The sequence below is a fragment of the Gymnodraco acuticeps genome, unplaced genomic scaffold (assembly GCF_902827175.1).
Source record: "Gymnodraco acuticeps unplaced genomic scaffold, fGymAcu1.1, whole genome shotgun sequence".
In the NCBI taxonomy this organism is placed as follows: Eukaryota; Metazoa; Chordata; class Actinopteri; order Perciformes; family Bathydraconidae; genus Gymnodraco; species Gymnodraco acuticeps.
Genome location: NW_022990271.1, coordinates 4,255,997 through 4,400,175, shown reverse-complemented (window position 1 = coordinate 4,400,175; position 144,179 = coordinate 4,255,997). Strand labels below are relative to the sequence as shown.

The 144,179-nt window shown below is 41.3% G+C and overlaps 4 protein-coding genes across 4 annotated transcripts; 2 read left to right on the top strand and 2 right to left on the bottom strand.

Moving 5' to 3' along the window:
- Positions 1-33,546: 33,546 nt before the first annotated feature.
- On the bottom strand, positions 33,547-82,554 carry ddb1 (damage-specific DNA binding protein 1). Its single transcript, XM_034221211.1, has 27 exons — positions 82,370-82,554; positions 80,547-80,695; positions 78,863-78,979; positions 78,162-78,383; positions 75,724-75,838; positions 74,991-75,088; positions 69,795-69,953; positions 67,608-67,691; positions 67,206-67,322; positions 64,458-64,560; positions 63,671-63,746; positions 63,474-63,582; positions 61,022-61,200; positions 58,791-58,954; positions 56,834-56,941; positions 54,881-55,088; positions 54,605-54,700; positions 54,190-54,301; positions 53,333-53,456; positions 48,620-48,784; positions 48,121-48,215; positions 45,546-45,716; positions 43,909-44,018; positions 43,050-43,219; positions 40,733-40,835; positions 39,951-40,074; positions 33,547-34,203 (listed from the first exon to the last, which is right to left on the bottom strand). The coding sequence occupies exons 1-27, from the start codon at positions 82,428-82,430 to the stop codon at positions 34,120-34,122; spliced, it is 3,423 nt and encodes a 1,140-aa protein (XP_034077102.1). The 5' UTR covers positions 82,431-82,554; the 3' UTR covers positions 33,547-34,119.
- Positions 82,555-82,878: 324 nt separating this feature from the next.
- Positions 82,879-100,150, top strand: cfap70 (cilia and flagella associated protein 70). The gene is given in 28 exon segments (XM_034221253.1): positions 82,879-83,153; positions 83,830-84,016; positions 84,606-84,701; positions 84,789-84,874; positions 85,204-85,284; positions 85,778-85,969; positions 86,248-86,344; positions 86,347-86,429; positions 86,789-86,883; positions 87,378-87,468; positions 87,716-87,853; positions 87,970-88,125; positions 88,335-88,424; positions 88,604-88,695; positions 89,377-89,437; positions 89,557-89,739; positions 90,033-90,164; positions 90,320-90,448; positions 90,651-90,784; positions 91,144-91,259; positions 91,970-92,179; positions 92,477-92,619; positions 93,013-93,165; positions 93,441-93,602; positions 98,184-98,273; positions 98,585-98,686; positions 99,083-99,130; positions 99,458-100,150. Coding segments are annotated over 28 exon segments (3,414 nt in total). The 5' UTR covers positions 82,879-82,985; the 3' UTR covers positions 99,557-100,150.
- Positions 100,101-103,295, bottom strand: LOC117549237 (transmembrane protein 138-like). Its single transcript, XM_034220945.1, has 4 exons — positions 102,847-103,295; positions 102,481-102,652; positions 101,995-102,070; positions 100,101-100,301 (listed from the first exon to the last, which is right to left on the bottom strand). The coding sequence occupies exons 1-4, from the start codon at positions 102,861-102,863 to the stop codon at positions 100,189-100,191; spliced, it is 378 nt and encodes a 125-aa protein (XP_034076836.1). The 5' UTR covers positions 102,864-103,295; the 3' UTR covers positions 100,101-100,188.
- Positions 103,296-107,070: 3,775 nt separating this feature from the next.
- Positions 107,071-141,142, top strand: LOC117549373 (CD151 antigen-like). The gene is made up of 8 exons (XM_034221230.1): positions 107,071-107,328; positions 111,734-111,818; positions 115,309-115,500; positions 134,570-134,644; positions 137,086-137,190; positions 138,925-139,083; positions 139,796-139,882; positions 139,996-141,142. The coding sequence occupies exons 2-8, from the start codon at positions 111,735-111,737 to the stop codon at positions 140,053-140,055; spliced, it is 762 nt and encodes a 253-aa protein (XP_034077121.1). The 5' UTR covers positions 107,071-107,328; position 111,734; the 3' UTR covers positions 140,056-141,142.
- The last annotated feature ends 3,037 nt before the right edge of the window (positions 141,143-144,179 follow it).

Sequence of the window (144,179 nt, the reverse complement as noted above, 5' to 3'; positions counted from 1 at the left end):
CACCCCAGCTGCCACCCCAGTTGGCAGCTTTGTTTTGAAAGAAAAGTTGTGGCTCATCGGACATTTATGAGAGAAAGTCTCTAATGTCCGAGTGCAAGTGAATGCAGCACAAGATGCACGTCATGTAACCCCTCCCCCGGTCCTGGCGCGAGCGTGGACATACGATTGGCGGCCATTTCATTTTGAACTGGACGGCGCAAAACGAGAAGCATTCGGACCCAAGCACTGAAGGAATGAGGTATTTGCGGTCTACAATGACAGAGAAGAGCCTGTCAGTTTGGCTGTACTCAGCATTGAATCAAAACGCACTAAAGCTGTTGATCTTAATACGTTTGTGAGGCGTTTTGCTGAACAAGATGGTAATCGCCGCATTCAGCTGTAATAGACATGCCAACTTGATGCTCTGCTCACGGATGAGCATACACAACTATTAAGATGATGACCTTACGTGTGTAAATATATTGTTTTCTTTGAGGGGGTCTGCCCCCAAAAAACTGTTTTAAGTCCTGAGAAAGTCAAATAAGACGGTGTGTAAAACTTCACTGCCCAGCCAAAAAAAAGTAACCACTTTGATGTAACTAGGCCAGTAGGTAAGGGCTTTCCACTGGATAATAACTGCAGTATAAAAGAATGCATGACTGAAGTGATGGAGACCATGTTGAAGGCAAACAAAAAGAGGAAATAACAGGTCAAATCAAGCAAATCCCCCTCTCAGATTCCACAGCAACCAGAAGAACATACATACTGGCTGGTGATTTGATTCATCAGCTTTGTGATGGAATAAAAAATGCAGTGCATTTCCTTGGCTGTGGGTGAGTCCACTGACACCACTGACAATGCTCAGTTGCTGGTGTTTGTGAGTTGTTATGATGAGGCAAAGGGGGAGTTTGTTGAAGATGTGTTGGGCCTGACGAACCTCAGTGGACGCACAAGGGGGCATACATTTATAAAGCAATAATGGTAATGCTGAATGAAAGAGGGTGCAGCTGCCTTTATTCATAACTGTGCAGCTCTTACACTGCGACTCTGAGGGGTCAAGCACGGACACAATAACAATGAAAACTGCTGCATACAGATTATTTTTGTTTTTGCAACCTCGTGTTAAGAATCTTGTTGCAATTGTTTAAAAGTTTGAATGACCGTAATAAACGGACCTTTGTCTTATTGAAACATTTATTTTGGACCTTTAAGATTTGTATTTGAGTACCCCTGCCCTAGCCGATGACACAAGTATTTATTCTCCTATTTATTAGTATTTTGTATCCTCTAAAATCATATTGAGTAAGTTATAATAACAAACGTAATCTTCTGTAGGTAAGTGCTGTTTTTTCCAGCGTTATATGTAAAAGCTTTTGTGTGTTTACTTGTTTGCGCACATGAATATAAATGGGGGTGTGTTAGGATACAACACTGTGTGTGTGTATGTATGCAAGGGGGGACACACACCACGAGTAAAACGGAGCTAAAGCCCCGTTGGTCTGTTGTTGTTGATGAGGCCTTACCTCTAGCAACAGGCTAATTAATGGCTAGCACTCATTACAGTCAGTCTACTGAGCTCAGCCCCTCTCCAACACATCATCTGTATTGAGTCAGAAACACAGCATGCACGTTACGGTTCAAAACTAACTCAGATTGGAAAAGGCTAAGCAAAGAGCTTTGCTAAATAGAGAGTTTTAAGCCCCATCTTTTGGGATTTCAGACTATATTTATCCAAATAGTATTTTCTCATCCTGAATACTAAATTGAGATGATCTTGTTCTAACTATGTTTTCTTCTTTACAGGCCAGCACCTCACATGCTACCAGCAGATTACCTGTGATGATAGATTCTGCATGTCAGACTGACCCACCCAAGTACCGTACTGTTCGTACACAGCTATCCTTGAGGACTCTTGGTTCACATCGAAGTACAGGTTAGAAGCACGTTTTTCAAATGTTCTTTGGATACATCTTGACATTCTGATGTTGTAGCCTTTAATTTGTGTGCTTCTAATTGTTGTAAAATCTTTTTGTTTTATCTTTTGTTTTTAATGTCAAATACAATTATGTTACAGCTGTCCAGGCTAAAATTCCCTGCAGAAGCTTTGGTGTCGAAACACTTCCGTTGGAAGTGCCAGTGCCCTGTGTGGATCTTGAAGAGGAATACGAAGATACATTTGACAAGCCACTACATCCACTGGAAACCCTCTGTATAAACTGCAGTTCCCAAAGGCCAGGAAGGGAGAATGCAGAGCAAAACCAGTAAAGACTGACCCCACATTCCGTAAGTGTTTAAAATATTTATTATACAACTATTTACAAATATAAAATAAAAAAATTAGAAAGAACTTTCAGTTTTTTACATGCATATACTAATCTAAACCACATTTTTTGTTGTGCTTTTTTTAACATTGCACAGGCTACGTGGCCAACTTGATGGACCTCATCTTCGACCAAGTCTTTGTGGACCCTGCACCATTCACACAGGAGCTTCTGAAGATACCCATCCCAGAGGACCTGTGTTCCCAATATGAGCGACCTGACAGGGAGGAGGTCATCGCCGGTTATGCTACACGGTTCAATTTGGCTGCTGTCTGAACCCAACATAGACATTTCGCGGATCAGGAAACTCCCTGCGAATCCTGAGGACAACGCAGGCCGGAATCACCACTCTGATCCTGCGTCCAAGGAAGCCCCAGCACCAGCTCACAAAGCTTCTGTAGGCTAGATACCTGTGACGCCTGAAATCATTAAAAAATATATTTAGTGTCATTTATACAAAATACAAGTACATTTAGTTTTTTTTTATGGGTTCAAAGAACCGTTGATTTTGACAATAAAGTTCCGAGTTGATATCAAATGTGTCGTGATTATTCATGTTTGGATGGGTAAAGAATATTCTGATTTCAAAAGCATAAGGTTGTGTGTGGACTTTTTTTGTCATACACATGGGTGTGTTATGCCATTGCTGTGTAGTATATAATAGTACATGGACAATGACAGAATGAAAGATTGCATAAAGCCATATACACCACTATTTATTTCCATGAACAATATTAGCATTCGTTTTACAATTTCAGTCAAAACAAACAAACCACTCACTGCTCTATTTGCCTCAACTGTAGTCCACCATGTTCAGCTCTGTAAATATTCAATGCATTCTGCAGGGAGAATACATTCAGGCACACAGGCTCCAATCCAGGATGGTCCACCATACAAGTTACAGAGTCCTCAAGTTCCTGCATCCGTCTTGACACCTAGTGTGATAAACATATATTGAATGACATGTGAAAAATGTATTCTCTAAACAGACAACTTAGTGAAGCTATCAAAAATGTTATCTGTGGTATCTCCATGCAGCACACATTCTCCGGTTCAGAAGGCATCGTGGCGCAATTTGCACATGTACACCTGTAGAAAGAAGTCAATAACTGAGCTTTTAAAAACACATGAAACTACACACATTGCTGACAACTGAGTTGTTGTTGGAGTTATACTTTTTATCACCCTAAGTTATTGAACTTTCCAACGGTTGTTGCACGATGTTGGAAGAAAAGGACCCTAAACTATTAAACGCAATGAGGCCATTGTATATATGCTGAAAATATGAATGTCTCCCTTTATAAATATATATATGTATCGCTGTTTTTGCGTTACAAACTCTAAGTTACAAACTGTACACATTGCATTCTTGCTAATTAGCCAAAATATGAACGGAATAAGTAGCAAGCATCGTAACAAACAGAGTAAAATAAATAGGGACAACAGCTTGTCAACTAACCATTCAGAAACGTCCTGCTGCAACCGAGATGTTTGCACCTCCACCAAAACCTCCGCTGCTTCAGGGTCAGTTTCTGGATCAAATTGATAATATGCTTGAACCATAGGGCTTGAACACATGCATTGCTCTGAGATGACATGTTTATTCCACACTCGTAATTACAGCAAGCAAGGTAACGTGACTCTCGCCGGCTCATGCCCCGCTCTTCTGCAGGGGGGCGTGGTCAGCTGCTGCTCAGAATTGTCAAAGACAGGCTTGGAATAGAGCGAAAATGAGCGAAACGAGGCATGGCTAAAAAATGATCTGTTTGGTATTTTGAAAAATAAAATGTATAAATATACCTTATATGGTCATATGGTCGTATGGTCATACACTATATCATTTAAATATAGCATGATAAGTCCATCATCCTGTCCTTTTGGATGAAGCACTTGATTGCTGGGTCATTCAGCTGATCCTTTGCCACTCCAGTTTATCATTGTAACTCAATCTTGAAAATTACTCGGTTAATAATCTCGCAACGATGTCATCACTATCACTGAAGTGAGCCATCATGAACGAATTTATGCTAATCATAAATCTAACGATCATAAATCTATCGATTAGATTTATGATTCGAAATAATAAAAGTAATGTAGACATGTGGATATTATCAGGCTGAAAAAAACTTGCATTTACCTAACAGGTTCGTATTTCCAGCTATTTTCCAAAATCCTATGGAGAAATCCCGTTGCTTTCTGTCGAGGGAATCAGAGCGAAGCTTATTTCCGGGTTTTAGGACGCGTCACTGCACCACTTGCATAAACCTCACAGCGGGCGGAACTTGTCATAAAGTCCGCGAAAATAAAGCCCACCCATTTAGAGGGAAGATATGATTGGTCAATTGTACTGTCATTTGACATTACTCTCTCGTTGAGTTACTGGCCCTCTGTGAATCTACAGAGGGACCAACAAGCTCTCCCGTCTTCACATAACTCGCAGAGACGGCACAGAAACAGAAACTGAACAGGCAGATTCGAAGGATTTATTTCTTTGGAAATGTTATTTTAAAAACAATTAAATCAAGTTATTTAGGTAAAACTAATGAAACATTTAACAAAAAAAAAAAATTTAAAAAAAATATTTAAAAAAAGTTTAATTTTTTTTTAATGTTTTCAAATATTATTTGTTACAATATCTTAGGCCCTCACATAGGGCCTAGAGGGCCCTAACGGCTCGCCACTGAACAAAACACTGATACTTTCACTTTTTGTTTAGCAAGATCATTTTCACAAATAGCCAAATTAAACTCCAGAAGCTCAAAGCTGACTAGTCTTATTTAGCCACTTTCTACTGTAGCAAGCTCCTTTTCAGGACTTGTAAAAGCTTCAACACTCAGTGTGTCATATAGAACAAAAAAAAAACATCTCTAAAAGATTGCTTTAACCGCAAACCTTATTTTAGGCATTTCAGCAGAAAAATATTCAAAAGTCCACTGACTTTGAAACAAGTGCTAAACACGAACACATTTGGGTTTTAGGAACACCCCCAGATGAATTGTAAATTCTCCTTTCTCATCAATTTTCATATCCTTATCCACTTTAACATGTTCATTTGGCATTTTTTTATTTAAATAACACAGGCCTAAGCTCTCCTCTGTGCTTAGTGCTAATGAGCAAATATATGAAGCTAAACTAAGATGAAGAATACTGTAAAAGTTACTCGTGTGGCGATTCCTGCTTTTGCCTGTTTCTAGAATTCCATTCACCCTTATAGGTTTACAGGTTGGTCATCCCTCTCTAGGCAGCCCTATGGTTATGTGTCATTGTTAGTTTTTTCTTGGTTCTACTTCCTTTATTTTATGCAATTTAAAACAATCATACACCATTCTCTCCTTCCATGCACACCCCAAAACGGATGCACATAATGTTGTGAACTGTTTTGTTGTGCACATATTTTAATTACTTTTGTTAAATAAATGACTTTCCTCAATCTTTAAAAGGTTGTGTCCCCTACTTTGGTAGTGCCTTGCTAAGAGCCAGGTTGTGAAACAACCCAGTCTCATGGCATTTCGTGTTCACCAACACGATTTTTATTGATTCGTGTTCACCAACACGATTTCCCCCTTATTTTCGTGTTGCACAGCACGATTTTAAAAGCAATGTATTTCTACTGGTAATGTGTTTCGTGCCTGCAGCACGTATTTTTCTCCGGTCTGGTCGTGGAAGACCGGAAGCTGTGTGGTTCATAAAAACATGTTCTTACTCAATATCAAGCCACAATTATTGCTTTTATTTTAAATCGTATAATTTCGGACTTTTGTTGCCGCCTGTGAGGAAAATAAATGGGGCTCAGAGCCTCAGAATACGGAAATCTGTATTTTTTAAATCTTTTTTTCCTTCTAATTTGTTCAAAATAACACACTGTTATTTACTCACCAATAACACACAATTATCCTTGCTTTTATCTATTGGTTTAATTCCATAATCTCGGGCTTTTTTGGCGTCCGTCAGGAACTGAATTTCAAAATAAAAATAACCGGAAACAGACGTAGGCCTCTAGGAGTTTAGGATGGCCGAAGACACTACACTACCCATAATCCCCAGTTATCGTTTAGGACTACAGTCCCCGTGATTAATCTTCAAGCTCTGGGAATGGATGTTGGAGTGGCAGTGCGCCAAGGTTACGCCGAGCGTCAAACAGCTGTTTGAAATGGAACGAAACCACGCCAGACTATCCAAAACTGGAATCGAACGCCCCCCCAGAACTACACATGCTGGTTATTGTGTTTCGCAAAATGTTCTATGGGACGTCTCTACTGAACGATTTCGTTTATCCCACAATTAGAAGTTGCCAGTATTAAATACATTGGTGTTATCAAATGTAAAACATATAATTAATAAATGGGTGAAAATCGCTTGTGTCCATAATGCGCAGCATTAATATATACCCACATGACAGCTCATTGTTACTCTGGTATTTTTACTCCACTACAATTCAGAGGTTAACCTGGTATTTTTACTCCACTACACTTATTTGAGTTACTTTGCAGATTCTGATTAATGATGTGAAATATAAACAACTCTTAAATTAGACTTTAGTTACACCTGAGTAAAATTCAGGGGAGGTGATTGTCAAGTGCCAACAATCAGGCGACATATTTGATAGTTGGTGCTTGAGAAGACTAAACATTTATCTACAATTTACATGAATGGAAACGAGTAATAAAGTATATTCATTACTCGTTATTCTCTAGTTAATTAAAGACTGTACATTATGGCTATTTTGCACATCCCTTTCAAGATTTCAAGATTTTCAAAGGTTTATTGACATATCATATACACAACTACAGTGTATGCAATGAATAAAAATCTTGGGTCACAGGTTCCTCAACAGCGCATTACAAGACATCTATCAATATGTGTGTATACCTCCACCAGGCCCGGACTGGCCATCGGGAGAACCGGGAGGTTTCCCGATGGCCTGGCCTGTTAAGTGGCCTGCTGGCCTGAGGATTCTTTTTTTTATGTATGTATTGTGAACACAACGCTGCGCAAATGTGGGTCTGACTCTGCCTCACAGAGGGTGACTGGCTGTCTACATGACGTGGCCTGCCGACATGGCCACTTTCATACAGATCATACACTAAAGCCCTCGATTGGTCTCTGTGTGTCATTCAAGCTCGGGAGGGTGTGTGTATGTGTGTCACGAGCGAGCGAGAGAGAAAGCGCGCACACCGGTTACGTGTATTGTTGTTGTTAGCATCTGGTGCTAGCTAGCTGCGCTAACGGATATCATGAGCTGTCAACAAGGTGGAGGAGAGTCCTCTCCTGTCAGACTGAGAGACTGATAACTACAGCTCAGCCTCAGGTGAGGTAAAGTGTTTAGTTAACTTAGTCTAAGTTCTCTGTGGGTCTCAAACGGTTTGGTCACCATTTATGTAAACACATATTTCCATTTGAAGGGGGAGTGATTAGTAAAATATGGATGAATAATAAAACTAGGTGAAAAAAGGTAAGATAAACTTTAAAAACGTGTTGAGAGCTAAAACTAGTCTTTGCTGCTGCCTCAAAGAGGAGCAGGGGGGAGAGGAGGGAGACAGGTGAGGCTGATTCAGGAGCCCAGACACGCTCACAACTATAAATGAACCAAAAACAAATAAATAAACAAGTTTCAATGTTTTTTCATATTGGATATGGGATGTTATTAGTTATGGCCATGTTCTTATTAATTTATGATTATTTAAATGTATACAGTTCTGTTTCATATGGGTGTAGTCTCTTTATTTCCCCCTCAAAGTGCACCAGATTGATGCATTTAAGTCCAACATTTAAAAAAAAAATCTTACCGGGGGAGCATGCCCCCGGACCCCCCTAGAGGATTTGAGGTCCACCTCAACTTAAAATATGTTCACATGGATAGGTTCCTAAATAGATTTGCACTTTTTTTTTAATTAGTAACCCATGTCCATATGTTTATTCTGGGGTAGTAGATTTAAAGTTTAGGGCTATCACTATGGACAGCAACGCTGTAAATATTGACAAATAAATCCAGATAAATGGCACAAAAGAAAACTGGTAGTGGCCTGGCTGGGTGTATAATTCCCGGCCTGACTTATTGTCCCAGTCCGGCCCTGACCTCCACCATTAAACTGTCATATTCTGCACATTTCTTATACTATCTACATCCATAAGAGTATAATTCATATGTATAATATCAGTTAAAATAAGTGCTTCAACATAGTTAACATAGCAGGAAAGCAATATATTAGACGTTAAGTACTTTGTCAGGCTTAATATTTATCTGTAGATAGATACCCCAAAGTTGTTTTCTTATTTAAAAGAAGACCTTAATCTAAAGTATTATTTAATGTTTAAATAAAGGTTAATTCATTTTTCTGTTTTGCACCTCCTCCTATTAATATCTTTGTACATCCTGCACTAAACTGTTTTATTGTAGAGATCACTTATAGTATCTTCTTGATTTTTTATATTCTATATTTCTATCACAGACCTTCTACTTTCCCCCTATGAAAGTATGTACTCTTAATATTGTTTTAATCAAATATAACATAAAAACAATAATTCAATAACTTGCTTTAACCACTAGGCGGTGCACACAAGGTACACACAGCCATAATAACTTTTTATTATTAGTGTAGGACACTTATGTATGTATAACATCTGAATATGTGTAGTTTTATTCATGCTTTCACATAATTTTACAGCATATTGCTATACTATTTCAGACTCAGTATTTACATTCTTATATTCAAAGAAAATCAGTAATATCTTTAAAAACTCCTTTTATATCAGCTGTACACTGTTATGTGTAAATATAACCTATCTATGAATTAGATCAAATGTAAAAGTCAGCCGAATTAGTGTTGATACTGCAAGGAGACATATTGTGTGAAGAGAAATTGAAGATGTTGTTTAATTGTTGATATATTTATGATCCACGTCAAGTATTCAGTTTCGGCGGCATTTCTTCCAGTTTTTCCAAAGGTCTTCTCATCAGGGCTCTATAAATAAAGAACTACGGCAGATCTGTAATATGTAATGCAGCCGAACCGTGTATTACAATGCCGTTATGTGATGAATTTAAACGAGAAAAGCAAGAGCGCTCGGAATTAAGTATTATTTTATTCTTTTAAAAATGTTTTCCGGATTTCATATCATATAAACACCAAATCCCAGCATGCATTGCGGCTAAAACTTCCAATCAGCGAGCTTAAACCATAGCTGAGGATCTTGGGTAATCGCTCGAAATGCCTACGTCTGTTTCCGGTTATTTTTATTTTGAAATTCAGTTCCTGACGGACGCCAAAAAAGCCAGAGATTATGGAATTAAACCAATAAATAAAAGCAAGGATAATTGTGTGTTATTGGTGAGTAAATAACAGTGTGTTATTTTGAAAAGAATAACAAATTAGAAGGAAAAAAAGATTTAAAAAATACAGATTTCAGTATTCTGAGGCTCTGAGCCCCATTTATTTTCCTCACAGACGGCAACAAAAGTCAGAAATTATATGATTTAAAATAAAAGCAATAACTGTGGCTTGATATTGAGTAAGAACATGTTTTTATGAACCACACAGCTTCCGGTCTTCCACGACCCGACCGGAGAAAAAGACGTGCTGTAGGCACGAAACACATTACCAGTAGAAATAAATTGCTTTTAAAATCGTAATGTGCAACACGAAAAAAAAAAGAAGGGGGAAATCGTGTTGGTGAACACGAATCAATAGATTAAAAATCGTGTTGGTGAACACGAAATGCCATGAGAGTGGGTTGTGTGAAACATAAACTAATAAAGCATTTAGCCTAAACAACCTCACAGAGTTGCTAGCTTGTTTTCTTGCAGTTTGGTCATAATAGCAAAAACAGAAGGTTGGACTCTTTTACCACTCAGGCAATAAGATGCTACAGCCTGGATGTCTTTGTCCTAAACAAGCAAACTTTTATCATCATACTATCATTACAAAACACTGGGTTCTCCCTCTGCAGCATAATTATATGTTTCGACAACCAGATTAGCATCTCAACACGGCTATCAGAGGAAGGCTGTGTTATCAGAATCTCGCCTCCAGTGTGCCAAAAAACGAGAAATTAAGATTCACTGCCTAATGTAGGGCACCTCTATTTGAATATTTCATGCAGTTTGCCCGAGCTTCAAAACCAATCCCATTTTACGTCGACGCTAACGTGATTAGAGGCGCTACATTATTAACACAATTGGGTGGAAATTATTCCAGAGTGTGCATTAGTCATCTCCAGAACAGTTTCTCATCACATTTTCTCTTCATGTTGAAGTGTGATTTTATGGAAGCTCTGGTAATTTCTGTCTTATAATAAAGATCAATGTTATATTCTTATCACTTGGGGTCCTCAGCTCCCTTTTTAGCCGGACCATCCTGATTTATGCATTAAAGTTGACCCTGAAGTCTCCACATCACTGTCAGTGCTCACAGGCATCTTCTCCCTCCTGTGTTATTATGGATCATTGTGCGATTGGGAAGGCAAAGAGACAGTCTTTTAAAAAAGCAACACTGCAATCTTCTAGTAGTTCTGCAGGGTATTAAAGTCTAAATAAATTACTGCGGATATTTTTATGCTGAATGCGAAATTACCTTAATAATATTGAAAATCTCAGTCAGAATTGGAAGAAATGCATTTCTTAAAAAAAACAGAGAGAATGTAGTTTTATCCTAAAAATACTGGTTAAGCACTTTTAAGCAGAACAAAATTAGAGAAAAACAAAGACAAAAAACAAACAGCCCGGACCAGATTTACTCTGGTTGGATCACAGACTGCCAGAAGGATTGAGTAACCGGGGCAAGGCTCCCCCTCAGATGCTGCAGGATGGGGAATGGCAGAAACAAATTCTGTGCCAGAAAGCATGGGCCTCCTGCCAGGACTGAATGCATTAACCATGCTGTTAAGACTCCATAAAATAGTCAAATACTTTCCCCAGGGGTAATACACAGCTCATCCGGGGAATGTGGAGTTTCACTCGCCTGAGTCAAAGACAAAGAGCACAGGTTTACCTTCTGGAGACGAGTGAATCCAATAAAACACTCAAAAACTATTTCAGTAAGTGCTAGGTGGGGAATTACAAGCAGACAACTGATAGAATAAAAACAGGGTGTTTTACATATACAATATACAAAGAAAGTAAATTCTAGGGGGTCCAAAACGGAAGGTAATTAAGAAACTATCCCAAATGTTCTCAAGATAAAGCTGAGGGGTCATGAGATTATTACCCTCTGCACATTCAACGTGAAAGGGTCGCAGTGTTCCAGGTTTCAATTTCAGTTCCATCAGGTTTATGTTCTAAAATGTCCTGTAAGGTTTAGGAAAAACATCATTACTGTGTTTTAAATCAGTTTTTACTTCAGTACATACTGCAGCTGCCCTTACAAAGTGCTCACTGTTGCTTGCAGTATGCTTACAACGGGGAAAACTACTTTGTCCTAACATTGCAACTTCATCTTTGACCCTCTTGCTCATACTGTACGTCCCCTTTGCAAATAATTGTGAGTCAGAGTAGCTAGAAAAGCAGGCTGGATGGGCTAGTTGCACAAGATGGCGTCTATCAACTTCCGGCGGATGGGTGTGCGGTTGTAAACTTCCGGTCTACAGTAGAGCGGTAGAGGGAAGAACGATAGATAGCGTATAGATAGCGAGAGAGATAGCGTATAAATATTATATAGGCACTATTTTACACTCGATGTCTCCAAGACCTACCGAAGGTTAACATCAGTGATGTACATCGGCTGGTACAAGCGGCAGGCTCAGCCCCGAGGAGCAAAAGAGAAAAGGGGTTCAAGATGTAGCTACATATTGTTAGAGATTATAAGGGATATCTGATCCGCTTTTCAAATCTCCGCGCGTTCCTATGAAGCTGGTTATATTACAGGAAGAAATCCAGTGCCACCAAGTAAACAATATCTACTTTAATGGTAATATGACAAAATAATACAATCAATACAGTACAAATTCAATACAGTTAATCTTTGGGATCCCGAATTTACCTGCACGTGAGCCAGCCAGAGGAAAGAGGCTGAACACCGCCTGTGTTTCTGTGTTTCTACTCTGTGACAATGGGAGGAGTTATCAGATCCTCCCATTCGGACATCATTGATTGGCCGCCCCAAATATCACAGACCCCTTAGACCTTAGGCTTCCCCAATCACTGTAGCTAGGTCTAAACTGAAGGCAACTCAAGACATGCTCTCACCTTCCCCCATCTTCCTTTGTCCTCAAAAACATATGTCAAACAGGCCCCACATCCAGCTCACAGTTCCACCCAAATTATTCCCTTTTTAAGCTTATCCATAGTTTGCTAACATGAATAAATACAAATATAACTTTACAAATCCCCCTTTTGGTCTCATTTTAAGAGATCAACTATTTCAAGACACTCACATTATAACCTGGGATTCAGACTATTTAAACATTCAGGAATGGCTCCACATATCAACTTCATATGACCGTGTAGAAATACCAAAATATATCCTCAGTGTTTAGACAAATCGTCCATCAATAGCACAAAAATAAACATACCAAAAAATATATAGAAGAAAATAGTAAAATATATGTTTCCAAATAACCTCTTTTATCATTTATCATTTAGTCCTCCTTAATCATCAAATTACAAACTTTAAAAATAGCTTGCATCTCAAAGATTTGCTTCAAGACAATTATAGTAAAAACACATTTAACATTTAGGATTATTAGCAATCCACCTGAGGTATAAAATCTGGATTGTAAAGGTCCAGTTGAAATTCACAGTTCAAAGTATAGCATTCACAGTGGTGATTCGATTAATCCGTAATCTGCAAAATTGCAGTGTCCTCAAGCTTTAACATTACTTCACTACGCTTTAGTCAAAAGTAAGGCACTTATCTAAACATTCATTTTAGTCAAATACATTGTTTAAAAATCTGAAAAAGAAGAATCAGACATTTATTGCGTAGTGTAAAAACCCGAAAAGGTAAAATCTATATACATCTTCTACATTCTGAGTGTCAATTTTAATCAACTTGTCATTCATTTTGTGGGGGTCCCCATGGAGCAGAAGCCGTGATTGTGCCCCACGGATCTGAAAGCTGGGCGTCGTACATCAACACGGAGTCATCCACTGTGGAATATCCCACTAGTCTCTGTGGAGCCTGGAGGGCGGTTTTGGTCATCTTTCGTATGGCTAGTTTAACTACAGTGACCAAGCAGATTATCACAATTAGCACAACTAAGATAAACATTGAAACGGTCACTGCAAATTTAACCAACCCCGCACCCCACGATCCAAAAGTTCCAGTTAAATCCCCAAGGGTAAACCCATGAGTTTCATGCAACTCTTTTATCCCCCTGGCGGTATCATGAGCCATATCCATGACCTCAGGTGTAGCATCAGAGATGAAAGAACAACACTCAGATCCAATCACCTTGCATGTGCCCCCCTGGGCGGCTAATAAAAGATCCAGTGCCATACGATTTTGTAATGCTACAGTCCTAACCTCCTGTAATTCCTTATGTTCGGCTAACATGGCTGTGTTAGATGCATTTAAGTGATTTTCCACTACTTTGGACAACGCCACAATTTCCTGCTGAGAAACATAAATACCGTACCATGGTAAAAATAGACTAGCCATCCGCTGTCCTTCTGTAATCGACCTGCTGTTTCTATGTAGAGAGGGAAGTATAGCTGCAATCTCATCAGTCTTCACTTTACGGATTAAAGGGATTAGATAGGCCAGGTAACAGGTGCCATAGAAAATGTCATAAGGCATACAGCCATAGGCTCGGTCCCCACAAACTAAGTAAACCCTCTGCGGGAGGGGCGTTCTGGCTAACTGCACCTTTATTACGGTATTACAGTCGCTGTGGCCCACATCTGGAGAGGTAAGAGATCCTCTTTCATTCTGGAAACAGATGGACACATTCTTCCACTCATGTACTACAACTGGGGGAACATAGACAGAACAGTCACGGGTAGGGGACTTACCTAAGGGTAATGGCTGCGAACAGTCATGTATTTTAACCTCAACTGAGTCCACTGTTCTGGAGCCGAACCAGGGCACTACTGTTACCAAAGCCTCAACTAATAAAGATGGAGTGTGTGGTTGCAGTGTACATATTGGACTGGTAAAGTTAACCGAGCAATTAGTCTGGGCTAGAGCTAATTGGAATCTGTATTCAAAAGCTAGGTTAATATATTTCTTCACATATATTAGTCTTAGGACCGTCAACTGTTTGAACCCCTCTGGCAGGTAATCCTTATTTACTGTCTCCACAATGAGCGAGATTAAACCCTTGTATTGTAGAGGTTTCTCAGAGTTTATTGGATACGAAGGAGTGTAACAATCCTCGGCCTCATCTCCAATGCGGGATGCTATGTCATTCCAGCTAACTAAACCGTAGTCCGCTTTCGTGAAAGGAATTGGGCTAAACATGGGAGAATGTACGGATTCTGGCATGTTTTGGCACAGCCAACAGTTGCTAACATTGCGTTCATGTGCATAGTCTAACATTAAACTCATTGCCGAATTGGTTTTAGTTAGTTTAGGTGGAGCGATTAAGGCCTTTTTTGAAGAATCTACATCCTCTCCTGTTTGTTTAAGTGGAGTGGATATTAGGGCTTTTTCCGGAGAACCTGTTTCATGATATGGTTCAATATATGTTCTAATAGAGGCGTGTCCGGCGACCCCTAAATTAGAAAAATCTGTTTCATGCTCTGGTTCAATAAATGCACATCCAGTGACCCCCGAATTGGGAGCTTTGTAATCTGGCTTCCGTGCCGTGCACTGGGACTCATATTTTAACTGTTCTGCCGTGCTACACCACAGTTCTGGGGGCATATTTGCAATGGTGTTGAGTGTTATTCTTACCATCCCTGACGAGACCCGGAACTCCTGATACTGCGTCCCTGGATACGCTTCCCACACCGTGTAGTCGCCACCCTTGCTTAAAAACACAGGGTAGGTAATAACACAGTTTGGTGAGTTACATATTGCAGTTGGGTAGTCAAAAGAAATCTTCTGTGGTTCGTGAGCAGAGAGAGGGGCATTCCTCCTTCTTCTCTCTCTGTGTCTCTCTCTCATTGTACTGAATGTTAGTGTGGTGATTGGAAACAACCTGTCTTTGTCGCTAGGCACTGATTGGCCCGTTGGTGTGATTTTGCCCTCAGAGTCTGGGCCACCTGTCGTTGGAATGGTCACAGCTTCATCAAGCGGGGCTACCTTGGACAGGTACAGCAGGCCCAGCACGAGGAGGATGATGACAGCTTTCACACGCCAGCCTCCGGTGGAGGAGACAGACGCCATCTGGAAGCGTTGATCCACCCCGCTCTGCCTCGTTCCCTCAGGACCGTTCCTCGCCGTCCTCTTCAGCCCGCCCGCTTATGGCGACTTCTGGGTCGGAGATAGGAGTGTTGTCCTCTGGTTCCTCCTCCTCTGCGCGGACTACGTCCGTGATGATGTCGTCTAGGGTCCTTCCCGGAGGTTTCCCCACTGCGCACTGATTCCAGTGGTACCAGATGTCTCCTTTCCCTTCCAAGCGGACAGCGTGAGATGTCCTCTGCATCACCCGATGGGGTCCAGAGAACCTGGGTCTCAGCCACTTGGGTCTGATCGCTTTCAGCCAGACGAACTCCGCAGTGTTCGCTTCGTGTTTCTCGGGTCCCCCTTTTGCCTCTGCAACCTGGGTGGAAAAATCTGCCACTAATCCCTTAAGTTGCTGGAAGTATGGTTTCGAACTCAGAACCTCTACTTCCTTTCCTACACTTAGGGCTCCTGGACCTGGGAACTGGTGACCATAAGTGAGCTCAAATGGAGAGAAACCTGTCCCTTTGTTAATGGAGCTCCTGATTGACAGAAGAGCCAGAGGCAATGCATCTACCCATTTCATGCCCGTCTCTTCACATGCTTTGCTGAGTTTTTGTTTTAAGTTCTGGTTCATCCTTTCCACTTTTCCCTGAGACTGTGGATGATAAACTGCTCCAAAACTGTGTCTTAGTCCTAGGGACTCTTCTACTGTGCGTAGGTCATGGTTCTTGAAATGGCTGCCATTGTCTGACCTCACTTTCCTAGGAAATCCATGTAATGGAATGTAATGCGTGACTAGGAATTTGATCACTGAGTCTGCATCTTCTCTTCTGCATGGGATAGCTTCTGGCCAACCTGTGTATCCATCTACTACTACTAACAAATATCTGAATCCTCTTACTTTGTCAATCATGTCAGTGTAGTCAATGATGATTTCTTCTCCTGCCATCTTAGGTAAAGGAAACTTTCCCTGGTGTGGTTTCACAGTGGCTCTGATGTTATGGGTTAAGCAAATTACACACTCTTCTAGGTGATTTGCTATCATGTCTGGTAGGTATGGGTGCCACCAGTGGGTCAGGTGCCTGTTCATCTGAGTTTTACCACAATGCGTTGGGCCGTGTGCTTCTTTAAGCATGGATCTTATCCACTCTGGGGGTATAACCGGTCTCCCATCTGGGGAGTACCATATCCCCTCTTTGTTGGTAGCTCCCCGGTTTGACCATAGTTTTTTGTCTTGAGGAGACCCCGCTTCTTGAGCTTCTTTAAGCGTCTCATCTGTTATTGCGGGCAGCAAGTCAGCGGATTTTAAGACAAGCATTTGATACCATGGTGTATATCCTGCCTTCTCTTTAGCTGCTTTGTCCGCTGCATTGTTACCCCAAGCCAAGTAGTTGTTTTCTGCGTTGTGACCTTTACACTTAAGTAAAGCTAACTTGTTGGGCAACATTACTGCTTCTGCAAGCCTTCTGATCTCTTTCTCATGTTTGATGGGGGTATTTGTGGACGTTACAAATCCTGCTCTCAACCATTGTCGCATTTCCACGTGAATTACGCCGTGGACATATGCTGAATCAGTGTAGATGTTTACATCCTTTCCTTTTGATAGCTCTAATGCTGCAATGACTCCCATTACTTCTGCCAACTGTGCTGATACTTTCCCTGTTACTTCCCCAGCTGATACTTCCTCAAAGTTTCCCTCAGGTTTTTGTTTTACCACGGCATAGGCTGCTTGGAGGCCGTTTTGGGGGTGTCTAAAACAACAGCCGTCTGTGAACAGGTTTTCTGCCTGTGGGATGGGCTCGTCTCTGAGATCTATTCTTAGCTTCACATCTTGAATGATTCTTTCCTCACACCTATGGGGCTCTCCGCTACCTATGGTGTCTGCGCTGTTAACTCCTTCGTGTGTGTATGTGATGTGTGCCTTTGTCAGAGTTTTCTCCAGCCTTGTTTGTCTCGTTGAAGTCATTGTGAATGCACTTGAGTTCACAAAAGAGACAATGCTGTGTGTTGTCAGTACTGTCAAAGGATGGCCCATCACAATGTGTGAAATCTTGTTTAAGATACGTGCTGTACCTGCCGCGTGTCTCATGCAGGGAGGTTCTCTGTTTTCCACTCTGTCCAGTGTAACACTGACATACATCAATATTGTCCTACAACCCCCCTTTTTCTGAAAAAGAATCCCATTTACTGTGTCTTCATTTTCAGAAACATCAAGAAAGAATGGTAATGCATAGGATGCAGCGGCGAGAGCCGTGACTTGGGACATGGATTGTTTGAGAGAAATGAACGCAGCTTCTGCCGCTTGTGTCCAGTCTAGTGTGGCAGTGAGATTGCGCATGCCTTTCTCGTTGATGAGTTTTCTGAGTTCAGCTGTTCTTGGGTTATACTCTGGGATGTAGTGTCTGCTGTAGCCTGTGAGGCCCAAAAAAGACAACATGTCTTTGACTGTCTTGGGTTTCGGGTGGTTCAAAATGTGTTCCTGATGCGCTGCTGACATGCCCGTGCCTGCTGGGGAAATCACTCTGCCCAAAAATGTCACCTCTTTACGGGTGCATTGTAGCTTTTTCTTGGAGACTTTGAACCCTGATGTGTGGAGGCGCACCAGTAGGTGTCTGGTGGCCTCCAAACAAGAGGCTGCAGAAGGTGCTGCGATGAGAAGGTCGTCTACATACTGTATTAATACTACTCCCACTGGCAATGTAACGCCCTCTAGCTGTTCCCTGAGCACTTTGTTGAATATTCCTGGAGACAAACTGAAGCCTTGTGGTAGTCTTGTGTATTGTAGTTTCTCCCCTCCTATTGTAAAAGAAAAAATAGGTCTCATACTCTCTGCCAGAGGTATGCAGAAGAAAGCGTTGGCTAGGTCAATACAGGTGAACCATGTATGTTCAGGTGAGACATTACAGATAGCCGTGTAGGGGTTAGGAACTGGTATCAGAGCTGTAGTCGTAATAGCATTAATGGTTCTCAAATCATGAGCCATTCTGTACTCCCCGCTAGATTTTGATACAGGAAGTATGGGAGTATTCCAAAGGCTTTGTGAGGGTTCTAACACCCCTGCTTTCTTCAGTCCCTCAACTGCCTTGTCAACACCCCCTTTTGCCTGTGGCTTGATCGGGTATTGTGACCGGCTCACAGGCACAGAGCTGCTCACCTCAAATGTTACTGGTGTGGCTTTTAAGCAGAAACCTACATCATGAGAGTGCGACGCCCACAGGTTAGACGGGAGATCACGCAACATGTCAACTGTATATGCATGGTCAGTTTTTTCCCTACCATGATGTCTATCTACTTCGTGTCTTTCCATGTGGATGCATTCTTGTGTGTAGATTTTAAGACGATACGCTCTGTGTGAGGGAGAGTATGTCAGTGCTGCGATCTGCGTAGGTTCCCAATCTTCGACTTCTAGCAGCGTCTTTACCATGGGACCAAGTTCTTTAGCTTCATAACTCTTTTTGATAGCTAATGTAATGTGCGGTGTGGACTCAGCAGACAAACGGTACCAGTACAGTTGTTCATCAGAGAGCTCAACCGACGCAGCCACACCCGCCTGTCCCACAAAGAGATTTGTCGTGGTAACGTCCCACACGGCCATAGACACCTCATTATCATACTCATATTCATAACTTAGGTCGTCTTTTCTATCATAATTCAGCGTCAGGTGGGGGGGGTCTGGAGGGGGGCCATAAGGCCTGAGGAGGTTAATCCATGGCTTCCATTGTTGAAAAATGGAATACAGTCCAGGTGTGTTGTCCCGAGGTCGGTCCAACAGTCCCCAGAATATAGTGGCATGTTGGGTTGCTTCTGCCTCAGTGGACTGGGCCAACATCATCTGAGAACCTGATGTTATGGTAGCAGACGAACAATTGATGGTTGTGCCATTTGGGAATGATATTATCAGTCCATCCGGGGAACAGAGGATGGAGGCATTCGCTTTGATCAGAATATCCCTACCCATGAGGTTAGCCGGGCTTTTTGGTGCAAGAATATACTGGTGTAAGAATGTCTGTCCTGCTATCTTGGTGGATAACAGCGTGGAAAGCGGTATTATTTCTATTTTTCCCGAAAACCCTATGACTGAGACTGTTGTAGATGTTTTGGACGCCTTGAAGACGGGAGAATTGATGGTGGAATATCTTGCTCCTGAATCAACAAGGAATGGTAGGTTTGAGTCTTTAACAGTCATATTAATGTATGGATCCGCCAGGCCCGTACATCCAGGGTTCCCTGGGCGTCTTCATTCTTCGTAGTATTCCCCCTCATATAGGACAAACTGGCCATAGGGGGCGGCCATAGCATTAGGGGCAATGTGACCCTGGTTCGGTTGTTGCGGCAATGGGACAGCCTCCTGGGGTGTCTGGATATATGGTTTCTCCGATCCGTTCCCCCCTTTAGCCCGCCCCCTTCCAGGTGGGGCTCCATGTGGGCACTGCTTGAACCAGTGATCTGGCTGTCCGCAAATGAAACACACCTTCACGTATTCCAATCTAGGAGTCATCCCAAAGCCACCTCGACCTCTGACCCCTCCTCTGAACCCGCCCCTCTGTTGGTGAGAGCTATTATTGTAGCCAAATTGGGGCTGACTATAGGGCGGACCCTGGTTGGAAAGGCCCCCTTTTGGGTTTTGCTGCCCCTGTGGCTGCGCGGCCGGCGCTACTGGGTGAACAATCAACTGTTTGGCATTCTTTTTGTCATTCTGAACTGTTTTCCGGGCTATTTCCAGCTGCGTTCGCAGTAACTGCACCCTCAACTCCTCTTCCTCAGTTTTAACCTCTGTATGTTGTTTGTTGAATTTACTTAAATGATGGGCTAAATGACGTTCCCACGTCTGTGTGTTTAACTGATCTACCTCTGGATTGTCCTCCATCAGACTTTTAATTTCTTTCGGCACTGCCGCAAGCACTGCTTTACGGAACATCTGTATATGTTGGTCATTATTATCTGGACTGTAGTCAGTTGCCATTGTGTACTGTTGGCGTGCCCTGAGCAACATGGTTGCTGCAGCCTCTCCAGGTGTAAATGTAAATGACAGTGATCCGTAACCTCCCCCTGTCTGTGGGAAATGCTCTCTCATTGCTTTGCCCAGCTTGCTGTGAACATCGTCAAAGGAAATAGGCACGTCATCTTTCATTGTCGATGTTCCTGATCTATCCTCAACTCTTTCTACCTCATAATAGGAAGTCTGTTGTGCTAGTATTCTCCTGAAATCTCCCAGACAGATAGTCTGTCCTACAGCCATGTCCGCAAACCTTCGCATCCAATGTCTCCCTCCCTCAGTAGGCAACGGCATTTTATCGATCAGCGCATGTATGTCCCCTAGTGTGAAAGGATGATAAGCCGTCTTCCCGTTTTGCGCGGCCACTAAAGGCGCCTGTAATACTGGATACATAAAAGCATGCTTGGTGGGGTCTTCTGCGGTGTGGTGAGACCTTAATCTGTTACGGGGCATTGAAAGAACCTGATCTACTTCCACTAGTTCACTTATTGTTCCTGTCAGAGATATCTGCTTAACTTTGCACCTCGCCCTCCTGCTGTCTTCCTCTTCCTGAGAGCTGTCTTTACGACCCTGGCCACCTGCTCCATTGTAAAACCCCCCAGTTTCATGGCTTGCTGTTTCCCTATCCCTTTTATGGCCCGCTATCTTTCTATCACTTCTGTGGTTCGCCGTCTCTTCCCCACTTTCATGGCCCGATGCCCCCCCCTCAACACCTGGGTAATTAGACGTATACGTTTGGCGTGATCTGTTCTGAAAAGGATCACATCTCTCCCCCTTCTCTATATCTTCTAGCGAGCCCTCATATCCGCTCTGTTCCTGTCTCCTGTCTTCCTCCTTGCGTCTATCTTGAATCTGTTGTTCATAGCACCGCCTTTCTCGTATTTCCCTCTCATCTAGGAGGTCAGTTGTGTATGTTGTGTCTGCCTGTGTAGCGCCTGAGTGGTTCTCTGTAAGATTTGTCAGAAGGGAAGTCAATTTTTCTGAGGTGAGCTCCTTATCAAGTGGTCGACTGTCCCTGCTCGGGGAAACCCCCTCCTGGTCTGTGTTAGAACTAGGCCTCCGCGTGGTGTGTGCGCTGTCTAGTCTGTCTAACGGGGAGGAAACCTGTTTTTGTTTAACATTTAGTCTTTTCTTTGGAGTAGGGACGCCCCTTAACGGACTCAACGCTACTGTTCCCACCATCCTATAGTTCCCTACGCTCATGGCCGCCTCCTCTCCTTCTGTGTCCGATGCATCTGCCACCATCATTTGCAATTTATTTGCGCTGTCGTCGGGTAGAGTATAAGGGGGAGGGGGCTGTGTAGTCAGACTACCTAAATCCGGGTAAAGGAGAGAGGAGCGGGTGGGAATAGCCGGATTTTGTATGGGCGTAGTTAGAGATTTCTGCTCTGAGTTAGAGACAACATTATTTTGCATTCTTTTAAAATATTCGACTCGTTCTGCTACATAGTCCAGAATGTCTCCATGTGTAGGCACCTCTGTGTCTTTAATACCATGAGGGAACAGAAGAGTCTTAACTTCATCTGTTTTTATGGGGCTTTGGATTGCCATTGCACCCGGGAGATTTTGGTCTGTGACGGGAGGAATATTAATTCCAATCATTACGAGGGCAGCATTGTGACAAACCCTCCTCAATCTATCTAGTGCCTGTTGTTGCTTGTTCCATTTGCTACGGGCAAACCATCTGGGCTTCTGTTCGTTTAGGTGTGCAAGTTGCTTTACAATCTGTCTTTCATATAAATTCAATGCTGTGCCCAAATTACCTACGGTGTCGTCATCCCCCACTTTATTCTCTGTTATCATTGTATCGTGTAGGAATCGGAGATCCGTACAAGCCTTTTCTTTAGCCCCCTGTTTGATTCCACTTAAAATCAATCTCTTAATCTGTTCCCATTGCTCCCGGTAACTCCCTGGAATTTCAGAATAGTCCTTACCATTCTGTCGTTCCATATTCACTTCGCTTTTATTTATCCGACTTAATTAATATGTGTTCACTTGTATTCATATACTGGGCTATTGTCGTTGTTATTATTAACGTGCTTCCCGTCTTCAATACCGGCCAGCAATGTAATGATGAAACTCTAAGTTTGAAGCTAAAATATATACAAATGTCAAGGGTGTGTTACCCCCTTTCAGCCACTAGATGGCAGCAGCAGACCACAAATGAGCTTCACTCTTCTGAGTGCCTCTTTTATCCCCGGAGACAATTGAAAAATCACACAGATTTATTCCCCGTACAGTTTGTCCAGCTTTTATAATGTGATGTTTATTTCAACAGGCTAGTGGACCCGAATGATGCTTCGACACTCTGAAAGAATGTGACCATTCCATGGGGAACTCCCAGGTCGTGAAAAGCCCTTTATCACACGTTTAGCTTTTCAAATTAAGTTTACAGACCAAGGGAAAACGAGAGACGGTCCCGTCACAATATTTTGTGAGGTTCGCGTTCTCTCCCTCGATTGGTATATAACAGAACTCTGGCTTTTAGCTTTCAGCCTTAGTCTGTTATTTACCCCAGTTTTAGACGGAGACCCGATCTAATATATCGAGTTTTCAGGTTTTGTCGTGCAGGAGTCAAACCTCGCACCCACAAACTGCCCCGTCTCTACGCCACTCAGGAATTTTCTACCTGCAGATCCGCGCCAAACTGCTCTATTTTCGTTACGCAGGACTTTTGGTCTACCTGGCGATCAACGTTTGTGTTTTGTATATAACTTTCCTAACATAGTAAAATATGCATTGTATATTCCATTTAAACTTTAAAAAACACTGTGAAACACCTACAGACAATCCTAAAATTTTAGTGTATCCAATTCCAGACAGTCGAATTTCATAACAGGCGTCTGTACCTTTGTGTAGAGTTGTGCAGGGCCCTGCTGATTGTCTGAGAAGTTTGAAAGCGTTTGTTCTCGACCCATTCCGGTCGTCTGGATTCTTCCTCAGCTTCGTTATATCTAGACGTCGGGGTCACCACTTGTTAGAGATTATAAGGGATATCTGATCCGCTTTTCAAATCTCCGCGCGTTCCTATGAAGCTGGTTATATTACAGGAAGAAATCCAGTGCCACCAAGTAAACAATATCTACTTTAATGGTAATATGACAAAATAATACAATCAATACAGTACAAATTCAATACAGTTAATCTTTGGGATCCCGAATTTACCTGCACGTGAGCCAGCCAGAGGAAAGAGGCTGAACACCGCCTGTGTTTCTGTGTTTCTACTCTGTGACAATGGGAGGAGTTATCAGATCCTCCCATTCGGACATCATTGATTGGCCGCCCCAAATATCACAGACCCCTTAGACCTTAGGCTTCCCCAATCACTGTAGCTAGGTCTAAACTGAAGGCAACTCAAGACATGCTCTCACCTTCCCCCATCTTCCTTTGTCCTCAAAAACATATGTCAAACAGGCCCCACATCCAGCTCACAGTTCCACCCAAATTATTCCCTTTTTAAGCTTATCCATAGTTTGCTAACATGAATAAATACAAATATAACTTTACAATATCCAGCTACGTCGACAATTATGAAGGTAAGTGACAAACAAAGCTGTAGTTACTGGCTAACTTTGACAAATTGACAGTCTTCTTTCACACACAGTGACGTCACGAGCTACCCACAATGCAACACGCGCCATATATATATATATATATATATATATAAATACGCCATTTTCCTGGAGGTGCAAATATCCTGGAGGTGCAAATATAAACAGCTAGCTAACGTATCCAGGCAGAGCGCACTAGGTTTTTTTTCTGAATTAACGACTGAAGAAATCGCTGCATGTCTTCGGATTACATCTCTGGATTTGAGCGGTGTGCTCTAGGTCGTTACCAGCGTAAACTAGAGCTGTGTGGGTTGTCGGATTGCCCTTACAGACTGCCTGCAGATGTATGGAAAAACGACCCTCGAAAGTGGCCTTCGTCGATTTTGGCTGCATCTACGTCTAATTTCTGGAAACACCACCAGGTGAATACCCCACTTGTCACAATAATATTATCATGCCATTGCATATATGTGGTATTTTAGAGTTGACTAGATATTGATTAAGGCAATAGACTATGATATTCAGTACAGGAAGCGTAGCAACACCTAGACGGTGTAGGCTACGGCTAAACCCTCGGCCTGCTTGCATCTCGCGTAAAACGGTGGATACCGGAAGTACGGTGTCGCCCTCAGCCCAATACCCGTATGTGTGTGTGAAAGAATAGATACAGTGTAAAGCATTTTAATGATGTACTATTACGTTTTTTTTGATAACATGAATGATATCCAATTCCCCAGTTTCAAACAAAGATCTACCTTCAGGGAGAGTGAGCATCAGGGCTAGCTGTTACAGGTCCATGAGAAAGCATGAAAAGCCTCACGATCTCAGAGTAGGGAGGAAAATAAAAAGTGTTAATCGGTTCAAAGCCTCAATCAGGTTCATGTTCTGGGGTTTTGATGTGGCAAGAGTAGGTAACCTGTGATTTAGGATTCAAATAAACCCAGCTAGCTGACGTGTTGCAACAGATTACATAGTGACAATACATTTGCTCACATCAACTGGTAGCTAGCTACACTGAACAAAAATATAAACGCAACACTTTTGTTTTTGCTCCCATTTTTCATGAGATGAACTCAAAGATCTAAAACATTTTCTATATACAGAAAATAACCATTTCTCTCAAATATTGTTCACAAATCTGAAAAAATCTGTGATAGTGAGCACTTCTCCTTTGCCGAGATAATCCATCCCACCTCACAAGTGTGGCATATCAAGATGCTGATTAGACAGCATGATTATTGCACAGGTGTGCCTTAGGCTGGCCACAATAAAAGGCCACTCTGAAACGTGCATTTTTGCTTTATTGGGGGGGTCTGGGGGATCCGAAAACCAGTCAGTATCTGGTGTGAGGGGTAGGGTTAGGGTAATGTTGTGAATCGAGTGGCCTGTGTTCGTCGTCCATAACATACGCCTGCCCATACCATAACCCCACCACCACCATGGGCTACTCGATTCACAACATTACCCTAACCCTAACAAGAACCAAGGTAAGTACAGTATGTGTTCACAACCAATCCACGGTTTAATGAGTATTTCCTTTGTGCCAAGAGCTGATTTAGTATGTTGCATCAACGACCTTTTCAATTAATTTGACAATTATTTTGTGTAATTAATAGGGTGTGAAACCAGGCAGAGTGAGTGACATGGTGTTCATTTCCACTAAGCCAAAGCAGTTTACAGTTGCTGACGGTGTAAGGTAATATATATTGTCCTAAGTAATTGTATGTAGCCTGCTACAACTTTGTGATTGTTGTCTGAGTGTAAAATTGTTCTTAAAGTCCTAATTATCATATGTTCAAAGGAGTACATGTTACAAGGCCGTGCGGGGGGAGCTGCCAGACCCAGATGTCCTCAAAGTCAGCGAGGTAAACAAGGACTTCTCAAAACGAATGGCTCACTACTCAACTCAACGACTAACACTCTTTCAGAGGATATGTTGGAAATGCACACATTATATATATTTTTTGCCTCTACTTTCTGGATATTGTACATCTGTTCATCTGTTATATAAACTAGCATTACTTAAATATGCAGAGACTAATTGAAATGTTTAAATATGTATTTTCCCCCCCGATATAAGATCAACCTATGTTTTGTAAAAGTTTATTAAATTAATCTGTAAAATGTTATCATATTGTGGATTTATTAAATTATGTATTTTCCTTTGTTATTTATGTGTGCGTTTGTTTTGAGGATATAATTCATTAGTACCTAAACATAGTATGGTATAACTGCTTTTTGTAATGAAATACACAATTGGTTTGGGAGCAAGAAATCTTTTAATCGTTGTTGCCCATCTCTAGTGAAAATGCAACAGGATGCATTACAATATCCTGGTATTTTTGGAATACTGATTTTGACTTAATAACGTTTTTTCTTCCATACTAAATAGTATGAAAATATGGGTATTGGAACAACGTATGTTTTGGTTTAAAGCAAGTTACTGTTCTGGGTCATAGTTCTATGTTTATTTGACCCACCTATTTATTTGACACGTTATACTATGTCTCGGTACTTCCTTCTATGCATTTGTCATACTTACCAATGCTGCATCAATTTTAATGGATGATAATGGCATTTTAAACCTACTTGTAGATAAAGCACTTTCTAACCTATATTTAGGATGTTGATATCCACTGATTATGGCCATTAAATGATGCTTGAATTCTATCTGTACATCCACTAGAAAGAAGACAAAAAAGCAATATTTAGGAAACTTGTATCTGAATGTTTGTGTAAGACAATGAGGCCTGGAGCCACACACTCGTGTTAATGAACCATATCGTAATATCAATTTTAAACAATGCAGAAAAGTGCTTTTAAAAACCGACGATGATAATAAGATAAAGACACATTTGGAGAAATAACACTTTATCTAAATATGACATTGACTTTGGCTTAAGCTCTTGGTGACGGAATATTTTAAAGCTACAGGGGCCCGACATCAAATACTCAAAGGGACTTCTGGTGCTTGGAAACGTCCGCCCCTCTGGCTCCAGCTCAGCGGATTAAAACATGTGAGAGATGGAGCGGGCAGACAGACCAGACCAAGCTGTGCAAAATCCTTATCAGTGAAAACAGTCAACCAGCCAACAGCGAGCAAGCAAGCATGACTCTCCGACACCTGTTTAGACTCGCTACATAACCACACCCGTCAACCACACGTCAAACAATCTGACGTGAAATGATTTGCTTCAGCCTCCCAGCGGATTCAGTGAGGCCGCTCGGTGTAATCAGCACAAGACTGTAGTTGTACAGGACGTTTCCCTGAGGTGGTTCTGTATGGTTGACCTTCCTTCTCCTCTTTGAAGTAAAAAGCCGCCCTGAGAGCATGTTACACACGAGGATAACAGCGATCTGTGATGTTCGGCGCCTTGCAGGAGTTATTTCAGAGTGCCTTTTTCCTGTATCCAGCCAGAATACACCACAAACTTCTACTTCACTTAATGATTAGGTTTCCAGAGCCACTAATGGCGCATTTCCACTGCAGGGCCTCGCACAGCTTAGTACGGTATAGTTAGGCCTTGGTAGGCCTGGCTCACTTTATGCTGCGTTTCCATTACAGTTTAGGAACTGGGATAGTAACTATAGTAACACAGTGTATGCGGAGTCGTGACGTCATCTTCAATGCAAAACACAAAACCAACATCAGCCGTTAGCTGTTAGCACTCAAGCTCACAGCTCCTCATATCTGTTCAGAAATTAGACAAAAGTTAAACAAGTACAAACAACCACTGTCTGTGTCATGGCGAATACAGTCGCTGGTTTATTTATGTCTGTATAGGCCGTTGTTGTGAGTGTGGACAGTCGGAGCATATATAACGTTAGCTTATTAGCAATCTCCATTCAGAAAACACGCATTTTAAAAGGTTTTTCGCCTGCCGTCTGTCTGCAGACTTGTCAAAGCATTACTTCATGGTTTTTACTAACCGGTATCAGCATGTTGTTACTTCGGCATCATTTTGAAACGTGTATTACAATTAAATCACGGTAAAATATGTTCATTTTGTTGTAGTTGCCAGCGATTCTCTCACTAGTTTAGCATACTCAGCCCGGTTGTTGGCCCGGAAAGAACCTTGATTTTGGAGAGCCAGAAAACTGTGAAAAAGTGCCCGCTAGCCGGAACTATGCCTAGTGGAAACGCAACCAAAAATGCACGCTTAAACCGCGCTGTAGTGGAAATACGCCATAAGAGACCTGAACTTGTTTCACACGGGGTTATACAGTAGGCCTATGTGTAGGTGGAAATAGCTAATAGGTCTGAATGCTCAGTCCAAGAGCACGTTGCTATAGGGCGTTCTGGTGTACCTTACATTGTGACATTAACTGAACAATTTTGATTTGAGTTCACACAGAAGTTCCCTGCATTGAGACTTTCTGCGTATGCTCTGAAACGACGCAACTACTGGAAACGCACAAACAATGCCTCTGAAGAGTCAAGGTTTCTGAAGAGCACGGATTCATTTTATAGCCCTTTTAATCTACGACAAAATGTCCATTAATGTTGTTCCTCTAAGTCTGAAGGGGGAAGCCTTGCAGCAGAACCATAACCCTCATAGCACAAAAGAAACAGGTGTAAACAACAACACTAATTACCGCTGTAATCCATTTAATTGTGAGTTGCAGGACCCTGTTGTTGTGGATAATAGCTCACTAGCATGGCTTCATGGGACACAAGCTCAGCCATCTTTGATATCATTAGTTCCAGCGAGGCTTTTCTGCTACAAGCACCTCCAGTGAGTTGCTGTTATGTAAAGCCATCATGTGTAGGAATGCTTGTTTTTTAAATTAATTTACGCTTTATTGTTGCTGCTTTTGAACTGCTGACATTTATGCAGGAATGCTTGGGGATTATATGTTTGATCGCTTATATTAGCCTACCCGTCTACTCATGTTCCAACCCAGTCTCATGGCATTACGTGTTCACCAACACGATTTCCCCCTTTTTTCTCGTGTTGCACAGCACGATTTTAAAAGCAATGTATTTCTGTTTTGTGCCTGCAGCACGTCTTTTTCTCCGGTCGGGTCGTGGAAGACCGGAAGCTGTGTGGTTCATAAAAACATGTTCTTACTCAATATCAAGCCACAATTATTGCTTTTATTTTAAATCGTATAATTTCGGACTTTTGTTGCCGTCTGTGAGGAAAATAAATGGGGCTCAGAGGCTCAGGATACTGAAATCTGTATTGTTTAAATCTTTTTTTCCTTCTAATTTGTTATTCTTTTCAAAATAACACACTGTTATTTACTCACAAATAACACACAATTATCCTTTCTTGTATTTATTGCTTTAATTTCATAATCTCGTGCTTTTTTGGCGTCCGTCAGGAACTGAATTTCAAAATAAAAATAACCGGAAACAGACGTAGGCATTTCGATCGATTACCCAAGATCCTCAGCTATGGTTTAAGCTCGCTGATTGGATGTATTAGCCGCAATGCATGCTGGGATTTGGTGTTTTTATGATATGAAATCCGTAAAACATTTTAAAAGAGTAAAATAATACTTAATTCCGAGTGCTCTTGCTTTTCTCGTTTAAATTCATCACATAACGGCATTGTAATACACGGTTCGGCTGCATTACATATTACAGATCTGCCGTAGTTCTTTATTTATAGAGCCCTGATGAGAAGACCTTTGGAAAAACTGGAAGAAATGCCGCCGAAACTGAATACTTGACGTGGATCATAAATATATCAACAATTAAACAACATCTTCAATTTCTCTTCACACAATATGTCTCCTTGCAGTATCAACACTAATTCGGCTGACTTTTACATTTGATCTAATTCGTAGATCGGTTATATAATTTACACCATAACGGTGCACAGCTGATATAAAAGGACTTGTAGTTTTTAAAGATATTACTGATTTTCTTTGAATATAAGAATGTAAATACTGAGTCTGAAATAGTATAGCAATATGCTGTAAAATTATGTGAAAGCATGAATAAAACTACACATATTCAGATGTTATACATACATAAGTGTCCTACACTAATAATACAAAGTTATTATGGCTGTGTGTACCTTGTGTGCACCGCCTAGTGGTTAAAGCACGTTATTGAATTATTGTTTTTATATGTTATATTTGATGAAAAAAATATTAAGAGTACATACTTTCATAGGGGGAAAGTAGACTTATGTATGTGATATTTCATTTGATTATTTTTAACACGTTTGCAAACAATTCTTTAAACATGTTTTCACTTTGTCATTATGGGGTATTACGTGTGGAATATTGAGAAACAAAATGAATTTAATCCATTTTGAAATAAGGCTGTAACATAACAAAATGTGAAAAAGGTTAAGGGGTATGAATACTTTCCGGATGCACTGTATCTACCATAAAGCAAGCAAACAGCTTCTGATGAAAGGTTATTGTCTTAGTGTTGTGATCACTTTAATTTCTGGTGTTATTGCTTTGGGTGAAGTGAGCAGTTCTCTAATGAGATCGACCACACATTAGAACTTCACAATCTAATTTCTAACATTTTATTAACTCACTGTCTTTCAGCGTTTGGAGAGAATCTCTCTCGTTATATATTTTCCACAATTTTCTCCTCTGCTTCAGAAATTCTTCAGCCTCTCAAAGGTCATCCCCCCTGCTACTTACAATGCTCCACCTTAGGAGCTCTCTTAAATGCTTTGTGAATAGCTTTTACAACCACCAGGATCTAGTCTTTACTAAAAGGAAAATAATTCAAAGAGTTTTCTAAGAATTTCATCACTTGAGGAAACTCTTTGTACTGTGAAGCTTTGTGAATTTGGCCCTAGTTATGGGCTTTGACCCGGCCTTATATCCAGCCAGCTTAGAAGTCCAGATGTTATCCCAGCTGTAAGAGTCTTAAAAAAGTTACTATTTTATATTGAAAAACCTTTAAAAATACTGTCTGAACTACTGCACCTTTAGAGCACCCATGAATCCCAACCTAGATGAGATCAATCCACACCAACATAATACCAATAATAATGTGTTTGAGTTAAAGACTAAAAGCACTGATACCAATATAAAGGGATGTTTTACTTAAATCTTTAACAGGAAAATAGGAAATACATGAAATAATCTTTTTTTCACAGATGGGTGGATGTGTGAAATTGCCTTTTTATTTAACATGAGCAAAAATGGGTTCTTCCTAGCGTGTCCTCGGTCGTGCATTAACACACAAGTTATCACATTTACTTCACACATAGTCTAAAATATGAATCTCAGTAGCATGATTTCCTTTCGAGTTTCCATGATAGAACATCTTAAATGGAATGCAACATCAATGAAAAGAGGAAGATTATACTATTCCTTTATTCCATTTCTATTCACCTCTTCAGTCTTTATAAGCACTATCGACCATTAACAGAACAGGATGATGTTTGCCGGTTTTATGTAAGGCTGTACTATTTATTTAAGTTGAGAAAACAAGTGTACAGTAAGGAGGGGTGAGGATGAAACAATAGAGAATCAGGTGAACAAAACACCAGAGCAAAACAAAAGCCTGTTTGCCTCAGGATGGTGTCAGGAGGACAGAAATAGCTCTTGAAACGGGAAGAGGTTGTGCCAGTTTGTGGCCAGTTGGCTTCAGTATCCTCAGTTTAAAATGCAACGCTGTAGAGAATTGTGATTGAAGCTAGTTTGCATGGGTGAAAAGAAGTATGCACATTACAGATATTAATGAGGTGCTTGAGAAAACATTATACAGTAAAGTTCAGCATTTTGAGCAGCAGAAGGAAACCCTGCGTGTTAGTATGCACACAAACACATTTATTATGGCTGCGTGGGCTACATGTTGAAAGGTTGCTTTAATTTGAAACCGGACCGGGATGCAGTTTTAATTTGATAAACGAGGTCAACATTGGCGATTCCAGAGTTCAGGCTGTTAAAGTGTTTTTAAATGGTTTTATATAGAAGCAGAAAAGGACAAAAAGGTAAAGGACAAACATTTTCTGTGTAAATGCAAATGATTCATGCTGAATAAACATAATTGTATATTTAGTGTTCACATTAGTAGGCTGATGGGAGAGGTAATCAATCATATTTTATGGTGAAAAGCAAAAACACATGGGGATGAAGCTAGGTGTAAGATCAGGAGTTTAAAGAGGCCCTATTATGCTCTATGGGGGTTTCCCTTTCCTGTAGTGTGTTCTATAGGTTTGTGTGCATGTAAATGGTCTGCAAAGGCTAAAATCCCAAAGTTCCATCCAGAGGGAGTTTCTCTCCCACACACTCCCCCCTGCCTGAAACGTCTCAATTGGACTCCTTTGTTTACGTCCGTGACATCGTAACATAACATCACTTTGTAATACTAGCGCATCTATTGGGTAGCACTCACCACATTGTAAGCGTTAGGGTAATGGGTGGGACATCTCTAAGTGGTGGACCAATCACAACAGCCAGCCAGCTAACCAATCAGAGCAGACTGGGCTCTGGTTTCAGACAGAGGGTGAAAAGAGGCGCTGCAGCACAGGCAGTATGACAAGAATAAAGAGCTTTTTTAACCTTAAAGCTCACAGTGGAGGCACAAAATACAAATGAACCTGACATTTTTTTTAGCATAATATGTCTGGGGATCATGAATGTCAGCACCAACTTTTACAGGAATACGTTGAATTAACTGTGGGGACATTTGATTTACATTTTTTTTTTTTTAAAGCGTCAACTTCACAGTGCTGCTAGAGGAAAGTCAGGGGATCACTAACTAAGGTCAGTAGGATTTCGACGTCTGGGAATCATGTCTTCAAACGTTTGTGCCAATTTGATAGAATAGGAAATGGCATATTCCACATTTTTACCTTGTAGTCGTACAAGAGGATATTCTACGGCCCTAAATATTGGGAGCAAATAGATTTCATGTTTAATTCTAATAGCTATTGAGATATTTCAGTCTGGACTTAAGTGAATAGACCCACATTGCCATCCCTAGAGCCACGCAGTTAGCGTAGCTAGAAATGAAGCATATTCATTGAAAACGTTGCCTATAACTTGTTATGACACCACTTCTGTAGACCTGGGTTCCTTGCATCAGTACACCAAGCCCACCATTACGAACCTTGGTATTAAAATGGACCGTGAACTCAAACTTGAGAGTCAGATTAAGTCGGTGGTAAAACGAGCTTTTATCACCTGAGGCAGCTAGCCAAAGTAAAACCTTTTCTCTCCAGACAGCAGTTTGAGACAGTAATCCATGCCTTTGTTAGCGTTTTAACATTTGGCGTTTCAACATCTTTCAGAGTGTTGCTTTTTTGCATTTAAATTGTTTTTTGTTTTTACTTGTACTTGTTTTATGGTGTGTGAGCTGAGCTGAGTTACTTTTTTGTATGCTTTGTTTTATCTATTTGCCTGTACAGCACTTTGGTCTGGAGGTTTAAAGTGCTTTATAAATAAAGTTGTATTGTTATAGGAGCAGAGCCGCCATGTTCTGAGGACAAAAACCAACACAGATGTCAACAGTACTAAAGCAACGTTTATTAGAATAAACAAAAAAACATCACAGAGACAAAATAGCTATAAATCTATCTTTTTCCTCATTTTGTTTTTCATACAGCATGGTAACTCCAGACTATAATTATATCTTGAAAAGTGAAAGCCAGTCAGATTTAACTGTGGGGTTAGGTAGAGGATCTGTTATGGTCACAAATATCCCAGAGAATGTTTTTGGTGAGGAAAATCTCTGATATCTCCTATTTATAATCACACATTACTCCACACAGACGCAGTCACACACGCACACGCACACACACACACACACACACTCGACCAATGTCTTCACTTTGGTCTTATTGTCGTCCAAACAGGATGCTATGCACTTCGCCGGGAAACTCTGGTTTGATGTCTACGTGCGGCACCTTCAGTGCCTTACCGGTTTTACAAATCATTGAAGTCTGAAGGACGAACATGCACGCACTGTTTATTTATAACTATTTACAAATCTGCAAAACCCAAACCGTTCCTGGGCTTTTTGACCATTGCTCTACCTCGGGCACTCTCCTCTCACTCAGTGGGGGGGTGGGACATGGTTAGTGAATCCTCGTCAGCTCCTCCACTATCTTAATGACCTCGTCCACTGTGGCCTCACGCTTCATGCCGCTGCCGTCATCGATCTGCAAGTGAACGACAAGCAAACAGTGAGCCTCCACATTAGAACAACAGATAAACAGGTGAGGAAAGGAAGGCTCTTTTTCTTTACTCTACAATTAGTATCTAGAAATGTTTCACCTTTTTTTGGCAATTGTTTTCAGTTGTTCAGAGGCAAGATGCTTTACCTGTCACCTATTTTTGTCTTCTTCTTTGTTTCAATGTGACCATCATCTGGTCGTCTTTGTTGTTTTACACCCTGCCCTTTAATAGTAGGATTTAATGTTGAAATTAAAGCAGTTCGGTAAGCTGCAAAGACTTGTCGATTAATAGATTAGATGAGAAGCAGATTTAATTAATAAGCAACCCTTTTGTTCAAAACAATGCTAAAATGTCAAACACCTGACAGTTCCAAGTACCTCAATATGATAGTTAGCTGTATTTAAGACTCTTGGTAGGAAATTGGTAAGGATGGCGTCACTATATAGGACATGAAGACAGGTATTTCTCACTGTTCTCTGATTAATGTAGTAGTAGTAGTAGAACCTTTATTTATCCAGGAAAATCAATTAAGAACAAATTCTTATTTACAATGATGACCTGACGGGAGGCAAAGGCTTCCTGAGGGGATGGGGTTTGGGAGAAAAAAATAATAAAAAGACAGACTCCGGGCACTACAGAACCCAGGAGACAACACAAACACATGGAGCAAAGATGACAGGCATAGCAGTTAAACATATAAAAACTCTAAAACAATATTGCTGTGGTTCAATCAGTCATTAAAATCAGCATCAGGCAAAGCAGCTACATGCGTGTACCAGGGTGTCAATAATAGTGACATTGAAGGTGCGGGGGGAGACAAAGGTTTTCATTTTCAACGTTTTTTGAAAGACATTCCAGCTATCTGCTGCTGCAAACTGAAAGGCGGAGCGGCCAAAGGATGTATGGGCTTTGGGGATCTTTAGCAGGATGCTTGTAGCTGAACGGGTGTTGTGCGTCGGGGGTGTGCGGAGTTGCAGTAATTGCGTGAGGTAGAAGGGGGTGAGGCCTAGGAGTGTTTTGTAAACAAACATCAGCCAGTGGATGTTGCATCTGGTCTCAAGAGAGGGCCAGTTAGCCAGAGAGTACAGGTCACAGTGGTGTGTCCTGTAGGGGGCATTGGTGGCGAAGCGGATGGCGGAGTGATACAGAACGTCTAAATGATCCAGAGCTCCTTTACACGCCGAGCAGTAGATGGTATCACCGTAGTCGAACAGAGGAAGGACAGTCATCTGGACCAGAGAGAGTTTAGCAGATGAAGTGAATGAGGAGCGATTCCTATATAGAAAGCTGAGTCTAGCTTTAACCTTGGTCTGAATTTTGGAGAGATGTTCTGAGAATGACAGATTACTGTCAATCCAAAATATTTATAAGATTTAACTATTTCGAGGTTAATCAAGCTTATCGTCAGATTTGGATTATGACCTTAATCATCAGCAGCACTAATCACAAATAATAAGATTACAGGTCTACCAGTAATTATTTTAACGGTGCATATTTGTATTTGTTTAAAAATGTAAATGAGCAACTGAAGAGGCAACATGTTTCCTGGCTGTCTATTAGCTGGTCTTAACCAGTTAAGCCCGAAGGTCCCCCCAGTGGACCCCTCCCACAGTTTTTTTTTTCTCACATGTCTCAGGGCTTCTTAACATTTATGAAACTATTAATGTTTCATACCCTTTTAAAGGTAAGAAACTCCGCTAACTGACAATAAGAACAATTGTTAGCTAAAAAAAACACAAGAGTAATACCAAGCCTTTGAATTAGCATTGAGCGAAAAAATGCTAACTAATGCTAACGCTTTTTTACACACAACACACGGTAGAAATGCCCTTATTACTATCTTAACTGCACAAACAAGATATACGATTTAAAGCTGAGACTCCACAGATTCCACACATGTAATGTCATCACTGTAAGACCTCGAATTCCTGGAGCTATCAGCCAGAAAAGAGAAAGTAAACAACATCCGGTTCCAAAAATATTACAATAATTACGTCTTACCTTTTTTGATTTGTGATCAAAAGTTGTGTTCAACGGAATAAAAACGCATCTCAAGATTAATCCAATGTCTTTGTGTCACGTATAATTTTTTACTGATAATCAATCATCATATTTATGGCAATATACTCGGTATAAAGTATTGCCGTCCAGGCTTGCACTTTCAGATATGCTTCGTTTGCTTCTCTATTACGTCCGCTATGGTAATGTTTACGTAGATTTGGGAACTGCCCATCGATGCTATTGGTTCTGATGGTTAAGAAAAAGGTGTAAATCACACGAATCGACCAATGGGTTCCAGAGATATGGTCCTGCGTAAATTATAAAGAATGGCAGCCAACTTAAGTACATTACGCAGCCGACTTCATTTATTGTTTACAACGTAACGAAGCAGGAAATGCAGCAGGACCCAGAGCGCACGGAGCACAGAGCGGACAGCAGATAACGGAATTGCAGTTTTATTGCTTATAGATTATCAGAACATTTCAAAGGGGACACAGCCCCATTGGATATTAATCTATGGATTAACTACATCATCGTTTTTATCGTTTTAATGCCATTGAAGACCAGTTTAGACCAGACAACGAGGAAGGTAAGTCATTGTTAGCCTAGCGCATTAGCGCTAGCGCCATTTGTTTTGATGTACGTTTTTGTTGATAACGTCGCGAGTTTGTATCTTTCAGTGTTGGGCTGTTCAGGTGGGCACCGTTAGATTCTGTGTCTCCTTGCGATCATAAACAATGTGTTGGATGTGCAGCTAGGATAAGTAATAAGGGAGCGAGGAGTGATTTTCGGTGCTGTAATAGGTTAGCATTTTTCGCTCGGGGCTAATTCAGAGGCTCACTGTAAGAGTAAGCTTATGTTTTATTTTATTTTTTTTTTTTCACAACAGTTGTATTTGGATGGAATGAATAGCCTACCTATAGTGATAATTCAAAGTAATAAAATGATTTTTACAGTGAAAAAGTTCAAATGGAACCGATGGTTCCCAAATTACCCAGAGATGAGTCCACTTAGACTTTATTTTTCTAAATCTCTCTAAAAAGGTCAAATTTCACTTGTTTTGCATCAATCTTGATACAGGGTACTTATTATATGTTATAGTTTGGATTCCTAAAGCTTTTAGTCTACTAACCCATCATGCAAGGGTGGTTTTCACTATAAGTAAAGGTTTTTTTTTAGGTGGACATTAGAATTTACATGTTTTTACTATGTTCCATCTGAATTTACTTTAAAATAAAAACATCTATATTGATTCTGACACTTCTACATCCAACTCACAGATGTAACCTTGCTTTGAGAAAAATAATTATTAATTTACCCCTTTTAGAAGTGAAGATATATCATTTGTTGTGTTAGTGGCATTTTCGAGCCTGAAACCTGAAAAACAGGCTCAGGGCTTAACTGGTTATGAGAGAAGTAAGGACAATTCTTTGTTTGTCAGCTAAATACCAGGAGTGGAGTGCACCAGCTGGGCGTAAAAAAGTAGGGCTTAACTCTAACGTCGGGCTTAGCTACGTCCGACGTAGTGATTCGAATTTACACCGAGTGCACCAAGCCTGACTAGTCTCGGGCGTAGCTGAGCCTGGTCTTAAGATGCGCGTCCACGTGAATACAAGCGAAACAGTAATTGTTGCCAAGCAACGCCATTTTACAGACTCAGAGGACCGCAGAGAAGAGGGAATTCCCACACCCACAGCGTCATCGATGACTCAAGGGGAATCCCAAATCGCCACACCCCGAAAGAGAAAGAGGGATTTGTCAGAGCTACAGCGGGAACTGAGGAGAAAGAAATCGTTCGTGTGGAGGTGGAGACCGTCAAATTGAGAGCGGAACACGAAAAAATTTAGCTGGAGAAGGAGAAATTGAGACTCTTCTTAATGCCCTTTCATTGTTAAACATGTAAACAAGACGCCCTGCCATCTTAATATCCTTCTTGCCTGTTTTACGTTACTATGGATACTAGTCTGTCTTTCCGATTTACACCTGCTCCATACTAGGCGTAAAAGTTACACCCGGGCGCAACGCATACAGGGCTTAAGTCTAAGTGGTGCACTAGTCATAACTTTAGTTTGGTCTTAACCTTCGGTTCTACGTCGGACGTAGAGTTACGCCCAGCTTACGCCCAGCTGGTGCACTCCACTCCAGGGGAGTAGAACAAATATAAAGCAGAATGTGTTTATTTGTTTATCTGCCAACAATGATCTAGCCACCTGTTCTACCATGAACAGTATTCCCAGTTCCCGCACACAAAGCAAAGGGGCAGCTAATAAAACTGTCAAACGCGTCTTTGAAATTCAACACCGCTTCAAGCGGTGTCATGTCATTTTCTTAAATGTTTTATGTGAGGGACTGCGGATGGAAATGAGCTCAAAGCTAAATCTGACATATTTACGCTTGACAAATGTTATTGTTTTAAGTGTTCATTGATGTGCATTGTCCCTGCTAAATAAACGATAAAAAAAGCCAAATAAACAAATGACAACAGTTTTTGTTTGCTTCCCCCCTGGATCAGACTGTTATTGGAGCAGAGGCCCAGACTCTAATAACAGTGATGTCTCCGGGCCTTTCCTTTAACCTGGGCCGAGCAGCGCACAGCGCTAGTTTTAGACCAACGCAGTTCCCGTTCTCTTGCCTGGCTCCAACATTGCGCGAGTGGCACATCTAATGGCTATCACTATGCACCCTAGGGTGTGATGGTCTTATAATGGGGTGTGGTCAGGCATTGCTATCTTGAGGCCGCAGAAAGTGATTGCTCCAATGACGAAAAACCCAGTTTGAGGTCAATGGCAAAACTTTTTTTGCAAATTCTGTATCATTAAGATGCTTTGAAACATGGACGCGCTGCAGCACCAATTAATAGTGGTAATGTTCCATTCATGTTAAGGAAAATGCAATGAGCAGGCAGAAGGTTGTGCTCAGCGTCTCCTCTCCCCATCTGGCACACACTCGTTTCATTGGGGCTGATGTTTCAGCACATCTTTGCTGTCCCTCTGCAGCGGAGCTCAGTTTTATTCCTTAATGGGTCGCTTCGCAAAGCAATACAGTTTTCATTATTTATCAATATATGTTTTCAATTATATTTTAAGTGTTTATTATCAGACAATGATTTAGATCACAATTGCGGAATTCTATATGTTTTTGATGCCTTTTCTTCCTTATATGCAGTCAAATGGAGGTGTGGATGGCACAGGGGATTGAGGATTGGAGACTTGGCGTGGCAGAGCGTCCAGCGGCTAAGGGCAAAATACATCTGCTGTGCAAAGCCGCTTTTGCAATTTCTCAAATCCACAATTTAAATATCCATGCACTGGATTGCACCTGGCTTTGAATGGGAATATGAGATGCCACACTAATTGGTTTAAATTGACGTAGAAGACACCTATGATTAATTTAAGACTACAACCCAATTGCATCTTACATTACGCACAGATTATACACCATTTATCTAGCGGTGGAGTTGGATTCTCCCCGTAATCCAATTTTGACAAAGCACTATAAACCCGTAATTGGGTTTATAACAGGTTACAAGCTGTTATCACAACCTGACAATGATCAAGCTGTTGAATACGCACAATACCTTAGTGTTTAATGTCCTTGAGTATGAAGACATGCAATGTGTTCACAACATTGAACAAGCCTAGATATATATTTTCAGAGAAGAAGGTAGGATCACATTTCCTCTGGTTGTACTCGCAGTGTGTGAGCCTAGATGAGCGTGCTGAGCTCCTACCTGCAGAGTGCTGACGACCTCCTGCATCTTGGCTCGACCGAGATCCAGGAAGCTCTCGATCAGATCTCCGTCGATGAATCCCGTGGCCTGCTCTGTCTTGCGCTCTGTGTGGAAGGACCTCCAGGTGAAGCGCAGTCAAGGAAAATCAATACAAGGATGCTGTTTCGCCTAAGGATAGCACTTTAGGTACAATATCACGTATTTTAACTCAGGCAAAGTCAACAAAAAAACAGTATGATATGTAGGAAGTAATAAAAACAGCTAAGGTCGCTGGTTGAATCTGTACAGATCTGGTATTTAAAGTTTGTACATGGATTTTAATGTGAGATGTTAATTAAAAAACACCTCCAGTTCATCTGGGTTGAAATCACCCTTAATTTCGTAATGTAAACAAAATAATCATTGAAATTATACAAATTGCCTACAGTTCAGGTTTGTTAAAATACAATAGTGACTATCAACTTTCATCACACAATTCTGACAATTATTTTCTTGATTAACATTTTCCACACAATTTCCCTAGAAACCAGAGCGATCTTTTAAAAATGTATAGTTTTCTCTTAGAAGTGCTCTTAAACCTAAAATGTACACAATGCAAACCATATAGAAATGAAATCATCACACCCTTTGGCAAAGTGGCTACATACTGTATAAACAATGTTATGCATTTGAAGCTAATTAAAGCATCACATCACTTTCCTGCGTGTTTAGTTGCTTCAACCACACCTGTCAGTGCGGGTGGTGAAAAATGGAGGAAAGGTGTGAACATATAAGAAGGATATAAGCTGTGCTCGATCTTCCCCACGCTCTTGATGACTTTGTTGAGGCGGTTCTGCAGGTCCAGGAGGAGACTGTACCAGCCCTCAGACAGGGACGTCACCAGACCTAACACACACACACACACACACATCAACACAACCCTCTCCCCCTTTTTTTAAGGTGTAAGGTTCAAAACCACAATTCACTGCAGCAGATGGTACTTTTGATGTATCATCAGTGAGAAGAAAGCAACACTGGCTTCAACACAGAACTCACAAAAGCTCTATAATGAATAAATAAGGAGATCCTTAGTGTGATCACAAGTCTCCTAATGCAAGTTTCATGCTTGTTCGCTAAGACAATGTAGGCAAGTAGCGTGATTCGAATGCTTCAATCATTCATGACCAAGACGGTTTATTTTGAGAGAAATGTCCCTGTAAATGTCACAGAGCTCTAAGGGAGTATACACATGTTCATGTTCTGTGACAGTGAGTGCTTCAGTTTGATGCTCCGGAGAAATAAATTGCACTGAGATTGAAAATGCACTTTAAAAAAACAAAACATGAATGAACAGGCATTGGCAAGGCAGAGTTAGGTACAAACTGCTGCTGGTGGATTACTATTGATTATTTCATTATCAATCAATATAGTTCTTTTCATACGGGTTTTTAGTCTATTTTATACGTTTCTAAAAAGAAAATTAGAAAAAAATTGCATAACAACTTGAAAGAACTCGTTCCGTCTAAGCCAACATACCCAACTCGCTAACTGACTCACAGTCAAACAACCAGAGAGGATTTATTCACTGAGTTACAAAATGCAGAACATCTTCACATTCGAGAAGCTGGAACCAAAGAATGTATTTGTGGATTTTGTGTATGCGAGAAACCCCTGGATGTGAACCAAATTAGCACAATTTTTTAAGTACAAGATGTGGGCTTATTGGACTCAACTGTCCCAAAATGTGCAACTCTTGGGACTGCGAGGCAGACGTTTAAATAATTAATCGTCAAAATGAAATAATTAAGAATAATGTTGAGTGATGTTAAAGTAAAGAGAAAAAGGAGTGGGAGCTCACATTCAGAATGTACTTCAGATACATATTAAACACTAAAATATTAACTGTTTTAAACTTGCGAAGGACCATTTTCATTGAGCGGTAGCTCGTAGCATTAATGTCATAATCGGTACAGCCATGTGATGCAGAGATGTTTCGCTTGATTTAACTTCAGTGTGACCACTCTGCTGTTCATTAGTAGGTTGTATGCAGTACATACTGGTTGAGTATGTAATATGCAGTATGTATGCAAACACAGCCATCTTCATTTGTAACATCCATCACACAATGTCTAGGTTATGAAGACAAAACAAGTTTATTAGGAGTTCGTCCACTTGGTTGGCAAGTTAATGGTGTGGCCTGCAGCTTCTTCTCGTCTAATAAATCACAACATGTCGAGGAGCGATAAGACGACCCGAGCTATATTTCTTCATTACACACTGAAGCCAATTTCAGTGTACGGGCTACTTCAGAAAGTTTTTACTGGGATGTACAATGGTGGATCTCATTTCCTGTTAAACTTTCCTCAGAGACTTTTTAAAGAATAACACAAGGTGTCGAGGTGGAATAATGTGCTGTCTGTTGGTGCTGTGAGGGCGCAGAGTGTAAATTACTGCTGTGTCACAATGATGTTCTATTTCTTATCTCTGACATCATTAAAGCCAGCCAGAAAGTTACTGCTTTCATCTGAGAAATGAGGTGTGCAACTATCATCTCTTTGTTCTTTCTGAAATGGAAATATGAGCTCTGAATAAATGGTTTTGACAAAGGTTTGTGTACTCAGTAGTTGGTCTGAGTTCAGCTGCTACAGGATCAAAGTTAAGTGGAGGTGAACCATTCAAACGTAATGTTCACGCTGTTTGTTTCTGGCATTTTGCTGACTGAAAGTCGACTATTTCAAGATGCCTTTCACTTGATTTAATCTAAATACTTTATAACACTTGTTAAAATTGGCGACTGGGAACTTATCAGTGGGTTTAGAGTTTCAGATGTCAACTGTTTTCTAATTAAAGTAAAACAAAACAAGAGAAGTCTGTAGATTATCTTGAGAAAACACGTTTTGTTCATCTCCACTGAATCAAAGCGAAGGTTGAGCTTTCCTTAGTTAAAATATTCCTTTTAGAGGTTAAATTGAACACCTGGGGTCAACTTAGACCCTTAACAAAAATCATTTTCTTTTGTGGTTCATAACAAAGTTGATATATACTACAGCAGGTGTTCAAATACATGCAGGAAATGGTGTGTGTATGCTTCTGTGAGTGTGAAATTGTCCGTGGGCCTACCAATCATCCCGTTAACGGTGCCAAAGAGCACGGAGCCCTGGGTGGGGGTGGAGCTCTCGCCCAGGTTCTGCAGCACCAGCGAGCCGTGGCAGAAGACATTTACAAACTCCCCGAGGTGGAAGACCCCCACCTCCTGCAGGTGCTGCCGCTCCTCGTCTGTGGTGGCCGCACTGACCGTAGGAAGGACGGTGGGAGAGAAATACAAAGAGGGGAGAGGGAGCGATCAGGAACGTGTAGGAGGGAGAGCAGTGAAGACGGGAGAGATCAAATGAGAGTGTAAAACAAAAATAAATGGATGGCAAAGTTAGACAATTTTGAGGTCAAAAGTGATTGATTAAGCAAAAGAAAAAACAAGAGGGGCAGAGATATCAAAAGTGTTGAAAAAGGTCAGAGAATGTCAGAGCAGTAATGGATAAGAAAGGTGAGGAAAGGTGGGGAGGAACACAGCAAGAGAGATGCGATTCAAAAATAAAGGTCAAAAGCATAGAGTGGTCCGACCTGATGTATTAGGTGGATAATAAGTGTTGGCATAATGTATAATAACACACTCACTCTCAGACCACATCTTTCTTTTTATGAAATCAACATGAATGGATAATAGCTATGTGGTGAAATGACTCATACATTCAAAAAGACAACAATGGAGTTAAAACAAATTCCTATGAATGATGCTTCTGTAAGGAGCATCATGGGACTCAGTAAAGAAGGAGCAACCTCTAATGACTTAAAGTTGATTTCAGTGGATGTAGAGGAGGCCATTAAGATTATTTGTGTCAGTTCAGCTATAGAGGAAGAGCCCAAGGGATGAAACAAGTCTACTGGAAAGGTTCAAATTCAGCTGCAGAAATGAGACACTCACCTGTCCTTCTGGCAGACAAACAGATTGAAGGCGTTCTCTGCCCCCAGGAAGTTGTCATCATCCAGGATTTCCACAGCACTCATCCAATTAGGATTAAAGTCACGTGCAATCTGAGGAAACAAATGTAATCATCAGATGTGTTGGGTACAACGGTAAACAACGCAGAGGACTTGGGCTGATAGCAGTGTGGTTCGTGCCTCCAAGTAGAGACTGTATAATCTATGAGCAAAGAAGCGCTGACTGCACACAAGTGCTGAAATCCAAACCCCAGCCAGTGTGTTTCACTACAAGAGCCATAATAGACTTTTTAAACACCCTTGAAGAAACGCGCATGCCACAAAAAAGGAAGACAATAGTGAAACGCCCAGAGCATCTGTACTATCTATGCAGGCCTGCACTCTGTGAGCATCGTGATTAGAGACTGTGACGGATGCTCGGCCCAAGAAGCTTTAGTGAAGAAAAAACCCTCTGTATTGTTATATTTAGAAAGGCAAGAGTGCAGACTCTTAACTTTCTGGCTTGTTTTGCCTCACATCACTTTAGGAGTATATACCAGTTAAAGGAATTGTTCCACATGTCAGGGGGTATATTATGTCCTTCATTACTCCGCGTTATATTAGAATACCACTCATTAAAGAAGAACCTGGGGAGAGGAGAAGAAAGTTGTTATGGAGAACCTTTAGAAAAACAGTTGTCTTTTAGGTAAGTGAAGTTCTTGGCAAACTGAAAAATGGAAGTCCAATATTCACTTTATTTCCGCTCCATTTGTTTAGCCTCTTGAAGCGGTTTGATACAGTCCCCATAGACGCAGGCTGACATTTTTGAATAAAAAATGTTAGAGTGTTAGGGTTACTTTAACCACAATATACAATATGGAACTCAATATGTATTGTTGCCTCGTCTGTAGAATAAAATGTGTTTATAAGAGGGCAATAGGGCACACATTTAGACCCTTGTAATATAAAAGGGTTCTCTGTTGGGCCTTATAAAAAGGTGTAAATGTGCTAGACAGACCCGACAGATGGTTCTAGGTACATTCCTTTTATACGAGCTCTAGGTAGAACCCTCTGCAAAAGTTCAGAGTGGACGGTTAGAAAATAAGTCAAACAGGTTTCTCCTATTGGGACAAGCCAAAGAAACAAGACTATCCACAACACTATAAACAAATAAACTAAAAACATATATGGTTCTTGATGGCACCTTTATTTCTCGGTGTATTAGAACATTGTATTTCCAATAGTTACAAACTTCTATTTTCAATCTGAAGTTTTGAGGAACACTGCGCATTGTGTATGTATCATTTCTGAATAAATGTAAGTTATTTTCCTCACACTTTAAGCTCAGCACCACAGCATGCCTTTACAACAGCGTGCGTGACTCTTCCTCAAATCTCTTTATCTTTCTGCCCCTAATCAATTTCAACACTCCACTCATCAAACAGCTGGGAGGTAGAATTCAGCTAGTGCTTGATAGAGACCGAAGAAATAACACTTTTCTGCCCCAAAGATAAGTCACACATCAAACCAACCAAATGTTTGTTTGATGTGAGAAGGGCTGAGTATGTGAAAGATAAAAAGACAGAGAAAGCGCACATACAATCCTCGAGCCCTTTAGGAGTACTTGTGTTATTTCCTCACCTCTTCAAAGTTGCCCTCCATGGGTTTGTAGGCCAGCAGCAGGACGGACCTCATCAGGTCTCCCACCAGGATGAAGTCTCCTTTGGTCTTCAGGTAAAGAGCCATGATGTTGTTGTAGTGGTTGCACTCGGTCCTCAGCTCCTTCTCAGCCGTCCACTCGTACAGACGGACCTGAAACAAATGGTTTGTTGTCACACAAGCTGCTAAGAGGTGGAGGATCGGCACTTAGCAAAGTGGAGCTAAAATGTCAGCCAGTTCACAGCAGGAGCATTCACGCTGAATATGTTCTGCTTCAGTGAAAGGTGATTACAGTGGATGTTATCAGCTGCCACGTTATGCGAGCTGGTGACGGCTAATTACACTCGCCGCTTCACACGATTTGCACCTTCTTACAACATAGTTTTTAGTTAAGTGACGGATTGAGGGGTGGTGTCTGGATACAATTACTGTACACATGACGCCAAAATCATTTTTACAACACCTCTAATAAGACATTAACGAGCCAGAGTTCAGCTCATCATCTTCAAAAAAATAAGAATGGTAGAAAGTATATTTTCTAAGGAAAACGAGAATCTCTAGTTTTTGAGAGAGGGAATCAGATAACTGTTGTAATGTGGCATTCTATTTCATGTGTTGCATATTTCATGCTTTAAACTTCATTCACATGGCTTCACAGTTTTTACTTTTGTTTTTTGAAACAGATTAGTTCAAATGTTCTTTGGTCTTATATTCTGTTTAACTTTGTTTCTTCCTTGTAATCATTTGATGTGATGCACTTTAGGCTTCTTTGCATTAACGATGCTGCACAAAAAAAAAGTGAAATCCTATTAATTCTCTAACAATGCATAACAATATAAATATATCTACCTAATCCAGAGACTGATATCGTATTTATCTCATAAATGTATGTTATTGTGTTGGTTGCCAAGCAGTTAAACGTTTCCTCATTATCTAACAGGAAAAAAAACGTTATTGATTTTAGCTCGGATCCAGATCTCCTCTCTTGTTTGTATCAATTTCTTCAACAGCTTGGAAATATAAAAGGCCCACAACTCCAATATTAACGGATACTGACATCAATTTCATTTATTTATTTTTTTAGTGAAAGTGATGGGAAGTTATTCTGCCAAGAAAATGTCACAGGAACAAGAATAATGCATCGGTGGGCTGTGTTCAGATGATAGAAATGATTACAAACCTAATACAAAAAGGCATTTTACCTGGCATTACTGCTTGCTAAGTTGTGATGCTGTCAAAGAAGAAAACGTATAATGACAGATACACATTTTTATATTTCCTGTGATTAAACTGGGATGCAGTTGCTCCAAGACATCGAAGGTTAAGCCACTAATCACCATTTTTTGAAATATAAATCTTTAAAGTCCAATTCAATAAAGAAGATGTTCAAGAAAGGAGGTGGTACTAGTGGTAATGTGAGATGCCCTCCAGAAATATGCAACCCATATCTATTAAACTCTCAATATCTTAAAGATAAAGCCTCCTTTTCAAGCTTGTAATCCTTTAATCTATCTATAGCTCAGTATGGGTGAGCCAGTTATTACAGGACAGTGGGGGGGGGGGGGTTCTTTCCCACTGTATGTCAAGTGGTTTCCCAGAGCAATCCATATGGGATGAATCTATTTCAATATTGCACTTTAAAATGACTGAGGAGAGCGATCATATGCTTCTTAATCAAATCAAGGAAAGACTATTCTAAACACACAACTCATCATCCAGAGGGTTTCCTGCTGGTTACAATTAATGATCTCAACCACCTTACGCTCCAACTGTGACTACTATGATTGTGTATCAAACCTTAAAACTTGGATCTAAACACATGTGCAAATGCTTAGTCTTGGTATTTTTACAACTTTCAAGCTTTTATTTAAATATATGTTTTAACCTTATTGAGTCAAAACAGTATCGAACATTTATATATTCAGGTAAAGGTATTCGTTTTGTTGAATGGGGAAATTAGGGGGGAAAGGGTTGTAGAAGAAAAAACAAGCTTACAAACTTAGGTATTTAAAAGAAAAATAATATCAATTGTATATTCTAACAAAATGTAGGCATTTTATGTATAGCATTTTTAAACAACCCGTAGCCCTATTTACATGTAGTGTTTAAACATTCTCACATGATCTGTTAAAGAATGTTTGGTTAAAAGAGAATTGAATGACAGCCTCCCAACACTTGGCTTTGGTAACTCCAGTTATTTATATCAATCTCCAATGTAAACATAATCATGTTACAATTGGCAGTTCTGTTTACATATGGGCAGAAAAACAGAAGCAGAATTGAGACACGCTCGTTTTAATACCCGGACTACGTGATAAAGTCTTGTGCAAGCAACGTCTTTAGAGGTGCACTTGAAAGAAGTCAGCTCCTTCTTTAAAGGCTGAGACTTTGCTAACAAGTCTTAAGACTTTCAGAAACTCTGATAAAAACATAATATGTCAAACATATTTCAAATTGTAACCTGCACATTCATTGTCAAGATGCATTCACTTGAAGTCTTCACATAGAAAACAGAGGTGCAGTGCTGACAGTCCAATGCGGAACAAGCACTACTTACTGTGCTATTGATGCTGGCCAACAGTTTGCCATTGAACTCCACCATAGAATAGACAGCTCCTTTCACCTCCTTCTCAGCCACAGTTTGCAGCTTACCTGCAGGAAAGAGCAGTGTCTGTCAGCCGGATCGAAGGCAACATCAATGCCCACTTAACTAGCACAGACTATATCTTAAATGAAAAGCTAAGAGTCAAATGAAAGGCAAGCAATGAACCTTGAAAGGCCCAGAGTATGAAAGAGAATCAGAGGGAATCAGGAGTGGTGAGAGGAGACAAATCTGATAAGAAGTGATAAGAAAATGATTAAGTGAGAAGGGAAACAAGAGGAAGGTAGGACAAAGCGTCCCCCAGTGAAAACACAGGACAGAAAATGAAACCGGGTGAAGGATAAAGGGAGCCAAATGAGCGGCTGGAGAAGGCAAACAGAGAAGGTTGATGGAAAGGACAGGGGAGTGTGTGTGTGTTTTCTTGAGATGGAGAGAGTGAAGAAGAGATACTGACCGTCGGTGTAGTGGAAGACAATGATGCGGCCCTGCTTGGGCTCAGCCTCCTCTGGGTACACCATGGCGGTGCCGACGATAAAATACACTGACGGGTCTTTTCCCAGACGACATGACACCATGCTGAGGGCATACTCGCTGGGGAGGAACTGATGGGCATGGAGGACTGATAGAGAAATAAAACATAAACACCTTAGGAAGCTGAGTGGGAGGCCAGCACAATCCATCTTGCTTTAATAGGATTTCACATTTATATGTTCATTTTTCATGACTCTCCGCCGGTGTTCAGTGAGACAGGATGCTTCTTGTTTATTACAAATGAAGTCTTTTTGTCTTCTAGAAACATGATAAGGTTCACAGACAGCTTTTAAACAACAGATTAGGAATTTATGCCAATGCGGTTATAATAACGTATTTCTTTCCACCCATAGCTAGCCCATCAAGCCTCTTGCATAGTCAAATGTATATCGTTTTATGCGCTGGCAGATGCATACAAAAAAAGAATGCTTTTCAAAATGTACACATTCAATGGCCAACATAAGAAAGCCTCAATTTGTAAAACATACCATTTATTTTAATGCAACAGATCGGCCTGTCGTATCGGAGCAAATGCAGGTTTTTGAGTAACGAGGAGATTTATTTTGAAAGCCTTTATCTGCTGATGACATACCTCTATCACGTCTATAACTTTTTATTTCCCATTAACAACCAAAGTGAGCACATCTTGAAGGTCACTTACCATCCCTCACTGCACAGGAAACTGTGTGCATACACATTTCTGGCAAGTGGGTTATTGCAAAGTTGAATCATGGACTGCTTTATCTTCTAAATAACTTTCAGCTACCATGGTGGTTTGTTTCAGCTTGTATGAGTGTCTGACTGCTTGTTTGTATTGCCCTATTCATGTCTATTTCGTGTCATATTCTCTTCAGTTAACTTTTCAGCGAGTTCAAAGCTAGCCAAGACTAGGGAGATGATGTACAACATCCAGACTCGGGTGATGTCTGTTGCTTGTTATGTCTAAATATGTCTGCAGTGTTATTATTTATTTATTCATCTCCCTCACGCTCCTGTTAGTTTGATTGCATCTGTCAGGGAGGCTCACCTTTCCATTTATCACTGGTTTTGCTCATTTTTCTAACACTTGTGTGCTTTACCATGGCAGTGAATAAAGAGCTACATGGTAAAATAAATTGGAGCCCGGGGAAAGGTACAGCAATGGATCACATTAGGCACAACATCAAGACAACCAGGAAATGATGCATCCATTGAGGCGTATTTAACACAGGTAATGTGGATTAAACAGACGCTAAACAATGCATAGCCGTTGTTTATGACTGAGTGCTCATCATTATAGACCAAATTAGAAATAACTGCAGATTTCAGTGCTGTTGCAGTAACTGAATTACTGTCTAGACCAGGGGTGGGGAACCTTTTTCCTCTCAAGGGCCATTTACATTTTTTCAACATCCTCCGAGGGCCGTACAAATGATTGACCTCTGATTAAAAATCACAGCCCATTCATTTCACCTTTCTTTCATGCTGTGCAAAGAAAAAGCAACCTCTTAATTAATGACTCGCGTATGCATGCACATGCACAGTTGTGGCATGACCACCACAACAGAAAGATATGGACACAAGATGTGTGCAAATGTATTTACTTTCCTATCCATGTGGACATGATTGAAGTGGGGGGGGGTACCTAACCTCCTCTAGGGTGGCTTGCTCCCCCGGGAAGATTTTTTTTTTAAATGTTGAAGTTAAAAGCATCAATCTGGTGCACTTTGAGAGCAACATTAAGAGATCTATGGAAACATCTCTCAACACCCAGATGAAACATAACTGTAAACAGATTTCTTTTTCTTTCCGGATATTTTACAAATCACTCCCCTTTTAAACTTTATTCTTGTTTATTAATAACAACTTTTTTTACCATCATATAGTATTTTATACCCGTTTACTTTATTCTCTTGTTTTTTTATAACTATAATGATCATTCAGAGATGTGCCTTTACCTCACTGTTGGAGAAAAAGCTTCTTATATTCGTTAGCATAGCTAGCTAACCAGATGCTAATAACAACAAAGTTATTGACTGTATGATCAGTATGACAGATCGCCACTGGGCTTTCAACTAAAGACACAGCCACGCAAAAACTGCGGCATGTGTACGGGCAGTACCCATAAGGAGCCGTACAGTACGGCTCAGGGTCGGCGTCATGGGGGGTCATTCGCGGGCCATGCCCCCCCAAATGAGTCACTGTGCCCCCCCAACGCAGAGTTGGCAAGCCTTGCCACTTTGCCGTTTTTTTCTTATTCTAATCATATAAGTGAAAACGTTTCCACTAAAGGTTTTTTGTGTGAAATACATCAGAAATAAAGAATACAAATATAAAACACAGCCTGAGGTGTGCTCACTGCTGCTCTCTGATTGTTGCTTGACGAATGACCCCCGACCTTTTTTTTGTTATCATTACGTGGCTGTGTGTTTAGATGAAAGCCCAGTGGCAATCTGTTCATCTGTTATACTGATTATACAGTAAAGCCATCGAAAATAATATGATATACAGTACAGTACAAGTACATGGGTCTCTGTGTTTCATTCAAGCTCGGCTCTGTGTGTGTGGCACGAGTGCATTTTGTGAGTGCGCGAGCGGTAACGTGGAATGTTGTTAGCATCTGGTTAGCTAGCTATGCTAACGGATATAAAGGGCTGTTTCTACACCAAGGTGGAGGAGAGTCCTCTCCTGTCAGACTGTGAGGATCTTATAACGTCAGCTCAGTGAGGTAAGGACTCTCTCAGTGTTTAGATAGTTCACTTTAGTGTAAGTTATCTCAGTGGGTCTCAAACGGTTTGGTCACCATTTATGTAAGTATTTTCGAGGAATACCTTTATATGATCATTATAGTTATTAAAGAGAGAATAAATAAAAAACGGGTATGAAATACTATAGGACAGTAACACAAGAATACAGTTTAAAAGGGGAATGATTAGTAAAATATCCATAAAGAAAAAGTAAATCTGTGTACAGTTCTGTTTCATATGGATGTTGAGAGATGTAGGCTATCCATAGATCTCTTCATTTTGCTCTCAAAGTGCACCAGATTAATGCTTTTAACTTCAATATTTTAAAAATAATCTTCCCGGGGGAGCATGCCCCCAGACCCTCCTAGAGGAGGTTAGGTCCACCCCCACCTAAAACATGTTCACATGGATAGGATACTAAATACATTTGCACACTTTTTATATGGTGGCCTATGTCCATATCAAATCAAGTTTTATTTATATAGCACATTTTTCAACGATTTTTGGTCGAGCCAAAGTGCTGTACATATAATAAAAAATAACCTACAGTAAAGACACTTTACAGCAAATACAACAGCACAGTTTGTGCAGAATATCAGTATGAGAAAACGACACCCTCTGTCCTTATATGTTTCTGTTTTGGTGGTCGTGCCACAACCGTGCATGTATGCACAAGTCATAGGTGCGCTATACAATAGCACTACACCCCTGCAATGTGTGTGAAAGACAATAGACTTTACAGCATGTTTTTTTTTTAAATTGAAGTTGCGTTGGTGTTTGTGTGTTGGTTGTTGACGGCAGTGTGTGCCCCCCCTTGGTAAATGATTGCCCCCCCATTCGATTTGTTCTAGAGCCGACCCTGGTACGGCTCCTTATGTGTACGGCAATTTTTGGAAGTGCCGGAGCCGCGTTCTGGTGCTCTCCGTCAGAACTGCACCCCTGTCAGACGAGACATATACCACGTGATGACACGTTATGCCCGTGTTGTGTTCAAGGACCCTGACCTTGGCCAGGAAAAACAGGCACTCGCTTGTTTAATTTTTTTGCGGTCTAGATTTCTTTAATTTTTTTCTTTTTTGCGTGTGTTTATAAATTACCTCGAGGGCCGTACCAAATGGTATACGGCCTGGGGGCCGGAGGTTCCCCACCCCTGGTCTAGACTATGTATATGAACCCTGCATTTCCTCCTAAATAACAGAGTACCAGAGCAGCTGTAAACATCAATAACCTCACTGGGCATCTGCAGTGCACAAACCATACTCTGCACTACTGCATAACAAAAGCTCCACATCTGATTGATCAAATCCTCCCATGCAAATGAGCAGTTATCTGATCGCACATTGATACATTTCACTCAGCTCTGGACATTATGTGCAAAACCAGTCCCTTATTTACATATCATTAACATAACATACCCTAATATATGCTGATGTGGTAACTATTAGATTTTTAAAGGTTAGGCTTGGCGCAGCGAAATTTGCATTGCAAAACAGAACGGAGCAGAAACCTGCCACATTCAATGGGCTTCAACATGGAAATGTTCAGCATGACGCCCAACATGTTCAATCATTACGTTTTCCCATAAAGAGCCTGCGTGTGCGTTGAATATTGAGGAATACAAAAAAATCATTCATGGAGCACCTAAAGCATAAAAGGGTTAATATTCAAATAGGAGATTAAATCAGGGATGACAACATTGCTGAAACAGATAAATAAAGCTTGATTGGTAAACTGAGTGTGCTGTGCACCCATTTGGAGATCACATATAATCATATAAAAGCTTGATGATGAGTGCTTGGACCAGGCTTTGTGTTTTCTCCATGCTGAGCGCAATGATTTATCATCAGAAGCTGCATATGAAAGCATCAGCTTTGCAGGCTCAAAAGGAAATGCTCATCCAGCTGTCTCACCTTCAAAGGTGTGCTGATCCACCACCAGCAGACTGTGAACCTCCACCTCTTCACCAAAGGAGGTTTCGTGGGGAGAAGTGCTGCTGGGAAAGAGCTTGCTGGAACTCACGCTGCTGGAGAGAGCCTGAAGGATGGAGATGTATGAGGCAGGAGGTAGATACAAGAGAAATCTAATAAAGGCTGTAAAGTCATTCAAATCAAATTCAAAATTTCTGGTCATCACGTGTGAGAGGCTCTAGCTCTGCTCCCTCAGAGTTGTGTGTTGAAGCAATAAATACAAAGACGAATGAAAGTACACACACACCAGGCTGAGTAGACGCCACACGCTGTCGCTGAAAATCTGGCTGAAAATACTTTTTTGTTATCTCTCGAGTCCAAATCTCTTTTTAAAGTTGGTCCTTCTGTTTTTTGAGCAGCTGCATATTCACTGTCAGTATTCATTGACAACAGATCAAACAAAAGATGATTGGGCTTCATGTATTTTTGGACTCAATCGTTAAACTTAGAGTATTATTTCTGTCTCTGCAGTGGCAGAAAAACAATAGAACATTTTTCAATTTTGATTACAACTAACTATTTATAATAATGATTTTGGGGGCCTTGTAAAAAATCAGTGGAATAACTTTGAAGGTAACATCCTAATTTGCTACAATTCTCAAAACTAGTATAATGATTTAAATGCTGGTATAGCAAATATTTCTCCGGTAGAAGATAAATAACAAAACATTTGTTGTAGACAAGCTCCCAGTCTCACCTTATAAATAATGTTCTTAGTCAGCACATCAAGTAAGATACACATGCAAAACAAACAAGCCCTTGGGTGTTTATTAGCTGAACATAACATGGAGCTAGGGTACCTGGGTGCTGGCGCTGGGGCGCACGGCAGATGTGGTGCCGCTCACATCCTGAATCTCCACCCTGCTGGATAAAACACCAAAACACTGCGAGACCTCCTGGTAACAGATCCGCCTGGTGGAGAGAGACAAGGGGATTGAGGCAAGGCAAAAGGCGAGACCCAAAGCGCAAACAAGAGTAAGCTAACAGAAGGTGTTCTTATTCCACAAACCCAAGTGTCGGTTGGCACTTAAACGTTTGAGGAAAAAAAACAGGAAACAAATGTGTAAACATTACCACCAGGAGAACGCAGCTAAATCAGAGCAAACAGGCAAAGCCAGTGCAAACATGAACAACACACAGCATATTTGTAAAGATGATGGGTCTAAATGTTATTTGAGGGTTCATATTAACTAAATATTTGTACAACGGACTGACCTGGGGGACTCGTAGAGGGGAACGGTGCGAATGTGGAGTTTCTGAATCTCGTCGATGGTGCCGATGGTGAGAGTGCTGTTGTTGGCCAGAGCCAGACTGAAAGAAGAAGAAAACAAGAGGCAGCATTACAAGAGGGAAAACAAGAAAAATACACCCATTGCCTACAAAAACCAAAACAACGTTTGACTGTATGCATTTCTCTAGTCAACAGAAAATTCCTCCGAACCAGCTATGCTGATGATAAAACCCACGAGCGGTAAAGGTTCTGCTGCTGACCTGTCGGGGTAGCCCTCAGAGTTGAGCGGGCACATGTAGTTGACCTCCTTGAGGTTGACGTTGGAGAACACCAGCTTGTGGTTGGAGGAGTAGATGACGGTGGGTCTGTCGGAGCAGGCGAACACGTTGGAAGTGGACAGGGATCTGAAGGTCCTCAGCACAGTGGGCTGGGTGCCCAGCGTGACCTTCTTGCGCTCGCTCAGGGCGCCTGCGGGAGGGAAATCAGATGGAAACACAACTTTAAGTCTAGTTAAAAGGGTGGTGTACAAATCTTTTTTTTTTTAAATAACTTGCCAAGCGCCTTCAGCCAGTAATGTTTGTCCTTGTGTGCAGAATATTTATTTCCTTTTTAATGCTCATAAAACCTTTTGGTTAGCCCTTCAGCCCTGCGTGGAAGCATCTGCTTTCTTTAGGTTTCTCCACAAATGTATTCATGGTTTTTCTTTTAATTTGTGTACAACTAATAATACTGATGCCCTTGTGCAAAAAGAAGAAGTATAATTATATGCACACTAATATCCTGATGATTACATTAATAAAAAATAGGAGAAGGAACATAAAAAACCCTATTAAATTCCTATCCCTGTCTACATGATAAGGTTACTGATTACTGATTACAGTTTGTGCAGGAGGTCCTTTGAGCCATGACAATAGAACTGAAGCTATCACACGATTGGTCGATTATTCAGACAACCTTTAATAATCTGCAACTTCTCTGACAATTGAATAATTGATCAAATGATTATGGTATGATTCAAATATTCAATTAATTCAAAAAACCATTGTAGCCTCACAAGGTCGAATACAAAATATGTCTCCATTCCATCCATGATGCATCTATTTAGAGGAGCAGTGTGTTGAATCTATTAGCAGTAATGGAATATACAATTAATATTTATTTTTAGTGCTAGGGTTCGGACATTGAAATACCTCAACAGGCAGTATAGCTTTAAGAAAAACAAAACATGTGTACAAAATATGCTGAAAAGAGATACACATAGATAGAAATATCTATGCACTGGAGACAATTTGCTGCAAACCCAGGCAGAGAGGGGCTGAGTGAATCGATCGGTGCCTGAAGCAGTACAATGAAATATCATAGTGTCATGTTATTCTGCACTTGTTGTCTTCTTATCTCTACTTTTGTATGTATGTATATAAGCCCCACAATGTCAATCAGGTTCACAGTTTATATTTAAACAAACAATGTGGGCTTTGCATGGGAATGTCATCATATCCCCAACACACTGGTCCTTTAAATGGACCATTTGTTGGAGCAGACAGCCGTTCAATAGTGCAGTAATGTAAGGGCTCTAACGACCTGTAAAACTGTTTTGTTTTTGTGGCTCTTAATTTCCTCGCATTGTTCTTTATTACTTGAAATTACATCACTTGGGTGTTAGGGCCAGATGATGTCATTTCAGTTATATCACCCAGTCTCAGGCATGGAGACTAAACATTTTACCAGCAAGTGCTTTCTCACAAACTGGGGGTTTGGAGTTTGAAAGCATTTAACACTCAGGGAGCATGTAACAAAGAGGGACAATTGAGCAGTATCTTATATAATGTGGTTCTGGAGCTTGACATCATACTTGGTTTAAAAGTGAGGGAATGTCAGCCGCTGCTGCTTCCATTTTGATGGCACTGAACAACCAAAATAGAGCTAAAAGTGCGACTAAAAATGAATGAAAACAACGCTCCGTAACAGCTGGACGTGTGAATCTGCAAGTTTGCTACAAGTTTGCTACAAGTTTGCTACAAGTTTGCTACAAGCTGCACAGTTTCTCTACCATTACATCCGCTGTTATACAATTCTTCATAAAATAATAATCTTGAAATGTCTTTAGACCGCTGCCTGCGGCTCTGCCTGCGGCTCTGCCTGGAGGACCTCATCGGCCGGAGAAGTTTGAGAAGCTCTCATGGAGCAGTTGTAGTTGTGGTGTGAAAACCTACCAGTCTGCAGGTCCAGGCCAAAGTAGAAGAGCGCCCCGTCTCCCAGCGCACACAGCAGGTAGTAGCTGCCCTCGAAGGTGGTCATTAGGATTGAGCGAGGGATGATTTCTGAGGACACACACAGACTCGTGATTTATTTTTCCAGTACTCTGGAGTAACAGGCTCACAGATGAACCACAATGTGATAAATGTGTGCTAAAATGTCTTTGTCAGAAAAATCAATAATGGTTGTCGGCCATATTGGCCGGTAACTTTTGGGATAGAAATAATATTTGAATGCTGCAGGGTATAAAGTATTGTGTCTTTTCCGTTTACCAACATCAGCTTCTCACTGCAGGACAATTACATCAAAACTGCATTGGCTGTGATTAAATGCTTCTCGGGGGACTTTCCACAAAACAACAACGTCCGCAAAAGTCGCTACTTGGTAACCAAAAATACCATGAAGTAAAAATCTATAGTTATATAATTAACGTTAACATAATTGAGTACAACTGTGTTAAGTCCATCGTCAAAACACAAAGCTTTCCTTTTCAACATTTAGATGAAGATTTTAAATTTGAAGTTTTCCTGTCTATAATTCCGTTTTTCCTTCAGTCTGTCCTTGACAGGGGAAACAGCACAGTTTGTGCAGTGAGCAGCTGTCAATCTCACACACTTGGAAAATGAAGTGTGACACTGTGGGAGGATGTCTGGAAATATTCTTCATGGGTGAAGCATTCAAATTGGAGCCCCCGAATGTGCCAGATCCCCATGTTATGAAACCTATTCTCTGGTGACTGCTGACTTTCGAATAAGATTATCCAAAAAACCTAGTCAAGCCCTCTCCAGCATATTAACTCATTCTAAGTTTAAATATTTTGCAGACATTTAAATACCACAGTTAATGCATTTGGGATGGCAGCATACTTAATTTTGAAGTACGTACTTGGGAGATGTAATTTACATCTATTAATGAAAATGGAGATAAAGACCTGCTCCTCACTAACATGAGCTTAAGAGAAGATTTGTTATAAACTTTAAAAATTGCCAACGATGGCTGTTTTCCCCCAATAACAGTCTTTATGCTAACCTATTGATTGAATCGTTCAAAGTAATTTAATTACCAATTTATTTGTATTTACTACCTTGATTCAATAACGTAAATAACACTTTTTACGTATTGACTCTTTATTCTGTATTATTTCCTTTTATGTCCACCACTTCTATGCCTCCCCCAACATCGATGTATGTCCAAAAGTGAATTTCTTACAGATCTTATCCTATAATATCATATTTAGCGTAAGAATTTTTGTGTTATGGCCAAAAACGTGTTTTGTAAAGCCACAGTGACCTTTGATCATTGATTGTCAAATATGTAACCTTATATCCTGGAATCCAAGTAGAGGTTTTTGCTTATTTGAAAGGAATTTTGTCAAGGAGCTCCTGGGATATCACATTCACAAGACAGCGCCGAGGCATAATAATAACATAAAATGGGGACTCTAGAAAGAAAAGTTATTAAGTTATTCTAAATATCTAATTTAAAAGGTTTGTTCCCAGTCTTTTTGACTGTTAGGTCATTGTGAGCTCCTTTCATAAAATAAGTCACTGATGTAACAGAGATACAAACTGTTCACACAGATTTAATGAAAGCGTCACCTGGCCTGCGTTCAGACTGTGGATGGTTCAGGGATAATGAGCATCGAGTGACAAAAACATCTTGCCCTTCTAGATATATTCTTTAATTTCCTCTTGATATGTGAAACATCTTTTCTTGCTTTCAGAGAGAACGTGGGTTATGAATCACTGCTTGGTGTATCTGTGAAGCCCTTTGAGACATTGTAAGTGCTATTGAGCTTTATATAAAAAGAGACTCCACTTGACTATGCATGATCTGCGTCTACACATCTCTCTCCACTAGTCACTGAATGCTTCCCTTGTCACTCAGCGGCATTGTGCCCTTCTGTTCTCTCACCTCCGCCCAGCATTTCCTTGTGCAGGGCAGTGAAGCAGGGCAGTTTGAGGACCCGGGCTGAGATGTCGGTCCACAGTCCCACAGCGCAGAGCGGCGACTCACCGCCACCCTCCCCCAGAGGCGTGATGTCCAGGCAGGCCACCTCGTGCTCCATCTCCATGGTACTGAGGAAAGTGTTGAGGAAGTGAGAAAAACAGTCGCATGATGGTGTACGACGAAGTTTCACACATCATACATGTGTTGGTGACACTGAGCAGTCACGTTTTCTCTTCTTATGTGAAATAAGAATTGAGAACTGCTTCAGTGAAACAACCATTCATTTGTGTCATGAAGAGAGGTTAAACTATTATGAAAATGAGCATGAATAGAGTAAGAAATAGCCTGTATTGTAACAGGAAGCTACTTAATGAGGCAAATATAATGGAAGGATAATCACTGTATGGTGTGTGGAGCACTTGCGCTCTAATTGCATTACAGAAGAGTATTTCAACCATGTCAACACCTTTTATTTATCTATTGCTACCTAACATTTACAGAATTTTGCAACTCATACAGCAATGATGTAGTAGATGTAGGCCACACATTATTTCACAGCTCTGGTGAGGAACACTGCAGTGTCTCTTTTGTTGTTTCTTCAGTAACAAACAATCTCAAGGCTGCAAACAAACAGTCTGTGCTTCAATCAGACCTTGTGGCCTTTTTTTACAAGCTGTGTGTCTTTCTCAAGAAAGAAAATCATTTTATGTACCCTTCACTTTTTCAAAAATACTGTAAAATAAATATTGTCTCAAAGCTGTTATATTGCAATAGTGGCACGAAGCCAGCCACAAGGGTAAACCACAGCAGCAACGTGAAATAAATACAATCAAATGCAAGACTTTACAATTCTACTGCACCATTCAGACTTTAAAAATGAGATGCAAATCCCTCAACTCAAACCTTTCCACAGATACGAAAAGAAGAATTACAAAAAGAAGGTTAGTTGGTGAAGGAAAATAATAACATGTAACCTAGTTAAAGAAAAAACGGTTTACTTTTTGGGAAAAGAGCAAATTAATGTTTGATTAATTTACCTTTCAAACAAAAGCTCTGTTGGGTGTCGTGTTTTACTTTTCAATTAAACTTTAAAACTTTATTAGTAAAACTCATTTCTTAATATTGTAGTCTCTGCAGTCAACTTTGTAAGCTAAAATCAAAGTTACTTGACTAACTAAGGGCATGTTTATGAAGATCAAAGCTATGAAGGGATGAGGTCAGACATTTTTTGATTACTCTTAAAGCTTTTCTGAATTTGAATGTTGACCCAGTTTTTAGGCATCTCACCATCAAACCCACGGATAGACGGGGTGGGGTTTATACAAACGGTTTGACATTTTGAGTAATAGGCTTAGTTGCTCCCCCTCTCGGGAGTTAGATAGGAAGCTTGATACCACTGTCATGTCTATACGGTAAATATGTAGGCAATATACGGTGAATGGCTTTTATCAATCTTTTTATCCAACTCTCCCCAAGGTTAGTAAGCTTCTCTCCCAAAATGTTAAACGATTCCTTTTAAGCACACATAATGTTCATCTCCTTTTGGAAGGTCAACCCAGGAGATCTCCAGACATCCTGAATTAAGATACAGCGAACGTCTGTTTATAGCAGGGGTGTCCAAACTAAGGCGCGGGGGCCAAACGCTGACCGCGGGCCATTTGGAATCGGCCCTCAACAAATTCAAAAAGTATAATGGAATATGTCCCACAAAGGAAACTTGTGCTTGTCTTATATTGTACTTCTTCAATATGTAAACATATATTACACAGAGGTATTCATGTGTTAATAAGTCCACTTTTCAAATACATTCAGTCAATTAAAGTTGGAAACATTTTCTAACAAATCTAAGTTGATAAGAAAAAAGCCCAATAACTTAGTTGCATAACAAGCTTGAAATATACCCTTCCTGTTCCCCTTACTATAAGCAATCTGAGGCTTCTGTTTTAAGGGATGAGCTGAACACTTTTTGTAACAAAATAAATGGTCAGCTGTTTTTTTCTTAAAGCACTTTTAAGTATTAAGCATAATTGACCTACATTTGATTGATTTTGCTAAGTTATAACTGAACTTATGAGGTCATATACCTCACCTCTAGTGAGTGGCCCATCCCTAAGTACATTTTTCTGTATGTGGCCCTCAGTGAAAAGTTTGGACACCCCTGGCTTATAGCTTGACCATGATCAGCTGTGTCCTACCTGATCTGTTTGAGCTCTCCAGCCAGGATCTGCAGGTAGTAGAGGGCTCTTCCCACGGCGAGCACCACCTGGGTGTGGTTGCAGGCAGCCACGCTGATGTTCCTGCCCTGTGGCTCCTTCCATTCGCTCACTAATGCCTTGCTCTCCTGGAGCACCAGGCGCACTGAGCCTGACGTGATCTGCAGGCACACAGTTTTTACCCCTTTTAAAATGTCACTCTGCACAATACCTCTGGGAAGTGACAGGAAGGATGATGTGAAGTGCTGGAATGGAAATGTGACGACTTTTCAAAGCAAGTCTCATTGTTTATATGTGGTTCTTTGCCAGGATTGTTATTGCCTGTTTTTCAATGAATGGAAAGAAATTATGATTTATTGCAAGGAGAACTTTTTGACTGCTGCAATAAGCCAATCAAATTGCTTGTTTCAATGGGTAAATTAAAAGGCTTGTTCCATTGAGCCAATTCAATGCCCAACACTGTCTACCACAATGTATTTTGTGCACAAATCCACTGAAAGCCAAAGTAAAATTCGAACTCCACATCGGGTGGCTTAAATGAAAGTCTAAAAATTAGGGCCGGGACTCGATTAAAAAAATCTAATTAATTAGAGGCTTTGTAATTAATTAATCGAAATTAATCGCATTTTTAATCGCATATACATATTTGACCTAAGAACAGTGAGAAGCAATTTTTTTTCACATGGATTTTAGTATACCATTAGGCGCATTCACACCGCAGTACTTTTCCCACAAAGGTTCATGAGAATTTAGTTCATGAGAACTCTTTGAACCTGGGGGTGGATTAGGTAAATGAAGCCGCTGACGTCACTTCTTCTTCTTCTGCTTTGGGTTTACTGGCAGGCCGCAAACCACTTCACGTCGTATACTGCCGCCCAAAGTCCCCGGCCGGAAGTCCCCGGAGTTAGGGACTGGCTTCAGTAGAAGCTGCTGGGAGTCCCAGCAGCCTTCCGAGTAAATCGCCAGAACGCCGACACCTCCTCATCTCCACCGCTCCCATGTTTTATTTTGTGTTGCCATAAGTTAGTCTCTCTGCGTTTCTGCGCTGGGCTAATGCTAATAATGCTAATGCGAGGATAATAAAATGGCGGCTTCACAAAACTTTTTGGGAGTTTTACGGGGCGTGGTTTGCAATCCGCCCAGCCAATCAGACATATAGCTATTTTCTCACAAGAGAGCCGTACGAAAGTCCCTGCTCTCTAGCAGCTCTCTGCTCTCTAGCAGGGACTTTCGTGGGGGTAAAAAGGTTCTCATGAACTAATTTTAGTACCGGCTCTTTTTGGTGTGAACGCGATAAAAGAGGCTAACGTCCACGCTAGCTTCCACGCTAGCTGCTATATGTTTTGCATTGAGGTGATACTTGAGGCTTGATGTGCTGCGGTGATATGCAAATTCCTTTTTGCATAATTTGCACACAACCGTGCTCTTATCAACGCTTCCATCCGTCCGTTTTTTAAAACAACATTTCCCACTGTTGTTCACTGTGGTTTGTTGTTGTCTGAAGTCACGAACGTTAGTTGGTGCTCCAGTATAATCGGTACGCCTGAAACTCATCCAGTGAGAAACGTTCCGCGGTGCAAAAATAAGTGCGATTAAAATGCGTTAATTTTTTTAACGCGTTAATTTTTGTGTAATTAATTAATCTTAATTAACGCGTTAAAGTCCCGGCCCTACTAAAAATACATTACTGGAACATCAAATCGCATGCCACGCGCCTCATTAACACGTTCTTTCTTCAAGCCATCAGGTTGCTGAGCAGTTATGTGAACATGCAAAAACAATATAAACCTTGTTGCTGAAAGGTCTTACTGCATATTGGGTCTAATGTTTTTCATTCTTTCTGAATATGTGAACTCTTTGTATAAGGCAGAGTGCTACTGTGCAAAAGCATGTCATTGTATTCTGAAACCACTTGACAATATAGTTCAACTTGCCTACCTTACATTACTGAAAATGATCTTGCATATTCACAGTCACATTAGCGTAACATTTATTTTCTGTAAGTATACCAACTCTGAGAAGCAGGAGAGAAAAATGGTCTTGCCTTAAAGCAGAGGCATCGTTGTCATAACAACCTAAAGATTTATGGTTGACGGTCTAATAGCTGGCAGAGCTCCCAGCAGGTTACATGCTCATTTAAAAAAGGCAGACTAAAACCTGAATTTAAATCAAGTGCAATATTCATCTCAACCAAGTGTAAAAAACGTGAAGTCTCTCTACCAATCATATTCACAACTCCCCTTTGAATCATGTATGATTCAGCAACAGCTCTTACTAAATGGAGAAAGGCCACAGTTGAATAAGTTATTTTTCTATAATTTATTTAGAACATTTGACATCAGTCAATGAGAGTCAATGTTAGACTAACTAAAGCATGTTTTTAAACACACACACAGCACACATACGTTATGTATAACAGTGTGTGTGCACTAACTTGAATGAGTTGTTGGTGCGCCACGTTGCCGCAGTAAAATGTCTGCTGGTTGTCCACAAAGCCGGGAAGTTCTGTCTCCTCGACTTCCTCGCCACTCAGCATCAACACTCTGGGGGAAAACACACTCTAAAGATAAGATAAAGACAGTCGGAATTGACTCTCCGCTTATCTTGCATTGCTGCACGGCAAACACTCACCGCGTCTGACCCACGAAAGACAGCACCAGCATGTCATCTGTCTCTTTGCCTGCCTCGGAGCGGAGCGGCCACAAACCTTGAAGGGAATTGGAGAGAGGGTGTTAAAAGGAAAAAGTTACTTTCTGCAACATTCCGCAGAGAAACACAATAACCCACTGATCTTTGAACTATTCCATCTGTCAAATGGTCACATGCTGGAAGATGTACAGGTTACGGATCACGTTCAGAGCCATTGATTGGCTGAGTGAATAATGGTCTCCCATCAAGAGGCCAGGGGCATGAGGCAGGAGCTGAGGCTTTAAGGAGCAGAGATAGTCAATAAACAGCTGAAGCCTAACAAGAGCGAACAGACCTTGCCTAAACTGCGTGTCTCATTTAAGAATGAGAGAAGTGTCTCGGGATAAGAACCTCATTTTGTGGGATTAAGAGGCGTCTGCCATTGTTAGACCTGATGGGACTCAACTTGACACTTTACAACTGCAGACATTGCAGTGTTCATTGGTTTGCTAAATGAAAACAAATGTTTCCAAAGCCAACCTTGGCAATTGTCCTGTTCTTTTGAAAGTGCAGAGCCAAGACCTATGACACCTGCACCATCTGCTCACATGAGGAGCTTGGAGGAGCAACAGCTGGTGTCTTGGCCAAGGAGTAAAACAGATGTTCAGGTTGTAGTGCCGCCAACTGTCAATTCAGTTAAAGAATACGTTCCAGATCAATTCAAGTCTTGAGAGGGAGAAGGCTGAGAGACACACACATGTATACACACACACATGAGAAACACACAAACCTTTGATTCCTGGCAGGTCGATGCTGGCATGCTCATGAATCCCAATGCCGTTGCGAATGATTCGGAGAGACCCTTCCTTGAATGCACCTGAGCAGGTCACCAGCTGAAAGCACAACAAAATACATTAAGACATGAACTGAAATACAAGGGCTTTGATTTATCCATCTTTGCATTAGAGTTTATACGTAGTTGTTCCCATTTTCTACTTCTTAACTGTTCTTTTTGCCTAAAATGTTACTTATATTTTACCAAACCGTGGTCTTATTTTGAAGGTTCAAACATAATTGAATTCAGTTATAATAACAATGTAGCAGCTAATTAAAACTGATGCTAATCAAACTTCTTTGGAAAAGAAAAGAAAAAGGTAAAGGGTTAATAGTTTTCCAATCGGTCTTACGTAATCATCCCTCACAGTTTATAGCCCAACTTCCTGGTTAACCTTTGACCTACCAAACTTCTCTTTTAAATGAACTTACTTTGTTTAATGAAATGAAAGGGTTTTAAAAGATTTAATGCTGGAGCAACATTAACTTTTAATATACCAAAATTATCATTAGAATATATATGTTTTAAAAAATATATATATTTCAGTGTTTACATTTTTGCTGTGAACCGTTCTGCAATATCAAATATAAACCTGGATATTCAATAGAGCTGCATTATTCAATGTGGAAAGAAATAGGAAAGCTGCAGTTTCATTTTCTTTCAGCCACTACTCCTTGCTTAACTTCTTTGTTATTATTATTTATAACAGCAGTAGTTATTATAGCCAGGTTCCATGGCTGTTTGCACCAATAGTAGACCTCGTAGTGGCATTACAACGAAAGGTCTCAATGTCATCCAAAGTACATGTTATGGTAGAAGTAGTGACAGAAGTCAGTGCAGCACAAACAGTGGCAGCTGTGAAGGATTTTCTGAATCAATATCAGTTTATGATAAAGCTTCTCCGAGATTGCCGCTTCAAACATCAAACAACAGCGCTGAGATCTTTCCCCCTGAAGGTAAATCATTCTGTAGAGTCAGACTGGAGCACATCAGAGTGTTATTTATTCATCCTGTCATGGTGCGGTAACAGGATTAATACCTGAGTTTATATAATCTCAGTTCCTACCACCTGCCACCCAACAGCTCCGATGGAAAAACCCACAGTGAACCTGGCAACCCAACCTAACTCCCCGAGTGTGTTCTCAAATGCTCTCACACTATCACAGTCTCAGGGGAATAAATCCTGATTGTCTGACCCTTAAATATTATGTATGTGTATTTGTTATTATTTTATTTGATCCGTCATAAACCCAAACCTGGTTTGCAGTTGCCCATCTGTGAATTCAATCATTTTTTTATGCATTATTCTCAGAGAAGTACATTTATATGTTTGCCCTGCAGCCTAGCATCAATCCTGTCTTAACTGTGTTGGAAAGTGTCTTAACCAGCTCAAATGCTCTGTGGATTTACTGCAAATAGCAAATTAAAACAATTATTGGGTTCAGTCCTAGTCCCAAACAGACGGAAATGAGCCCGAGTGTGAGAATGAATATAGTGTGTGGCTGATTGTGTGCTGGTCTAGACCCAGAGTGGCTCTTTGCTCTAGTGGACTGCTGCCTTTGGAAACACATCAAGAACCCTGAGGCCTGCTGTTAAACCCTGCCAAGAGAACCTTCTGTACTATCCCTCTCCCTCTCGTTACCGTTTCATCTTCCTCACTGATTTCATACAAAGGAGGAGAAATGCTCAAATTAAGAAATGTATTGGTCAAACTGTTATTTTAAAAAATATGTCAAAGAATGCACCAACAACAAATTACTTCTTCATGTAGTTTCACTTCACATAAAAAGGATTTCATTTTTAGATGCAGCAACAACATGGAAGATTTCTTTTACTGGATGCATGAATTTGTGTCTTTTTGCTGCCTTTCTTAACTTGACATTGCAATATGGGTTGTATCACTTTGCATTCAGAATACTAACTCCCTGGAAACTGCGGAAGGTAAACAAACCTAAGTACGGAGTGCTTAAGATGATGGATTGTTGTGATGCATGCAGACAGGGAACGACCTAGACCAAGTCTTCACTGTCAATATTAGGGTGGAAGTATTATTATTTTAAAATAAAATGCACAACAATCTGCCTTTTTTGAAATGGAACATGAAAGCCAATTTAAATGTGTGAGAGATGTATTTTAACAATCAGGTGTAGTGCAGTGCAGCTAAATCATATCTCGATGCAAATAGGATACCGCCTCACACTAATGCCAGGTGTGCAGGGACTACTGTCAACCAAAAATATAGACCAGATAAAAGAGGAACACCCAGACTTCATATAAAAAGCCACAGGAAGCTGTGTATTTGACGTCAGCAAGAATCGCCTGAATACACACGGCTATTCAGGCTGATGCAGGCTTGTGCATTAATATGTTGCATGCTTAATTGCTGCCAAAAACACTCTTAACACGTCTCCAGAAGCCGCCTGCAGACTCCCTGAAGGTTGTGGCAAACATGATGATAAAAAGAGAAACACAGATGGAGGCTCCCCATAAGCTATAAAGTGCATCCGGTGATAGTTAAGACGCTGTTCTGTAATCACCATGTCATGTCTTCAACAACGCCCCAAGAAGCATGGTGCTCTATCCCAAATGATTTGCCGTATGTAGCGGTTATATAATATGTGTTCTGTGTTTCCTGCTTGGCTTGTGGCAATAATAATTCACTTTTTCACAAGTGTAAAAGGATTGGGCTTTTGACTTATTTACCTGGCCTTGGCCCTGTCTCTCCAGGTCCACCACACACATGTCCACGATGGGCCCCAGATTGGTGAACGTCTCCATCACCCCCACATAGGAGCCCTGCTCATTGCTGTCCACGTTGAGCTGCGGGGAAACAAACACCATTTAGTATAGATTTCCATTAAAGACTAAAAGAGGGAACAACTACTTTGATCCATTTCTCAAAATTATTTTATTACCTGCAACAAATTATTTTAGTAACAGGTTTATGGAACATTTTAAAGATTAAAAGGCATCATGTATTTTAGGATTGTAATAATAAACGTTATTAATATAGCACCTTTCATGCCAGATGCAACCCAAAGTGCTTTACAGATACAAAGTAAAGATGGAGATGTAGAAGGTGTGAAAGCGTCTCTTGCAGCTTACCTTCACCAACTGGGAATCGCCCAGTCTGGAGCCCACAAAGACCACACCGTTGTCCAAGTAGGTCAAACACTCAGCAATGGATGACTGTCATTGGAGAGAGAAACAAAAACCTCTCAGTCTCTGATGCTATATCCACACCAGGCCTGCAAGCCTATGATTATTCCTTTTTTTTGGCAAAGCTAGCAGCATGGCTCAGGGGATGTCGAAGTCCATCTGTCAGAGAGTCAGCCAGTAATGAAGAATGACAATCACAATTTCTAGTGAGTCCACAGTGATCTCTTCAAATAGCTTGTTTTGGCAAACCACAGCCTTACCCCAAAGATATTTAGTTTACTATCATATGAGGAAAGAAAAGCAGCAAGTCTCCTCATTGGAAATGCTGAAACTAGCAAATATATCTGCATTTTCGCTTGAAAAATTACGATATCATCAATTAACAGTGGCAATATTAAAATATTTGCAGATTCATTTCAGTCAATTTACTTTCTTATTGCTTCAGTTCTATTGCACACTTATGCAAATACAATTTTAATACATCCTTATTGTCTCCACTTTGAACTCCAAAGCAAATTAGCTCAGCATTAACAAAGCTTTGTGTTTGTGTGTGAGAAAAGTTGATCAAACGTAAAACAGTTATCCCAATTAAACAAGTTGCCTTCCGAGGACACCATTTTGCAATTCAAAATTCGTCAAAGTTCATTACATAGTATGATTATTATTTGATATTATTTTAGAATTTAAGCAATTCATGTAAGAACCTAAGCTTTGCAAATGTACGTTTTTGCTTGTTACCCTCACGTCATTATTTTGGTTTTGTTTTTATAGTTGGCTGAGCCCCGCCAACGGAGCCCCCCCTGAAATTCAAGGTGTTTAAAAATATATATATATATTATATATATATATATACTCTGATATAGATTAGTTGCAATTTGGTGCAACTAATCTAAATTGCAACTAATCTATATCTACTGTCACTTTTCACATTGAACATGTGCTCTTTTATTAAATAAACTAAACGCTTAAGAACCCTTAAGACCCTAAGAAACACTGATGCATTAATCAATAACAATAATCTCCACAGCTCCTCTCTCTGCTCCAGAGAATTTAAAAAATATATATCCTAATGCCCCCCCGCTCAGGCAGCACCCCCCCAAAGCAGTAAACCTAGGGGAAACACTGGTTGGTCAAACAAAACAGTAATTATGAGTCGTCTCTTTAGACTCATAATTACTGTTAGAATAGAACATCATTCTTTTTGACCTTTCACATTCTAAACTACTAAAATAATTGGTAGATTTCTTGATAATGAAAATAATGATTATTTGTTTCCTAACTCGAGCATTCATCTGAAAGTGACAATTTTATGAAAGAGTGTGGAACCTGTAGCTCTACTGAACCATACATTAAGTCTAAACAATGACGGCTGATAATTGTATAACTGAACAATTTAGTTTTTAGCCAAATGGAAGATAAGAAAATGAACCTCGAAGCATATTCTAATAATAAGTTATTTAATAGCAGACAGACCTGTTGAATAAATGTTTTTAAATTCACCATAATCAGTGTGAATATAGTGTTACACTCTGAGGTTTTATGATACACATAAAGAGGTTTGTCTGTCTGACATTTCAATGCAGAGCTGCTGCTGCTGCCTGTGGAGTGAGCACACTGGTCCTTAGGATAAAGTTCAGAATGATTTGAAAAGCAATCCCACTCTAGTTCAGCGCTCCTACTCTGCTTGATTCTCGCTCCAGCATCACTCAGTGCACATTTACCTTCCTAAACTCTTCTGCAAGTTATTAGAAGAAGGTGGCACAAGCCAAGAGCTGTGTGCTTTTAAGGTGTGATTTAGCTTGGAGTGCAGTATTGAAATAGACATCGTTTAAATCAACTTAAAAGAGATAAGTGACAACCTAGAAAGGTAGCAACAAAAGAGGTGGGATCATTTTTTCCCATCTTCTCTACAAGTGTAGATCCATTAGCTTCTGTCAGAGCCATAAACCATTAGGGAGTCGAACGCAACAAAGAGGGTACTGAAAGGAAAAGGCATTAGCAGGAGGGAAATCAACAAGCAGCAGAAAGGGCAGGACAGGTAGAGAGAAACAGATGGGAGGAAAGCCAGAGGTAAGGCAGGTGGGTGAAGGCATTGAAGAGAAGGAGACATAAAGAATAAGATAAATAGAAGACCTCTCCGAGCAGCTCCACATGCAGGTCTTTGAGCGCCACTGTGCCGTCCATCAGCTCCTCCTTCTCCAGCAGCAGCATAAACAGCCGCCCCTCCATGTCCCCCAGCAGGTAGCGGGAGCCATTGGGGTCAACCCGGTTGTGACAGACGATGGTGCTTTGCTGCAGACGAGAGGGGGACACAAACACATCGTTAAAATGACACAAACAGTGGAGGAGCAGCGAGAGGAAGTCTAAATCCTCACCTCATGCATTATCTATTATGAGCATGTCCAAGAACAAGCCAGAGAGACCTGACAGCACAATGTTTTTGTTCTGGCTCATTTATAAATACAAACTCTGGAGTTTCCCAACAGTACAGTTTACATCTGATTCACAGATCTAGAGACTGCTCGTATTTTGTTTGACAAGAAAAGCTCAGATGAAACAAGTCTGCCTGTCGTCCCGTCAGGACCCCAGGAGACAAACGGAGATGCTTACAAGTTTATTTTTGCTTCTTGTTTGAGAAACTACATTTGTAATGCATACAAATGACATGCTGGAGCTGTCGTTTTTTTACATTTGAAAAATTATAGAGGAATTTTGAGGACTTTAATTTTCTTCCAGAAGAACCTTACATTTAAAAAAAAACGTTAGATTAGGAATATGGCAACCCGAGCCCAAAAATCTGTGGATTTGATATAAAAAAACAAACAAAGGAGAATCCAGTGCGATCAGCAAATCTAAACTATCTGTCATAAACTGTCACTGAGGTATCGAGTACTTTGAATGACTTATATCCATGGAATCATAATACCTTTGTTATTTTAAATAACGGGGTTTAAACATTTGAACAGAGTCACAGTTTACATTTTATTAGAAAGTTAAAATGGTGCCGACCAATCAAATCAAGTTAAAATAAAAGTTGTGTTTGGGGCTATGTGTTTCTGTCTTTGGACGAGAAGAATGTGTTGAGTTTGATGTCTTCTAGATGGCAAGGTTAAACTAAGTGCATCTCCTCTAATGTGTTATTAAAGGGTAAGTTGTTAAAGAGAGGGGAAAACACCGTATGGGATGGTTATCGGCAGACTGTCAAGGTGAAGTATCTGAAATGAACGAATATTGAGTCAACCCTGAATGTGATCTTGAATTCTGAAGAATCCTTAAACTGTGTGATTGAGCAGAACATTTGACATTACATGGTTCAAAAATAACTCATCAGTGCTCCCTGGAGGTCAAATTATGCAATAGCTTCACTGTTTCTATATCACCTACTGTATAGGTAACATATATTAATATGTATTTACTTGAATATCGTTTGACTTATCAGGAGACATATATGCCAATAGGGATATGTGTGATAAGGGCTCATAATAGGAGCTTGGTAATTATATGATATCAGATTCCTTTTGTCGTATCAATATATTCCCACAGAGCACTGTGTTATACAATATACTGTATGCTCACCCAGGTAAAACTGGAAAGCCACTGAGACAGAGTGACACATAAAACGTCTTCTTCTCCTTTCTACTGGAACAAAACTCCCCAGGAATATTGTCGGATAGGGCTGTCCAGAATAGTTTGAGGCTTTCAAGCTTTGTTCATAGGGTTAACAAACTTTTGATTGCTGCACAGATTTTTTCTTGCAAATCTAGTCCACTCATTCTGTTTGGACCCAGTATTTCTGCACAGTTGAAAATAAAGATATGGCTTTAGTAATACTATTGGTGTTTTGTTAGTTGTGGAATTAGATTGTTAAATGAATCATGTGACCTACAGATGGCAAATAACTCAAAAAGAATTAACCTAAAAGTAAAAAAAGCTTTTGAAAAATTATAAATGTAAAATGTACAACATGTTTTTATTATTTATTTTTCAAATATTCTGTTGGCATTCCTATTTGTTGGCCTCTCAAAAACAACATTTTCACTGTGATGAAAAAACTGATTTTCTTTTTGCATACACATGGGCCCTTTCTCATTGCACTCATTTCCCCTCCTCGACTCCTCGGTTTTGCGGTAGTGGCCCAGAAATAGATTTCAGCGCGCCATGTTGAAGGACATCTCATTTCTCTAAATGCACTTCGATGACCGAGCATCGAGGAGGCTCTCTGGAGGAGCTATAACCGAGGGTAGACTGATGGTTCCTCCGCGGATGTATTTCCGGAAACAGTGATGTTTAAAAGAGTCGTGATGCACGGCCGGACTTATCTCAGCCAATGACAGCTCTGCATGCATCCCCTGGATATTATTTTAGAAACTGCTCTCATCGGGACGCCATGTTTACAGTGAGAACAGCTGTGAGGTCCGTGCAGAAAGCAGAGCAGTGTGTATAATATATATCACTCAGTATAACAGGCCTACTCTCTTTATTTGCTTTAGTTTAGTAGATATCTACAAAGAGTCGATATTTTTCTAAAACCATTTAGTGCTTCACATAATAAAATACACAACGGCTGTATCCTGATATATATGATATGCTTTAGGAGCTGTAAGTGCGCGTTGTACAGTACAATGGACGTCTCTTTAAAATGACCGCTCAGAGGAGAGGATTTCTCATTTCTGCTTCCCCTCCTCTCTCCTCGGTTCCTCTCCTCGACTCCTCCGCTCGCATCTCCTGTGGGCGGGACTAAGACACGAGGATAGGAGTCGAGGAGGGGATTTAGATAAATGAGAAAGGGCCATGGAGCCGTATTAACGTGGTGATCAAACAGCAATAGATCACCATTATATATGACATGTAAATAACAACAAAAACAATATATTATGTGCCTTAAACTGGAGCCAAAGTCTTCCGTCTCCACTATCGGCTCTTTAACACAGTAGTTATGTTAGGAATTGGCATTAAAATCACGCAGGGTGACTAAGACGCTTTTTTTATTGCTGTTGTCTCCAGTACAAGCCAAGTCAATTTCTCACTTGATCGCACATTAAAAAAAACGTATTTTCCTGCCTGTGGTTTTGTTTACATCTTCTGTTAACCGTGGATCCACTTTTATTTTCACAAATCAATCTAGCCTCCTTCTGTCGGCTGAATGGCAGGTAATTAGCTTGTTGGACTCAACAACTGAAACCAGTCTGCTGTCCGAAACACAGACCGATAACATATGAGACACATTGAGCACATGCTAGCAGAATCTGGTGTTTCACAATTGTGTTCCACTTCTGTGCTCATGAGTGACAATGTATTAATTAGCTGCCAAACATGTTGTTATACATCAGAAGAGATGCTTTTGTGTGCTTGGCACAGCTGAAAGAAGTGCGTTTTTCAGATGAATACTAATGTACAGTAGCTGTGTGGGAAAAAAAGTAACTTCATTTTGAATTTTTGTCACACTGCAACAATAGATGCCCCTCTGTCCTCAAATGTCTGCTGAGCAACAGTGGAGCAATGCTACTGTGGAAACAGAGCTGCGACAAACACACGACAGCTTGCAAAGCATTCATGAGCGGTGTTAGCGTGCAAGTTGGTCGGGGCTTTTAAAGACAAAACTAATCAGCAGGACACAAAGATGAGCCGTGAGACAACAATGAGACAACTGTCAGCTTGGAAGCATTTTAGGCTAAGCGTGTGATGCATTTAAATTTGTGTTGCTAGGGGCGTGGAAAGGACAGCTTTGTGGTGCAGCGGAAAAACACTCCATATCAAGCAATGGAAAATGTTATGGCAGCTTACTTTCTACTAAGTTAGTCAACTGATATTTTCTTTTAATTTATGTTCATGTCTGTTAATCTTGTGGTAATAAGAAAAGTCCCTTGTTTTATTGAAATAATTAAAGTTAGTTGAAAGTGGCTGTTTCCTGTACTGTGATAAAAAGCACTGTTTTATGAGAGGCTATTACAGATACTTTAAAACACAGTTATATTCAAAGTACAATCATAAGGAGCAGAATTCCAATCTGTCACAGCCCTGTACGTCCAAGCAATTAAAAGACTAAAAAACGCTCACTTTTAAAACTTCCCCCATCTGCGACATATAGTTGCTGGACGGGGAATACAGAGGATGAAACTCAAAAGTGAAAATAAAGGGGTAGAAACAGCTGTTTGGGACATTTTCAAAACCCAAACATATGACACCCTGTTTAAGTTACAGAAAGTAAATTTCTTGCAATAAAGTGTGTCCAAGTTTCCCTACAAACTATATCAGATGATTACAGACTACCTCAGTTTAATGAAGCAGCCCTAATTGGGAAAAAACAACTAAAAATCTCTTAATCTTTCTGTTATCTATAATAGGAAACTTTTCTAATTATCAAATGTTTGAAATGTATAGAAAAGTTTTATATTACCTTCTAAAGTGACCAAGTTATTTAGAAAAAGTAAAACATCTAATCAACCCTACATCAGACCAATAGGTTCATTTTCAACTTTCAACTTCATAATTAAACCCTACTACATTTGAGAAACTTGAAATGCTCTTTTCACCACAAAGCAGCGAGGACGGTGAGGAGCACATTCTCTAATTATAGACGGCGGATGCAGTGAAGCGGCTCCTTAAGGCCCTGAGCTTTGTTAAATGTAAGCCGTACAGGCTGCAACTTAATCTTGATTGGATAACATTAAAAGCAGCGGTGCATGGGGAGCTGAAGTCATCATCACAGCACTTAAAAAACTTGCATTTAACAAACCCCCTTCCAACATCAATCACAAGATTCATAACAAATAAACTCCAACACGTACACCTCGGAGGCTCCTAAACGTAGCAAAATATGATTTAAATGTTCGCATAAACAGATGAAGAGGACTTATTTTACTACCACCATTTTAATTTCTGTTCATTATAAAGAGTTATGCAACTGGGACTCAATTTCCAACAAAGCCTCAGTTTCATTTGACAACATTTAGCTGGAGCCTCTCTCACACTATTATTAACTGGACTTGACTCTATATGAAAAAGGATGACAGTCCAATCCTAATGACTAAAAAAGGTAACATGGACATACATCACTGTTTTTGCATTTGTTCCCACAGAATCCTACACGCCTGTAGATGCTTTATGACTTGGGGATTAAGATCTGTCATTTGCTTGGCATATCTCAAACATTAATCAGTGTGGAAATAACATTATGGCGTGTTATTAAACACTATATCCATCAATTCTACACAATGCCAGCGGAATGATAAATAATCTAAAACTAAAGAGCTGGGAAAAACAATTATTTAAAAACACGGATGATAAAAACCTTGGATTATCTATTAACCCGTATTCTGATGCCTTTACCTTGATAGTAGGTGGGGCAATGGCCAAGTATTTGTCTCCATTGTGGTAGGTGATGGACTCTTGTCCTATGATTATAGCTCCACCAAATGGCTCTGGCACTAAAAGACAAGCACAAAGGAAAGAGAGTCAGTTTCATTTTGCTCAGACAAAGACATATGACAGAGTTAGTTTGAAACAAAGATACGCTTAAGTAAGGGCGCAACAAATTATATTTTCATCATCAATATATTAACTCCATCCATTCAACTCATCTACAATGCTGAGGGCTCCGGAGGAGGATGTATTATCATGTTTTTATTTACTCATTTATTTGTTTATCAGATAGGAACAGAGCAACTTAACGAACATCGGTATAACAATACCCGATTTGAATTGCCAGAGGTATCAAGAATACTAATTACATCCGTATTCCCAAGGCACCAAATGTACGTTCTTTGTTTTGTTAATACTTCTGTCTGACTTTTCCCAACAACACGAAGTGTAGCCTGAGCTAAATACAAAGAAAAATAACTCTGAACATCTCAAGTAGCCCTTAAAACTGCTTTTTTAGTTTGACCTATGGGTAAGACTGATTGTTTCCTTTATGAAGACTTTTATCTTTACAATTCATATAGAAAATGTATTCTAAATCAAATCCGGGTTGAGGATGAATAACATAATTTGCAGCACTTTTGTTCTCGCTTGATTAACTAACTAACTCATTGATGTCCAGCAGAGTAAATGCTCTGATTACCTGGGATGACCATGGACGCCTCTGCCTCCACATTCTCCTGTTTCCAGGGGCCCTTGTTGAACTCCTTCTCCCTCAGAGAAACCTCGTAGGTCTTCACATGGCGCCCCTGGGGGTCCTACGATACACAAAAAGGTCTTGACATCATGTTTGAAGTATAGATCAAATGTAAGTTTCCCTGTAGAGATTTAGACTTCTAATAGAGCTATGGAGTTGTTTTTCTAAGGGTGGTGCTGTGTGTACGGTGTGTGCAAGTGCACTATACACAAACCTAAAAACAGGTGGCACACAACCAACTTTTGCCATATTGCCCAGTAAAAACAGGGGATGGAAAATACTGCAAGCTAGTTATCACAGATTTAAAACAGAGTTGGATTTGAAATACCTTTTTAAAGAAATGGCTTGCACAGATTGTTAACACAACAGCAACATTCCGCAGAGGCACCTCTACACTTCACCATCAAACAGGTGAGTTTGATCAGATGTTGCTGTATTGTTTCATGTATTTTTGATTGCCGGAGGGTGATCTGACAGATGTTTTTATGCCGTTTTTATGTTTCTTTATTTTAGTTTGAGGCAGGTAATGCAAGACAAATGTTCACGTGAACAGTCAATAACGTTTTATTTTATGTTAAACTGCTTCTTAACTGCTGCAACAATAATACAATAACATTTAGTTTCAATCACTTTAGGCTTCAGAGAATACTTTACATAATAAAAGCAAATGTCCCACCAATATGAATTTACCAACAAACTGATCTGTATTCCAGAGGCCTGTACGACGAAGCCGGTTCAACATAACCTGGATATGCTTGAGTTACCCGGTTTACCTAATCCAAAACATACGCGCTCTGGCTAAGCTGTCCTAAGACGCTGGTTATCAACTCCTTAACTCAAGCCAGCCGTGTCCTATCTAGTTAGGTGCGCGTTCACATAAAAGGGGTGGTATTTGGAGCATTCGACCAATCACAAACATGGACAAGCGTACTGACAGCGCAGCGTCATACTTCCTGAATGAAAAGTGAACTTTAATATTAGACATATGAAGAAGTTAAACTTTAAACATCCATGACTTAGACACTTTATCCAGGATAAAAGCCACATAGTTGCACCGGCAAGGTGAATACAGCTGGTAAAAGAACAAGTGTTTGAATGCGTACATTAACAGGTTATGATATCACTGCCATCTAAGACACGATCTGACTTTAATTACATTTGTCTCGAGTGTTTCGTCAACTTAATGTGTTGCTTAAAATAATACTTCTGCATTCAGTATGTGACACTGTGAGTGTTGCACGGCCAGATACGGCTCAGCTGACTCAGATAAGGAAACATATGATACATTATGATGTGATATGAATCATGATAATTACATTACATTACATTACATGTCACTTGCTAGACGCTTTTATCCAAAGCGACTTACATACTCAATACTGTGGGCAATCCCCACAGGAGCAATTTGGGGTGAAGTGTCTTACCCAGGGACACAACGACTTGCTGACTGCAGTGGGGTTTGAACCTGTGACCCCCTTGATCCGAACACCAACGCTCTATCCACTGCGCCACACGCCTCCAATGGGACACATCGACGTCTGCACTCACAGTGCCGGACTGTACCTAATGTAACTTTGATCCGGTTACTTATGTTGTGGCAGATATTTAAGTAAGCTTTCTTAACGCTAATGTTATATTAGTTAGATTGCTATGAAGATGGGAGGTGATATTCTATTCCTTTTCACGTTCACACAGTCAGTTGATATTTCCTTTCTCCTGTAATATGACTTGATAGCTTTAAACTCTGCACACTGAGCTCTGATTGGTCAGCAGGCGGTGCTTTCAATGAGTTGATCTCTTAGCCTACAACCTAACATGCTCCGGACCAGGTTAGCCGCTCAGCATAAGTTACCATGGAGATCTAGCCCGCTAAGAAGTGAACCAGCGTCGTAGGACCGGAAATCCAGAGTTTTCCCTGGAGTTAGCTCGCTAAGCGAAAATCCGGCTTCGTCGTACAGGCCTCACAAACGATTTTTAAGGTAAATAAACCAAACGTTTCCAAAATCTCAAAGCCTCTATAATATAGTATATGGTTAAAAGATTTACATTAAAACACAGCAGTCAATGTTAATTGTCACTTTTTAATTATTTTATATATTAACTTTGATTGTATGTTTTGATCATGATTATTTAACATTTAGCTGACCCTACTGTGTACCGTTTCTGGATACAACAACCAAATATGACAAATGTTGGTTTATTAAAAACAAATGGTTTACATGAGTAATTGGGTAGATGAAACACCATGAATCAAGCTTTGTTCAATGACTGTTTCAAAACACATGCCTAACCTTGAAAGCATAAAGGTTCAAATTAAGGATTTTTCAAAGAACCCTTGTTATTCTGTCTAACACCCACTCCAACTTTCACTCCTTTCCCAGTACCTGGTAGATGAAGCAGACGGTGGGGGCCTGGCAGCCGTACAGGAAGTGAACATCGATGACCTGCAGCTCCTCCAGTCTGATGTTGAAGGCCTTGAGCTCACGGTTGTCCCGGTCCAATGGGATCACCTTGAACAACCCGTCATACAGCCGCAGGCCAATCATACGGCACTCTGGGTCTACAATTCCAATAATACCGGTTTCTGACGGACGACCGATACGATCCTGAAACGGAGCATTTGGTTTGAAAAGGTTTAAGACTAGACTTCTGACAAAAACAAATACAAATCAGATTTTGTGTGTTCCTAAGCAGCTGTTTGAAAAGCACATACACCATTATCAGCTTTTATATTTAAAATGAGACCTAATAATTCAAAGATTTTATACATTTTAGAAATGTATAACTTTATAAAAACTCTATAAGGCAATAATAACATGCCAATTTATATTACATGATTTTCTATTAACATGTGGCTGAATTCAGAGATTCTAACTGAAGTTTGATTTATGACGGTCTACTGTAGATAGTATCAATGATGAACTCTGGTGCATTGAATCAAGGTTAATGGGAGAAGGTTCAAACCCATACAGTTATTCATATCAACAAAGCTAATGAAATTAATGAATCTCCTGAAAGTCAAGTTTATTGAGGAGACTTTACAATACTGTGAATTTCAAGAACAATGTTTGTGTTTCTGTCTCACCTGGACATTTCCATGGGCGCGAGTGATGATGTCAATGCTCTCCCCGTTCTGTTTGTATTCCAGGATGCAGGCGTTGTACTTGGATGTGAGAATGAACAGCAGGTCTTTGCTCTCTCCCTGAACAAATGGGAAAAAAATATCCAAGTCATCAAAAAAACACGAGAGGCCTGCTTCCAATTTAATTCCACCAGCCAAATTACTTTGGACAGACTTGACTAGACTGTGAATCCACTCTTCAGTCCATAGCAACTGTCCAACTCGGATAATGGTATTAAAAGTCAACATTTATAATAACACTAATATTTGGGATGTCTGTTTTTGTTTTTCAAACGTGTTTAAGTAAAGTTCCCATGTCATGGCCATTTCTACTGATCATAACTCCATTGTTGAGGTCTACTAAAATAGATTTACATTGTTCAATTTTCCAAAATCACATTGGTTTCTCATACAGCATCTCTGTATAGCATGTGTATTCACTCTCTGTCCTAAATGGCTTGTTTGAGCTCCTGCCCCCCCCTCCCTATGAGCCCAGTGGCCGTCTGCGAGACAGCGAGACACAGCCCGAACACACACACCCGCAGCCTGGCTGGGAGTTTGTGTGTGTGCTCACACACTGACTCACAGCCTCGACGAGCTGCAGCTGAGAAAAGATTGAGTGTGTGTGTGTGAGGAAGTCCATTTGGACCAATCCACAGACTTAACGTAACGGCTCCGCGGACGTAACGTAACGGCTCCACGGATTGGTCCATTTGGGTATGGGCACGTCACTGTACCCAGGAAGAAAACAATGGAAAAAGAGAAATCTCCAACGAGGCGTTCTGGGGCAGCATAGACAGGTATTTTATGTGTTAGAGTTTTACTCCCTACAGCAGGGGTGTCGAACTCAATTTCATCGCGGGCCACATTAGAATTATGGTTGCACTCAAAGGGCCGGTGGTAACTTTAAGATTATATAAAAATACATAATAAATATAAAATAATGTATTATTTTACAATATTTCCTCTGCATTGGATTATTATCGGATAGGGTAATAACTTCATAATTAACTACGTCTGAAAGCAGAAGTCTAGGGAAAATTATTGCAAGTCTCTTCATTGCGCATGTCACACAATGAGATGCATTGTGGGACATGTAGTTTATGGGCAACATTCTCCTGTAAAGCGGCACGTAACATTAAAATAAACTTATTATATTCTTTGCAAGCTCTTGTGGGCCACATAAAATGAAGTGGCGGGCCGGATTTAGCCCCCGGGCCTTGAGTTTGACACCCCTGCCCTACAGGGTGTATTTTGAGGGTTTGTGACTTTGCAGACCGTTTACATGCAGAAAAACCTTCATAACACGCAAGGGGACGGGTAATAACCGGAAAAGCATGACATGGGACCTTTAAGGTTTCCACATAACAGACATCTTTGAGGTACAACATAACTATATATTTGATAGGAAATTCCTTGCAATAAATAAAAGCGTTTGATTTCACAACATGTTAAAGGTAAACCAGAGATACATTTAAGAATATATGCATTCCTTCTCAAATAACAAGGTTTGTTAAATAATTAGCCAAGAAACTTGGCCATGGTGAAACAAAACAAATACATGTAGTTCTTGAGTTATTCCAAGAGCCCACCACCTATTTACTTTTCATAAACTTGTACACATTACTACAAACCACACAACACTCACCTTTGGCCGGAAGAGCTCCATGACAGCAATCTTCCCATACATGCCCACCTCCTTGACGGGCCGCAGCCCCTCTGCTGTGACCACATAGATCTCCAACCGTGTGTTTTTAGCTATGAGCAGATTGAGGTCATCCGCAGAGGTGAAGTGACCTATAGGCAAAACAATATTTAATTATAATAAGTGAATTACACGGTTGTCTTGGTAGGAGTCGTAGAGGAAAAGGTCAGCACTTACTATGGATTTACCTGATGTTTAACATAATGTTTTTGGTTACAAAAACAAAAAGGTATTGCATACTATATCATTCTATAATACTATAATATTGTTAAGCAGACAAAAGCAAAGAATGTTCAAAACTGAGAAACTAAAACCAGGCTCATTTCACTCAGCAACAATAATCAGATAAGAATAAAACACTTAAACCACAGTTATTACTAAAACAACTTGTACATTGATAAATAACATGGTCAATTGTAGCGATTTATTAAATGTATAGTAATTTGGCAAAACCCAAACATGTTTAAATATTTTAACTGACATGTATTTACCCCTTGAGATGAAATATCTCGTTTTCAAGGGGGTCCTAACAAAGTACAAACAGCAAGACAGTAACAAAATCTAACAAAACAAACAAAATCAAGTTACAACTAACAGCAAAGACTACTACAATAACAACACAAAACATAGAGATTACAAAGTTGAACAAAACCACTATGTGGCCACAGAGAAAGAGGCCATGAACTAAAACATTTGCCCACCAATAAAATTAAAATAAGTACGAACATATTGTTTTAAACGTGTGCAATCATCGACAGAATGTGCAATTCACCTCAAAATAAGATTTAAGACATCCGGCTTAGATGATTGACAGGCATATATTATTTCCTCAAGATCTTTTGACTGTGCAGTTAATAACTAAAATAAAGGAATTATTTCAACATTGAATAAAGTAAAAGTTGCAGATAGTATCTGTATACTGTCCATCTCTGAAGATTTTAGATGTAGATCAACATCATTACAGTATGATGCAGGCTTGCAGAGATGCATTTGTATACAGAGATATGGGAATACATTGAGAATGCACCTCGTAAGAAGCCCATTACATTATAATTAGAGAAAATATTGTTAAAAGAAAGAAAAGTTCACGTTAGACACTGGAGTTTAGAAAGGCATGCCATGTGTACATGTCCAAATCTAAAATGTATGCCACAACAAGCTCACATGTGTTAACGTAAATGGGACAAGGATTGATTCAGCATGATATAATTCATAGGATAAATGTGAGGTGATTCAATTAATACTACAACCTCAAATGTCAGTTTCAGCATCAGTATCTTATCGTATGGCCCATGTACGTTAGATCTAACGACGACGCCAGCTTTCTAATAACAAGATAAACTATTTGTCAGACGAGCAGGCAGATAAACACCTTCTGCCTGCATGTTTCTCGCACAGTTCACTAACTGTGCTTATGTATGATAATGTGGGTCAGCAGAGGAAGACACATTATGATCTGGGGAAACCAAACGCGACACAACAACAGCTAACGTCGGATCCAAACCAAGAACCAACGACATGTTGAACCGGGCCATGTGTGCGCAAGAACATAGGTTATATAAACACATAAAGGAGTATGTGTCATGACTTGCATGCATAAAAGTATGCCTAGACAAGCAAGTAAACATTTGACTTAGCAAAACACCAGCTATCGGCTGCTACAGGCCCGTCTGGACCTCTGTATTTGCAGCGCGGGAGCTCAGCTAGCACGCAGGTGGCGAATGTTCATGCAGCCCTGAGAAAAACAACAACCCGCGGAGACTTACCTGTGACGCAGGCGTTCACCGCAGTAGGTTTCTGGGCTGTTACCACGTAGTTGTACGACATTTTTGACAACAACAAAAGACAAACACAAGAGAAGTGTTTTAATCTCAGACAAGTGGCAAAATCATTGATAATACACTTCCGGAAGTAGTTAGCTGTGCCTACAAATGTAACGGCGGATAAGGAGCGCTCACTCTGAGCTGCAGTGCCCCCTCTGTGGCGGAGGCCTGCTGGGGACAACGATTAAAACAAATCAGTTATTTAGTTTAATACGTATGTTTATTGATCCAAAATAGTTAGAACTAGGTTATCAGGCATTACATATGAGTACAACAAATACACTGTGCATATATAGGATACATATCTACACTACAAAAATAAATATCTGAAGAATACATTTGGTTTTATTGTTTTGTTTTGACAAAAGTATTCCAAAAGAGTCCGTTTACCTAACGGGAATAAATGTATTGTAGGCCGAGTTGAAACGCACTGCAATATGTACAAATATTATACACATTTACCACTGTAAGTGAAACAGCGTGCTTGAGATTTGTCCCCTTTATTTAAGAAGTGTTTTCCAACGTCCGATATTTCAAGGCTCTACCTTAATGCACCACCATGTGTAGCGCAGTTGCCAAGGAAACGGAATTCTGTGTATCCAAGGAAAAGATCAACCAAAAACAGGAGCTAAAGTATCTATCATTAGTCACAATGGAGACGACAGGAGATACTGCAGAAACGGGCTTTACAAATATAAAAATAACTGTCATCCGTGGAAATAACCTGGTAAGCTCTTTCCAATTAACTAAACATATAAAAAAGTAAAGCACCTCACACATGTTTGTTAACGTAAACTTACTCACGTCACGTTAGCTAACTTACAAACGGCTACAACGACAGAAATGTGCTTAGCCAACAGAGTTTATAAATGTGCATTTAACCTTTTATTTCAGCTACGGTTTACTAAACCCAAAAACTGAACGTTAACCCCGTCTTACTGATTGTTATCACCTTAGGTTGAAAGCAAGGCGTGTAATGTTATATTGCTCAAATATTGAACAAGAGTTACCTTTATCTGTTGGTTCAGTTTGGCTCTAATATGAGGTAAGACTGTTATTGTAAATACATATTGCATTACATTCACTAATGGAGGAATTTACTCACAAAATTCACTTGGTAAACATGGCAAATGCCACATTTTAGAAACACTTAATTTTGACGTTAGACTCTGTTTCAAGTTATGAGAATCAACATTTATCCTTTGCATAGCATTTTTTTTTTAAACAATCTATATATAATCTTAAATTAAGTTCAAAACATTTAGTATTTTACTGACACCTGTTCTGGAAGATGTTACTCAATTATTTTACAGACTTTCCCCTTCCTTTAGAAGGCTGACATGAGCCATATCATCAGCATATTTACAGTTATAAGTGTGACTTATCCTGTCTTCTCTTTTCAGCAAGGAAAAAAGACAGACGGCTTCCAGAGTTTTCTGCAGGTTCAGGTGGATGGAAATGTGCTGGGAGAGTCAGACAGGAAGCAGGTCGACCCGGTGGAGCAGCGTGTTGATTATGACTTTACCTGCAGCTTTCACTGTTCCAATAACACTCAGGCTCTCAGTGACCTCGCCCATAAACCCATCATATGTAAGTTGAGTTTAAAAGTGTTGTTCTGTCTCTTGATATCTGATACACTGAAATATCTAAACATCTGGTCGCACACCTTCGCTTCTTTCAACTTTTGTTAACTCTTGTTGTTTTAATCTCCAGCGTCTTCTTAAAAGCCAAAGCTAGATTTAGGCTGCTTTTACAAAGGTGATGAATTGTTATTTTACCACAGAAAAGGTCTCGTATTTCTGTCCTTAAACATGTGCAGCTGACATTTTGTAAAATAAAATGTTGATTATTTGTAATATATTTACAAAACTGAGGATTGTGACCTAGATTCAAATACATTTTACTACACAAACTGGTGATTTAATGCAGTTTAGTTTGTTAATATTTGTACCAACACTAAAGATGAAACTTACATTTTATGACCAACATGCAAAATAAACCAACTTCAAGTTGGAATCCCTGCCAGAAAATGGAGTAAAGACTGACAAGCTGCTTAAACTGTCATTGCCATAACACTGGTGGTAGTGTGCTTACTGTTGAAGTAGCACAGAGATATTCCTGAAGTTTCCACACCTGTATCAGTTCTCACAGCTCTGTTTAATGGTGTTGTTGTGGTCAGTGACAGTGAGAGAGGTCCTGCCTGAGGAGAAGAAAGCTGAGGCGAAAACAGCCGTGCTGGGCCAAGCTGTGGTGGACCTGCTGCCGCTGCTACAAGGTACACAAAAAAGGAAACTTACTTCATAGGGCGTTCTGTACAGGGCAACACTCACTGCTGGATCATGGTGTTCTCTTCTGTCTTCAGGTCAGTGCAGCTTTTCGTCCACAGTTCCACTGAATCCAGTGTACAGCCCCTCAGCCAAAGCTTCTTCCCAGGACATTGGCTCAAAGGTCCATTGGTTAATCACTTTTTAATAATATCATTCATCTATTGTCAGACAGGGTCATTGCTTCTTTAAATATCCGAGATGTGACATTCTCTTATGCACTAAGGGCACATTTCTTTTTTTTCTAGGTTCTGTCTTTAATTTTGTCGAACTTAATAAGAGTTAAGTATTTTATTTAGTGTGTGTTTTAAATGTTAATATATGGTGATAAACTATTTCACATTATCACCAAACTTTTGTTGAGTTAGTCTGGAGAATGAATGGATGAGACGTTAAATAGACGGTAGTTGTTTCTTCCAGATGTGTTAATCAGTGAATGTTCTACAATCACAGAGCAGCCTGAATGTGGAGGCAGCATGTAGGGACAGACACAAGCAGTTGGCCAACCAAGTCATCCCAAAGTCGAGGAGTCAGGTAATCCCATCAACTCACTAGAGCTAGGACAGCTACAGGGTGAATATCTAATCAAGGGACATCTTTGATCTGTCATATTGAATAGCTCTCATAGCATTCCAATGCCACAGTCTCTGATCACACTTGGTTTCAGTGGGCTGCAGTGCAGGTACCTCCACCATGTGGACATTTGGCCTATAAGGATGCACTTTATAAACATAATAACAAGTACCAATAGTTATTCCTAAAAAAAAGCCTGCACACGATGAAAACCACTTTGATTCAAGATGAAATGGTAATTAGACCACTTACTGTACTTATGCAACAGAATGGCTGGGAATTAGATTTTCATGAAGTCTTCTTGGGTATCAATGATGAACAGAAAAGTTGCCCTGCCAAAGCACTAATCTTAGTCCACATTATGTCAGATCTTTAATTCGAAAAATGCTATTTTCAGACAATGTGATGAAACAATATATTAAAAAAATGTGCCTCATAATTTCAACTTTTTTAGCAACCGACCTTGGATGTGTATGTCAGTGTGACGGATCCATTGCTGTCTGAGACTGAACTCTCAGGCTCCAACCTGCTGAGGGTAACCATGGAGACAGCCTTCTCCATCCCTGAGCCGTGGACGTTGCAGTCTGGCCCCAACCCCCCTCCCTGCACATACACTGCTGCCATGGAGGTCCCGCTGACTGCACAGGTGTTACTCTTTGATCCTCATGTAACTCCTTTAAGCTATTTTAATGACCAGAACCAATTACCTTTGTATAATATTCAGTCTGTAACTTTTAAGTGTAGCTGTCCTCGAAAAAAAAGGTAGGAATATCTTATCTATAAGAGTGTCATGGTGCACAATGGTACTAGCAGTGTTCGACCAAAATGAAACCCATGCTGCCCAGTTCAGACCAAGATCAAATCTGAACCTTTCAAGGGCGACACATTTTAATATAACGACTCTATGGTTTCTCTGACTCCCAGAAAGATCAGGTGCTGGTGTTCTGTGAGGGGCAGCTGAAGGCAGGGGGACAGAGGGAGGAAACGGGCCGACAGAAGAAGAGGCCCCATCTAGCGCTGCTGGTCCGGGGAATCACTTCCTGCCTGCTGTCTTTTCCAAGGAAGAGCACTTTGAACAGGAGGACGGCCAGCTGACTGGCTTAGAGGTAACCACAAAGCTAGTTGTGTTGCAGATTGTGTCAGCTGCAATGCACATTGATTTAGCAGAATGGCACATTAATGTAACTTTCAAAACATGGAAATGCCTGAAAGTGAGGGATTTCATATTATTCATTTTTTAGATATAACCAGACTTTGAAGTAAAAGAGAATAATAAGGGACACAGGCTTGGCTAGTGACTACTGATATTAGAAGTGTATTAAGAATACTAAAATATAAAAAGTAAATTAGACATAGGGTAGCGTTTGTATTACTATAGATTGAAACATCTCAAATTAGATAATTGAGCATGGAAGCAGGCTCAGTTACAGGGTCAGTCACACTTCTGTTCTGAATGTTCCTACAGGACCGGGAGTTTCGTGATGAGTCCGAGTCCACTAAGAGCAGGGTGAGCTGGGACACTGAGATGTGCTGCTTCCTGGATGCAGGAGGAACTACCAGGTCAGCCAAACACACAACTCACTGCTCCATTCTGATCATAATGCTACCTGTTGGCAATAACCATAAAGAGATTATACTGGAGAAGAAAAGTTAATTATTAGTTGGACAATCTAGGCCAAGGGGAAAGGTATTCTGGAAGTTGTCTGATCTGAAAATGAAAAACCTAAATCTCCAACAAAGCAACATACAATATACTTAACATGCAGTTTAAAAAAAGTGAAATCAAATAGTGTAATAGACATAATGGTGCAAGTAAGTTGCAGATTAAGAAACATGTATACATATAAAATAGAATAAGATGAAGCAGAGTTCAAATTAAACACTGTACATTTGAATAAATACTGTGAACTATAATGATATATAAATGTGTAAAATACAATATGTGAGTAGTTGGACTTCAACAGTCTTATAGCCTTTCGGACAACCTGTCCCTGAAAATACAGAGAAGGATAAAGGTAGAAAAATATCTGAAAAGTATGTGTATCGATGTTCAGGCTGCGGCAGAAGATCACTGAGAGCAGACTGTGGCCGCTGGAGATTACGAGGTCTTTGGCTCCCATGACAAAGGCAGCAGAGAACAAGACGGTGAGATGGCTGTGATATCAAAGGTTCACTTCAGAAATGTCTCCCCTCTCTGTCTCTACTGTATTGATCATGTGTCAACTGTCCAGCCTGTGTGTGTGTGTGTGTGTGTGTGTGTGTGTGTGTGTGTGTGTGTGTGTGTGTGTGTGTGTGTGTGTGTGTGTGTGTGTGTGTGTGTGTGTGTGTGTGTGTGTGTGTGTGTGTGTGTGTGTGTGTGTGTGTGTGTGTGTGTGTGTGTGTGTTCATTTAGCTAGCAGAGGAGGCCCAAGAGATCCCCTTCCATGGAATTGCGTATGTGGACATGGGACGGCTGCTGTATCCTGGAGTCAGCCGCATCCGGGGAGCATACAGTATACTTCCCTTCTCCGAGGCTGAGTTGCTGAAAAAGGTCACTCAAATAGTCACAAAATACTTTAATGTATACGGTGTAGTAAATAACCTTGGTACCATGGTGGAATGTACTGTTGTTTCTCTATTAAAGTGAGTTTGTCATTGATCTTAAAGGCCAAGCGGAGTGTCAGTGTGTTAAAGGAGCAGGCCAAGGCTGCAGCCAATCAGCGCCAAGCTCGTGCTGCCTCCGCTGCAGGCTCCCACAAGGCCAAAGCAGGCAGGAACTCTGATGGGAGGGGAGCGAAGGATTCCAAGGAGCCGGCCAAAAAGGTCAGCAAGGTTGTGATGGTCAGGAGAGATAACATTTGATATAAAACTTTAATTAAGATAATCATATAGGACATGTAGAGTAAGAAAAGTCATTTTTTGTAACAGGATTTCAGCATTTAGTTAGCACCAAAATGTAACTTTTAAAACTTTACGTCCAGGTGGTGTTTGTGAAGGTTGGGCCCTAATGTAGCCTGTTTTTATTATGTCAGCAACCTGGTAATCAGAGCAGGACGGCTGCAGCCGACGGCGTGGCCGACACTTTGGCTGAAACTGAATCCCACGTCATTTTGGAGGGAAATGTAAGCTTCAACTAACAGCATCACAACTCTGTACTGTATTATACAGAAAGCACCATTTTTTTCAAACTGTCGTTGTTGCAGCATAGATCCAGTTAGAGCAGCAGCAATACAAACTCCTAACATGAATGCTTAATACTGTAATCTACTGCATCTTTATCCAGTTGAATTGTTTGTGACAGATGTATTTGGAGGCCAGAACCTATATTATCATTGATATAGCCTTGGAGAAACCGCTGGTACCCAAAACATCGTCAGAGGAGCTCTCTAGAAGGTAAGGTCTTAAATAATAGGGAGAGTGTGGCTTGGTGGATAAGTGAGCTCATCTTCAGATCAGAGAAGCACCGGTTCAATTTCACCTTGATACCCACTGTATCCCAGCATCTGGGCGTGTCCTTGGGCAAGACACTTCACCACCAAAATTGCTCCTGAGGGGATTGCCCACAGTATTGAGTCAGTCGCTTTGAGTAAAAGCGTCTAACAAGTAACATGTAATGTAAGAATAAGGGTCTCCTGGTTACTGAGACATTTATTTGACATGTAAACGTGTCTTCTACTCGTTTAAAGGCAACATTTCTAATATGACAGAATTCCATCCGATGGCGCTCTATGGTCTATTACATTTGGCTGTTACCCCTTGGGACAATCTTGCACTAATGTACATTCTCATAATATTGAAGTGACTGTTATTTACATATTGATTGTTGTGTTTTTATTTAGGTATTAATGTGTCCACATGTAAGAATGTGTCTTGACTGTGTATATATATATATATATATACATATTTGCACACATATTTTTTACATATTTATACACATTTGTTTTTATATTCGGGATTGTGGGAAACGGTATTTTGATCTCTTTGTCTGTACACACAAACTGGAAGATTGTCAATAAAGTTGACTTTGACTTTATGTTGAACACGAATTCTGAGATGTGTCTCTATTTCCTGCAGGGTGAAAGCATTGATTCCACCCAGATCTCCACTTCCACCGGGTCATAGCAGAGCAGAGAGAGTAAAGCATTTATTGGGTTTACAGCTTGTATACATGCACACACAGACACAAGTAAAAACACACAGAAGTGGAGATCAGTTTACTTGCTGAACTCTCTTCATGATTCTGTGCTCTTTCAGGCAGTGCTGGACTTTCACAGGCAGGTAGGCAGCGTGGTGACCCATGTTTCTGATCAACATGAGGAATTGTTCGGATCGAGATGCAAGGCGCCTGAAGGCAGCAGCCGGGAGCAGATGATGGTTCAGCTGATGGGGTCACTCAATGTCTCTGGGAGATACTTTGCTTTTAAGGAACAGTTGAAGGTCAGAACAACTGCACACATCCCTGGTGGAGGAAAATTGATTTCTGGATCCGTAGCCCCTTAGGTTTTGACACTTGTGTGTGTGTGTGTGTGTGTGTGTGTGGTGTGTGTGTGTGTGTGTGTGTGTGTGTGTGGTGTGTGGTGTGTGTGTGTGTGTGTGTGATGGTGTGTGTGTGTGTGTGTGTGTGTGTGTGTGTGTGTGTGTGTGTGTGTGTGTGTGTGTGTGTGTGTGTGTGTGTGTGTTGTGTGTGTGTGTGTGTGTGTGTGTGTGTGTGTGTGTGTGTGTGTGTGTAGCATGCAGTGGTGAGGATTGTACGAGACAAAATGCAGAGGACAGAACCATTCACTGACCCTCAGGAGCTGAAGGCTTTTGTCAGCCAGCTCTACGTGTACCTGGTGGACGAGATGCACACAGCTCTCAACAAGGTAACACACACACACACACACACACACACACACACACATACACACACACACACACACACACACACACACACATCACATATAGTATATAAATACTATAGTATATGTGTTTATGAACTGTACATTATATATTTATTTTCTCTTCTCCTTCTCTCCAGATTTATTCCAATGACATCAATGATGACTCCCCGGATGAGATGCAGTTGAGTTCTTCTCAGCTCAGACATTTTTCCAGAGAGGCTCAGCTAACTGGGGATTATCAGCAGGCTGTTCAGTACTACCAAGAGGTACCAGAGCATACTCATGATACTTAAGCACTTAATTTACAGTAAATTAGGAAAATAACTTCCTTTTTTTTAAAACTGTATACTATACTCATGACAAGATGTATAAAAACGAGACCGAGCAGGGTGTTCAGCATAGACTGTATATATAAAGGCATAAAGGTATAAAATCAAAATGCATGTATTCACTCTTATTTTCCTCTAGCTGGTGGTGAGGCATCCCGGTGACCCATCCCACACATTTGAGTGGGGAAGCCTCTACATGAGGACTGGAGACTACATGAAGGCTAGAGAGTGTTTCCATGACGCTGTTGCCATCCAGCAGGCGCACCAACCAAGGTGAGAAACCCTCAACAAAAAATATCTGTAGAAAAAGTGAATTATTATTTACAAGAGAAGGTGAACAAATGATTTCTGCTTTATAAGAATGAACAATTACATATTAAGAGGAGCCATGAGCTCAATACTAAAATCTTAAGTGTATTATTTTTATGATAATTATTTTTCTATTATTGGGAATAAAATCGTCATGTGTCGATTTCAAATCTGTAACCGGACACCACTCCCACTTCACCGTCCTCCACCATGCAGCTACTGTTTATATTGTATATACTGAAGGTGACTCAATGGTTATGTTTGAACAGTGTGATGTGGATAAAAAAGGTATTAACACTGAAAGCCTGTGTGTGTTTCCCCAGCCTGATGATGTGTGGGGTCTTGGCAGCGATGTCTGAGCATCACGAGGAGGCTCAGATCTTCCTGGAGAGAGCTGCCAGCTTAGACCCACACAGTGTGGTGGCATGGACGCTGCTGGGTGAGATTATAGTCTGTTTCCCTACTCACTGCTGTTTACCCTAATGTGTTTAATGCTCTTAATGTGTTTCATTTTTGTAAAGACTTTGAATTGCCTTGTGTTGAAAAGTGCTATATAAATAAACTTGCCTTGCCTTACCCTGTGAACACATACCGTACACAATATCCCTTCTGACACATTTTATAAAGTCTATACACAAAGTATCTTAAACCTTTGTTATCAGCATGTCAGTTTTGTATATTCCCAGTATGATGGATTCTCTTTAAATGAAATTATGTATGAATATTATTCCCCCACCCATTCTTAATCTCAAAACAGCAATAAGTACAAACGCTGCACTTCCTTAGGAGTTTAAAAACCGATGACAAAAATATAAATATCTGAGGAAATCATCTTTTTTCAAATGTATTGGTCTGTTTCAGTGCAGTAGTGTTGGTGAAAATAAAACAGAGTTTCAGAGGCTTTTTGTAAAGCTAAAAGAAAAAATAAGAATAATAAGACTCCACAACATATCAAAAAGGCCTATGTATGAAATTTAGAGAATTATCAACAATTAATATCTTTGGTTGAAAAACATTCATATCCTCTGACCCTAAATGACCCTAAATGACCCTAAATGACCCTAAATGACCCTCAATGACCCGGCTGTGAGTGTTTAAGGTCTCTGGGAATTGTACAGCCCCATTTCATGTACTGGGAATATTTTCCAGGGTTGATTCATGAGAGCCAGAACGAATCCATCCTGACAGAGAGGGCTTTTGTGGAGGCCAGAAAGCAGCTGAGGGCAAAAGAAGCAAAGGAGCAAACACAGAGTGAGGAGGAGAAACAAGACAAGGAGGAGAAAAACGAGAAAGATAACGACCAGCGAGAGGAGGAGGACGTGGCCCCGCCTGCATGTCCGGCTCCTGCTGTTAAGAAAGGTCAGAGGCAACAGAAGAGTGTAATGTCATTTTCTCTCGTCACATGAGTAAATGCTATTCTTGGAGAGAAAAGCAGAAATGCTATGGGACTCTGGTGTTATTTCTGTGCCAGCAGTGACTAAGAAAAGAAAATGTTAACATGATAAGATACAAAATATAAGTAAAACACACACTCTGTTGGCCACATTCACTTAGAAATAGGACTTGTCTCATCTTCTGTAACTTTGATACGCTCATTCAGCCTTAAGATAATGGCAGCTAATGTTACCTGACAATGTTACCCTCATTTCCTTTCAGACCTCGAGGCTGGAGAGCAGGGCCCAGAGGGGCAGGGAGAGCCTGCAGTACAGAGTGTCAGCTCCAGATCAGCTTCAGCTAAACCCTCCTCCTCCATTTACACAGAGACAGTTCAGTTCCTGCTGCAGCACTCTGCCCTGCAGGTACAAACACTGAGCAGCTGGTGGTTTAAACAACAACAACAACAACAACAACAACAACAACAACAACAACAACAACAACAACAACAGTGTGCAGTACTGCTGTAAATAAATTGTGTGTCCCCAAGTTAAGTGTGTTATGCTGCAATAGGGATTTATGACCACAATTGGTGCTCTAATATCTGGAAAATCAGAGTTACCTGTTGAAAGCTGTTTGAAAGACTTTTGGAAGTCAAAACTAATTATGAGAATAAGACAATATAACAATGATAATCTGCAAGTTTTTTCTTAGACTACACATTTCTGTCGTCTTTCATTGGCTTGCTCAAATGAACAGTTTTAAAGAAAACAAAAAGTTGTAGTTGCTTATAGTTGTCACTGTGTTCCTGCGGTCAGATGGCGGGGCAGGCTCTGTCCCTGCAGCTGCTGTGCTCACACGGGGGTCGCAGCGGCTCCTATCTTTTCCAACTGGCCCGGCTGCAGATGCTCAGAGGAGACTACTGCAGTGCTGCAGCCAGCCTGCAGGAGGTGCTGATCCACAGAGAGCAGGTACTGAACTCTAACTATTTACTGCAACACCACGTGGATAATGTGACATGTACCGGATGGTTTACTGCCTCTGTACTGTTCTGTTAAGTTTGGAATTATACACTTCCTCAACCATGTCCTTTTTGTTTGTAGCTATAAAAAAAAATATTGTAATATGGTATAATGTGTTTTCTGCACAGTGGTGGAAAGTAACAGAGAACATCTACTCAACTATTGTACTATTTTGACATACTTGCACTTTTTTCCATTTTATGATACATATACATGGTGAACAGGATGTGGATGCGTGGGCGCTGAATGGTCACTGTCTCCATCTGCGGGGAGAGGTCAGTGACGCCCAGCAGAGCTATGAGCGGAGCCTGAACTTCCTGCAGCAGCCTTCAGACCCCCACCTGGTCCTCCTCCAGCTGGGCTCCATCTACCTCCAACAGAGAAAGGTCAGATATTAAATAATAAGAATCATTTTATAGTGCCTTTCAAGAGACCCAAGGACGCTTTACAATGGGAAACAAAACAACAAAAATAATAATAGTCACAAGGATACACAGGTTAGAACAAATAAATGACCGGTTGCTGCAGGTACTGCATTTTAGCTGAGGCCAAAGGCCCGGGTGAACAGATGGTGTTTGAGTTTTTTTTTTTAAAGTGTCCAGAGAGTCGGCATTCCTGATAGCAGAGGGGATAGCATTCCAGAGGGTGGGAGCTGCGACACTGAAAGCCCTGTTGCCAAAGGTTTTTAGCTTGGAGCGCTGGATGGAGAGCAGCCCGTTGTCGAAGGACCGCAGTTGACGAGAAGGGTGGTGTAGGGCTGAAGGAGGTCAGAGATGTAAGCAGGGGCTAGGGAGTGGAGAGATTTGTAAGTTAGCAGGAGGAGTTTGTACTGGATGCGTGACTTGACCGGGAGCCAGTGAAGGTGGATGAGGGTGGAGGTAATGTGTTGCCCGGGCTTGGTGCGGGTGAGGAGCCTGGCTGCAGAGTTCTGGACGTACTGGAGCCTGTCCAGGGCTTTGCTGGTGACCCCGAACAGGACTCCATTGCAGTAGTCCAGGTGTGAGGAGATGAATGTATGAATTCATGTTTCTGCAACGGGGTCGGGGAGAGAGGGCCGGAGTCTGGAGATGTTTCGAAAATGGAAGAACGCAGTTTTGACAGTCGACCTGATGTGGGAGTTGAAGGTGAGGCTAGAGTCCAGAGTGACGCCCAGGCTGCGAACCTCAGGGGAAGGGTGGATGGAGCAGCCATCGATGGTGAGGAGGAGATCTCCGACCTTCCGGAGCAGTGTTTTTGGGGCCACAACCATGAGCTCTTATAGAAGATTTGTCTATATATATGTGTGTGAACAGATAAATAATCTCTGTGTTAATGTGTACTCTGTTAATGTAAAGAAAATACAAAAACAGATTTATAACATAAAAATGATCTGCAAATAAGGAAACTCCACAAATAAATTATTTGGATCTGCTCTCTGATTAGTCCGGCAGTTTACTCTGTTCATGAATCAGCCTGGTTTTTAAAGAAAATACCACAAACTTCACCAGGAAAAATTAGGAACTCCGAAATCTGTAATGAGGATTTAAAGAGATTGATACGCAGAGTGAAGCAGGTAGGACCCAAACGCAGATAGCACTTGATAACACCTTTATTTCAAGGACTTAATTATACTTGGACAGACAAAACACTCTACGGTGAACTAGGTCACAAACAAAAGAAGCACCAACACTGAACACAGGAAGAGACAAGACTAAATACAGGGAGGGGTAATCACAAGACGAGAAACAGCCAGGCAGGGGAGGAGAAACACAAGGGCCACAGGTGAACACAATCAGATAACTAGACACACCAGGGAAACTAACGACAGGAGGAAAAACACAGGGAGAAGTACCAGACAATAACCCAGTAGGAAAACATGACAGAGAGAACAGCAAAAACACCCAAACCTAGACATAGAAATGTGACATGACATGAGAATCGTGACAGAACCCCCTCCTCAAGGGACGGATTCTAGACGTCCCTAAACACCAAAACAAAAATCCAACAACGTCCAGCAGGGTGGGTGGAGGGGGTCCGGAGGACGGGCCTTGGCTGACAGCCCAGGGCAAGGCAGAGTTCGAAGAGGGCGTCTCGGGCGGACGGCCCGGGGGCAAGGCAGAGTTCGAGGAGGAGTTCTCGGGCGGACGGCCCGGGGGCAGGGCAGAGTTCGAGGAGGGGGTCTCGGGCGGGCGGCCCGGGGGCAAGGCAGAGTTCAAAAAGGGGTTCTCGGGCGGATGGCCCCGGGGGCAAGGCAGAGTTCGAGGAGGGGCGAAGACCACAGCGGGCGAACTCAGGGGATCGGGCTCGAGGGCGAAGACCGGACAGCTCCGGATGCCGGGCAGGAGCCGGTGTCGACCGGACAGGATCCGGAGCCGGTGGGACAGGCGTCGGCAAGATTCCCCACGGAAGAGGACACAGGGCCGGCAGGACCCCCGGCAGGAGAGCAGTCGGCGGAACCTCCAACGGCACAGGACATGGAGTTGGCAGGACCTCCAACGGCACAGGACATAGGGTTGGCAGGACCCCCGGTAGAAGAGTAGTCGGCGGGACCCCCAACGGGACAGGACACAGGGCCGGCAGGACCCCCGGCAGGAGAGCAGTCGGCGGGACCTCCAACGGCACAGGACATAGGGTTGGCAGGAGCCCCGGCAGAAGAGTAGTCGGCGGGACCTCCAACGGCACAGGACACAGGACTGGCAGGACCCCCGGCAGACGAGTAGTCGGCGGGACCTCCAACGGCACAGGACATAGGGCTGGCAGGACCCCCGGCAGAAGAGTAGTGGGCGGGGCCTCCAACGGCACAGGACACAGGGTTGGCAGGACCCCCGGCAGAAGAGTAGTCGGCGGGGCCTCCAACGGCACAGGACATAGAGTTGGCAGGACCCCCAGCGGAAACCTCCAACGACACTTGAGTAGGGACTTGAGTGGGAACTCGAGAGGAAACTTGAGAGTTGACTTGAGAGGTGACTTGAGAGGAATCTCGAGAGGGAACTTGATCGGAGACTCGAGAGGTGACTTGAGAGGGAACTCGAGAGGTGACTTGAGAGGGGACTCGAGAGGTGACTCGAGAGGGGACTCGAGAGAGAGGGCTTGAGAGGGAACTCGAGAGGGAACTCGAGAGGTGTCTCGAGAGGGAACTCGAGAGGTGACTCGAGAGGGGACTCGAGAGGTGACTTGAAAGGGGACTCGAGAGGAAACTTGAGAGGAGACTCGAGAGGAGACTCGAGAGGTGACTCGAGAGGGGACTCGAGAGGAAACTTGAGAGGAGACTCGAGAGGAGACTCGAGAGGGGACTCGAGAGGGGACTCGAGAAGAGACTTGAGAGGGGACCTGAGAGGAAACTTGAGAGGGGACTCGAGTAGGAACTTGAGAGGGGACTTGAGAGGGAACTCAAGAGGAGACTCGAGAGGGGACTTGAGGGGTGACTTGAGAGGTGACTCGAGAGGTAGCTCGAGAGGAGACTTGAGAGGGAACTGGAGAGGAGACTTGAGAGGGAACTGGAGAAGGGTCTTGAGAAGGAACTTGTGTCGGTCGGTACGCTGACAGGACACGGGGAATTGTCGTCGGCTGGAGAGCCAGCAGGAGACGAGGTGCTGAGTCGGCCGGTACACCGACAAGACTCGGGGAGCTGGCGTCGGCTGGGGAGCCAGCAGGAGACGAGGTGCTGGAGTCGGCCGGTACGCCGACAGACCTCGGGGAGCTGGCGTCGGCTGGAGAGCCAACAGGAGACGAGGTGCTGGAATTGGCCGGTACGCAGACAGGACTCGGGGAGCTGGCGTCGGCCGGTAAGCCAGTCCTGGAGCCGAAACTGGAGTCAGGACCATGGCTACTGGGGCCGGTACTGAAGCCGGAACCATGGCTGGAATCATGGCTGCTGGGGCCTGAACTGGGGCCGGGACCATGGCTGTGTGGGCCGGTTCTGTAGCCGGAACCATGGCTGCTGGGGCTCGGGCTGCTAGCCTGGCCTTGCGACTCCTTCTCTTAGCAGCCGCCTGAATACTCCGTGGACCTCCATAAGCCAGACGAGTTCCAGAATACGACTCCTGGACAGGAGAATGGGTTGACTTCAGACGGAACCCAGCGAGGCGTATGGTACCAGGTTGGGAATTGGGAGACAGGGAGCTAGCATGCCTGGGGCTAGCAGGCCGGGAATCACACACCGGGAGGATCTTTGAAATCCAGCCAGGTAAGAACTTCACCAAACCTGGTTTCTCTCTAGCCATCTAGCGCGCCTCCGACAACACAGCCTCTCGTTGCTGAACTACGGGTGCTCTCTTCCATCGATCCGAGCAGTTAGCCAAAAAAAAGGAAAAATTCAATAATTCCAGCTCGAACGGATCTGCTGGGTCCATTTCTGGGTTGGTGCTTTCTGATACGCAGAGTGAAGCAGGTAGGACCCAAACGCAGATAGCACTTGATAACACCTTTATTTCAAGGACTTAATTATACTTGGACAGACAAAACACTCTACGGTGAACTAGGTCACAAACAAAAGAAGCACCAACACTGAACACAGGAAGAGACTAGACTAAATACAGAGAGGGGTAATCACAAGACGACAAACAGCCGGGCAGGGGAGGAGAAACACAAGGGACACAGGTGAACACAATCAGATAACTAGACACACCAGGGAAACTAACGACGGGAGGAAAAACACAGGGAGAAGTACCAGACAATAACCCAGGAGGAAAACATGACAGAGAGAACAGCAAAAACACCCAAACCTAGACATAGAAATGTGACATGACATGAGAATCGTGACAGAGATAGCTAAATTGGTGAAAAAGCTATGAAACAATTGGCTTTTTGTGTACAAGTTATGATAGGGCTGATGTTCTATTGCTATACCTAAATGTGATTAACTATGTGTAATAACATCATTGCGCTGTAGATAACAGGCAGACAACACAATTATTATCATTACGTTTAAGTACAACAAATACAGTGTAAATACATATTTTATTTGTTGTTGTGTTTTCTATGTTTAGTTTGAGCAAGCCAAAGTGGTCTACCTGCAGGCCTGCGAGCAGTCTCCGTCCTGCCTGACCTGGCTGAACCTGGGCATCGCCTGTTACCGGGTAAAACTCTACCTCCAGACCAATGACTAGAAACCTGAAAGTATATTAAATGCACATTTAATTCAGTTTTTTAAAAGTTAAAAAAGGCAGTCAATTGTACTTGTATCTTGTGACTTCACAATGTTAAAGGCTGTTAACATCAGCAATACTTGTGAAAAATCCTCACAGAGAGGTTTAAGTTCTGTCCTAATTCTACTGTGAAGACCTGATGTTATTCCACTGGACTATATAGTTAGTTCATGTTAACAAGAATGCTCTGTTTTTTTTTTACTTTGTGAGGAAGTTATCCTTAGTTGTGTTTGTGTGTGCAGCTGGAGGAGCTGTGTGTAGCTGAGGAAGCGTTGACCGAGGCCAACCATCTGAACACTCAGAACGCAGAAGTGTGGGCTTACCTCTCTCTGATCTGCCTCAAGGTGAGTGATGGGGACACTCACTGGCCCCGTACCATTTCAAGCTCTGCCTCCCTTTATGTCTACATTCCTACATACAATGCATGACACCAAGAAATATAGCCCCAACTCAAACAAATGGGGGGCACATCTTTTGAATCCTTTAGCCTTAGCATGATGCTTTGCTCACAAATCACACATGACATTATCATATTGTTCAGTGAGGCTGGATTTAATTTGAGAAGGGATTCAGCTTAAGGTCCAACAAAGGATACATCTACAGTGTGTGACCTATTTCCCTTCAGGCTGTGACGGGGGACACAGTTCAGCACACACTCACATTTTAATACCTGCAACTGCATTTTTCAAGGCAGGCTGCAGGGACCTGAACTAACCATGGAATGCACTTTATATTTTCAGTCTGGCAGACAAGAGGAGGCAGAGCAGTTTTATAAGTATGCAACACGGGTGAGTGTTTTTATTTTTAAATTCAGAAGTAGGGCTAGAACTGTTTTGATTTTATTGGTAGTTATCAATATTGCTTCAAAAATAAATATTCAAATTAAAACTAGCACAATAAAACTCAGCACACAAAAAGCTTTTAGATTTCTCCCTGAGTCAGGAAGAAATATTTAATTTTTTAAATATTAAAAAATAAACACAAACAAACCTAGGCCATTGTCACCATGTTTTTTTATTTCACAAAAATATCCATCACATGTTTTATGTTTTATATATCAAAAAGTAACACCCATACAGTATAACAAAAACCGTTTCTCATGACTTGGTTTGCAGTTCCACCTGCAGAAGGAGTCACTCCTCAAAGAGCTCAGTGAGCTGAAGGATCAGCTCCGCTTCTCTCATCTGCAGTCATGCTTCGGAACAAGCTCATAAATCACATGACCAAGTACATTTTAGAAAACATTTTTATTGTATTTTACACGTCCTATGAAGATGAAATGCAGCCAGCTCAGATGCACATGATAGTCCAAGATCTTACAGAGAGTGCAGATTAGTATCCGGCCATAATAAAGTTCAACCAAGTCCAATACCCACATTAAAAATAAACTCAAGCAACACAGAAGTCTGAAAGGTATATAAAACAACTTCAATTTGGTCAATATATTCTTTTTAAAAAGAAAGTACATATTAACATAAAACAAGAACAAGGGCATCTGGTGACTGCTATCAAGAGATGATCTTTTAATCATCATCTCACTGAACAGCAAAGAAAGCCTGATAAGACGCTGTTTTTATTGTTGTTCGGAAATGTCTTACCAGATTTTGGCACAATCCTTCCTGCACTGGAAGACGATGTAAAGTGGAATATATATTTTGCCTACAATTTCTGTAGAATTGACTTAAAAAGCATGTGTTCAAAAAAGGAATTCAGGCCGGAATGTATTTTTTATTTAAACTTTGGAAATGTAATGTTGTGTTTTGATTGTTTTAAAAGCATCTGAAATCCATTTACAAACTGTATTTTATTGAAGCATCTTTACGTCCAATATTTGTTTACGGTGAGATCACTGTCTAACCCGAGAGAACAATTCTCGCAGCCACGGTGAATCCTCATAGAGGCGAGGGTCGCCCAGATACTCAGTGGTCCTCTTGTAGAAGTAGTAATACAGCACTGAAGCTGTGAAAGAACAAACATATGAGGAGAAATGATCGTTCAAAAACACCAAAACAAAAATACACTCAATTTCATGGAGCTCTGAATCAGACTCAAAAATCCGGAGCTATGAAATGGCTGAGAGGATTAAAATAATTGTTGATAAACAGCGATGACTTAGGGGTTAGTTAATTACAGGTGCTGACATGTCTGCCTTCGGAAATATTTAATTCCTGAAGGCATTACTAATCCAATGCTCAACTAAGCAGCTAAACACATCCAAAACAGTAAATAAAAAACAAATAAAGTACAGTTGAATTTCCAATACGCCAGTATAGTTGTTCTATTTCAATATTCAGTCTAATGTTTTGTAAATGGTAAATGGACTTATAGCGCTTTATCCAGTCTTTAAGACCCCTCAAAGCGCTTTACATACTACATGTCGTTCACCCATTCACACCCATTCATACAGAGCAGTGTATGTTACTCTAGGAACTAACATGCATACACATTCACACACCGTTGGCCATGCCATCGGGAGCAACTCAGGGTTAAGTATCTTGCCCAAGGATACATCGACATGTTGACTGCATGGGCTGGGATCGAACCCACAACCTTCTGGTTGAAAGACGACCGCACTCCCTCGCAGCCACAGTCGCCCTGTCTTTTTAACTCAATTACAACAAATCATACATTAATTACATTACTGTAAACTCTTGTCTTATAACAAACGCTGCATCAACTTTAAATATTGTCATGGGAATCAACTTGCAAAAACGTGAGAATCACTTCAGTTATTGTTTCAAACAAATCTGCATCAACATCATTATTATAACTTAACATCCAAATTAACACCCAACTGCATAAAAACGTTCAGTTGTGTAAATAAATATTTCAATGGTGCTTTTGAGTTTGCATAATTGATCAGCCATTCTCAAGTGTGTGTGGCTCCTGTTGTAGACTTTGAACAATGATTAAAGGCACTTAAAACCTCAAATGTGATTGTAGACGCAGAGAAATGTGAAAATCCCACCAGCATTTACAACTCAGCCCAGCAGAGTTTACAGTGTCTGAAGGAAAGCTCATGATGAGAGACTTTGGGATCTTTGTGATTCAGCAGTGATGCACAAACTGGGTGGGTCTCAGACAAAACAGAGACAAAAAAACATGGATACAGTCTTTTCTAATACTTAATAACAATACCTAGAATATAAATCCAATTATCCACTTATGAGCTTATACGTGTATGACAATTACACCCGCATGATGATGTTAGATCTCTGCCTGGAGCACGTTGGGAGATTTCTTTATAGAGCATATAAACTAAGTAATAATGTGACTTAATGTTACTTGTGAGTAGTGAGGGGAATGATGGTTTGGTTTACTTAATACTTCAAATTATGTTTTATCTAAAAGCATTCACTCTAAATAATTGTGCTCTGAGAGTGACATTCAGCTCCTTCTTATATCCAGCTGGGAGAAAAGCCCAGAGGCTCTACTCTGAGTACTGCCTTGATAGCTTCCTTTGTTTTATTTAAATTGAGAAAATACAACTAAATGTCAATCTAAAGAAATACGAGGTGATAGACAGTGGCTCCTTTCTTCTAAAAGAAGCAGATTTTTGACATCCTTAACAAAGCTCTAAGGACAGTATTAAGCGTTCAAAATAAATCCATCTGTTTGGCGTTATAGATAACAAATGAAAATATAATCTTACCAGCTCTTTGGACCAGAAACAGCACCTGAAGGCCGTCTGTCCAAACAAATCTGTTGGTATTCATCCAACGCAGGTTCTGGAAAGAATATACAGAAATATTTAATGGTTATTTTAATGTCTGAACTTTAAATAACATGTTTCTTTTTAAAAGGAGGAAAAACACTGTTTATTTGGATGAACTCATTAAAAAAAGACTGATAGGAGAAACTTGGCGAGTTGGGCTGCTCTTCTCCAAGAAGAGATGGAAAATAATTCCCTTTCTTATGTAGTTATTCCATTATTTATAGTTTAATTAGTTTATGAAGTATGTGGGTTTTGCCTCCTTAAGAAGTTTCTCTTTAAACAATATAATTTCAGCCTTTTTATGAGTTGGACATAAATACATAAATTAAAAACTATTTGGTTCATACAGTAATGAAAAAACGAACATTCATAATACATTTCATATAATATATCTCTGCCTATTTGTGCAAGTAGAGCACGTACCATGAGCCAGGAGTGGAGTATGATACTGAAGGTCAGATAGAGAGCAGAGAGCATTAGCGCAGCTCTAAAGCGTTCCAGTAATACAGCCACCAGGCCGACCTGGAACACGTAGGTGTTAAACAGCATCAGCAGAATGATGATCAGGTTGAACAGGATTGATATGTCCTGGATTCTGTCGAGAGAAAAGCATGCAAGGAAAGAGGAGAACATTAGTGACAGGATCAGAAAGATTTCCAAGTTTACTGTCATAGTATAGTGCTGTTTTTAAAATCATTTCCATATGACTCAGTGAAAGAACCAAAGCGTAGTATTTCTAGATTCCCCCTTGGGACATGGTTTGAAAAACAGGATGTCATTCTGGCTTACATGAAGAGTACCAGCATGGTGGCGGGTTCAGTTCTCAGCAGCTCGCTGGAGGAGTTGACGAAGAGGTCGAAGGAGAGCAGGCTGAGCTGGATCAGCAACACCAGAGAGTAGTTTCTGGTTTTGAGCGCTTCCGGCCCGAAGGCTGTGCGCCCGGGGGGACTGTGGTGGTTCCACGATGGATCCAAGGCTGCACTGCACTCACACACTCGCTACATAGAAACATCAATCCACTTTTTCGAGGCCTTCAAATAACTCCACTCTGAAGTTTGAATGATAAACTATCAAGGCTCCATTTTCTGATGTTAAAATAAGTCCTGTTTACTCTGGGGAAACCTTTTGAAATAGGAAAAAGGGACGCATTTTGGGATGAGCCCAGGGGAGATCACAGGTGTCAACATGTCATAGGTGTTGAGTTTTCAATCCAGGGAGTGATAAAAGCATCCAGGTTTCCTTTCACCCTCATATCACATGTATAGTGACCATCAGGAACCAAATAAATCCATCAGACATTCTGAGGAAAGAAACATGAGACATGTAAGTAGTCTGAACAACTCGCTGTACATTGCAACTCTCTTTTGGTTGTAAATGTATGTGCACTCAGAGGAGAGACATGTTCTATAACACAGAACATAGATTGTAAAATGAATCCATTTAGCTGCCTAGTGTTGATTCTTAAAGATCTGAGAAGTATCCCATAATGGTCCTCCTGTGAAATGATTAAGAAGAACTGGAGGAAATAAACCCTCACATGGTAAATCACTTGGGTAAGGGAGTGACCCTGTGCATCAGTGACTGTAGCATGAGTAACCTGGGCTGCTCTAAGACATGGGCGGACATGTTGGAAGAATACATTCACACAGTGTCATTACAAGCAGACTACATTACCGATCAAGGAGAAACTGTGCCTGCCAAATGATTAGGACTGGCCTGCTTGATACTTTTAGAGTCAGTTCACCTATACAAAATACATCTTCTAACCTTGGCATCTTGCATGTTGATAGAGTATGGTTCATAATCTGCCTATCTCTTTTAGGTTTTGTTGGAACTACTTTTCTACTAAAATATATAAAAATAAACTTCTTTCACACTTGTTGTTTTGACTCGTTTGATATCTTCAAATCCGAACAAAGAAAACCCAAACTATTTGCACAGCTAGATGCCAAAAGAGGAAAGCAACTGATTTGTATAGAATTTGGTTGAACCAAACCTTTAAGCACAGCAAGAATATACTGTATAAATGAATATAACTTTTTGCAATTATCCATATACAGCTGGTGGTACTGAAACCTCCAGATCCAACACAAGTTAAATTAAAGCTAACCCTACACCAGGACATGTATAACAGTTTACCGTCGAGTAGAAAGGCATCTTCTCTCTCAAAGGAGCATTTTTTCTGGTGATATGTAATAACATCCCAAAGTTACAGAAAATGATCAAACAAATCCTGAGGTCTTCCTTTCACAACTTTTGTCTCCACTGGGTAAGTAAATCAGGTTCATCATTGCCTTGGATCCACTTGTGAGCAGGATCACTATCCAACATGGCCTCTTCACTCCGCCTGTCACTAGGTGGATCCTATTATGTATCCCGTATTTATCTATTTATAACTTGGTAGGTGTGACAAAGGTCAAGACCCCTTTTAAACAGTGTATGGCCTACCAGAAGACTATTTATTCTTTAAAGACTGAGATTGTTGGTTAGCATAACGTCTAGCTCCTTGGCAAAGAAACTGGAGAACCAGTGATGTTAGCCAAAAGAAAATATTACTAAACAAACATTTCAAGGTGAAGAATCTCCTTTTAGGTGTTCCAGTAAAGAAGAAACATTTCTTCTCCCTTTTCTTATAAAATGCCCTTCAAAACATTTCTGAAAGTTAGCTTTCCTTTGAAAATAACACTGGTTTAATTTAAAAAGCCTTGGTGTTCTCCTGTCCCTTCATCTTCTAGCTCTACCATGTAATCTTCTTAGGAAATTCTTTAACAGCTTGTTTCTTTACACAGACGAGATACATCTTCACACCGTTTTAAATGATCTATAACTACTAATCAAATGGCTGCCAAAATAACAAAGCGTGAGTACCTGTAAATGAAGATTGATATCAGAGGCTGGAGTAGTATCTGTCCAAACAACTCAAGTGTGCAGCATAGATTGAAAGCTTACGTCCTTCTTAGTAACAGGGTTTATCCCCCCACCTCTCTAATAGACAGGCACAAGGTTTGTGGATGACATGAATTTCTCACTTTCGTACATATATTGAATTATTTTGTTTATTACTTTTTTTTCAATATGCCAACCGAAATAATATGAGGATTTTTCACTTTTCTAACAACAACAAAAATGAATTTGAATGCCAAAAATAAAGATGTAGTCAGTGTAACATGGCGTAGTTGAAGATAAAAGTTTCCTGAGATTCTTCAAAGGCTTCTTCAGTCACATTTCCAGATTACGGTAATGCTTCTAGGAAGGTTATCTGGAGGCGAGCTAAAATAAACCACTGTCATCTAGTGGTGAATGTGAATTACTACAAACACACACAACAATCTACTGCATCCACCTGGGCAGAAAAGTGGTCTAGTTTATATTTTTACAGTGAATTTACTCTTTATTTATGTAGGCCAATATCAAACATCACACATTTGGACTTTTTTTTATTGACTTTCTTTAATGGAAATGCAGTGTCAGTTGTTTTAGGTAATTACATGTAGCCTACATTCTAATAGTTTTTATGATACAAAATGAAGGAGCTCCTCTGAAAACCTTATGTCTTACTACATGACACTCCATAATATGTGCCACCAGAGCCATGTGAAGACATAGGGAAATTAGTGGAGGACAATGTTAAAAGCTTTTTTTATCCAAATAATTAACTTTATACAAACCGTATGCCTACTTCATCAACATCTTTACAAGATGAAGCAGATATTATTTATTTTCTTCCTGTATCTAGGGCAGTGGTTCTCAAAGTGGGGGGCGCGCCCCCCCCAGGGGGGCGCAGAGGCATGACAGGGGGGGCGCGAGAGACCAGGAGGAAAAATGGTTATTAAAAAAAAAAAAAAAGATTATATAAAAAAAAAAAAAAATCATATTTTGAAAAATTATTGATTCGAAAATAATATGATACAGTACTATTACGTCTGGGTCTCTGTGTTTCATTAAAGCTCGGCTCTGTGTGTGTGTGGAACGAGCCATTTTGTGTGCGTGCGTGAGCGAGAGAGAGAGATAGCGCACCGGTACCGGAGATCGTTGATGTTAGCTTCTGGTGCTAGCGAGCTACGCTAACGGATATAAGGAGTTTTTTTAACAACAAAGTGGAGGAGAGTCCTCTCCTGTCAGACTGAGAGTCTCAGTGAGCTAAAGGACTCTCAGTGTTATCTCAGTGGGTCTCAAACGTTTTGGTCACCATTAATGTAAACAATTATTTCCGAGGCACACGTTTATATGATCATTATAGTTATAAAAAAATAAGAGAATACATGAAAAACAGCTATGAAATACTATATGACAGTAAAACAAGAATAAAGTTTAAAAGAGTGATTTATAAAATATCCATAAAGAAATAGTAAATCTGTTTACAATTCTGTTTCATCTGGGTGTTGAGAGATGTATCCATAGATCGCTTCATTTTGCTCTCAAAGTGCACCAGATTGATGCTTTCAACTTCAATATTTAAAAATCTTCCCGGGGGAGCATGCCCCCGGACCCCCCTATGTGAGGTCCACACACCACCTATAAAAATAGCACTTTACCCCTGCTTACACCTATATGCCGAGACTTGATATCGAGCCTTCATTGTAACAGTCGCGAGTACATAGTGTATGTGCGTGGGGAGTGTTGCAGTAGAAAATTCCACTGTAGCAACCGGTACATTAATGGGAAACCCTAAATGTTTGAGCACGCTCTATGAAAGGTCAAGCTACCCCACAGCACCCCCAAAAGAAATCTCTGGCGCCGCCACTGAGCCTGACTATTTGTGTTGGGGGGGGCCCGACTTTTTTTTTTCTCCAAAGGGGGGGCCTGACCGAAAAAGTTTGAGAACCACTGATCTAGGGGGTTGTAGAAGATGTGCAATTGCTGTAATGCTGATACTGTATTGATAATTGGTAGAAAAACCCTTCATCAGTATTTTTGTAGTTTGATCATTATTAAAATACATAATACTTTCATTGAATCATGTTTTTTCTCATATATTTTCTTTGAATCGTGATTTTTCTTTCCTTTCCCCTGCTTCCTCCTCTGTATCTGTTTGCATCACAGAAGCATTGCCCCAGGACAGAAACAACACCCAGAAACACGCAAGGTAGCCCGGGGTGGAGTCAGCAGCCTCAGTCCTTGAGCTCACTGTGATTTCTCTGGCCTCCAGATACACACGGCTATCCGAGAGACCTTTATCAGAGTAAAAAGTGGATTGGAAACAGAAGACCTTTAGGAGTATTTCCTAAACATTTAATCGCTTTATTCTACGGAAGATCACAGAAACCGCAGGTAAGTGAAAGCAGGAAGTGCCCTGATAGTGGTTAGCTCCACACTGCGGTGTCGCATTAAGCCGACATGAAGCATTACTGTGATTTTACCATGTAGTTAAGACATCTTACAGCTGTATTTCAAAGCTACGTTATCAGACATGTGTTCAACGTGTTGTTGGTTTCTTTTGAAAGTAGGTCGTTTTGATAACACGTGTCTTCCCTCATAGCAGCGGTGAGTCGTATAACTTTAGCGTTAGCTCACACCGGGCAGAGATGCGCTGTAGCGTCATCTGAAAATCATCGAGGAAACCTACAAAACACTGTAGTGTGCGGTCCTGTAAACTTATACATAATAGAGCTTACCCTGTGGTACCAAAACAAGGTTTAAACATGGTTATTGTGAACCCAAACCTTTTACACAAACCATAGGACTTTCCAGAGGTTTAACTGCTGAGCCGTTGTCAGGACGGGTTGTAATGATGTTCAGCTAGCTCACTTTTCATTGTAGTCCGAGCTAGCTAGGTAATATACCTGCAATGATGTAAAGTAATAAGAACATTTACTCAAGTACTCTACTCAAGAACAATTTTCAAATACTTGTACTTTATTTCTGTATTTCAATGTTTTGATTTGTTGTACTTCTACCCTACAAGTCAATAAAACGGAGGTAATGGTTTTTGGAGCCAAGGCAGAACGTATAAAAGTTAGCGCTGAGCTTCAGTGTGCAATGTTCAAAACAACAGATAAAGCCAGAAATCTAGGTGTAGTCATGGACTCTGACCTGAGTTTCAACAGTTACTAAATCAGCCTACTATCACCTAAAGAATATATCTAGGATTAAAAGACTAATGTCACAGCAGGACTTGGAAAAACTTGTACTGTAATGGTGTCTTCACAGGTCTCACTAAAAAATCTATTACATTACATTACATTGCATTTAGCTGACGCTTTTATCCAAAGCGACTTACAATAAGTACATTCGACCAGGAAGACACAACCTTGAAGAAAACAGAATCATATAAGTACATCAGGTTTCATAGAGCCAAACATTTCAAGTGCTACTCAACTGGCTTTAGATAAGCCAGTCCTTTATTAGTATAAAAGTGCTTAGGAAGCTGCAGCTGATTCAGAACGCCGCTGCTCGAGTCCTCACTAACACTAAGAAAGTGGATCACATCACTCCTGTTCTGAAGTCTTTACACTGGCTTCCTGTGTGTCAAAGAATAGATTTCAAAATACTGCTGCTGGTTTATAAAGCACTGAATGGTTTAGGCCCAAAATACATTTCTGACCTGCTAAATTATGAACCATCCAGATCTCTCAGGTCTTCAGGGACTGGTCAGCTTTCTGTCCCCAGAGTCAGAACTAAACATGAAAAAGCAGCATTCAGTTATTATGCTCCAAATATCTGGAACAAACTCCCAGAAACCTGCAGGTCCGCTGCAACTCTGACTACTTTTAAATCCAGGCTGAAGACTTTTCTTTTTGTCGCTGCTTTTAATTGAACTATTCACATCTTAAACTGCACTGTAACTTTTATCCATGTATTTTTTCTTTTAATGTTTATTTTATTAGCTTTTCTTTTTAATGACTGATTTTAAATGCCATTTTCTTAATGTCTTTCATTTTTTGTAAAGCACTTTGAATTGCCTTGTGTTGAAAAGTGCTATATAAATAAACTTGCCTTGCCTTACAAGTCAGAGGTAAATAGTGTATTTTTACTCCACTATGTTTATTTATTACCTTAAATTACTTAACAGATTTGGATTAATGGTGTGAAATATAATCAACACTAAAATTAGACTTTAGTTACACCTGGAGTGAAATTCACAAGCTACCCTGCAGCATACAAAGTCATTGAAATTAGCTACACCTTTGCCAGCTTTGATAACACTTTAATACATCACTAATTGTGATCAAAACATATACTATTTATTATTATGAAATTAGCTTAATGAGTACTTTTACTATTGGTAGCCTACTTTAGGTTTATTTTGCTGCTAATACTTTGTACTTTCACTTGAGTAACATTTTGATTTCAGGACGTTTACTTGTAACAGAGTGTTCCTACACTTTGGTACTTCTACTTTTTCTTAAGTACAAGATCTGAGTTTCCACCTCTATACCTGCTAATAATGAAAAAAAACTTACATTTTACATAGCAGCTATTCAAACTGTGTTTTTTTATCAGTTGGTTTATTAACACCACATGTATTATTGTGGATTCATAAATGAGTTATATCAATCCAAACTTGGTTTTCAACATTAGTTTGTCATGACATATTAAATGATAACTTCAATCTTGTTGCACACATCTACCTACTTCCAAATCAGACTATTTGGTTTTCCAAATCTGGACTAAAAATACTGTTTCCTGTAGTATTGTAAAACATCACGTAAGCAGAGTATGTTTTTCACACAGAAAATATATTTGATTTAGATCTTTGTCGACCAAATAAGTTGGAGTTTTGAATTGTTTCTTTAGAATTGTAATTGTTTAGACCAAAAGAAGATCCCAGTAGACTTAGTACTACACCTGCCTGCCATGACTTTAGTGGAAACATTACATTTAATTATTGGTCAAAGTCAAACAGTGGTATTTTCCGGTTGTTTTAAGAAGATATTCAAAGTATCCATATGAGGGTCCTTACTTTGGAGAAACTTCAAATGTGTGACTACTCAGTGGGTTATTTGAGTGGTTTGTGTATACAATGGTAGAAGTCATCTAAAATGTCCATCACAGTTTCTTTTTGCTTATACAGATGAAAAAAGATACCTGGACCTGCTCCAAGTATTTCACCACTGTAATCTCTTAGAGTAGACGAGACAACCATTATCCTACTTAATGCAATGTATGCTGAGTGCAAGCAACAGTCTTGTTTAATGTGCACTTGAGTAAGAATATCACATCCTAAAATTAGCTAAAGCTTTTAACAAGATGCATCATTGTGAAACTCAACTGTTCTTTTTCACGCTTAACCCTCCTTGCAGAAAGTTCTTGGTAGCTGTCTTGACTCAGCTGTTTCCTCTCCGTCTCTAAACAGTAAAATGAGGAGTTGTCATTTGAGTCTTGTTTGAATTGAATTAACAAGGTCCCACTAAGTGGTCCCACTATAGCACTAACAGATGGTCACCAGACAGAGCCCAGACACACTCATCTGTATTGACAGTAGTAGGTGCGGGTGTGGGGGGGGGGGGGAGGGGCTGTTTGATTACAGACAGTCAGAGGAGGGCAAGTCTGGGCTTGACAGAAAAGTAAGCTAAGAAAATTGTGGGGCTAAAAAAATGGATGTGAGACTTGGGAGAACAAAGATTACATGCAGACAAGTGTTGCTCTGATGTGATCTATAAATCTTATTCAAACCTACAGGAACCTGTCAAATTTTACTACAGTATCATTTTCTGCAGTTACAAGACATTGATTGGATACGCTTCAATCTGTTTCATTTCTTGTTAAAAAGGGACATTTTTTAACCATGGAAGTGCAATTTTTCCATTTCATTCACTTAGTCGATAAAACACCATACTGAAAATATGTAAATTCTGTTAAAAGAAGAAGGTTTAGCTTCTGGAAAGTGTTTGTTGTTGGTACCATGCTTCAGGGAAGAGGGTGGTTTCTAATTTCCAGCCTTTTGGCTGACTCTCAGGTCCTACTAAGTGCTTAGTCATGGATCTCTCTGCATACACATGTAATAACTCAGCTCACTGATTCTGCCTACACTGCTGATCTAATACTCACTCCCCCACGTTCTGCATCCGCCTTGTAACTTCTCATTTGTTAACAGCGCCTCACCATAAAAACGAAAATTGGCTTTATTTCAAGCTGTAATATAATTCTGTGTCCTCTGTGCCAACTACAAGCCCCTATTGTACTTTAACAAAGTTTATATTCATTATACTGAACTTTTTCACAGAATAATGCTTGATAAACACATTCTGATATTCCTGAATTCATGAATGACCTTAAACAGAATAGCAACCTTTTTAAACCTAATCTTTTATCTCTTAAATCAGTAGTGTTTACACTTTTAAATAAGGCCTATATATCAAATGTTTTTGGGGGAAAATTGTATAAAGAGTTCCAAAAGCTGACGAGTTCTAAAAGCAAAGCCTCGGTCTGACTTTCACTGTTCTTTACTTATCGTACTGGCTCCAAACTTTGTGCACATTGGCACTGATACAATTAAAACTAATGCTTGCTTTTTTAATATGCTGCACCAAAAAGGACGCAGTCACCAGAAGAGTCATTTTGGTCTCCATCATCTTTGTCAACACAATACTTAGGGCGAGAGCTCACAATCTGGTTCATGGTCACATGACATCAAACTGAGTGTACAGTAGTATGAAATGTATTGAATAAAACTACAGTAACTCTTTCTGTGTGTTATTGTCATAACTGATCTGAAATCTGCTTTCTTTTGCAGCATGGGGGTCTATGAGGAGAAGAAGGAAACATGTGGAACCATCTGCCTGAAATACCTCCTGTTTGCGTTCAACTTTCTCTTTTGGGTACGTTTCATTCTGGCCTAGTTGAGCCTGCACAGGGAGTTTAATTATGAAGTGCTTATGCTGGTCTAAAGTGCTCCTAAAGCACATTCATGCTTTCCGTTATGCACTTATGACCAGGATATATAACTTTTCATGCAATCTCTTTTTTGTTGATTTCTCCATTGTTTTATTTGGGTTATAATAACAAAGATAAATGCTGTGACCTTGAAACACAGCGAAGCTAAAAGGGAGTCGGTGGGGTGGGCAAGAAACACAAGCAGTCAGACAATCAGGTTTTAAACAAAGCATACGCTGCTCAAATGTACTGTGTTTGGAAGAGCAAACAAAGGGAGACAAATAAAAAAAAGTGTCCATTATTTGCACAGTTTACAGACCTGATCTCCAGATTTCAGCATAACTTAATTTAGTATTTGATCAAAAACGACAACTTAAATGATGTCAAAATTAAAAATGTGTGAACTAAATGGTAATAATCCAGATGTTCCATTCACCTCTATGATATCTGGAATACATAGCAGATAAAACTCTTCAACAGAGCCTTTTTATTCAGGCGGCAGATGAAGGCCTGCTGCTTTTCCAGTTAATGGAATCAAAGCCAAGCTGCATACTTTACAGAGGACACAGACGGTTCATTCAGAGCCCAATCACCCAAAACGTTCCAGTATCAAGAACATGGTGTTCCAGGAGAAAAGCACTACTAATAACTCCATCATTTGGATCTTTTGGGTGGAAAAAGAATCAAATCTTAGCACTGAAGCAAAGGGAAAGTGACTCTCTTGCTCTCACGTACTCGGTGTGAAATCACAGTTACATCTTTTCCATATGTGATAATCATCTGTCTGTCAAAGAATCAGATCTCTCTCAAACTGGCAGACTAACCATACTGTGCCTTTTCTGTGACAGATGCCAGAATGACAACCAAATATATATTTCAGGATATTGCAGTTATTTTCATAGATGTTTGCGATTAGTCATTTAGTTTATAAAAAGCATTTTCCAAAATACTCAGAGGTACAAGAATCACAGCAATCAGTCAGAAAAGGAAATGAGCCTAACGCTTTGCTTTATTACAAGTATTTGTGTTGATTGGCAGTGGTCAGTTTACCTCTAGATGTTGCATGCCCTGTTTTCTATTTATGTTGTTTGGTAGGATTTTGATTTATGACAGAATTGTTTTTTAAAAGTGTTGGCATTATAGAAGTTTCAGCAAGATGAGGTTTTGCTTGTCCTTCTGTCTCATGCCGACTTCTAAAGGGATATTTCATTAGACCTGTTGATAATTCAAAACTACAGTCATGGATTATTGTTAATCCATGACTTGTTTTCAAAGTTTACATTGACAAATAAGCACATGGTTTAGGTTTAAAAAAAAGGTTTCAGATATTTGTCTGCACCTACTGCTAAAGTAAGTTCATAGATCCATATCTGCTGTTTTTGAGCACATAATCTTGCAGTATTGAAAGTCAAGGAGTTACGTTTGAGTGAGCAGTGCAGCACACTGCCTTGCATTGATATTGAATACACTTTAGAATAAAATGCATACAAATAAAATGCGTTAAGCATATTTTTTTAACATGATTTTAGAATTCTAAAGCAATGTAGTCCAGTGTTGCCCCTCAGCTTCAAGTACAATTGCAAATAACTTATATTCCATCATCTTCACCCTGTTTTCCTGCTCAAACATAAATACATCTGTAGGTTTCATGAATAGTAATATACCCTGACATAAACGTCAAACATTCACTTCATGGTCCTTTAGACTTTTTTTTAAATGTTCCAGTGATTACCTATGGCTGCCACTAGAGGTCGCCATTTCTCTTGTGCAGCTTTTGATGACACTTGGACAAGATGTACCCATTATTGTTTCCTCAGTCGAGGGCAAACATCTTAAACGGACACATGTTTTAACTGAACTTTGATTTGATGTAACTTTTGACTCAAGTGGTCATGAGAAAAACGTTGACAACCACTGGTTTGCACTTTATTGATTATATTTATAAGAGAATATATACTTTATTTTATATTTGCACTCCTACTGAAACTGCTACACAACAATTTCCCTCAGGATGAAAAACAAACTTCAACATCAAGTCAGTGTGCATGTGTAGATAGTTCAACTGCATATATGCACTACAACATTAAAACAAAACACTAAACAAAATGACCATTACCAGTATTGTAGCATAAGTTAATAACTAGTCCTCCTCATTCACCAGTATACCACTGTGTTACTACATTAAAATGGTAAGTAAAGAGTGTTTCCTGGTTTCTCTCTGCTGTGTGTTCCTGCCTCACTGTTTCTGGGTGTGTCGTACAATCCCACTCACTGTCTAGCCTCTGAAGCCGTCGCCTTGTCTTTGTATAAATTAAATCTAAATTAGGACAGCTGTTAGATTTACGGCTTTGGAACAATGACAGATTTCTGTTGCAGCGCTGTGCCATCTGCTGACTCGTCACTGTTGATATCTCACTGATTTAATTTTCCCAAAACAGTTTTCTTAGATAATGCTGAAGATGTCAGACTGTGACAGTTATATGCTGGATGGAAGCATTGATTTCTATGCTTGCCTAGTCTATCCTCAGGGTTTAAGGATTTACTTGGTGCTTGATAAACCCTCAGACTTTATCTATGTTATTTCTCTGTCTTGCATCTCAAAGTGTTTTTAAAAGGCTTCTTCCCCAACAAAATAATTGCTGAAAATTATCAGATTATACGACTGTGATTAACCTAATTTATAGCGAGCCAGTTGCTGACTAAATAAATAATTAAGTCTATACAAGTATTTTTTAAAGGAAGCCCCTCCCCCCCTTATACTCAAACCTATTAAGATTACTTCCATATATGACAAAAAAAAGTAGTAAATCCTCTCCTTTGAGAAGCTGGAAACAGAGCACGTTTGGCAATTTTTCCAACCCATCATCATAATATTGACGACGGCAGTAGCTCAGTCTGTAGGTCTTATGGGGAAGTCCCAGAACGGGCAAAAACTGAGTGTGGACTGGAACCAGGTGGAGGTGCCAGTTACCCAGGTGCTGTATAATAGCTGCTCACTGTCCTTAATACTAGGATGGGTTAAATGCATACATACATGTACATGTTTGTGACGATTACAGGGGATTACTTCAAATGACAGTTGCAGATTGATAGTATTTCTATCAACTGACTGCTGCTGCTGTAGCTAAGCTTTTCAGCTATCAGCTCCTGCACAATTACCATGCAGAATAAACTGATTCAGGATCACATTATCTCCTGTAAAAGCAATTGGTCCATTTTTATCATTTCACATTAAGCCATCGACAGTCATTCATTTCTCTTCCTTTGTCACATTGAATCATGCTTGAGTGATAGATAATAGAAACCCCTTTGTACCGCTCAGGTTTTGTCTCTTTGCATTGTACTGTGTGCTGGTTTTTAACTGATTCTGGCTCCTCTTGAACCGGGCCCCTCTCTCACAGACCAGACTCTCATCATGTGCTCTTCTTCTTCCAGCTGGCAGGCGGCGTAGTGATGGGGGTGGGTGTTTGGACCTTGCTTGAGAAGAGCGACTACATCAGCCTCCTCTCCTCCAAGACCTACGCTGCCTCCGCCTACATACTGGTCCTGGCTGGAGCCATCGTCATGGTAACAGGCGTGCTGGGCTGCTGTGCTACCTTCAAGGAGCAGAGGAGGCTACTGCGAGTGGTGAGAGATCACGTCAGGTTGGAGATAATAGAAGCTGCACAACGCATACATTTAAATATATTGAAGTGTGTGAAACCTTTCTACTCTCCTACCTAGACACAATTAAAGCAAAGAGTGGGACTTTGCTACATACATATGCTTATTTTTTACTTATATATTATTCATTCCTATCACATCCACCACTCCCCATTGGCTGACAACTTTGTTATCACATCCAATGGTAGTTTTATGAAATTATTATACTGTTTTTCAAAAATATATTATAGGTCTCAGATAAATAAAAAAACATGTCTCTGAAGTGTTTGGCTGAAATACCAAACAGATCATGCATTGTAGCATCCCATAAACCCCTCTGTTTCAGCCCTGTTTCAGAAGTGCTGATTCTGTAGCTTTAAATGCTAATGAGCAGAGAAGGGGTCGTTACTCAAAAAAAGTAATATATTACACATTACTTTAAAAACGCGTTACTTTACTCGATACTTTACTCGCCCCTCCCTACAGGCAGATCACGCAGACTGCGGAGGGTGCTTCATTTTGCAGAGGGAGCCTCATCTGAAGCGCAAATGCGGCGCACCTACAGTGTTGCTCGTTACTTTACTCGACATCCTCACTCTGGATTCGGAGGTCCTCCTTAGCTATTAGCTTCACGTTAGCATGTTGTCTTTGCAGGTGCTTGTTGAGGTTTGGCGTCGTGTCTGCAGCGGTGGATAAAAGCTTCTGGCCTGGACACAGTTTGCACCTCACCGTCACATTCCTGTCCTTTCTTCGGACGAACTCAAAATAATGGGCATACCTCCACCCAGAGGCGCGGCAAGGTATTTTGAGTGGGGGTGCTGAGGTGCTGGACTCCAGTGAACACTATTACGGGCACTATAGAGCACGCACAAAAGCGCGAGCACCAGGGGCGCTACAGTGGAATGTTCTACTGCAACACTCCCCACACGTAAATACACAGTACACCCGCGACTGTTACAATGAAGGCTCGATAATCAGCTCACAGCATATAGGCAGGGGTAAAGTGCTATTTCTTACGAGTGGGGAGCGGACCTCACCTCCTCTAGGGGGGTCCAGGGGGATGCTCCCCCGGGAAGATTTTTTTTAAATATTGAAGTTAAAAGCATCAATCTGGTAATAATAATAATTTGTGACCAAACCGTTTGAGACCCACTGAGATAACAGACTAAAGTTAACTAAACACTCAGAGAGTCCTTTAGCTCACCTGAGTCTCTCAGTCTGACAGGAGAGGACTCTCCTCCAGCTTGTTGTGGAACAAACAGCTCCTTATGTCCGTTAGTGGTCTCTCTCTCTCTCTCTCACACACACACACTAAATGCGCTATTTCCACACACACACAGAGCCGAGCTTGAATGACACAAGCACACGTTTATTTCCATGCAACTCTCTGATTGGTCTGGTGTCTTGCCTCTGTTGCATTCACTGAACACGGGAAATTACAGTCCTGCCGTCCTCTCTAGTGTCATGATGAGGGTCACGTAAAAGCACGGTTAATGTATTATATTATTGAGGTAGAATTGTCCGGGGCTACAGAAAAAACATTCGGGGCAGGCCAGGCGACGCCACTGGCGAGCACACACACTACAAAGATGCAAAATATTATTTGACCAACAATGTGGAATTTATTGGCTACATATTAAACAGATTATGCACAGCGGGAGCAGCAATAACCGTCAAATAATAATTCAGACAGGGCAGCTCCGCACCACCTGCCTGCCGCTAGGGGGGTGCTGCAGCGCCCTCAGCACCCCCCTTCCCGCGCCCATGCCTCCACCCCTCGAAAGTTATCGCTGTTGACCCAGCCATGTTTATGCACTGCATGTGGACGCAAGTCGCGCAAATGTTACGTAAATATAAACCTGTGATGACTGAATTATAAAAGTAACGCGTTACATTACTCCGTTACCGAAAAAAGTAATATTATTATTATTACGCAATGGTGCGTTAGGAGATTCAGGTGATAAGGTGGGCGGGTGTTACCTTGGTGGTGATTGGTTACACAGGTTTTTATATAAATGGATCAGGACAAAAAGAGAGAGAATCTTTTTTTCTGAAACTTTCAGAATCTCTTAAAAACCAAGGGGACACATGTCTATGTATAAGAGACATGAAAAAGGGGAATTTGCATAATAGGTGACCTTTAAATCGTTGGGGGGGAAATAGGACAACAGGAAACCTTATCTGGTTATGCAGGGATGGGTAATCAACCCTAATGCGGAAACATATTGCCAAAATGCCAGCCATACCTACTATGAATAATAAGATGAATGAATAACACCAGTTTTTGACATTTGTTCATGTTGAGTTGACTTTTATTCCCATTAATAACACATATTTAAACTTGCCCTTGTGAGTGGACGGCCAGCACAGCATACTAAATGAAGCCTTTTTATAAATAGAACTGAAAATCTCTTAAAGTGTCAACGTTTGTACCATCCAGGTGTGGGATAGCCTGAGGAAATGTATTTCTTCTCAGGGAATGTGCTGTGCTCAGCCTTTGTCCTTGCTGCTCTCCACCAGCCTGGGTAAAAACAAAGTTAACCCTGGTATCACACACATTTCTTTCAGTGTTCCACATGAAGCAGTAACTTGTTCTCTGGCTAACTTTCAGTTTGGTCTTCAGCCAGATGGCTAATAATCGTTGTATTGGTGTGTTCTGCGTTGACTTGATTATATTGGAAATACTTCGACTGATTCTGTGCACAGAAAATGTCTTAAAACAGTCAGAATTCCATATTCTTCAGTAGGATGCACATTGACGTTAGTTCGTTCTTGGCAGGTGAATGGATTTAGCTTTTCCACCCTGTATGAGCCAAAAAGTAAATGTGGGAAAACCTTATAACTTCCAAAAATAATAGGTTGTTAGAAGGACATTGTGATGCCACACACACACACACACACAACACACACACACACACACCACACACACACCACACACACACCACACACACACCAACACACACACACACACACACACACACACACACAGCACCGCCCGAGATCTCAGGCAGACTGGGTTCAGTTCAGACGAAACAAAAACTTCAAACAGTGTGTGTGTGTTGGCACTCGCTGCACACAGCACAGGATTTTGCCAACCAGAATGGCGATACATTTGCAGAAACACTGTACTATTCACACACAGCTCAGCTCTCATCCACACAGGCCAATGTATGCATGCACACCTCTGTGGGCGCAGCTCAAGTGTTTGTGTTGTTTAAGCTTTTCAAGAACATACATGTCATTTTGGCATTTTCCACTTTCCACCAGAGACTACAGCAAATCGCACAACCAGATAAAAAGATAAAGCCAGTATTGCGGCAGTAATCTTCCAAACAAAGTGCTGCGAGGGACTAAACAAGAGAAAAACACTGGACGCGCAAAAACTCAGTCTTTCCAACAGTATGCGTTTAACCTTTTATTTCCAAAGCAAACATTCCATATCCATATGCGTAGGCCTATATTCCTTTATGCGTGCGTGCGTGCGATCAACAAAAATGGTCCTTCTCCAGCTCACTCCCCCTCCATCTATTACAAAGTGCGCAGGTAAAAGCAACCGGATATAACCGCAAACGTCACAACACCAATCCAATGACACGCCCACCGCAGTGACTCAAAAACATGTACCGTAATAAACACAGAAAAATACTTCAAATGTGGCTCCTACATTCCGGCCCCTAATTATATCAACAGAATAATTACACATCTGAAAAATGATGTAAGAGACAATCAAGGAAAAAACTTTTAGGGATAAAAACGTCCTTTGTTAAAGTGTCCTTTTCTTCTTTAGGCAAAACATAGAAAATAAAAAATAAAAATATATAGTTTGTAAAAGTCGGAAAAAAACGTCAATGTCAAGGTCTATGAAGTTCAATAACCCACTAATTTTCTCACGACTCTTCTGCTTCTTGTAGAAGGCAGATCTTTGTGATAGGCCTGTCCAGATAGCTAGTTTTTGTCTTCACTCGCACCTGATGTAAGTCCTCTTCTGTCTGGGATGGTTAGCACAATCCTTCCTGTAAGCCATGTGAGGTGCCGAGTCATCGACTATGAGCACAATATCTCCTGGTATGAAGTTGCACAGTCAAATACGACCCAGATCTTTTTCTTCTTTGGGTGGTATACACCATGGTGTGGTATACCCTGCCGTCTCTACTTCACAAGAATCTCAGAAAGCTCCGAATGAAGAAAAAAAAAACAGACACAATATGTACATAGTTTTAAAAAATGTGTTTTGTTTTTAATTGTACGTAAAGAATGTTTTTGATCCTTTGCTGTGTTTGCTGTGATTTGCTGTGTGCTGTGACTATTACGAGTGTGTTCTTGTTCCGGTCATCGTTGTCTGGCTGATAGGCGTGTATTCCCCCTATACGAGGCTTCTTGACAGCCCCAGCAGAGACTGTGTAGAGAATCACCGTTGCGGAGGTGTACAGTGAGGTGATATTTGAGTGGATGCGTTTGCATCAGAGGATTAGTTTGCTACTGTTTTGCCTTTCCTTTTCTTGATCTTAGGTTTTAGCTGTATTTTACCATGCCTACAGGCTATTTGTTGGCTAAGTATTGATTTGCCTGCCTTCTATGTTTTGCTTATAGACTAGTTTGTTGTATTGTGTACAAACTAGTGATTAAGTCTTTAAAGCTACAGCACCCTCCTTGTAAGCTTCATGTTCTCTGTGCAAAAACTGTGCATCAGACTGGCCACCTGTAGGCCTGTTTGTGTCAGGCACAAATGTCTTTGCTCCAGCACTGAGTGTGGCTTCCTTTCGTCCCCTTTCCAAATAAGAATGCATGCCATTGGGACTCACAGATGTGTTACTTGCAGCACGAGACCTTCCAAAGCGTCTTAGCACATTCATTTTAGCCCTTGATGCGGCTATTTCCACTTCCATTTCCAGTTGCTCCCTCTTTTTCCTGAGCTGTTCCTTCTTTTTCCTGAGCTCTTCCTCTCGTTCATCCAATGCATGCTTGTCTTTTAGTAACATTTGTCGTGCCATGAGAGCAGCCATGTCAGCCTCAGCTTTGATGCATGATGATGTAGTTGAAACACTGGACCTGGTTCCAGCAATGCTTCCTATGTTTGAAACACTGTCGCTTGGTTTTATTTCATCTTGTGCTTCAGAAGTTTCAACATTTTTCCCAGAGTGTTTTGAAACATGAGACATACTTTGCTGGTGTTCATCAGATATCTCAATTGAGGGAACATGTGCAATGGTGCTGCTCGGTTGTCTCCCAGTTTCAGAAAGCCATTGCCTGACATCGTAGATAAATCCATTATTGTATTTCAGTGTCTTGGCAAACCATACATTTAGTTGTTCCTGTTCGTCTGTAGGAATAAGAGGAATTACAGACTTGTGTAACAGGGTGGTTTCTTTAACCAGTTGAATTAAATGTTCAAGTAGAGTTTGTATTTGTGAGATCCTTCATTGTTGTAATCACACTTTTCATTTTGTGAACCTTTGATTGACGTTCCTTTTGAAGCTTTTCCATTTTATTTGCCAAAGCCTTGGCAGTGAGTATCGACGCTCTCTTTTGTTCATCCATTTTTGCCACATTGACATCTGAATTTGATCCACTTATTGACATATCCCTTTAATGTTTTAATGAATGAACAACAAATGCTCCAATCCACACAGCCAAACGCTCAATAAATCACTGCTGCCGACAATAAACAACCTCTAGCGGCACAAACCAACACACGCAAGCAACAAGTCAGTCCCCAAATGGACACGCAACAGTAACTTATTCACACTGTGTTCAAACAAACATTTACACAGCATGAATTTCCCGATCAACTGGTTTCCCGATCAACTGGGGTGATTTTCGATCGCTTCTTCTGTCGTTTACATACATCTTTTGGTATATTTGGCTCGGTAGGAAGACTTTGATGCACATTCAGTACCAGTGTGTGAGGTTGTGGTTACGATGGAGATATCCGGACGCGAACAGCGGGGACTACAAAAAGAAAAACGAGTGGGGATGTCTGTTCAAAACATTGCGAGCTCCAATAAATCATTTAAACCAGCTATTGTTGCCAGACTTATTACTGAATATCGTTCTTAATGTGATACCAAGTCCATCTGAGACCTGTGTACACCTTCAGACAGCCTCCCAGTGAAGCGTACGTTGTTTACTCACAGTTTGAAAGCAGCGTGGAGAAGTCTTCAGCTGTGGTAATCCGCTCGAATAAATCCTTAAAACCAGCTATTGTTGCCCGGTTTATCACTGAATATCGTTCCTAATGTGATACTAAGTCCATCTGAGAGCGTGGAGAAGTCTTCAGCTGTGAACAGTAAACTGTGATCCTCTCAGGGAAAAATGGGATCCGCCCAGGTTAAACTGTGTTACGACTTCTGTGGCTATCTACCAGCGATCATATTTAATATGAAAGACTACACACACATGTATCCCTTATAAAAACAGTATTCTCTGTACATCCATCGCTGTGTGGTTTGGATCCCAACAGGACAGAAAAAGGCTATATTCCTTGTGTGTGTACCAGCGGCGCCGGATTCATTTCAGAAGTGGGGGGGGGCAAAAAGTGCGTGTGTATGTGACATAGCCTACTTGCCAACCCTCCCGATTTTTTTTCCTCCCGGGGTCATATTTATCCTGCATTTCTCCCGATTTCTGACTAAATCTGATTTGTTTCATTCTAACATAACGCACCAAATGTTACTGTTTCCACTCGGACTTCAATACAGCTACACCATTGTTTGGTTTCCATGGTAACGTGTCTCTTTAGTAGCGCGAGCAAATGAAAGTCTGAGAGGGTCTTCAGGAGGAAGATAGTCAGAGAAAACATAACAAGAATGGACAACTCAACCCTCTGCTCACTCCTTTCCTGTACATTAAACTATACAGACCAGCCCACATATGACAGCGCAGTTGCTCATTCCATCTCTTCTTTTTTCCTGCCAGTTATTAACTCGGTATTTACAAAGCTGTCATCTCCACATTTGGAGAAAGTTACAATCCGTTTGACAGCAGCACATCTGCATATTTCACAGAAGGCTCGTTTAGTGGTTTTGCAAATAATTAACCACTCTCTGTTTTTGTACCATTCTGCATTGAAGTACCTTCTCTTTGCCCAAATAAGCTTTTATTGGCCCGTCACAATGTCCCGACAACAAACCTCCATGCAGTCGGAACCAGCCTGTTTCGGTTCAACGATGCGGCGGCGGTTTTGACAGCCTCTGCGGCCGCAGAGCTGCTGCTGGGGTTCATCTGGCTGCGCTGGTTCTATGGTTGAAGGACCAGGCTCCGGAGGTGCCGATGTCAGGGATGTGACATTCAAGTTGTTGAATTTCAGCTTAGTTTGACTGTATTTTGTTTTCTTATGCGCCGGTTCTTCTGACATGTTTGCAAGTTTATCTATCTAGGTTAACGGCTGACACACACTGAACAACGTAACACATAACGTAAACAACGTAACAAATAAACACATCTAAGCTTTGTTATTGGTTGTAATGTACATGGATACATTTGAATGGTGTGACAATGTCCTATTTGATTGGATTAAAATGTACATATTCTTCCTGTTATGTCTGCCTGCTGTATTTTACCTAATGCAAAGTGACCTGCTCCATCGAAATCAGTCGCATTGATCCGAAGACACATTTTGAGTTGTATACACTGTTGGAAAGAGGAGATTCCTAGCTTTCTAATGATATCAGGATTGTTTTTGTACTATATTAAGCAAAATATGTCACATTATATAATGACTGTCACCGAGTCATCATTTTGAGAAAAAGGCCTTAAAGTTTCCTCTTCTCTGGATCGATCTGATTGATTATTAGCAGAGCAAATGATCAAAGTAGTACGGAGGGAAGATATTTTCGTTTGGATTACTGGTCTGGGGGAAGCTCGCGAGTGTGTGCGTGTGTATACGTGTGTGTGTGTATGTTTGCGTTTGTTTCCCGGGGAAAACTCTCAGGAGAAACACCGGCTGTTGTTATGCTTGCTGTGACGTCAAATTACTCCGTTCTGCGCTTGTAATTATGCCGAAGCTTCAAAGCTGTATTTATCATCTGAATTTCCCGAAACAAGTTTAATATTCTGAAAGCCAAGACTTTGTTTATTTGAAATCAGATGAAAACAAACTGTAACGGACCCTGCGGTGTTATCTATGATTACTATGCCTTACATTCATAATGTCAGCGGAGGGAGGGGAAGCGGCGCTGTGGAAGAGCAGAGTGGCGAGTGAGAGGCGAGCTGTGTTCTTCCCTTTACAAGCTTCAAAAATGCCTGTAGCTAATGAGATTGAATATAACAATCAAAAATAACAAAATATCAGATGACGTTCTTTTTAGATGCGACTTTAGAGTAGAGGGGAATTATTGAAACGGGATGTGTACAGTGTTCCGCGGCATCCGCTGCTGCGAAAATGTGGGGCAGGGCCGTAAAGTGGGGGGGCCAATGGCCCCCTGGCCCCCCCGCTTCCGGCGCCCTTGGTGTGTACACATGCCAAATAAAGCTGATACTGAATCATTACTATCATTGCCGACACCCCGGCAAACGAGGATGGACCCTTCTCTCCCTCACACCAGAGGAGTCGGAGGCTCGGCTCTGCGGCTGCGGGTTTAAGATCTCGGGCACGGACTCACACCAGGTCTGCTCGTCCTGCCTTGGGCTGGAACACGCCCAGGAAGCTATCGATACCCCTGGTTCGTGCGGGCATTGTGCCCGCTTCACCATCAAGAGCCTCCGCCGACGGCTAGCGCGCCAAGCTAGCCTGTCGGGACAGGACCCCTTCATGTCCGTTGATTCGCCGGCCGGCAATCGGGACATGGTAGCGACCGCCGTGGAGATTGAGCCCCGCGCTGTGTCAGGCTGGGGCTCAACAACGGCGGTAGCCGCGGAATCGGAGCCCCGCCGTGTCAGGCTGGGGCCCGGTGGCGGCAAGAGCGGAGCCCCGCGCTGTGTCAAGCTGGGGCTCCCAACTGGACCTCACCGTGGTTCCACCCGCGGAGGATGTCCTACAGCTGGATTATATGGAGGAGGATGAAGAGGATGCCTCTGAGTTCCTCTTATCCGACTCGGATGAGCACGAAGATGACATCTTCGTTTCATCTGCCCAGGCTGCCAAGCCGGAGGCTCCCCCGGGCGAAAGCACACCAGCTTCGCCCTGCCTCAGTATGGACTTGCAGGCCGTGTGCCAACGCGCTCCGTCCAGGCTGGACATCCCCTGGCCTGAAGTGGCCAAGGAGACCTCCAGATCTCGCTATGAGGGGAAGAACTTGCTCCAAGCAGCGAGGATGAAGCTTCTCCCAGTCTTTCCAGAGATGCTGGACAAGGTGTCGGTCTCGTGGAGAGACCGCCCTTTCAGCAACAAGGCCCCAATCCAGGGTGCCTCCTCTTTGGACTGTGTTGGCATGGAGAAGCTCGGCCTGCTCCGCATGCCGTCCATGGAACCGCTGGTGGCAGCCCACCTCCAACCGCGGCTGGCTTCGGCACCGAGCAGGAACCCCACGCTACCAGCATAGGCAGACAGCTTCCAGTCAGCAATGACCGAACGAGCCTATAAAGCCGCAGCTTTGTCCGCCAGGGCGCTCAACGTCTCCTCGCTGCTGAGCGCCTACCAGGCGGAGCTCTGCGAGGACATGACGATCAATTGGAGAGTTTCATCAGCAGCACGGGGTAAAAACCACCAATGAGCGCTCAGCTCGAGATACCAGCGAGACGTTTCCCATCAAGCATTTTGCTTCCGCAGCCCGTGGAGAGGAACGGCGCCGCCTCGCCGCGCCTCGCTCTCAAGGTTGCGGGCGTCTTTGTCCAGCGAGATTTCAACGTCTCATGTAGGCGAGCCTCCAGTGCAAGTCGGACAAAATGACTAACCATCATGCAACGCACTAGCAAGACGTTGATTGCAACTGCGCAGGTCTCACTTGTCTCAAACAAGCCTACTGACTCAAAAACATGTATCGTAATAAACACAGAAAAATACTTCAAATGTGGCTCCTACAGCCAGTATCCACCTAGTCTATTGTTATGTGTCATTAATGAATGGGCAAGGAGAGGGCAGGGAAAGCTAGATAACAAAGTAATGGCACTTTTATTTTTACTTTTCACACCGCAAACAAGAAAAGTATTGTAGTTTTTGGTTATTAATTATCATCCATCCATCCATCCATCTTCTCCCGCTTATCCGTGGTCGGGTCGCGGGGGTAGCAGTTCCAGCAGAGAGCCCCAAACTTTCTTTTCCCTGGCGACATCAACCAGCTCTGACTGGGGGATCCCAAGGCGCTCCCAGGCCAGCGAAGAGATATAATCCCTCCACCTGGTCCTAGGTCTACCCCTTGGTCTCTTCCCAGCTGGACGTGCCTGGAACACCTCCCTAGGGAGGCGCCCAGGTGGCATCCTAACTAGGTGCCCGAACCACCTCAACTGAAGTGAGGATACCCAGCCCGGAGGAAGCCCGGGGTCCCCTTCTGGAGCCAGGCCCAGAAGGAGGACTCGTCGGCGAGCGTCTGGTGGCCGGGCTTGCCACGGAGCCCGGCCGGGCTCAGCCCGAAAAGGCAACGTGGGCAACACCTCCGCTTCTCCGTCCCGCGGGCCCACCACCTACGGGAAACATCGATGGGGTCGGGTGCGCTGCCAGAAGGGTGGCAGTGAAAGCGGAGGGTCTCGACGGACCAGACCCGGGCGACAGAAGCTGGCTTTGGGGACGTGGAATGTCCACCTCTCTGAGGGGGAAGGAGCCGGAGCTTGTGCGGGAGGTGGAGCGTTACCAGTTGGATCTGGTTGGGCTCACCTCTACGCACAGCGTCGGCTCTGGAACCTTACTTCTGGATAGGGGTTGGACTCTATTCTTCTCCGGAGTTGCTCAAGGTGTGAGGCGCCGGGCGGGTGTGGGGATACTCACAAGTCCCCGGTTAGGTGCTTCGTTGTTGGAGTTTACCCCAGTGGACGAGAGGGTCGCCTCCCTACGCCTGCGGGTTATGGGGGGGAAAACTCTGACTGTTGTGTGTGCTTATGCACCCAACAGCAGTTCAGAGTATACGGCCTTCTTGGAGACCCTGGAAAGAGTCCTGTATGGGGCTCCTGAAGGGGACTCTTTAATCTTGCTGGGAGACTTCAACGCACATGTGGGCAATGATGGAGACACTTGGAGGGGTGTGATTGGGAGGAACGGCCCCCCTGATCTGAACCGGAGTGGTGGTTTGTTACTGGACTTCTGTGCTAGTCATGGATTGGCCATAACAAACACCATGTTCGAACATAAGGATGCTCATAAGTGTACGTGGTACCAGAGCACCCTAGGCAGAAGGTCCATGATCGATTTCGTTATCGTATCATCGGACCTGAGGCCGTATGTTTTGGACACTCGGGTAAAGAGAGGAGCGGAGTTGTCAACTGATCACCATCTGGTGGTGAGTTGGGTCGAGTGGCGGGGGAAGCCTCTGGATAGACCTGGTAAGCCCAAACGTGTAGTTTGGGTGAACTGGGAACGTCTGGAGGAGGCCCAAGTTCAGGAGGCCCAAGTTCAGGAGGCCTTCAACTCACACCTCCGGCGTAGCTTTTCGGGCATTCCTGTGGAGGTTGGGGACATTGAACCAGAGTGGTCGGTGTTCAAAGCCTCTATTGCCGAAGCCGCGGCGGGGAGCTGTGGTCTCAAGGTCCTAGGTGCCTCAAGGGGCGGTAACCCTCGAACCTCCTGGTGGACACCGGTGGTCAGGGAAGCCGTCCGACTGAAGAAGGAGGCCTTCAGGGATTTGTTATCCCGGGGGACTCCCGAGGCAGTTGCAAGGTACCGACAGGCCCGAAGGGCAGCAGCCTCATCCGTGGCCGAGGCAAAGCAGCGGGTGTGGGAGAAGTTCGGAGAAGACATGGAGAAGGACTTTCGGGCGGCACCAAAGTTGTTCTGGAAAACTGTCCGACACCTCAGGAGGGGGAAGCAGGGAACCATCCAAGCTGTGTACAGTAAGGATGGGACGTTGTTGACCTCAACTGATGGAGTGTTAGGGCGTTGGAAGGAACACTTTGAGGAACTCCTGAACCCGACAACTCCGCCCTCTATGTTAGAGGCAGAGCTGGAGTATGACGGGGGATCAACACCAATCTCCCGGGGGGAGGTCACTGAGGTCGTCAAGCAACTCCACAGTGGCAAAGCCCCGGGGGTGGATGAGATCCGCCCGGAAATGCTGAAGGCTCTGGGTGTTGAGGGACTGTCATGGTTGACACGTCTTATCAACGTTGCGTGGAAGTCGGAAACAGTACCGAAGGAGTGGCCGACCGGGGTGGTGGTTCCCCTTTTTAAAAAGGGGGATCAGAGGGTGTGTGCCAATTACAGAGGCATCACACTACTCAGCCTCCCCGGGAAAGTTTACTCTAAGGTACTCGAAAGGAGGGTCAGGCCGATTGTCGAACCTCAGATTGAGGAGGAACAATGCGGATTCCGTCCTGGTCGTGGAACGACGGATCAGCTTTTTACTCTCGCAAGGATCCTGGAGGGGGCCTGGGAGTACGCTTATCCGGTCTACATGTGTTTTGTAGACTTGGAGAAGGCGTATGACCGAGTTCCCAGGGAGTTACTGTGGGAGGTGCTGCGGGAGTATGGGGTGAGGGGGTCTCTACTCAGGGCCATCCAATCTCTGTACTCCCAAAGCGAGAGCTGTGTCCGGGTCCTCGGCAGTAAGTCGGACCCATTTCCGGTGAGGGTTGGCCTCCGCCAGGGCTGCGCTTTGTCACCAATCCTGTTTGTAATATACATGGATCGGATTTCGAGGCGTAGTCATGGGGGAGGGGGTCTGCAGTTCGGTGGACTAAGGATTGCACCACTGCTTTTTGCAGATGATGTGGTTCTAATGGCTTCATCGGTCTGCGACCTTCAGCACTCACTGGATCGGTTCGCAACCGAGTGTGAAGCGGCTGGGATGAGGATCAGCACCTCCAAATCTGAGGCCATGGTTCTCAGCAGGAAACCGATGGACTGTCCACTCCAAGTAGGGAGTATTAATTATCAGTTACATTTAAATGATACAACAATTTTGTGCCTCACACACCAAAACAACCCAATTTTTTTTTAGAAAAAAACGGGAACAAACGAGTGGAAATCTTGAAAGACAGTAGTCGATAAACACATTTGTCAATAATGGTGCTAATATGATCACAAACAAGACAAAATTGCCAATATTTTGGTATTTTAAAGAAGTTCTTATTGTCCATTTTGATTATGAAAGAACCCAGGGCAGCCAGTGTGGGGAATTGAGAAGTCTATAGACCTCTCGGTACACTCTAAATGAAGTCCCCACTGTCCAGATGATTTGATTTATAACCCAGCAGGGACTGGGATGTGTTCACCACCTCGTCCTGCGTTTAGTTTTGAAACGCTCGGTGCATCCTGAAGAGCTGAGATTGGGTCGATGCATCACCGAGAAAGAATTAACTTGTCGGCAAGGAGAGATGCTATCGTGAGTGTTAAAGAGGGCAAAGATAAGGGCAGGTGAGAGGGGAGGGGGTAGAGTAATTGTTTTCTTGTATGTGGAGAGAGCCTGCTACCTGCTGACAGTACATGAGAGCAGCTGGGATTGTCTGTCCTGTAAGAAAAGCTGATCCAGCCATAACATCTGCAGCGGTGAGGCCTGAATAAACTAGCTGCACTCACCTTAAAGGGAGGGCCATATCAGACTTTGTAAGGCTGTTAGTGATGATTGTACTAAACAAAGTATGAGCAAGGTCAGTCAGACAGAGAGAAAAGGAAGAAAACGTTCCCATGGGAAGAGGGGTGTGGTGTGTGTCTGCAGCACACAGCTTCATTGTTTTGCAGGGGAGAAAAAAGCGACAGAACAGTGATATGACCTGAGCAAAGGAGGAGAACGTTTCTCCTTCCAAATGACTGAGCTAAATGGAAATTCTGTCCGAACAGAGGCTGGAGAAACTTACTTCATGTGGTTTGACTCGCACATTACAAGTCTGAGTGCGTTCTTTGTAGTTCCACCTTACTTTCTTTCTTTTAATATCTCTCTGTGTCTTTCACACTATCTGTTTGTTAAGACATAATACAAAACGTTATTGTTCATTCACATGGACATTTGTTGCATAAAAGAAATCAACCGAATAACATTAAAAAAAAAACGTCTGTATTTTTGTATTTGTTTTTCACTTTCTCTGCCATTTAATGAAACAAATATTCATATTAAATAAAGTTACAATTGGAATGTATTAATAACAGAGCTGCGACTGAATATTGTTTATTAAATAAATTATTAAATAAACTGATTCATATTTAAGACTAACTTATCACAGAAACATATTTTTGTAAAGCCCATGGTGACGTCTTCGATGTGTTGCTTTGTCCAAACAAACGTCTTAAATCAGACAATATTAGGTTTTCAACTTTATAAAAATGTCCTGGATTGAATAACTTGTAAATCTATAGACTTAACATTTCAGTTCTAATTTAGGATTTAATGTAAATGAAGTACATTAGGTCATTTGCATAGAATATTAAACTTTTGCAGGATGTAAATGTCCCAAAAAAAAAGATAATTAATTACATTACATGTCACTTGTTAGATGCTTTTATCCAAAGTGACTTACATACTCAATACTGTGGGCAATCTCCACAGGAGCAATTTGGGGTGAAGTGTCTCAGGGACACAACGACATGCTGACTGCAGTGGGGTTTGAACCTGTGACCCCCTGATCCCAACACTTACGGACAACCCACTACGCCACACGCCTAATTGCAACCTTTGTCTATTTTTCTATTTTTAAAATGATTCAAAGTATAGAATTCACTTCTTCTTAGTCGTCTTTGTCAGGTTTCTGAGCTCGCAGTCCGCCTGCTCGACCGTCTGATGAGTCTTATGACTTAGTTATGATCATCGCTCATCTCTTAGGACAGACTCCTTGGCTAACACAAGGGCAGGAGAGACAGATGAGGAGGGTCCAGTACTGTGTGCAGAAGGACATTAAAGCATCCATATAGTATATAGTTTGAAATCTGTGCACGACTTGCCTGTGTGATTTTAATACATGGTGCATTTTTTAGAGTTGAGATCGCAGCCATGATTCAAAGAGAAGGAATGAACTTGTCTTGAGGGGCTGAGGGGGGTCGCAAGAGGTTGCCAAAGATGGTGAAAATAATGGAGGTGTGTGTAGAAAGCAAATTCATGAACTGATCATGAGTTGTAGTACTTTTAACTTGTTAGAGCGTCTTAAAATAATTGTATTAATTACATTGAAAGGATCCATTATACCACAGCTGACATCTCATGCCTTTATTATGAATTAGTGAAAGACCCTATCCTTGGGCTGCTGCCTGCGCTCAAGAGGAAGATTATTTATTTACTAGAGTATCTCACTGAGCCAACATCAGGAAAGGCAACCACACTAACATTATATCGCATTGTATTGTATTGAGCCAAAGCAATTAATCAATTAGCAAATGGACTGAAAAAGGACACTTTAATTTCTGCTTTTCTATGTTTTATATATATTTTTGAAATGTTTACTTTGGCCAAAACAAGCTATGTCACCTTTGACATCAGGAAATTGTGACGTCCATTTCTTTAACTGTTTACTTATTTAAAGGTGGGGTAGGTAAGTTTGAGAAACCGGCTCGAGATACACTTTTTGTTATATTCCATGGAATGCTCTTAACATCCCGATAGCAATGAATATCTGAAGTGCTTTGACAAAAAATCCATAAAAAAATGTAATCTGTGGAATCCGTAGTACTGTAAAAAGCACGACCAATCATCTGAGCCGGCCCGGCTAAAGTAACTGGATGGCCTACCTGCCTGTCAGCCTTCCATCTGTGCACAAACTTATCTCGTGCCCTCATTGGTCATGTGCGCGTTCGTGTGTGTTGGAGGAGGGGCTCTGGAAGGAAGTGGCAGATTTCTTCCGGCTGTGTATTTTCAAATTCTAGCGCACTCGAGCTGGTTTCTCCAAAATTACCTACCCCACCTTTAAAACACAAAATAATTTATTCAATATAAAAAAAAAATGATCAGCTGAATAATTGTCATAAAAAATCATTGTTTTTTTTTAATATCAATGTCTGAAGAAATGATTACGCTTTATGACACATTAGATTAGATTAGATTTAATGTCCCCAGGGGGAAATTCATTTTTACGGCACTGTACACAAGTCTTTAAAGAAAATGATAGGACCAACTGCAAAGGAGTCGTATTTGAGGAGTGATGTGATTATTGAAACCATCACTCCTTCACTAACTTCAAGTGTTGAGAAGTTCTAATTCAGCCCAGCAGGGGACAGATTGATCACGTTCCTCTCATGTAATGAAGAGCAGCATGTTGCAGTGAAGAAATGCATCACTGCCCATCAGACGGACTCTCAGCTGAAGTCAGTTTGATAATCACCAGCTGCTGGATAATGGAGTCTGCTTTAAGTTGAAGTCAATTTAAAGTTCCATTTGATGAGCTGCATGTGGCCAAAGAGTGCTTCATAAAAAGGTCGCAGGATGACTCCTCTCAAAAGCCAAAACGTGTCCAACTGTTTTCTGTCGGATCAAAGTCACCTTCAGCGTGACTTCTACTCGCTCAGTAATTGTTAAAGGCGGCGGTACAATTCTGATGAAGTCGGAAATGCAAACACAGAGCTGCATACTGATGTGTTGGCAATCGTGCTGCAGTTTGATGTTGGAGGGAAAACTGTGGTATGAAAGACGGACATAGAAACTGTTCAAATATCTTCTAACAACCTCAGCAAAACGAGTGTGTTTACCATGGGATATTAGACATTTTGTAGTTCAGCCAGGGAGAGTGCAGCCAATGCAGACTCTGTACATATGAAGCTGCTGAGAGGCGTATGGCAGTAATTACACTGTGGCCTTAAGTCACCTGGGAGCAGAATGGCAGCTCAGATGTATAATAAGTCTGTGTGTGTGAGAGAGACACAGAGAGAGTGTGTGCCTGAGATCAGAAGGAGTCCTCTGGAGTTACTGCAGTCTGAAACTCAGCCACCTCTCCACCCGCCAACAACATTTTCTCTGCCACGCTCTGTACACACCACTGCCCGTGTGATATCGGCCTGAGAAGCAAGTGTTAGTGTCTGAAGGAGAAAGCGTGGGCGAAAAATACAAGTACGGTAGAAAAAGTGGCTCACTCACCCAGTTGTTGTTTTGAGAAAATATCTTCTGTACAGATGAGAAGTTTTCTTACTGAGAAAAAATAGCGAACATAAAAAAACAATCGTTGAGTCATACTGAAATCAATAAATTGCACCAAAAAAAAGTATAGCAGTATAGTCCACTGTCCTCCTGCTTCATCTCTAAAACACACATTTCATGCCCGACAGAAAATGCGATTTTGAGGCCGTAAATATCAAGTAAACGTGTTATACCAAATTTGCTGATGAACATAAATATTTGTATAATATTACAATTAAATAGTTGTGATAAAGTTGTAATGGAAATTGTCTCAAGAAATTCATGTTATTCTGAATAACTAGATAAAAAACTAATATGTGTATCTCGATACATCAAAATGTATGAACCACAATCTCCCTTTGTGAGTCATGTTGTTTTGTTTAATCAGTGAAGTTGCTCTTTGGAGGAACCAGTACAACTGATCAGATAAAATCCTCACAGATAATGTTTACTGTCACAAGTTAAATAGTTTAGTTAAACTTTCCCTTAGTATGAATTTAGTATCTCTCTCTGTTGCCATGTCAACACGGCATCAACGTGTGTCTCAGAGTGTGTTCAGCATTCAGCCTCAGAGCCTGTGAGAGATCGAATCAGCCGAGCGATCGAATCAAAGAGCAGGTCCACTTTACCGGCCTGATTTCCTCCCTCTGATAGCAGCGGGTCAGAGGAATTTAGGTCAAGGTTTTACTCTGATAAGATCGTCTTGTCTTTAATGCTGCAGACACTCCTGCAGACCTTCACTCTTAGCTCTCACGGTCACGAATCAGACACTGGAGATAAACTCTGAACAGCAGACCTCTCCAAAGGGCACACAGTGTGAGATCCACCTCCGAGCAACAACTCTGAGCTCTGCAGTTTCACGCTTTAATAAATCAACTTTGTGGGAAAGAGCTGGATGTTCATATACAACCATAAATATCTCGGAGCAGCTTTACTTGGGTTGCCTAAATGTAGGTTTTTAAATCTGTGTTAGCAATGTTATTATATTGTTATTATTATACTATTAAGTTCACTAAAAGGGCATACAGTGTGAGATCCACCACTGAGCAACAACTCTGAGTATTTGTATACTATTAACACACATTTAGTTAATCAATCCTCAACATCAGCCCTGTAATAAATCTTACTTTTATAAATCTACCAATCTACATCCAGGCCTTGGTTAGACCATACTCTCCAGCATGTGCACTTCACTCGGCGTCAGCTAATCGGCTTGCTGCTCCTTCTCTGCGAGTGGGACCCAGGTACCCCTCAGAAGCACGCCTGAATGGTGGAATGAGCTCCACATTGACATCAGGACAGCAGGAACTCTGCATATCTTCCATTGCAAACTGCAAACGCATCTGTTTTAATTGTACCTGTAAAACGCAGCACTTAAAAAGTGAACTTATGACTTGTAACTAATTCACTAGCACTTACAATGGTATGACTTGCTGAAGTGAATATATCAGCACTTTCCTTCTTGTTCTGAGTTTTAATCTCTATTGTTGTTGCTCTTCTTGTAAGCCTCTTTGGATGAAAGCATCAGCCAAATGAAATGTAATAAATCATTTTTAAGCTCACTTCTACAATTAACACATTTTTCTCTAGCTGTCAGGAGCTCCTTTATTATTATATTTGTGCCATCAGCAAAAAAAACAACCCAGGCAGTCTAACTTTGATGAGCATTGTTTGTTCTCCTTTTTTTGTCTTTTATCGACTGTCTTCACAAACCTGCTCTGCAGTGGATCGACCTTCCCATATTTCAATCTCTAATTAACGTCTTTATATCATTGGACCAGACTTTAGCCACTATGTGTTTTATGTTGTTCAAACCAGCTTCTAGCAGCGTTAGACTTTAAACTCTCCCCCATGATTTTGTTCAGCCACCTGTCGCCTCATCACATTACCCTCCACTAACTGTGTTTTCTTCTTCTTCTTCTTCTTCCCTCTGTCCTCAGTACTTCGTCCTGCTGCTGTGTATCTTCCTGTTGGAGATCCTGGCTGGCGTCCTGGCTTATATCTACTACCAGCAGGTAATCCCCGTTACGATCCAAAAGGTCCTTTCCAATATATTTGACCAGGCACCTGGGGATTTGATCTGTTTGTTAGGTTGTATGTGTGCAAGGATGGAACAGCAGCTGACAGATATGGGAAGATTAGATATTGATTTCAAATGACAAAAAAAGTCATTTTAAATTGGACACAGATGTTAGGATATATTTTAAGTCACAATACAGTCTTCGCTGAGTTGCGTTTGTTTCGTTACTTCTTTTGACTTCTGATATTTGTTTAACCTCTTGGGTGGACACCCGCCTGTCCTCATAGTAAATGATCACATGTCTATGTGTGTGTAAAAGCTGTGAAGTACTTTACTGGAAAATCAATAGAGCATGCTTGACACTTGTTAGGTGCCTTTTGATCTGAGCACGTCATCAGAAGAGTTCAAATACGACTGATTATAGTCCCACGTGGCCTTTGCTGTGATTTTAACCACCGCAAAACCAACATGATGAATCAGTGTGGGGATTTATAACAACAAATATCACACTGAACTATTTTATTTTGGGAACATCTTGTCCAAACTTTATTAAAATGATCTCTAAGAATACTGTGTCAGAATGATTTGGATGCTTTTCATTAGTGTTTGGATTGAATTACACTCAAATGGAACCGTTACATCCCAAAAACTAACTCATTTTAAACTCTACTCACACAGGTTTAACACTGCATAGAGTACTAAACACTACAAAATGCACATGTGTGATAACTGTCTCTTCTCATGTGCTGTAGTTGACTAAATCCGACAGCGTGTGAGTTATGACTGACTGCGGGGCAGGTAGTTGCAAATGAGAAGGTTTTTTTTCTCGTGTAATATGAATCTGACACGGCTCTGCAGCAGCGCCACCCCCTCCTCGACTTGTCTTTAAGACCGGTGGCTTGTAGCTCAGCAACAGGACTTTTCTCAGTCTAGAGGTGCACTGCCTTCATTGTAACATCCTCATTCATAATACACAACTCTCCTGAACACGAGCAGTCTCTCAGTAGCTCTCTGCTGTTTCCTAAAGACCCTTTACCAGCTTCAACAGATTGTTACTGTGTTGCTAAATGCTTTAAAGCCACTCTCTTTCCTCCCTCTACTCTTCCTCCCTTGTTAACTGTTCCTGATTTCTTAATTTGTCGTGAAAACGTAACAATTGCTTTTAATTGCGAGACGTCAAACACACTTATTGAAGCTGCAGGTTCTCCACACTCGTCACCTAGAGTAAAGGGAAGCGACAGCAGCAGCAGTTTGCAAACGTTAACACATTTCCTTCCTTTAGGAAAAGAAAGTAATAGCTGCTGAACTTCATCACTTGAAGGCAATCACAGCTACATCTGCAATTACATCTATTTTATGAAGCTGTTCTTCATGTGTAAGGTTTGTTTTCTTTAAAACTGCTTCTATCTTTGTACAGTATGGCCTGAGATCAACTTAATCACACACTTGATTTACAGAGTCAAGCCAATTGTGTGTGTAGAAAAATGCTTGTTTTATAGTACAGTTCTGGTGACCTGAAACGCATGTAAAAAGATTTCAATAGTAATATAAACATGTGTACGTTTTTAAAAAAGGAGGTCAAATAGCAGCCATATAGAAGATTTCTGCAGCTGTAGAAGTCAAATCAGCAGATGCTGGGCCGCTGTATAGCTCAGTTTGTTTGGACCATTTGCAGAGTTTCATCCCCTCTGTCTCCCCTTTCACTCGAATATAAAGGCACTAGTGGTAGCCCAGAAATAGCTTTCCTTTTTTAAACACAGCCGATGCTATTACCTTCCTTACCTGTAGGTGGTGCACAATGTTGCTGTTACTTTGTTGAGACTCCCAGGCCAGCTGCAGTGTTGGGGCGATGGCTCCTAATAGATGCTTAAACTCAGGTTAGCATGTATTATGGTTAATGCCACATCAAACTGTTCTCTCACACTCTGGCTGTTTCTTCTTACCGAGCCATTTCATACTGCCGCAGTGTCTCCCAGACTATCAACAGGTGAAATGAAATGCTCCCCTCGTCCTCTACCTCCCTCTTTGTCTTCACCTCCCGTCTCTCATCTCTCTCCGCCCTCCCCTCCTCCCTTCATCATTAATTCCCTTGATATCTCCTTCATGCTTTGATTTATAGTGGTTTCCCAGCTGGCTTGTTGCCATAGAAACTGAGCCCCCCAGACCTCCCGCTCCTGGAGTGTCTGCCGCTGGTCTCGAGAACAAAAAAAGAAACATACAGACTTTCTATGCCTTTACTCTCCTCTGCTCCCGTGTTGTTAACCTGCTGACGTGTATCGTCAGGAGGGAATTTAAAATCCTGTGTGCTATACATCTCCTCAGTCAACAATTACAACTCATTTCATCACTTGCTCATGCTCCATGCTGGCCTAGGATTTCTGTGTTGCTATGTCGTTGGCTGTTAGTGAATATAATGTCTGTGTTTGTGTGTGGCAGCTGAATCAGGAGCTGAAGCAGAACCTGAGGGAGACCATGACCCAGAAGTATCAGCAGAGCACCCACGAGCACATCACCAGTGCAGTGGACAAGCTGCAGGAGGAGGTAAGAGTCTAAATACCAGGATGTAGAGTGACGTGGATACAACTAATAATATAACAAGGTGGAGGTTCAGGCTGATGCCAACAATTATTTACATTATCATTTAGTCTTTTAATGGTTTGGTCTATAAAATGGCAGAATTCGTGAAAACGTCCATCCAAGTTTCTCGTTTTGTCAGTCCAGATTTAAAATAGGACATTCCCCAACAGACGAAGCAGGAAGTCTCCTTATTGGAGGGGCTGGAAACTGCATTTTTTGCAATTTACTATGAATGTGTCATAGCGTCTGTAGCTGAGGTACATTGAATTGTATTTTTAACATAAGCTCTTAAATGATAACCGATTGTAAAGAGTGCAGTTTTTTTCTGGCCCAAAATACATTGGTCACCATCATTATTTTTAGCGAACAGCTTACGTGTGAGATTCTCATTGACTCTCTTGAGGCCTGTTGATTGGTTTTGGTACCCTATCATCCCATCAGATTAGAGATTTTGGTGATGAGGGCGAGTCAAAAATAAATCCGATTCCAGTCTCTCAGTCTTCAGCTAAGCATGATGGGCTTGTCTTCATCCTGTTTTGTAATTCACCCTCTCTATGCTTATACAAGACGACAGCACATGAAGGAACGGATAAATGTGAGCAGCAGTCGAGACTTCAGTTAGGTTCATGTATTATTCTCAGTTTTAAAATATGAGCTGTTAGACGTCAAGGAAGTTTACTACTCCAACTCCAATAAATTAGGGGTGAGGGAAAGATAGACTACTGTAAGAATCCAGATTTATTTTCTGTGATTCCTAATCCATTCACAACTTCCTAAAACATATTTTGAACCCTTAGATGCATAAGTGGGTCTTTTTTGACCCGGTGAGGTGGTTTTCTTAGAGTATCTTTGTAATTACATTTTTTTATCATTTCATATTCCAGCTATTCCTCAAAAAACATGTTTTGGATATCATGCCATTCAAATTTTAAATTTACATTTGAAGAAATTGTAGTTTTTGTATTACTACCCCAAGCTTCCATAAGTGGGTCAAAAATGACCCGCATGCATTTTCTATGGAATATCGTTTTTTTCAAAATGTAAACAAAATGTAAAAATTCTAAATAGTGAAAAATTAAATATAAAATATTTCTAGTGTGATCCAAAATATAATACTAAATATTATACAAGTGATTTTTCTTAACCAAAATGACAAAAATGGCATAAAAACACATTATTCTAATATGCGTCCTTTTTGACCCACTTATGGAAGAGTGTAGGGTCCAGTCCCAGTCACTCGTGCATCTAAGGGTTAAATAAATGTTTATTTTCTTCTACAAAACAGCCCAGATATTGCTACTCAGGGACAGTAATCCTACTCAACAAGTCTTTCGTTTTGTCCAAGGTTACAGTGTGAGTGTTTCTGATAAACTAAAAGGCAGCTAGATAAACACTAACAAGCTTAATAATGTTATTTATGAATCATGAGCCAAAGGATTGAAATTGATTCTGGAGATACAGAAGGTTTCACGCCCCTAAGCTAAGCAACTGCTCGCTGTAGCTCTTTATTAACCATACAGATCTCAGAGTAGTATGGATCTCCTCATATAACAACAGCTAATTAACCCAAAATGTCAAACTATTTCTCCAGCAAAATACCCATTTTGTATAAAAAGAATTGAATAATGTCTTTGAAAACTTTTTTGCTACCATCAAAGTGGTCTAAAGATAGGCAATGTGTTTGTGTGTCTCGCTCAGTTTAAGTGCTGTGGCAGCAACAGTTCGTCGGACTGGGCTGAGAGCGCGTGGATCCGCTCCAGAGAGGCGGAGGGCCGCGTGGTGCCTGACAGCTGCTGCAAGAGTCTCACCACGCTCTGTGGCCGCAGGGACCACCCGTCCAACATCTACAAGGTGGAGGTGAGAGCAGGATGGGGGCTTTACACAGCGGGGAATCAGTATTTCTGTCATGTCTCAGCATGTCAGCACTGAGATGGGTGGTGTGATGGCAGTGATGGAGGAAGTATTCAGATCCTACACTTAAATAAGAGTACTAATACCACACCATAGGAGTCATGTTACATTAGTACAAATATACAATTTTAGCCAGCAAAATGTATTTAAAGTATACATATTTAATGCAGAAAAGTGCCCTCTGTATATGTGCATAATATACTATTATATAATAAATCATAAAAAATCAAATGTTTTCCCTTGAAAAATAACATAAATGGACAAAGTTAAAAAAAATGTTTACCATCAGTTGACTGATTGATTAATCGACACATTATTAACTAATGGTTGTGCTGTTGTTGGATAATTTAAATCATCACAAAATATATTTTATAAACGTTTTACGTTTTGTTTTAATGCAGAAATCTCCATTTAAAGCTGTCAGACACATGTAGTGGAGTACAATATCACTCTCTGGAGTAGTGCAGTAGAAGTATAGTATGCAAAAGTGCAGTATTTCCTCAATGTGTACAGTAGTATGTGTACTTGTACCTAGCAACATTTCAACTTTGTATAAGAACAACAGAGTTAGAAGAAATGTAATATCTGAGCAGTATACACAACATTTGTTTGCAGTGAGACTCCCTCATCAACATGACGACTCTTTGTTTTCATTAAGGGGGGGTGCATCTCCAAACTGGAGAAATTCATCCTGGACCATCTGAAGATCATCGGAGCAGTGGGTGTTGGGATAGCCTGCGTACAGGTGAGAAATAAAGTCAACTCTTTTTACAGTTTGCTCAACATACATAGAGATTCAATAAACGTATATCCATGGAGGATTTGCTAAATGTGTCTTCTCTACCGTCCAACCCCCAGGTCATAGGGATGGTGTTTACATGCTGCCTATATCGAAGTCTAAAGGCAGAGCCGTACTAAAGAGAGAAGCAGAAGAAGAAACGTGTGGGAGAGGGAGGTACTCCAACAACACATGCCATACTCAAATAGCCCATAGGTTCTTCTCTTTCCCTTGCACATAGGGGAAGGAACATTTTGGCGAGGGATCAAATTGCACATCTGAGGAACTCATTTTAGTAAACAAAGGGTGGAAAACACTACAAGGTTTTTGAAGTAATTAGGCACTCCATTTGCAGCCTCAGCTACATCTTCAAGATCACAGCGAAACCCTCAGAGAGAAACCGATGGGATTTCTAACGGAGCTAAATGAGTGTGGGACAGCCTCTTAGGGACTGACACTTTGTAGTTTTCTTCCACTCCGATTCCCTGGATGTACAATTGTTTGTGGACCAGGTGCTACACCCCAGAGTGCTGTTAGGATCAGTGGAGTACAAATTTAAACCCTGGTCCCAGCAGTGAGTCCCACCTTCTGGAGCCCCCTAAACTGCAACAGCATTTTGATTCCTCTTTAACTAGCCAGTCATGCATTTCAAATATCTGTTCATTAGTGGCTTTTAAACATTTACACTGTTTGTTTTTATATTTTGTAAATGGTTGTTTTCAACATTAGAGGTGCTTTCTTGTGAGGTATAATTGTTACCTATGTGTCTTCATATTGTCCTATCATGTTTGATCATATCATTTCTGCCACCTTAATGACCTGCTTTAACTCTGTGAGACAACTCAAGTTGATCTTAATAAAGTCATTATGATAATGTTACATACAAGCAGTGCCACTCATATTGCTCATAAGGAAGTGCCTCATGTTTGCGCCTTTTTTATACAAGGGATTTATCCACTGATGCCAAAGTTGTCAACTTTGTGTAAGGACCTACACAAAGCCTTATTCACATTTCTATTGATGTCTCTCCTTTAGATTGTTTTTATAAATTAACATTTGTTCACTTTTCTATAGACCATGAATATATGATTGTATTTAAAGGACACATGATAGTCACTCACTGTTTCCCATGTGCCTCAAAGACGACACTAAATTAATCTGCTGTATTTCTGTCTTTGTGATAATCCTGGATGTAATTTAGTTTGAATAAACATTGATTAACAATAACATTTTGCTTCTGTGGTGCTTTCTCAGCAAAAGTCAGGTGGGATTTTGCAACATGAACCGTGTAACAAACAGCATCTCCATTTTTCATTCATTGAGACAACTGATATTATTTTCAATATCATAACTGCCCAAACGTCCTTCACCTCAACTTGTCAGGGCAATTAATCCCAAAAACTCTATACAATTCTTGTGTAAAGACAACCCCCCGTGTCTGTAACCAGTGGCCCGTACAGAATTGGTACCAGCTTACAGGTGCATTAGTGTATTAACCCAAAGTCATTTCCCTAATGTTGCTGTACTGTGGAGGTTTAGGATGTGAGCCATATTCTCCACGGCTACTACTGGAGTGTATTACCTATAGCATGACAGCTATACAGTCTGTAATGGGAGTTATTCTGCTGTTCAGTGCAAGCCCACCTCATTTGACCCCTTGTATTTGTTTGGGGTGCATCATTACTGTGAGCCGCAGCAGTTACGGCGTGCAAACACAGGGGGGGCAGCACCCGCCAGGCTTTCAGCACCACAACACCACACTGATGAAAACAGCTGGTAAGAGTGTGAGCAATAACACCCAGAGGCTATTGAGGATTACCCCCTCCCTAAACACACTCTTCTCATTCAAAACGGCAGAAAAGCTTTAATGTGGTCGCCCAAAGTGTCAGGAGGGGGGAGGGGGGAATGGGGATTTGTAAGCATGGTCACAATAACAAAGGTCACTTAGACATTGAACTTCATCTGCTTGTAATCTGTGAAAAACATTGAATACATTCATCTTAAAATATGGTCAGAAAATCAAATGGCATGATCCTATATTGGTTTCTATTTCTCTGTGAGTGAATATGTCAGAGTAAAAAACATTTCCCCTCTGTGTAACAGGCGCACAATATAACATGAAACAACAGAAATCTGTGTGTATTGTCCTAATACCCCTTGGAAGTGCTCTCTCAGCACACCTTGTGAAAGCTGAGTCATCCCTCAAAACGAGAGAGTCGTGTTTTAATTTATTTTTCCTCACAAGGGGGGTGGGGGGTTCCGTAGTTAATGTTTCCATTGGAGTGAAAGTAGTTCAGCACATGGCCATTTTAAGAGGTTAACAGGGCATTTTTCCATGTAGCAGATATCTGCGGAATGCTAGTCCTGCTCTTGACACAGTCGTCGCCTTCGGTTCGGTAGTTGCTTAAATTTGACTTGTAATAGATGACAGAAATGATGACGAGCCTTTGATCCACCAGTGAGTCCCGACCAATCGTGCCCCGCTGATGAAAGCCATAATAAATCCCCCTGACCCCTGCTGGCCGTGCGGACCTGCCTGCCGCTCTTGCTGTTGCAGGATGACATTTTCAAAATATCTCCCACAATGCTCAGTTGTCTATCCAGTACAGCCTTCCAGCTTTTTCTTTTCCTGACAGGTGATTTATGTGCCTACAAACAGGGGGCTGTGCTTCATCTGCAGCTGGTAACCCTTGCAGGAACATGCAGGGTCACCCAAAGGCAAGGGACATGAGTCTTATTTTAGATATAGTTTGCATAATTTTCCTTAGTTTAAGCAGGACACGTCAGCTGCTGAGGTTAAGAATTTGTTGTTTCTGATTTGGTTTCACAGCAGTCACATTTATCATGAGCTATAACGGTTCCTGTTGTCACCGGGTCGGGTAGAGGTTAAGGTTAGGTAAGTATAGTTATGGTTTAGTTTAGGGTTACCTATATGGAAATGACTGTACACCACAAGTGATTCCCAACCTGTGGGTCAGGACCACCTAAAGAGTACTGATGATGAATATAATTGGAAAAATATGCATATTTATTTGTTCCAATTTGTTGCAATTTTTCTGTGGTTTATTTGACTTCCTGAAGTACACAAACAATTAAATAATTCTGTATGTATTTGATAACTGTCCGGAGGTATGCCAAACTTTCACATGGGTCCGAAAATAGACATTGCATCGTGTGAAGAGGTCACATGCCAAAAAGGTTACAGAGCGACTGTATGTCAACGTGTGTGTACATTACATAAAAAGACAAAGGGATGTCAGGAAAGCGCCACAGGTTATTCTGAAGGCAGAAATTAGCTGTGACTTTCAGACAGATTACCGGGGACTGGGTGTGAATAACGGAAGTGAAAAATATCTTGCTCTCATGTATAGCTGTACGAATGCTCTGCATCAAAACCTCTGCAGCAGGCTCAGACATCTCAGGTCATTTTCATTCAAGGCTGTTTACATTGTGTGTGTGTTTGTGTCAGGAGGGGGGGGGGTTAACAGATATAACCATGAGTCTGTAGATGGCAGCAACACTCTTGGTCAATCTGTCTCAATAAAATGGAAAAAAGTCTATTGTCTTGGCGGTCAAGGGCTGCCAACTGAAATTGAAATTAATTGGGATAATCCAGCGTGAAGGAACAAATAAATCCACAGTCTTTACCAGGAACAGTTGTTTCCACCTGTGCACATATACAGGCCAAATGTACATTTTTAAGAAGCAGCCGTTAACATGCTGAAATGCAATAAAACAGAGTAACAGCTTCTACTTCACCCGAGCGATGCTGATGACTCTGGGTTAAGGATGAGCCTCATTATGCAGCAGAAGGAGCCAGATGAAATGTCAGATGTATTCTGCTCACTTTGTCAAACTGTAAATTGACTTGCAGAACATTACTGACTATGTTTTTACCCAGTTATCAACAGGGTTGTTAAGCGCTGACTTCACATTTTTTGGGGAGGGGTGTATAAGTAGTGTGCTGATTATGTAAGTCATTTACATTTCCTCCAATTTAAGAGTGACTGGCTCAGCGAACCTAGATACTTTGAGCCTCGGTATAGCTTTCAAGCTCCCCTCTGACTAATTCTGAGGAGCCGTGTGAAATAAAACCTCTCTCTGAGCTGCCTCTCAGTTCTTAAGACATGTCATTGGTGCATCTGTTGGGGGGAGAAAGAAGGAGCGCCTGTGAGGATGCACATCAGGGTAAAGCTCCAGTGTGCTGACAACAGGCCTCACATGGCTCTTATCCCTCTGCATATGAATACAGTAGCATCATCCA

Coding starts and splice junctions, on each gene's coding strand:
- ddb1 (XM_034221211.1), bottom strand. CDS start 82,430: ATGTCGTACAACTACGTGGTAACAGCCCAGAAACCTACTGCGGTGAAC. Junction 78,384..78,862: donor GCGCCCATGGAAATGTCCAG/GTGAGACAGAAA, acceptor GCTCCGTTTCAG/GATCGTATCGGTCGTCCGTC. Junction 43,220..43,908: donor TTTGTCTGCCAGAAGGACAG/GTGAGTGTCTCA, acceptor TCCTACGGTCAG/TGCGGCCACCACAGACGAGG.
- LOC117549237 (XM_034220945.1), bottom strand. Junction 102,071..102,480: donor TACTCCACTCCTGGCTCATG/GTACGTGCTCTA, acceptor TATTCTTTCCAG/AACCTGCGTTGGATGAATAC. Junction 100,302..101,994: donor GTTTCTGGTCCAAAGAGCTG/GTAAGATTATAT, acceptor GTTCTTTCACAG/CTTCAGTGCTGTATTACTAC.
- LOC117549373 (XM_034221230.1), top strand. CDS start 111,735: ATGGGGGTCTATGAGGAGAAGAAGGAAACATGTGGAACCATCTGCCTG. Junction 115,501..134,569: donor AGAGGAGGCTACTGCGAGTG/GTGAGAGATCAC, acceptor CTCTGTCCTCAG/TACTTCGTCCTGCTGCTGTG. Junction 134,645..137,085: donor CTTATATCTACTACCAGCAG/GTAATCCCCGTT, acceptor TGTGTGTGGCAG/CTGAATCAGGAGCTGAAGCA.